The following is a 144179-nucleotide window of genomic DNA, read 5'->3' as shown; positions in this document are numbered from 1 at the left end:
TGATCTGAACGTTTCATGATGATCGCACATTCCTATAGGGGGTAAAACCATGTCCCAAAGGTCACCAGGCCTGGTGTCACTTTAAAGAAGTAGTCCAGTTACACATTTGTGGGCTTATAACTTGGCTTCTGAATGTCCTAGAGAGATCAGGTTTGTTTAAGTGTACTCCAATCAACAGCCCCTACAACCACAAAAAGTAATGGAGTCATTAGCACTTATGGTTTGTAAATGGCACCCAGAATTATGTTGCACGAAGCACAATTTCACATCATTCTGGGTCCATTTGTGTGAAAACAAGGTCCAATCAGGCTGAAACGTTACAAGAAGGTAGAATATATTGAGTTGTAAGTGATCTGAATGTTTCATGATGATCGCACATTCCTATAAGGGGTCAAACCATGTCCCAAAGGTCACCGGATCTGGTGTCAATTTAAAGAAGTAGTCCAGTTACACATTGGTGGGCTTATAACTTGGCTTCTGCATGTCCTAGAGAGATCAGGTTTGTTTTAGTGTACTCCAATCAACAGCCCCTACAACCACAAAAAGGAATGGAGTCATTAGCACTTATGGTTTGTAAATGGCACCCAGAATTATGTTGCACGAAGCACAATTTCACATCATTCTGGGTTCATTTGTGTGAAAACAAGGTCCAATCAGGCTGAAACGTTACAAGAAGGTAGAATCTATTGAGTTGTAAGTGATCTGAACTTTTCATGATGATAGCACTTTCCTAAGGGGGTCAAACCATGTCCCAAAGATCACCGGATCTGGTGTCAATTTAAAGAAGTAGTCCAGTTACACCTTTGTGGGCTTATAACTTTGCTTCTGAATGTCCTAGAGAGATCAGGTTTTTTTAGTGTACTCCAATCAACAGCCCATACAACCACAAAAAGGAATGGTGTCATTAGCACTTATGGTTTTTGAATGGCACCCAGAATTATGTTGCACGAAGCACAATTTCACATCATTCTGGGTTCATTTGTGTGAAAACAAGGTCCAATCAGGCAGAAACGTTACAGGAAGGTAGAATCTATTGAGTTGTACGTGATCTGAACGTTTCATGATGATAGCACTTTCCTAAGGGGGTCAAACCATGTCCCAAAGGTCACCGGATCTGGTATCAATTTAAAGAAGTAGTCCAGTTACACCTTTGTGGATTTATAACTTGGCTTCTGAATATCCTAGAGAGGTCAGGTTTATTTTAGAGTACTCCAATTAACAGCCCCCATTACCACAAAAAGGAATGGAGTCATTAGCACTTATGGTTTTTAAATGGCACCCAGAATTATGTTGCACGAAGCACAATTTCACATCATTCTGGGTTCATTTGTGTGAAAACAAGGTCCAATCAGGCTGAAACGTTACAAGAAGGTAGAATCTATTGAGTTGTAAGTGATCTGAACGTTTCATGTTGATCGCACATTCCTATAGGGGGTCAAACCATGTCCCAAAGGTCACCGGGCTTGGTGTCACTTTAAATAAGTAGTCCAGTTACACATTTGTGGGCTTATAATTTGGCTTCTGCATGTCCTAGAGAGATCAGGTTTGTTTTAGTGTACTCCAATCAACAGCCCCTACAACCACAAAAAGGAATGGAGTAATTAGCACTTATGGTTTTTAAATGGCACCCAGAATTATGTTGCACAAAGCACAATTTCACATCATTCTGGGTTCATTTGTGTGAAAACAAGGTCCAATCATGCTGAAACGTTACAAGAAGGTAGAATCCATTGAGTTGTAAGTGATCTGAACGTTTCATGATTATCGCACATTCCTATATGGGCTCAAACCATGTCCCATAGGTCGCCGGGCCTGGTGTCACTTTAAAGAAGTAGTCCAGTTACACCTTTGTTGGCTTATAACTTGGCTTCTGAATGTCCTAGAGAGATCAGGTTTGTTTTAATGTACTCCAATCAACAGCCCCTACAACGACAGAAAGGAATGGAGTCATTAGCACTTATGGTTTTTAAATGGCACCCAGATTTATGTTGCACGAAGCACAATTTCACATCATTCTGGGTTCATTTGTGTGAAAACAAGGTCCAATCAGGCTGAAACGTTACAAGAAGGTAGAATCTACTGAGTTGTAAGTGATCTGAACGTTTCATGATGATCGCACATTCCTATAGGGGGTCAAACCATGTCCCAAAGGTAACCAGGCCTGGTGTCACTTTAAAGAAGTAGACCAGTTACACATTTGTGGGCTTATAACTTGGCTTCTGAATGTCCTAGAGAGATCAGGTTTGTTTTAGTGTACTCCAATCAACAGCCCCTACAACCACAAAAAGGAATGGAGTCATTAGCACTTATGGTTTTTAAATGGCACCCAGATTTATGTTGCACGAAGCACAATTTCACATCATTCTGGGTTCATTTGTGTGAAAACAAGGTCCAATCAGGCTGAAACGTTACAGGAAGGTAAAATTTATTGAGTTGTAAGTGATCTGAACGTTTCATGATGATAGCACATTCCTTTAGGGGGTCAAACCATGTCCCAAAGGTCACCGGATCTGGTGTCAATTTAAAGAAGTAGTCCAGTTACACCTTTGTGGGCTTATAACTTGGCTTCTGAATATCCTAGAGAGGTCAGGTTTGTTTTATAGTACTCCATTTAACAGCCCCCATTACCACAAAAAGGATTGGAGTCATTAGCACTTATGGTTTTTAAATGGCACCCAGAATTATGTTGCACGAAGCACAATTTCACATCATTCTAGGTTCATTTGTGTGAAAACAAGGTCCAATCAGGCTGAAACGTTACAAGAAGGTAGAATCTATTGAGCTGTAAGTGATCTGAACGTTTCATGATGATCGCACATTCCTATAGGGGGTCAAACCATGTCCCAAAGGTCACCAGGCCTGGTGTCGTTTTAAAGAAGTAGTCCAGTTACACCTTTGTGGGCTTATAACTTGGCTTTTGAATGTCCTAGAGAGATCAAGTTTGTTTTAATGTACTCCAATCAACAGCCCCTACAACCACAAAAAGGAATGGAGTCATTAGCACTTATGGTTTGTAAATGGCACCCAGAATTATGTTGCACGAAGCACAATTTCACATCATTCTGGGTCCATTTGTTTGAAAACAAGGTCCAATCAGGCTGAAACATTACAAGAAGGTAGAATCTCTTGAGTTGTAAGTGATCTGAACGTTTCATGATGATCGCACATTCCTACAGGGGGTCAAACCATGTCCCAAAGGTCACCAGGCCTGGTGTCACTTTAAAGAAGTAGTCCAGTTACACCTTTGTTGGCTTATAACTTGGCTTCTGAATGTCCTAGAGAGATCAGGTTTGTTTTAATGTACTCCAATCAACAGCCCCTACAACCACAAAAAGGAATGGAGTCATTAGCACTTATGGTTTTTAAATGGCACCCAGAATTATGTTGCACGAAGCACAATTTCACATCATTCTGGGTTCATTTGTGTAAAAACAAGGTCCAATCAGGCTGAAACGTTACAAGAAGGTAGAATCTATTGAGTTGTAAGTGATCTGAACGTTTCATGATGATCGCACATTCCTATAGGGGGTCAAACCATGTCCCAAAGGTCAACAGGCCTGGTGTCACTTTAAAGAAGTAGTCCAGGTATACATTTGTGGGCTTATAACTTGGCTTCTGAATTTCCTAGAGAGATCAGTTTTGTTTTAGAGTACTCCAATCCACAGCCCGTACAACCACAGAAAGCAATGGAGTCATTAGCACTTATGGTTTGTAAATGGCACCCAGAATTATGTTGCACGAAGCACAATTTCACATCATTCTGGGTCCATTTGTGTGAAAACAAGGTCCAATCAGGCAGAAACGTTACAGGAAGGTAGAATCTATTGAGTTGTACATGATCTGAATGTTTCATGATGATAGCACTTTCCTAAGGGGGTCAAACCATGTCCCAAAGGTCACCGGATCTGGTATCAATTTAAAGAAGTAGTCCAGTTACACCTTTGTGGACTTATAACTTGGCTTCTGAATATCCTAGAGAGGTCAGGTTTATTTTAGAGTACTCCAATTAACAGCCCCCATTACCACAAAAAGGAATGGAGTCATTAGCACTTATGGTTTTTAAATGGCACCCAGAATTATGTTGCACGAAGCACAATTTCACATCATTCTGTGTTCATTTGTGTGAAAACAAGGTCCAATCAGGCTGAAACGTTACAAGAAGGTAGAATCTATTGAGTTGTAAGTGATCTGAACGTTTCATGATGATCGCACATTCCTATAGGGGGTCAAACCATGTCCCAAAGGTCACCGGGCTTGGTGTCAATTTAAAGAAGCATTCCAGTTACACCTTTGTGGGCTTATAACTTGGCTTCTGAATGTCCTAGAGAGATCAGGTTTGTTTCAGTGTACTCCAATCAACAGCCCCTACAACCACAAAAAGGAATGGAGTCATTAGCACTTATGGTTTTTAAATGGCACCCAGAATTAAGTTGCACGAAGCACAATTTTACATCATTCTGGGTTCATTTGTGTAAAAACAAGGTCCAATCAGGCTGAAACGTTACAAGAAGGTAGAATCTATTGAGTAGTAAGTGATTCTAACGTTTCATGATGATCGCACATTCCTATAGGGGGTCAAACCATGTCCCAAAGGTCACCAGGCCTGGTGTCACTTTAACGAAGTAGTCCAGGTATACATTTGTGGGCTTATAACTTGGCTTCTGAATGTCCTAGAGGGATCAGGTTTGTTTTAGTGTACTCCAATCAACAGCCCCTACAACCACAAAAAGGAATGGAGCCATTAGCACTTATGGTTTTTAAATGGCACCCAGAATTATGTTGCACGAAGCACAATTTCACATCATTCTGGGTCCATTTGTGTGAAAACAAGGTCCAATCAGGCTGAAACGTTACAAGAAGGTAGAATCTATTGAGTTGTAAGTGATCTGAACGTTTCATGATGATCGCACATTCCTATAGGGGGTAAAACCATGTCCCAAAGGTCACCAGGCCTGGTGTCACTTTAAAGAAGTAGTCCAGTTACACATTTGTGGGCTTATAACTTGGCTTCTGAATGTCCTAGAGAGATCAGGTTTGTTTTAGTGTACCCCAATCAACCGCCCCTACAACCACAAAAAGGAATGGAGTCATTAGCACTTATGGTTTGTAAATGGCACCCAGAATGATGTTGCACTAAGCACAATTTCACATCATTCTGGGTCCATTTGTGTGAAAACAAGGTCCAATCAGGCTGAAACGTTACAAGAAGGTAGAATCTATTGAGTTGTAAGTGATCTGACTGTTACATGATGATCACACATTCCTATAAGGGGTCAAACCATGTCCCAAAGGTCACCGGATCTGGTGTCAATTTAAAGTAGTCCAGTTACACATTTGTGGGCTTATAACTTGGCTTCTGCATGTCCTAGAGAGATCAGGTTTGTTTTAGTGTACTCCAATCAACAGCCCCTACAACCACAAAAACGAATGGAGTCATTAGCACTTATGGTTTTTAAATGCCACCCAGAATTATGTTGCACGAAGCACAATTTCACATCATTCTGGGTTAATTTGTGTGAAAACAAGGTCCAATCAGGCAGAAACGTTACAGGAAGGTAGAATCTATTGAGTTGTAAGTGATCTGAACGTTTCGTGATGATAGCACTTTCCTAAGGGGGTCAAACCATGTCCCAAAGGTCACCGGATCTGGTGTCAATTTAAAGAAGCAGTCCAGTTACACCTTTGTGGGCTTATAACTTGGCTTCTGAATGTCCTAGAGAGATCAGGTTTGTTTTAGTGTACTCCAATCAACAGCCCCTACAACCACAAAAAGGATTGGAGTCATTAGCACTTATGGTTTGTAAATGGCACCCAGAATTATGTTGCACAAAGCACAATTTCACATCATTCTGGGTCCATTTGTAAGAAAACAAGGTCCATTCAGGCTGAAACGTTACAGGAAGGTAGAATCTATTGAGTTGTAAGTGATCTGAACGTTTCATGATGATAGCACTTTCCTAAGGGGGTCAAACCATGTCCCAAACGTCACCAGATCTGGTGTCAATTTAAAGAAGTAGTCCAGTTACACATTTGTGGGCTTATAACTTGGCTTCTGAATGTCCTAGAGAGATCAGGTTTGTTTTAGTGTACTCCAATCAACAGCCCCTACAACCACAAAAAGGAATGGAGTCATTAGCACTTATGGTTTGTAAATGGCACCCAGAATTATGTTGCACGAAGCAAAATTTCACATCATTCTGGGTCCATTTGTGTGAAAACAAGGTCCAATCAGGCTGAAACGTTACAAGAAGGTAGAATCTATTGAGTTGTAAGTGATCTGAACGTTTCATGATGATCACACATTCCTAAAGGGGGTCAAACCATGTCCCAAAGGTCACCGGGCTTGGTGTCACTTTAAAGAAGTAGTCCAGTTACACCTTTGTGGGCTTATTACTTGGCTTCTGAATATCCTAGAGAGGTCAGGTTTGTTTTAGAGTACTCCAATTAACAGCCCCTACAACCACAAAAAGGAATGGAGCCATTAGCACTTGTGGTTTTTAAATGGCACCCAGAATTATGTTGCACGAAGCACAATTTCACATCATTCTGGGTCCATTTGTGTGAAAACAAGGTCCAATCAGGCTGAAACGTTACAAGAAGGTAGAATCTATTGAGTTGTAAGTGATCTGAACGTTTCATGATGATCGCACATTCCTATAGGGGGTAAAACCATGTCCCAAAAGTCACCAGGCCTGGTGTCACTTTAAAGAAGTAGTCCAGTTACACATTTGTGGGCTTATAACTTGGCTTCTGAATGTCCTAGAGAGATCAGGTTTGTTTAAGTGTACTCCAATCAACAGCCCCTACAACCACAAAAAGGAATGGAGTCATTAGCACTTATGGTTTGTAAATGGCACCCAGAATTATGTTGCACGAAGCACAATTTCACATCATTCTGGGTCCATTTGTGTGAAAACAAGGTCCAATCAGGCTGAAACGTTACAAGAAGGTAGAATCTATTGAGTTGTAAGTGATCTGAATGTTTCATGATGATCGCACATTCCTATAAGGGGTCAAACCACGTCCCAAAGGTCACCGGATCTGGTGTCAATTTAAAGAAGTAGTCCAGTTACACATTTGTGGGCTTATAACTTGGCTTCTGAATGTCCTAGAGAGATCAGGTTTATTTTAGTGTACTCCAATTAACAGCCCCTACAACCACAAAAAGGAATGGAGCCATTAGCACTTATGGTTTTTAAATGGCACCCAGAATTATGTTGCACGAAGCACAATTTCACATCATTCTGGGTTCATTTGTGTGAAAACAAGGTCCAATCAGGCTGAAACGTTACAGGAAGGTAGAATCTATTGAGTTGTAAGTGATCTGAACGTTTCATGATGATAGCACTTTCCTAAGGGGGTCAAACCATGTCCCAAACGTCACCGGATCCGGTGTCAATTTAAAGAAGTAGTCCAGTTACACATTTGTGGGCTTATAACTTGGCTTCTGAATGTTCTAGAGAGATCAGGTTTGTTTTAGTGTACTCCAATCAACAGCCCCTACAACCACAAAAAGGAATGGAGTCATTAGCACTTATGGTTTGTAAATGGCACCCAGAATTATGTTGCACAAAGCACAATTTCACATCATTCTGGGTCCATTTGTGTGAAAACAAGGTCCAATCAGGCTGAAACGTTACAAGAAGGTAGAATCTATTGAGTTGTAAGTGATCTGAACGTTTCATGATGATCACACATTCCTATAGGGGGTCAAACCATGTCCCAAAGGTCACCGGGCTTGGTGTCACTTTAAAGAAGTAGTCCAGTTACACCTTTGTGGGCTTATAACTTGGCTTCTGAATATCCTAGAGAGGTCAGGTTTGTTTTAGAGTACTCCAATTAACAGCCCCTACAACCACAAAAAGGAATGGAGCCATTAGCACTTATGGTTTTTTAATGGCACCCAGAATTATGTTGCACGAAGCACAATTTCACATCATTCTGGGTCCATTTGTGTGAAAACAAGGTCCAATCAGGCTTAAACGTTACAGGAAGGTAGAATCTATTGAGTTGTAAGTGATCTGAAGGTTTCATGATGATAGCACTTTCCTAAGGGGGTCAAACCATGTCCCAAAGGTCACCGGATCTGGTGTCAATTTAAAGAAGTAGTCCAGTTACACATTTGTGGGCTTATAACTTGGCTTCTGAATGTCCTAGAGAGATCAGGTTTGTTTTAGTGTACTCCAATCAACAGCCCCTACAACCACAAAAAGGAATGGAGCCATTAGCACTTATGGTTTGTAAATGGCACCCAGAATTATGTTGCACGAAGCACAATTTCACATCATTCTGGGTCCATTTGTGTGAAAACAAGGTCCAATCAGGCTGAAACGTTACAAGAAGGTAGAATATATTGAGTTGTAAGTGATCTGAATGTTTCATGATGATCGCACATTCCTATAAGGGGTCAAACCATGTCCCAAAGGTCACCGGATCTGGTGTCAATTTAAAGAAGTAGTCCAGTTACACATTGGTGGGCTTATAACTTGGCTTCTGCATGTCCTAGAGAGATCAGGTTTGTTTTAGTGTACTCCAATCAACAGCCCCTACAACCACAAAAAGGAATGGAGTCATTAGCACTTATGGTTTGTAAATGGCACCCAGAATTATGTTGCACGAAGCACAATTTCACATCATTCTGGGTTCATTTGTGTGAAAACAAGGTCCAATCAGGCTGAAACGTTACAAGAAGGTAGAATCTATTGAGTTGTAAGTGATCTGAACTTTTCATGATGATAGCACTTTCCTAAGGGGGTCAAACCATGTCCCAAAGGTCACCGGATCTGGTGTCAATTTAAAGAAGTAGTCCAGTTACACCTTTGTGGGCTTATAACTTTGCTTCTGAATGTCCTAGAGAGATCAGGTTTTTTTAGTGTACTCCAATCAACAGCCCATACAACCACAAAAAGGAATGGTGTCATTAGCACTTATGGTTTTTGAATGGCACCCAGAATTATGTTGCACGAAGCACAATTTCACATCATTCTGGGTTCATTTGTGTGAAAACAAGGTCCAATCAGGCAGAAACGTTACAGGAAGGTAGAATCTATTGAGTTGTACGTGATCTGAACGTTTCATGATGATAGCACTTTCCTAAGGGGGTCAAACCATGTCCCAAAGGTCACCGGATCTGGTATCAATTTAAAGAAGTAGTCCAGTTACACCTTTGTGGATTTATAACTTGGCTTCTGAATATCCTAGAGAGGTCAGGTTTATTTTAGAGTACTCCAATTAACTGCCCCCATTACCACAAAAAGGAATGGAGTCATTAGCACTTATGGTTTTTAAATGGCACCCAGAATTATGTTGCACGAAGCACAATTTCACATCATTCTGGGTTCATTTGTGTGAAAACAAGGTCCAATCAGGCTGAAACGTTACAAGAAGGTAGAATCTATTGAGTTGTAAGTGATCTGAACGTTTCATGTTGATCGCACATTCCTATAGGGGGTCAAACCATGTCCCAAAGGTCACCGGGCTTGGTGTCACTTTAAATAAGTAGTCCAGTTACACCTTTGTGGGCTTATAACTTGGCTTGTGAATGTACTAGAGAGATCAGGTTTGTTTTAGTGTACTCCAATCAACGGCCCCTACAACCACAAAAAGGAATGGAGTCATTAGCACTTATGGTTTGTAAATGGCACCCAGAATTATGTTGCACGAAGCACAATTTCACATCATTCTGGGTCCATTTGTGTGAAAACAAGGTCCAATCAGGCTGAAACGTTACAGGAAGGTAGAATCTATTGAGTTGTAAGTGATCTGAACGTTTCATGATGATAGCACTGTCCTAAGGGGGTCAAACCATGTCCCAAACGTCACCGGATCTGGTGTCAATTCAAAGAAGTAGTCCAGTTACACATTTGTGGGCTTATAACTTGGCTTCTGAATGTCCTAGAGAGATCAGGTTTGTTTTAGTGTACTCCAATCAACAGCCCCTACAACCACAAAAAGGAATGGAGTCATTAGCACTTATGGTTTGTAAATGGCACCCAGAATTATGTTGCACGAAGCACAATTTCACATCATTCTGGGTCCATTTGTGTGAAAACAAGGTCCAATCAGGCTGAAACGTTACAAGAAGGTAGAATCTATTGAGTTGTAAGTGATCTGAACGTTTCATGATGATTACACATTCCTATAGGGGGTCAAACCATGTCCCAAAGGTCACCGGGCTTCGTGTCACTTTACAGAAGTAGTCCAGTTACACCTTTGTGGGCTTATAACTTGGCTTCTGAATATCCTAGAGAGGTCAGGTTTGTTTTAGAGTACTCCAATTAACAGCCCCTACAACCACAAAAAGGAATGGAGCCATTAGCACTTATGGTTTTTAAATGGCACGCAGAATTATGTTGCACGAAGCACAATTTCACATCATTCTGGGTCCATTTGTGTGAAAACAAGGTCCAATCAGGCTGAAACGTTACAAGAAGGTAGAATCTATTGAGTTGTAAGTGATCTGAACGTTTCATGATGATCGCACATTCCTATAGGGGGTAAAACCATGTCCCAAAGGTCACCAGGCCTGGTGTCACTTTAAAGAAGTAGTCCAGTTACACATTTGTGGGCTTATAACTTGGCTTCTGAATGTCCTAGAGAGATCAGGTTTGTTTAAGTGTACTCCAATCAACAGCCCCTACAACCACAAAAAGGAATGGAGTCATTAGCACTTATGGTTTGTAAATGGCACCCAGAATTATGTTGCACGAAGCACAATTTCACATCATTCTGGGTCCATTTGTGTGAAAACAAGGTCCAATCAGGCTGAAACGTTACAAGAAGGTAGAATCTATTGAGTTGTAAGTGATCTGAATGTTTCATGATGATCGCACATTCCTATAAGGGGTCAAACCATGTCCCAAAGGTCACCGGATCTGGTGTCAATTTAAAGAAGTAGTCCAGTTACACATTTGTGGGCTTATAACTTGGCTTCTGCATGTCCAAGAGAGATCAGGTTTGTTTTAGTGTACTCCAATCAACAGCCCCTACAATCACAAAAAGGAATGGAGTCATTAGCACTTATGGTTTGTAAATGGCACCCAGAATTATGTTGCACGAAGCACAATTTCACATCATTCTGGGTTCATTTGTGTGAAAACAAGGTCCAATCAGGCTGAAACGTTACAAGAAGGTAGAATCTATTGAGTTGTAAGTGATCTGAACGTTTCATGATGATAGCACTTTCCTAAGGGGGTCAAACCATGTCCCAAAGGTCACCGGATCTGGTGTCAATTTAAAGAAGTAGTCCAGTTACACCTTTGTGGGCTTATAACTTTGCTTCTGAATGTCCTAGAGAGATCAGGATTTTTTTAGTGTACTCCAATCAACAGCCCCTACAACCACAAAAAGGAATGGTGTCATTAGCACTTATGGTTTTTGAATGGCACCCAGAATTATGTTGCACGAAGCACAATTTCACATCATTCTGGGTTCATTTGTGTGAAAACAAGGTCCAATCAGGCAGAAACGTTACAGGAAGGTAGAATCTATTGAGTTGTACGTGATCTGAACGTGTCATGATGATAGCACTTTCCTAAGGGGGTCAAACCATGTCCCAAAGGTCACCGGATCTGGTATCAATTTAAAAAAGTAGTCCAGTTACACCTTTGTGGACTTATAACTTGGCTTCTGAATATCCTAGAGAGGTTAGGTTTATTTTAGAGTACTCCAATTAACAGCCCCCATTACCACAAAAAGGAATGGAGTCATTAGCACTTATGGTTTTTAAATGGCACCCAGAATTATGTTGCACGAAGCACAATTTCACATCATTCTGGGTTCATTTGTGTGAAAACAAGGTCCAATCAGGCTGAAACGTTACAAGAAGGTAGAATCTATTGAGTTGTAAGTGATCGGAACGTTTCATGATGATCGCACATTCCTATAGGGGGTCAAACCATGTCCCAAAGGTCACCGGGCTTGGTGTCACTTTAAATAAGTAGTCCAGTTACACCTTTGTGGGCTTATAACTTGGCTTCTGAATGTCCTAGAGAGATCAGGTTTATTTTAGTGTACTCCAATTAACAGCCCCTACAACCACAAAAAGGAATGGAGCCATTAGCACTTATGGATTTTAAATGGCACCCAGAATTATGTTGCACGAAGCACAATTTCACATCATTCTGGGTTCATTTGTGTGAAAACAAGGTCCAATCAGGCTGAAACGTTACAGGAAGGTAGAATCTATTGAGTTGTAAGTGATCTGAACGTTTCATGATGATCGCACATTCCTATAAGGGGTCAAACCATGTCCCAAAGGTCACCGGATCTGGTGTCAATTTAAAGAAGTAGTCCAGTTACACATTTGTGGGCTTATAACTTGGCTTCTGCATGTCCTAGAGAGATCAGGTTTGTTTTAGTGTACTCCAATCAACAGCCCCTACAACCACAAAAAGGAATGGATTAATTAGCACTTATGGTTTTTAAATGGCACCCAGAATTATGTTGCACGAAGCACAATTTCACATCATTCTGGGTTCATTTGTGTGAAAACATGGTCCAATCATGCTGAAACGTTACAAGAAGGTAGAATCCATTGAGTTGTAAGTGATCTGAACGTTTCATGATTATCGCACATTCCTATAGGGGCTCAAACCATGTCCCATAGGTCGCCGGGCCTGGTGTCACTTTAAAGAAGTAGTCCAGTTACACCTTTGTGGGCTTATAACTTGGCTTCTGAATATCCTAGAGAGGTCAGGTTTGTTTTAGAGTACTCCAATTAACAGCCCCTACAACCACAAAAAGGAATGGAGCCATTAGAACTTATGGTTTTTAAATGGCACGCAGAATTATGTTGCACGAAGCACAATTTCACATCATTCTGGGTCCATTTGTGTGAAAACAAGGTCCAATCAGGCTGAAACGTTACAAGAAGGTAGAATCTATTGAGTTGTAAGTGATCTGAACGTTTCATGATGATCGCACATTCCTATAGGGGGTCAAACCATGTCCCAAAGGTCACCGGGCTTGGTGTCACTTTAAATAAGTAGTCCAGTTACACCTTTGTGGGCTTATAACTTGGCTTCTGAATGTCCTAGAGAGATCAGGTTTATTTTAGTGTACTCCAATCAACAGCCCCTACAACCACAGAAAGGAATGGAGTTATTAGCACTTATGGTTTGTAAATGGCACCCAGAATTATGTTGCACGAAGCACAATTTCACATCATTCTGGGTCCATTTGTGTGAAAACAAGGTCCAATCAGGCTGAAACGTTACAAGAAGGTAGAATCTATTGAATTGTAAGTGATCTGAATGTTTCATGATGATCGCACATTCCTATAAGGGGTCAAACCATGTCCCAAAGGTCACCGGATCTGGTGTCAATTTAAAGAAGTAGTCCAGTTACACCTTTGTGGGCATATAACTTGGCTTCTGCATGTCCTAGAGAGATCAGGTTTGTTTTAGTGTACTCCAATCAACAGCCCCTACAACCACAAAAAGGAATGGAGTCATTAGCACTTATGGTTTTTAAATGGCACCCAGAATTATGTTGCACGAAGCACAATTTCACATCATTCTGGGTTCATTTGTGTGAAAACAAGGTCCAATCAGGCTGAAACGTTACAAGAAGGTAGAATCTATTGAGTTGTAAGTAATCTGAACGTTTCATGATGATAGCACTTTCCTAAGGGGGTCAAACCATGTCCCAAAGGTCACCGGATCTGGTGTCAATTTAAAGAAGTAGTCCAGTTACACCTTTGTGGGCTTATAACTTTGCTTCTGAATGTCCTAGAGAGATCAGGTTTGTTTTAGTGTACTCCAATCAACAGCCCATACAACCACAAAAAGGAATGGTGTCATTAGCACTTATGGTTTTTAAATGGCGCCCAGAATTATGTTGCACGAAGCACAATTTCACATCATTCTGGGTTCATTTGTGTGAAAACAAGGTCCAATCAGGCAGAAACATTACAGGAAGGTAGAATCTATTGAGTTGTAAGTGATCTGAACGTTTCATGATGATAGCACTTTCCTAAGGGGGTCAAACCATGTCCCAAAGGTCACCGGATCTGGTGTCAATTTAAAGAAGTAGTCCAGTTACACCTTTGTGGGCTTATAACTTGGCTACTGAATATCCTAGAGAGGTCAGGTTTGTTTTAGAGTACTCCAAGTAACAGCCCCCATTACCACAAAAAGGAATGGAGTCATTAGCACTTATGGTTTTTAAATGGCACCCAGAATTATGTTGCACGAAGCACAATTTCACATCATTCTGGGTTCATTTGTGTGAAAACAAGGTCCAATCAGGCTGAAACGTTACAAGAAGGTAGAATCTATTGAGTTGTAAGTGATCTGAACGTTTCATGATGATCGCACATTCCTATAGGGGGTCAAACCATGTCCCAAAGGTCACCAGGCCTGGTGTCACTTTAAAGAAGTAGTCCAGTTACACATTTGTGGGCTTATAACTTGGCTTCTGAATGTCCTAGAGAGATCAGGTTTATTTTAGTGTACTCCAATTAACAGCCCCTACAACCACAAAAAGGAATGGAGCCATTAGCACTTATGGTTTTTAAATGGCACCCAGAATTATGTTGCACGAAGCACAATTTCACATCATTCTGGGTTCATTTGTGTGAAAACAAGGTCCAATCAGGCTGAAACGTTACAGGAAGGTAGAATCTACTGAGTTGTAAGTGATCTGAACGTTTCATGATGATCGCACATTCCTAAGGGGGTCAAACCATGTCCCAAACGTCACCGGATCCGGTGTCAATTTAAAGAAGTAGTCCAGTTACACATTTGTGGGCTTATAACTTGGCTTCTGAATGTCCTAGAGAGATCAGGTTTGTTTTAGTGTACTCCAATCAACAGCCCCTACAACCAAAAAAAGGAATGGAGTCATTAGCACTTATGGTTTGTAAATGGCACCCAGAATTATGTTGCACGAAGCACAATTTGACATCATTCTGGGTTCATTTGTGTGAAAACAAGGTCCAATCAGGCAGAAACATTACAGGAAGGTAGAATCTATTGAGTTGTAAGTGATCTGAACGTTTCATGATGATAGCACTTTCCTAAGGGGGTCAAACCATGTCCCAAAGGTCACCGGATCTGGTGTCAATTTAAAGAAGCAGTCCAGTTACACCTTTGTGGGCTTATAACTTGGCTTCTGAATGTACTAGAGAGATCAGGTTTGTTTTAGTGTACTCCAGTCAACAGCCCCTACAACCACAAAAAGGAATGGAGTCATTAGCACTTATGGTTTGTAAATGGCACCCAGAATTATGTTGCACGAAGCACAATTTCACATCATTCTGGGTCCATTTGTGTGAAAACAAGGTCCAATCAGGCTGAAACGTTACAGGAAGGTAGAATCTATTGAGTTGTAAGTGATCTGAACGTTTCATGATGATAGCACTGTCCTAAGGGGGGTCAAACCATGTCCCAAACGTCACCGGATCTGGTGTCAATTTAAAGAAGTAGTCCAGTTACACATTTGTGGGCTTATAACTTGGCTTCTGAATGTCCTAGAGTGATCAGGTTTGTTTTAGTGTACTCTAATCAACAGCCCCTACAACCACAAAAAGGAATGGAGTCATTAGCACTTATGGTTTGTAAATGGCACCCAGAATTATGTTGCACGAAGCACAATTTCACATCATTCTGGGTCCATTTGTGTGAAAACAAGGTCCAATCAGGCTGAAACGTTACAAGAAGGTAGAATCTATTGAGTTGTAAGTGATCTGAACGTTTCATGATGATTACACATTCCTATAGGGGGTCAAACCATGTCCCAAAGGTCACCGGGCTTCGTGTCACTTTAAAGAAGTAGTCCAGTTACACCTTTGTGGGCTTATAACTTGGCTTCTGAATATCCTAGAGAGGTCAGGTTTGTTTTAGAGTACTCCAATTAACAGCCCCTACAACCACAAAAAGGAATGGAGCCATTAGCACTTATGGTTTTTAAATGGCACGCAGAATTATGTTGCATGAAGCACAATTTCACATCATTCTGGGTCCATTTGTGTGAAAACAAGGTCCAATCAGGCTGAAACGTTACAAGAAGGTAGAATCTATTGAGTTGTAAGTGATCTGAACGTTTCATGATGATCGCACATTCCTATAGGGGGTAAAACCATGTCCCAAAGGTCACCAGGCCTGGTGTCACTTTAAAGAAGTAGTCCAGTTACACATTTGTGGGCTTATAACTTTGCTTCTGAATGTCCTAGAGAGATCAGGTTTGTTTTAGTGTACTCCAATCAACAGCCCATACGACCACAAAAAGGAATGGTGTCATTAGCACTTATGGTTTTTAAATGGCACCCAGAATTATGTTGCACGAAGCACAATTTCACATCATTCTGGGTTCATTTGTGTGAAAACAAGGTCCAATCAGGCAGAAACGTTACAGGAAGGTAGAATCTATTGAGTTGTAAGTGATCTGAACGTTTCATGATGATAGCACTTTCCTAAGGGGGTCAAACCATGTCCCAAAGGTCACCGGATCTGGTGTCAATTTAAAGAAGTAGTCCAGTTACACCTTTGTGGGCTTATAACTTGGCTACTGAATATCCTAGAGAGGTCAGGTTTGTTTTAGAGTACTCCAAGTAACAGCCCCCATTACCACAAAAAGGAATGGAGTCATTAGCACTTATGGTTTTTAAATGGCACCCAGAATTATGTTGCACGAAGCACAATTTCACATCATTCTGGGTTCATTTGTGTGAAAACAAGGTCCAATCAGGCTGAAACGTTACAAGAAGGTAGAATCTATTGAGTTGTAAGTGATCTGAACGTTTCATGATGATCGCACATTCCTATAGGGGGTCAAACCATGTCCCAAAGGTCACCAGGCCTGGTGTCACTTTAAAGAAGTAGTCCAGTTACACATTTGTGGGCTTATAACTTGGCTTCTGAATGTCCTAGAGAGATCAGGTTTATTTTAGTGTACTCCAATTAACAGCCCCTACAACCACAAAAAGGAATGGAGCCATTAGCACTTATGGTTTTTAAATGGCACCCAGAATTATGTTGCACGAAGCACAATTTCACATCATTCTGGGTTCATTTGTGTGAAAACAAGGTCTAATCAGGCTGAAACGTTACAGGAAGGTAGAATCTACTGAGTTGTAAGTGATCTGAACGTTTCATGATGATCGCACCTTCCTAAGGGGGTCAAACCATGTCCCAAAGGTCACCGGGCTTCGTGTCACTTTAAAGAAGTAGTCCAGTTACACCTTTGTGGGCTTATAACTTGGCTTCTGAATATCCTAGAGAGGTCAGGTTTGTTTTAGAGTACTCCAATTAACAGCCCCTACAACCACAAAAAGAAATGGAGCCATTAGCACTTATGGTTTTTAAATGGCACGCAGAATTATGTTGCATGAAGCACAATTTCACATCATTCTGGGTCCATTTGTGTGAAAACAAGGTCCAATCAGGCTGAAACGTTACAAGAAGGTAGAATCTATTGAGTTGTAAGTGATCTGAACGTTTCATGATGATCGCACATTCCTATAGGGGGTAAAACCATGTCCCAAAGGTCACCAGGCCTGGTGTCACTTTAAAGAAGTAGTCCAGTTACACATTTGTGGGCTTATAACTTTGCTTCTGAATGTCCTAGAGAGATCAGGTTTGTTTTAGTGTACTCCAATCAACAGCCCATACGACCACAAAAAGGAATGGTGTCATTAGCACTTATGGTTTTTAAATGGCACCCAGAATTATGTTGCACGAAGCACAATTTCACATCATTCTGGGTTCATTTGTGTGAAAACAAGGTCCAATCAGGCAGAAACGTTACAGGAAGGTAGAATCTATTGAGTTGTAAGTGATCTGAACGTTTCATGATGATAGCACTTTCCTAAGGGGGTCAAACCATGTCCCAAAGGTCACCGGATCTGGTGTCAATTAAAAGAAGTAGTCCAGTTACACCTTTGTGGGCTTATAACTTGGCTACTGAATATCCTAGAGAGGTCAGGTTTGTTTTAGAGTACTCCAAGTAACAGCCCCCATTACCACAAAAAGGAATGGAGTCATTAGCACTTATGGTTTTTAAATGGCACCCATAATTATGTTGCACGAAGCACAATTTCACATCATTCTGGGTTCATTTGTGTGAAAACAAGGTCCAATCAGGCTGAAACGTTACAAGAAGGTAGAATCTATTGAGTTGTAAGTGATCTGAACGTTTCATGATGATCGCACATTCCTATAGGGGGTCAAACCATGTCCCAAAGGTCACCAGGCCTGGTGTCACTTTAAAGAAGTAGTCCAGTTACACATTTGTGGGCTTATAACTTGGCTTCTGAATGTCCTAGAGAGATCAGGTTTATTTTAGTGTACTCCAATTAACAGCCCCTACAACCACAAAAAGGAATGGAGCCATTAGCACTTATGGTTTTTAAATGGCACCCAGAATTATGTTGCACGAAGCACAATTTCACATCATTCTGGGTTCATTTGTGTGAAAACAAGGTCCAATCAAGCTGAAACGTTACAGGAAGGTAGAATCTACTGAGTTGTAAGTGATCTGAACGTTTCATGATGATCGCACATTCCTAAGGGGGTCAAACCATGTCCCAAACGTCACCGGATCCGGTGTCAATTTAAAGAAGTAGTCCAGTTACACATTTGTGGGCTTATAACTTGGCTTCTGAATGTCCTAGAGAGATCAGGTTTGTTTTAGTGTACTCCAATCAACAGCCCCTACAACCACAAAAAGGAATGGAGTCATTAGCACTTATGGTTTGTAAATGGCACCCAGAATTATGTTGCACGAAGCACAATTTGACATCATTCTGGGTTCATTTGTGTGAAAACAAGGTCCAATCAGTCAGAAACGTTACAGGAAGTTAGAATCTATTGAGTTGTAAGTGATCTGAACGTTTCATGATGATAGCACTTTCCTAAGGGGGTCAAACCATGTCCCAAAGGTCACCGGATCTGGTGTCAATTTAAAGAAGCAGTCCAGTTACACCTTTGTGGGCTTATAACTTGGCTTCTGAATGTACTAGAGAGATCAGGTTTGTTTTAGTGTACTCCAATCAACAGCCCCTACAACCACAAAAAGGAATGGAGTCATTAGCACTTATGGTTTGTAAATGGCACCCAGAATTATGTTGCACGAAGCACAATTTCACATCATTCTGGGTCCATTTGTGTGAAAACAAGGTCCAATCAGGCTGAAACGTTACAGGAAGGTAGAATCTATTTAGTTGTAAGTGATCTGAACGTTTCATGATGATAGCACTGTCCTAAGGGGGTCAAACCATGTCCCAAACGTCACCGGATCTGGTGTCAATTTAAAGAAGTAGTCCAGTTACACATTTGTGGGCCTATAACTTGGCTTCTGAATGTCCTAGAGAGATCAGGTTTGTTTTAGTGTACTCCAATCAACAGCCCCTACAACCTCAAAAAGGAATGGAGTCATTAGCACTTATGGTTTGTAAATGGCACCCAGAATTATGTTGCACGAAGCACAATTTCACATCATTCTGGGTCCATTTGTGTGAAAACAAGGTCCAATCCGGCTGAAACGTTACAAGAAGGTAGAATCTATTGAGTTGTAAGTGATCTGAACGTTTCATGATGATTACACATTCCTATAGGGGGTCAAACCATGTCCCAAAGGTCACCGGGCTTCGTGTCACTTTAAAGAAGTAGTCCAGTTACACATTTGTGGGCTTATAACTTGGCTTCTGAATATCCTAGAGAGGTCAGGTTTGTTTTAGAGTACTCCAATTAACAGCCCCTACAACCACAAAAAGGAATGGAGCCATTAGCACTTATGGTTTTTAAATGGCACGCAGAATTATGTTGCACAAAGCACAATTTCACATCATTCTGGGTCCATTTGTGTGAAAACAAGGTCCAATCAGGCTGAAACGTTACAAGAAGGTAGAATCTATTGAGTTGTAAGTGATCTGAACGTTTCATGATGATCGCACATTCCTATAGGGGGTAAAACCATGTCCCAAAGGTCACCAGGCCTGGTGTCACTTTAAAGAAGTAGTCAAGTTACACATTTGTGGGCTTATAACTTGGCTTCTGAATGTCCTAGAGAGATCAGGTTTGTTTAAGTGTACTCCAATCAACAGCCCCTACAACCACAAAAAGGAATGGAGTCATTAGCACTTATGGTTTGTAAATGGCTCCCAGAATTATGTTGCACGAAGCACAATTTCACATCATTCTGGGTTCATTTGTGTGAAAACAAGGTCCAATCAGGCTGAAACGTTACAAGAAGGTAGAATCTATTGAGTTGTAAGTGATCTGAACGTTTCATGATGATAGCACTTTCCTAAGGGGGTCAAACCATGTCCCAAAGGTCACCGGATCTGGTGTCAATTTAAAGAAGTAGTCCAGTTACACCTTTGTGGGCTTATAACTTTGCTTCTGAATGTCCTAGAGAGATCAGGTTTTTTTTAGTGTACTCCAATCAACAGCCCCTACAACCACAAAAAGGAATGGTGTCATTAGCACTTATGGTTTTTGAATGGCACCCAGAATTATGTTGCACGAAGCACAATTTCACATCATTCTGGGTTCATTTGTGTGAAAACAAGGTCCAATCAGGCAGAAACGTTACAGGAAGGTAGAATCTATTGAGTTGTACGTGATCTGAACGTTTCATGATGATAGCACTTTCCTAAGGGGGTCAAACCATGTCCCAAAGGTCACCGGATCTGGTATCAATTTAAAGAAGTAGTCCAGTTACACCTTTGTGGACTTATAACTTGGCTTCTGAATATCCTAGAGAGGTCAGGTTTATTTTAGAGTACTCCAATTAACAGCCCCCATTACCACAAAAAGGAATGGAGTCATTAGCACTTATGGTTTTTAAATGGCACCCAGAATTATGTTGCACGAAGCACAATTTCACATCATTCTGTGTTCATTTGTGTGAAAACAAGGTCCAATCAGGCTGAAACGTTACAAGAAGGTAGAATCTATTGAGTTGTAAGTGATCTGAACGTTTCATGATGATCGCACATTCCTATAGGTGGTCAAACCATGTCCCAAAGGTCACCGGGCTTGGTGTCTCTTTAAATAAGTAGTCCAGTTACACCTTTGTGGGCTTATAACTTGGCTTCTGAATGTCCTAGAGAAATCAGGTTTATTTTAGTGTACTCCAATTAACAGCCCCTACAACCACAAAAAGGAATGGAGCCATTAGCACTTATGGTTTTTAAATGGCACCCAGAATTATGTTGCACGAAGCACAATTTCACATCATTCTGGGTTCATTTGTGTGAAAACAAGGTCCAATCAGGCTGAAACGTTACAGGAAGGTAGAATCTATTGAGTTGTAAGTGATCTGAACGTTTCATGATGATCGCACATTCCTATAAGGGGTCAAACCATGTCCCAAAGGTCACCGGATCTGGTGTCAATTTAAAGAAGTAGTCCAGTTACACATTTGTGGGCTTATAACTTGGCTTCTGCATGTCCTAGAGAGATCAGGTTTGTTTTAGTGTACTCCAATCAACAGCCCCTACAACCACAAAAAGGAATGGAGTAATTAGCACTTATGGTTTTTAAATGGCACCCAGAATTATGTTGCACGAAGCACAATTTCACATCATTCTGGGTTCATTTGTGTGAAAACAAGGTCCAATCATGCTGAAACGTTACAAGAAGGTAGAATCCATTGAGTTGTAAGTGATCTGAACATTTCATGATTATCGCACATTCCTATAGGGGCTCAAACCATGTCCCATAGGTCGCCGGGCCTGGTGTCACTTTAAAGAAGTAGTCCAGTTACACCTTTGTTGGCTTATAACTTGGCTTCTGAATGTCCTTGAGAGATCAGGTTTGTTTTAATGTACTCCAATCAACAGCCCCTACAACCACAGAAAGGAATGGAGTCATTAGCACTTATGGTTTGTAAATGGCACCCAGAATTATGTTGCACGAAGCACAATTTCACATCATTCTGGGTCCATTTGTGTGAAAACAAGGTCAAATCAGGCTGAAACGTTACAAGAAGGTAGAATCTACTGAGTTGTAAGTGATCTGAACGTTTCATGATGATCGCACATTCCTATAGGGGGTCAAACCATGTCCCAAAGGTAACCAGGCCTGGTGTCAACTTTAAAGAAGTAGACCAGTTACACATTTGTGGGCTTATAACTTGGCTTCTGAATGTCCTAGAGAGATCAGGTTTGTTTTAGTGTACTCCAATCAACAGCCCCTACAACCACAAAAAGGAATGGAGTCATTAGCACTTATGGTTTTTGAATGGCACCCAGAATTATGTTGCACAAAGCACAATTTCACATCATTCTGGGTTCATTTGTGTGAAAACAAGGTCCAATCAGGCAGAAACGTTACAGGAAGGTAGAATCTATTGAGTTGTACGTGATCTGAACGTTTCATGATGATAGCACTTTCCTAAGGGGGTCAAATCATGTCCCAAAGGTCACCGGATCTGGTATCAATTTAAAGAAGTAGTCCAGTTACACCTTTGTGGACTTATAACTTGGCTTCTGAATATCCTAGAGAGGTCAGGTTTATTTTAGAGTACTCCAATTAACAGCCCCCATTACCACAAAAAGGAATGGAGTCATTAGCACTTATGGTTTTTAAATGGCACCCAGAATTATGTTGCACGAAGCACAATTTCACATCATTCTGGGTTCATTTGTGTGAAAACAAGGTCCAATCAGGCTGAAACGTTACAAGAAGGTAGAATCTATTGAGTTGTAAGTGATCTGAACGTTTCATGATGATCGCACATTCCTATAGGGGGTCAAACCATGTCCCAAAGGTCACCGGGCTTGGTGTCACTTTAAATAAGTAGTCCAGTTACACATTTGTGGGCTTATAACTTGGCTTCTGCATGTCCTAGAGAGATCAGGTTTGTTTTAGTGTACTCCAATCAACAGCCCCTACAACCACAAAAAGAATGGAGTAATTAGCACTTATGGTTTTTAAATGGCACCCAGAATTATGTTGCACGAAGCACAATTTCACATCATTCTGGGTTCATTTGTGTGAAAACAAGGTCCAATCATGCTGAAACGTTACAAGAAGGTAGAATCCATTGAGTTGTAAGTGATCTGAACGTTTCATGATTATCGCACATTCCTATAGGGGCTCAAACCATGTCCCATAGGTCGCCGGGCCTGGTGTCACTTTAAAGAAGTAGTCCAGTTACACCTTTGTTGGCTTATAACTTGGCTTCTGAATGTCCTAGAGAGATCAGGTTTGTTTTAATGTACTCCAATCAACAGCCCCTACAACCACAGAAAGGAATGGAGTCATTAGCACTTATGGTTTTTAAATGGCACCCAGATTTATGTTGCACGAAGCACAATTTCACATCATTCTGGGTTCATTTGTGTGAAAACAAGGTCCAATCAGGCTGAAACGTTACAAGAAGGTAGAATCTACTGAGTTGTAAGTGATCTGAACGTTTCATGATGATCGCACATTCCTATAGGGGGTCAAACCATGTCCCAAAGGTAACCAGGCCTGGTGTCAACTTTAAAGAAGTAGACCAGTTACACATTTGTGGGCTTATAACTTGGCTTCTGAATGTCCTAGAGAGATCAGGTTTGTTTTAGTGTACTCCAATCAACAGCCCCTACAACCACAAAAAGGAATGGAGTCATTAGCACTTATGGTTTTTAAATGGCACCCAGATTTATGTTGCACGAAGCACAATTTCACATCATTCTGGGTTCATTTGTGTGAAAACAAGGTCCAATCAGGCTGAAACGTTACAGGAAGGTAAAATTTATTGAGTTGTAAGTGATCTGAACGTTTCATGATGATAGCACATTCCTTTAGGGGGTCAAACCATGTCCCAAAGGTCACCGGATCTGGTGTCAATTTAAAGAAGTAGTCCAGTTACACCTTTGTGGGCTTATAACTTGGCTTCTGAATATCCTAGAGAGGTCAGGTTTGTTTTATAGTACTCCATTTAACAGCCCCCATTACCACAAAAAGGATTGGAGTCATTAGCACTTATGGTTTTTAAATGGCACCCAGAATTATGTTGCACGAAGCACAATTTCACATCATTCTAGGTTCATTTGTGTGAAAACAAGGTCCAATCAGGCTGAAACGTTACAAGAAGGTAGAATCTATTGAGTTGTAAGTGATCTGAACGTTTCATGATGATCGCACATTCCTATAGGGGGTCAAACCATGTCCCAAAGGTCAGCAGGCCTGGTGTCGTTTTAAAGAAGTAGTCCAGTTACACCTTTGTGGGCTTATAACTTGGCTTTTGAATGTCCTAGAGAGATCAAGTTTGTTTTAATGTACTCCAATCAACAGCCCCTACAACCACAAAAAGGAATGGAGTCATTAGCACTTATGGTTTGTAAATGGCACCCAGAATTATGTTGCACGAAGCACAATTTCACATCATTCTGGGTCCATTTGTTTGAAAACAAGGTCCAATCAGGCTGAAACATTACAAGAAGGTAGAATCTCTTGAGTTGTAAGTGATCTGAACGTTTCATGATGATCGCACATTCCTATAGGGGGTCAAACCATGTCCCAAAGGTCACCAGGCCTGGTGTCACTTTAAAGAAGTAGTCCAGTTACACCTTTGTTGGCTTATAACTTGGCTTCTGAATGTCCTAGAGAGATCAGGTTTGTTTTAATGTACTCCAATCAACAGCCCCTACAACCACAAAAAGGAATGGAGTCATTAGCACTTATGGTTTTTAAATGGCACCCAGAATTATCTTGCACGAAGCACAATTTCACATCATTCTGGGTTCATTTGTGTAAAAACAAGGTCCAATCATGCTGAAACGTTACAAGAAGGTAGAATCTATTGAGTTGTAAGTGATCTGAACGTTTCATCATGATCGCACATTCCTATAGGGGGTCAAACCATGTCCCAAAGGTCAACAGGCCTGGTGTCACTTTAAAGAAGTAGTCCAGGTATACATTTGTGGGCTTATAACTTGGCTTCTGAATGTCCTAGAGAGATCAGGTTTGTTTTAGAGTACTCCAATCCACAGCCCGTACAACCACAAAAAGCAATGGAGTCATTAGCACTTATGGTTTGTAAATGGCACCCAGAATTATGTTGCACGAAGCACAATTTCACATCATTCTGGGTCCATTTGTGTGAAAACAAGGTCCAATCAGGCTGAAACGTTACAAGAAGGTAGAATCTACTGAGTTGTAAGTGATCTGAACGTTTCATGATGATCGCACATTCCTATAGGGGGTCAAACCATGTCCCAAAGGTAACCAGGCCTGGTGTCAACTTTAAAGAAGTAGTCCAGTTACACCTTTGTGGACTTATAACTTGGCTTCTGAATATCCTAGAGAGGTCAGGTTTATTTTAGAGTACTCCAATTAACAGCCCCCATTACCACAAAAAGGAATGGAGTCAGTAGCACTTATGGTTTTTAAATGGCACCCAGAATTATGTTGCACGAAGCACAATTTCACATCATTCTGGGTTCATTTGTGTGAAAACAAGGTCCAATCAGGCTGAAACGTTACAAGAAGGTAGAATATATTGAGTTGTAAGTGATCTGAACGTTTCATGATGATCGCACATTCCTATAGGGGGTCAAACCATGTCCCAAAGGTCACCGGGCTTGGTGTCACTTTAAATAAGTAGTCCAGTTACACCTTTGTGCGCTTATAACTTGGCTTCTGAATGTCCTAGAGAGATCAGGTTTATTTTAGTGTACTCCAATTAACAGCCCCTACAACCACAAAAAGGAATGGAGCCATTAGCACTTATGGTTTTTAAATGGCACCCAGAATTATGTTGCACGAAGCACAATTTCACATCATTCTGGGTTCATTTGTGTGAAAACAAGGTCCAATCAGGCTGAAACTTTACAGGAAGGTAGAATCTATTGAGTTGTAAGTGATCTGAACGTTTCATGATGATCGCACATTCCTATAAGGGGTCAAACCATGTCCCAAAGGTCACCGGATCTGGTGTCAATTTAAAGAAGTAGTCCAGTTACACATTTGTGGGCTTATAACTTGGCTTCTGCATGTCCTAGAGAGATCAGGTTTGTTTTAGTGTACTCCAATCAACAGCCCCTACAACCACAAAAAGGAATGGAGTAATTAGCACTTATGGTTTTTAAATGGCACCCAGAATTATGTTGCACGAAGCACAGTTTCACATCATTTTGGGTTCATTTGTGTGAAAACAAGGTCCAATCATGCTGAAACGTTACAAGAAGGTAGAATCCATTGAGTTGTAAGTGATCTGAACGTTTCATGATGATAGCACTTTCCTAAGGGGGTCAAACCATGTCCCAAAGGTCACCGGATCTGGTGTCAATTTAAAGAAGTAGTCCAGTTACACATTTGTGGGCTTATAACTTGGCTTCTGAATGTCCTAGAGAGATCAGGTTTATTTTAGTGTACTCCAATCAACAGCCCCTACAACCACAAAAAGGAATGTAGTCATTAGCACTTATGGTTTGTAAATGGCACCCAGAATTATGTTGCACGAAGCACTATTTCACATCATTCTGGGTCCATTTGTGTGAAAACAAGGTCCAATCAGGCTGAAACGTTCAGGAAGGTAGAATCTATTGAGTTGTAAGTGATCTGAACGTTTCATGATGATAGCACTTTCCTAAGGGGGTCAAACCATGTCCCAAAGGTCACCGGATCTGGTGTCAATTTAAAGAAGTAGTCCAGTTACACATTTGTGGGCTTATAACTTGGCTTCTGAATGTCCTAGAGAGATCAAGTTTATTTTAGTGTACTCCAATCAACAGCCCCTACAACCAAAAAAAGGAATGGAGTCATTAGCACTTACGGTTTGTAAATGGCACCCAGAATTATGTTGCACGAAGCACTATTTCACATCATTCTGGGTCCATTTGTGTGAAAACAAGGTCCAATCAGGCTGAAAGGTTACAAGAAGGTAGAATCTATTGAGTTGTAAGTGATCTGAACATTTCATGATGATAGCACTTTCCTAAGGGGGTCAAACCATGTCCCAAAGGTCACCGGATCTGGTGTCAATTTAAAGAAGTAGTCCAGTTACACCTTTGTGGGCTTATAACTTGGCTTCTGAATGTCCTAGAGAGGTTAGGTTTGTTTTAGTGTACTCCAATCTACAGCCCCTTCAACCACAAAAAGGAATGGAGTCATTAGCACTTATGGTTTGTAAATGGCACCCAGAATTATGTTGCACGAAGCACTATTTCACATCATTCTGGGTCCATTTGTGTGAAAACAAGGTCCAATCAGGCTGAAACGTTACAGGAAGGTAGAATCTATTGAGTTGTAAGTGATCTGAACGTTTCATGATGATAGCACTTTCCTAAGGGGGTCAAACCATGTCCCAAAGGTCACCGGATCTGGTGTCAATTTAAAGAAGTTGTCCAGTTACACATTTGTGGGCTTATAACTTGGCTTCTGAATGTCCTAGAGCGATCAGGTTTGTTTTAGTGTACTCCAATCAACAGCCCCTACAACCACAAAAAGGAATGGAGTCATTAGCACTTATGGCTTTTAAATGGCACCCAGAATTATGTTGCACGAAGCACAATTTCACATCATTCTGGGTTCATTTGTGTAAAAACAAGGTCCAATCAGGCTGAAACGTTACATGAAGGTAGAATCTATTGAGTTGTAAGTGATCTGAAGGTTTCATGATGATAGCACTTTCCTAAGGGGGTCAAACCATGTCTCAAAGGTCACCGGATCTGGTGTCAATTTAAAGAAGTAGTCCAGTTACACATTTGTGGGCTTATAACTTGGCTTCTGAATGTCCTAGAGCGATCAGGTTTGTTTTAGTGTACTCCAATCAACAGCCCCTAGAACCACAAAAAGGAATGGAGACATTAGCGCTTATGGTTTTTAAATGGCACCCAGAATTATGTTGCACGAAGCACAATTTCACATCATTCTGGGTTCATTTGTGTCAAAACAAGGTCCAATCAGGCTGAAATGTTACAGGAAGGTAGAATCTATTGAGTTGTAAGTGATCTGAACGTTTCATGATGATAGCACTTTCCTAAGGGGGTCAAACCATGTCCCAAAGGTCACCGGATCTGGTGTCTAAAGAAGTAGTCCAGTTACACATTTGTGGGCTTATAACTTGGCTTCTGAATGTCCTAGAGAGATCAGGTTTGTTTTAGTATACTCCAATCAACAGCCCCTACAACCACAAAAAGGAATGGAGTCATTAGCACTTATGGTTTTTAAATGGCACCCAGAATTATGTTGCACGAAGCACAATTTCACATCATTCTGGGTTCATTTGTGTGAAAACAAGGTCCAATCAGGCTGAAACGTTACAGGAAGGTAGAATCTATTGAGTTGTAAGTGATCTTAACGTTTCATGATGATAGCACTTTCCTAAGGGGGTCAAACAATGTCCCAAAGGTCACCGGATCTGGTGTCAATTTAAAGAAGTAGTCCAGTTACACATTTGTGGGCTTATAACTTGGCTTCTGAATGTCCAAGAGCGATCAGGTTTGCTTTAGTGTACTCCAATCAACAGCCCCTACAACCACAAAAAGGAATGGAGTCATTAGCACTTATGGTTTATAAATGGCACCCAGAATTATGTTGCACGAAGCACAATTTCACATCATGTTGGGTTCATTTGTGTGAAAACAAGGTCCAATCAGGCTGAAACAATACAGGAAGGTAGAATCTATTGAGTTGTAAGAAATCTGAACGTTTCATGATGATCGCACTTTCCTAAGGGGGTCAAACCATGTCCCAAAGGTCACCGGATCTGGTGTCGCTTTAAAGAAGTAGTCCAGTTACACATTTGTGGGCTGATAACTTGGCTTCTGAATGTCCTAGAGAGGTTAGGTTTGTTTTACTGTACTCCAATCAACAGCCCCTACAACCACAAAAAGGAATGGAGTCATTAACACTTATGGTTTTTAAATGGCACCCAGAATTATGTTGCACGAAGCACAATTTCACATCATTCTGGGTTCATTTGTGTCAAAACAAGGTCCAATCAGGCTGAAACGTTACACGAAGGTAGAATCTATTGAGTTGTAAGTGATCTGAACGTTTCATGATGATAGCACTTTCCTAAGGGGGTCAAACCATGTCCCAAAGGTCACCGGATCTGGTGTCTAAAGAAGTAGTCCAGTTACACATTTGTGGGCTTATAACTTGGCTTCTGAATGTCCTAGAGAGATCAGGTTTGTTTTAGTATACTCCAATCAACAGCCCCTACAACCACAAAAAGGAATGGAGTCATTAGCACTTATGGTTTTTAAATGGCACCCAGAATTATGTTGCACGAAGCACAATTTCACATCATTCTGGGTTCATTTGTGTGAAAACAAGGTCCATTCAGGCTGAAACGTTACAGGAAGGTAGAATCTATTGAGTTGTAAGTGATCTGAACGTTTCTTGATGATAGCACTTTCCTAAGGGGGTCAAACAATGTCCCAAAGGTCACCGGATCTGGTGTCAATTTAAAGAAGTAGTCCAGTTACACATTTGTGGGCTTATAACTTGGCTTCTGAATGTCCAAGAGCGATCAGGTTTGCTTTAGTGTACTCCAATCAACAGCCCCTACAACCACAAAAAGGAATGGAGTCATTAGCACTTATGGTTTGTAAATGGCACCCAGAATTATGTTTCACGAAGCACAATTTCACATCATTCTGGGTTCATTCGTGGAAAACAAGGTCCAATCAGGCTGAAACAATACAGGAAGGTAGAATCTATTGAGTTGTAAGTGATCTGAACGTTTCATGATGATCGCACTTTCCTAAGGGGGTCAAACCATGTCCCAAAGGTCACCGGATCTGGTGTCACTTTAAAGAAGTAGTCCAGTTACACATTTGTGGCTTATAACTTGGCTTCTGAATGTCCTAGAGAGGTCAGGGTTGTTTTAGTGTACTCCAATCAACAGCCCCTACAACCACAAAAAGGAATGGAGTCATTAGCACTTATGGTTTGTAAATGGCACCCAGAATTATGTTGCACGAAGCACAATTTCACATCATTCTGGGTCCATTTGTGTGAAAACAAGGTCCAATCAGGCTGAAACATTACAGGAAGGTAGAATCAGTTGTAAGTGATCTGAACGTTTCATGATGATAGCATTTTCCTAAGGGGGTCACACCATGTCCCAAAGGTCACCGGATCTGGAGTCAATTTAAAGAAGTAGTCCAGTTACACATTTGTGGGCTTATAACTTGGCTTCTGAATGTCCTAGAGAGATCAGGTTTGTTTTAGTGTACTCCAATCAACAGCCCCTACAACCACAAAAAGGAATGGAGTCATTAGCACTTATGGTTTTTAAATGGCACCCAGAATTATGTTGCACGAAGCACAATTTCACATCATTCTGGGTTCATTTGTGTCAAAACAAGGTCCAATCAGGCTGAAACGTTACACGAAGGTAGAATCTATTGAGTTGTAAGTGATCTGAACGTTTCATGATGATAGCACTTTCCTAAGGGGGTCAAACCATGTCCCAAAGGTCACCGGATCTGGTGTCTAAAGAAGTAGTCCAGTTACACATTTGTGGGCTTATAACTTGGCTTCTGAATGTCCTAGAGAGATCAGGTTTGTTTTAGTATACTCCAATCAACAGCCCCTACAACCACAAAAAGGAATGGAGTCATTAGCACTTATGGTTTTTAAATGGCACCCAGAATTATGTTGCACGAAGCACAATTTCACATCATTCTGGGTTCATTTGTGTGAAAACAAGGTCCATTCAGGCTGAAACGTTACAGGAAGGTAGAATCTATTGAGTTGTAAGTGATCTGAACGTTTCATGATGATAGCACTTTCCTAAGGGGGTCAAACAATGTCCCAAAGGTCACCGGATCTGGTGTCAATTTAAAGAAGTAGTCCAGTTACACATTTGTGGGCTTATAACTTGGCTTCTGAATGTCCAAGAGCGATCAGGTTTGCTTTAGTGTACTCCAATCAACAGCCCCTACAACCACAAAAAGGAATGGAGTCATTAGCACTTATGGTTTGTAAATGGCACCCAGAATTATGTTTCACGAAGCACAATTTCACATCATTCTGGGTTCATTCGTGGAAAACAAGGTCCAATCAGGCTGAAACAATACAGGAAGGTAGAATCTATTGAGTTGTAAGTGATCTGAACGTTTCATGATGATCGCACTTTCCTAAGGGGGTCAAACCATGTCCCAAAGGTCACCGGATCTGGTGTCACTTTAAAGAAGTAGTCCAGTTACACATTTGTGGGCTTATAACTTGGCTTCTGAATGTCCTAGAGAGGTCAGGGTTGTTTTAGTGTACTCCAATCAACAGCCCCTACAACCACAAAAAGGAATGGAGTCATTAGCACTTATGGTTTGTAAATGGCACCCAGAATTATGTTGCACGAAGCACAATTTCACATCATTCTGGGTCCATTTGTGTGAAAACAAGGTCCAATCAGGCTGAAACGTTACAGGAAGGTAGAATCAGTTGTAAGTGATCTGAACGTTTCATGATGATAGCATTTTCCTAAGGGGGTCACACCATGTCCCAAAGGTCACCGGATCTGGAGTCAATTTAAAGAAGTAGTCCAGTTACACATTTGTGGGCTTATAACTTGGCTTCTGAATGTCCTAGAGAGATCAGGTTTGTTTTAGTGTACTCCAATCAACAGCCCCTACAACCACAAAAAGGAATGGAGTCATTAGCACTTATGGTTTTTAAATGGCACCCAGAATTATGTTGCACGAAGCACAATTTCACATCATTCTGGGTTCATTTGTGTGAAAACAAGGTCCAATCAGGCTGAAACGTTACAGGAAGCTAGAATCTATTGAGTTGTAAGTGATCTGAACGTTTCATGATGATAGCACTTTCCTAAGGGGGTCAAACCATGTCCCAAAGATCACCGGATCTGGTGTCAATTTAAAGAAGTAGTCCAGTTACACCTTTGTGGGCTTATAACTTGGCTTCTGAATGTCCTAGAGAGGTTAGGTTTGTTTTAGTGTACTCCAATCAACAGCCCCTACAACCACAAAAAGGAATGGAGTCATTAGCACTTATGGTTTGTAAATGGCACCCAGAATTATGTTGCACGAAGCACAATTTCACATCATTCTGGGTCCATTTGTGTGAAAACAAGGTCCAATCGGGCTGAAACGTTACAAGAAGGTAGAATCTATTGAGTTGTAAGTGATCTGAACGTTTCATGATGATAGCACTTTCCTAAGGGGGTCAAACCATGTCCCAAAGGTCACCGGATCTGGTGTCAATTTAAAGAAGTAGTCCAGTTACACATTTGTGGGCTTATAACTTGGCTTCTGAATGTCCTAGAGAGATCAGGTTTGTTTTAGTGTACTCCAATCAACAGCCCCTACAACCACAAAAAGGAATGGAGTCATTAGCACTTATGGTTTGTAAATGGCACCCAGAATTATGTTGCACGAAGCACAATTTCACTTCATTCTGGGTCCATTTGTGTGAAAACAAGGTCCAATCAGGCTGAAACGCTACAAGAAGGTAGAATCTATTGAGATGTAAGTGATCTGAACGTTTCAAGATGATCGCACATTCCTATAGGGGGTAAAACCATGTCCCAAAGGTCACCGGGCCTGGTGTCACTTTAAAGAAGTAGTCCAGTTACATCTTTGTGGGCTTATAACTTGGCTTCTGAATGTCCTAGAGAGGTTAGGTTCGTTTTAGTGTACTCCAATCAACAGCCCCTACAACCACAAAAAGGAATGGAGTCATTAGCACTTATGGTTTGTAAATGGCACCCAGAATTATGTTGCACGAAGCACAATTTCACATCATTCTGGGTCCATTTGTGTGAAAACAAGGTCCAATCAGGCTGAAACGCTACAAGAAGGTAGAATCTATTGAGTTGTAAGTGATCTGAACGTTTCAAGATGATCGCACATTCCTATAGGGGGTCAAACCATGTCCCAAAGGTCACCGGGCCTGGTGTCACTTTAAAGAAGTAGTCCAGTTACATCTTTGTGGGCTTATAACTTGGCTTCTGAATGTCCTAGAGAGATCAGGTTTGTTTTAATGTACTCCAATCAACAGCCCCTACAACCACAAAAAGGAATGGAGTCATTAGCACTTATGGTTTGTAAATGGCACCCAGAATTATGTTGCACGAAGCACAATTTCACATCATTCTGGGTTCATTTGTGTGAAAACAAGGTCCAATCAGGCTGAAACGTTACAGGAAGGTAGAATCTATTGAGTTGTAAGTGATCTGAACGTTTCATGATGATAGCACTTTCCTAAGGGGGTCAAACCATGTCCCAAAGGTCACCGGATCTGGTGTCAATTTAAAGAAGTAGTCCAGTTACACATTTGTGGGCTTATAACTTGGCTTCTGAATGTCCTAGAGAGGTTAGGTTCGTTTTAGTGTACTCCAATCAACAGCCCCTACAACCACAAAAAGGAATGGAGTCATTAGCACTTATGGTTTGTAAACGGCACCCAGAATTATGTTGCACGAAGCACAATTTCACTTCATTCTGGGTCCATTTGTGTGAAAACAAGGTCCAATCAGGCTGAAACGCTACAAGAAGGTAGAATCTATTGAGTTGTAAGTGATCTGAACGTTTCAAGATGATCGCACATTCCTATAGGGGGTAAAACCATGTCCCAAAGGTCACCGGGCCTGGTGTCACTTTAAAGAAGTAGTCCAGTTACATCTTTGTGGGCTTATAACTTGGCTTCTGAATGTAATAGAGAGGTTAGGTTTGTTTTAGTGTACTCCAATCAACAGCCCCTACAACCACAAAAAGGAATGGAGTCATTAGCACTTATGGTTTGTAAATGGCACCCAGAATTATGTTGCACGAAGCACAATTTCACATCATTCTGGGTTCATTTGTGTGAAAACAAGGTCCAATCAGGCTGAAACGTTACAAGAAGGTAGAATCTATTGAGTTGTAAGTGATCTGAACGTTTCATGATGATCGCACATTCCTATAGGGGGTCAAACCATGTCCCAAAGGTCACCGGGCCTGGTGTCACTTTAAAGAAGTAGTCCAGTTACACATTTGTGGGCTTATAACTTGGCTTCTGAATGTCCTAGAGAGATCAGGTTTGTTTTAGTGTACTCCAATCAACAGCCCCTACAACCACAAAAAGGAATGGAGTCATTAGCACTTATGGTTTGTAAATGGCACCCAGAATTATGTTGCACGAAGCACAATTTCACATCATTCTGGGTCCATTTGTGTGAAAACAAGGTCCAATCAGGCTGAAACGTTACAAGAAGATAGAATCTATTGAGTTGTAAGTGATCTGAACGTTTCATGATGATCGCACATTCCTATAGGGGGTCAAACCATGTCCCAAAGGTCACCGGGCCTGGTGTCACTTTAAAGAAGTAGTCCAGTTACACCTTTGTGGGCTTATAACTTGGCTTCTGAATGTCCTAGAGAGGTCAGGTTTGTTTTAGTGTACTCCAATCAACAGCCCCTACAACCACAAAAAGGAATGGAGTCATTAGCACTTATGGTTTTTAAATGGCACCCAGAATTATGTTGCACGAAGCACAATTTCACATCATTCTGGGTTCATTTGTGTGAAAACAAGGTCCAATCAGGCTGAAACGTTACAGGAAGGTAGAATCTATTGAGTTGTAAGGATCTGAACGTTTCATGATGATAGCACTTTCCTAAGGGGGTCAAACCATGTCCCAAATGTCACCGGATCTGGTGTCAATTTAAAGTAGTAGTCCAGTTACACATTTGTGGGCTTATAACTTGGCTTCTGAATGTCCTAGAGAGGTCAGGTTTGTTTTAATGTACTCTAATCAACAGCCCCTACAACCACAAAAAGGAATGGAGTCATTAGCACTTATGGTTTGTAAATGGCACCCAGAATTATGTTGCACGAAGCACAATTTCACATCATTCTGGGTTCATTTGTGTGAAAACAAGGTCCAATCAGGCAGAAACGTTACAGGAAGGTAGAATCTATTGAGTTGTAAGTGATCTGAACGTTTCATGATGATAGCACTTTCCTATAGGGGGTCAAACCATGTCCCAAAGATCACCGGGCCTGGTGTCACTTTAAAGAAGTAGTCCAGTTACACTTTTGTGGGCTTATAACTTGGCTTCTGAATGTCCTAGAGAGATCAGGGTTGTTTTAGTGTACTCCAATCAACAGCCCCTACAACCACAAAAAGGAATGGAGTCATTAGCACTTATGGTTCTTAAATGGCACCCAGAATTATGTTGCACGAAGCATAATTTCACATCATTCTGGGTCCATTTGTGTGAAAACAAGGTCCAATCAGGCTGAAACGTTACAGGAAGGTAGAATCTATTGAGTTGTAAGTGATCTGAATGTTTCAAGATGATCTTACATTCCTATAGGGGGTAAAACCATGTCCCAAAGGTCACCGGGCCTGGTGTCACTTTAAAGAAGTTGTCCAATTACATCTTTGTAGGCTTATAACTTGGCTTCTGAATGTCCTAGTGAGATCAGGTTCGTTTTAATGTACTCCAATCAACAGCCCCTACAACCACAAAAAGGAATGGAGTCATTAGCACTTATGGTTTGTAAATGGCACCCAGAATTATGTTGCACGAAGCACAATTTCACATCATTCTGGGTTCATTTGTGTGAAAACAAGGTCCAATCAGGCAGAAACGTTACAGGAAGGTAGAATCTATTGAGTTGTAAGTGATCTGAACGTTTCATGATGATAGCACTTTCCTAAGGGGGTCAAACCATGTCGCAAAGGTCACCGGATCTGGTGTCACTTTAAAGAATTAGTCCAGTTACACATTTGTGGGCTTATAACTTGGCTTCTGAATGCCCTAGAGAGATCAGGTTTGTTTTAGTGTACTCCAATCAACAGCCCCTACAACCACAAAAAGGAATGGAGTCGTTAGCACTTATGGTTTGTAAATGGCACCCAAATTATGTTGCACGAAGCACAATTTCACATCATTCTGGGTTCATTTGTGTGAAAACAAGGTCCAATCAGGCTGAAACGTTACAAGAAGGTAGAATCTATTGAGTTGTAAGTGATCTGAACGTTTCATGATGATCGCACATTCCTATAGGGGGTCAAACCATGTCCCAAAGGTCACCGGGCCTGGTGTCACTTTAAAGAAGTAGTCCAGTTACACATTTGTGGGCTTATAACTTGGCTTCTGAATGTCCTAGAGAGATCAGGTTTGTTTTAGTGTACTCCAATCAACAGCCCCTACAACCACAAAAAGGAATGGAGTCATTAGCACTTATGGATTTTAAATGGCACCCAGAATTATGTTGCATGAAGCACAATTTCACATCATTCTGGGTCCATTTGTGTGAAAACAAGGTCCAATCAGGCTGAAACGTTACAAGAAGGTAGAATCTATTGAGTTGTAAGTGATCTGAACGTTTCATGATGATAGCACTTTCCTAAGGGGGTCAAACCATGTCCCAAAGGTCACCGGATCTGGTGTCAATTTAAAGAAGTAGTCCAGTTACACATTTGTGGGCTTATAACTTGGCTTCTGAATGTCCTAGAGAGATCAGGTTTGTTTTAGTGTACTCCAATCAACAGCCCCTACAACCACAAAAAGGAATGGAGTCATTAGCACTTATGGTTTGTAAATGGCACCCAGAATTATGTTGCATGAAGCACAATTTCACTTCATTCTCGGTCCATTTGTGTGAAAACAAGGTCCAATCAGGCTGAAACGTTACAAGAAGGTAGAATCTATTGAGTTGTAAGTGATCTGAACGTTTCATGATAATCGCACATTCCTATAGGGGGTCAAACCATGTCCCAAAGGTCACCGGGCCTGGTGTCACTTTAAAGAAGTAGTCCAGTTACATATTTGTGGGCTTATAACATGGCTTCTGAATGTCCTAGAGAGATCAGGTTTGTTTTAGTATACTCCAATCAACAGCCCCTACAACCACAAAAAGGAATGGAGTCATTAGCACTTATGGTTTTTAAATGGCACCCAGAATTATGTTGCACGAAGCACAATTTCACATGATTCTGGGTCCATTTGTGTGAAAACAAGGTCCAATCAGGCTGAAACGTTACAGGAAGGTAGAATCTATTGAGTTGTAAGTGATCTGAACGTTTCATGATGATAGCACTTTCCTAAGGGGGTCAAACCATGTCCCAAAGGTCACCGGATCTGGTGTCAATTTAAAGAAGTAGTCCAGTTACACATTTGTGGGCTTATAACTTGGCTTCTGAATGTCCTAGAGAGGTCAGGTTTGTTTTAGTGTATTCCAATCAACAGCCCCTACAACCAAAAAAAGGAATGGAGTCATTAGCACTTATGGTTTGTAAATGGCACCCAGAATTATGTTGCACGAAGCACAATTTCACATCATTCTGGGTCCATTTGTGTGAAAACAAGGTCCAATCAGGCTGAAACGTTACCGGAAGGTAGAATCTATTGAGTTGTAAGTGATCTGAACGTTTCATGATGATAGCACTTTCCTAAGGGGGTCAAACCATGTCCCAAAGGTCACCGGATCTGGTGTCAATTTAAAGAAGTAGTCCAGTTACACATTTGTGGGCTTATAACTTGGCTTCTGAATGTCCTAGAGAGGTTAGGTTCGTTTTAGTGTACTCCAATCAACAGCCCCTACAACCACAAAAAGGAATGGAGTCATTAGCACTTATGGTTTGTAAACGGCACCCAGAATTATGTTGCACGAAGCACAATTTCACTTCATTCTGGGTCCATTTGTGTGAAAACAAGGTCCAATCAGGCTGAAACGCTACAAGAAGGTAGAATCTATTGAGTTGTAAGTGATCTGAACGTTTCAAGATGATCGCACATTCCTATAGGGGGTAAAACCATGTCCCAAAGGTCACCGGGCCTGGTGTCACTTTAAAGAAGTAGTCCAGTTACATCTTTGTGGGCTTATAACTTGGCTTCTGAATGTAATAGAGAGGTTAGGTTTGTTTTAGTGTACTCCAATCAACAGCCCCTACAACCACAAAAAGGAATGGAGTCATTAGCACTTATGGTTTGTAAATGGCACCCAGAATTATGTTGCACGAAGCACAATTTCACATCATTCTGGGTTCATTTGTGTGAAAACAAGGTCCAATCAGGCTGAAACGTTACAAGAAGGTAGAATCTATTGAGTTGTAAGTGATCTGAACGTTTCATGATGATCGCACATTCCTATAGGGGGTCAAACCATGTCCCAAAGGTCACCGGGCCTGGTGTCACTTTAAAGAAGTAGTCCAGTTACACATTTGTGGGCTTATAACTTGGCTTCTGAATGTCCTAGAGAGATCAGGTTTGTTTTAGTGTACTCCAATCAACAGCCCCTACAACCACAAAAAGGAATGGAGTCATTAGCACTTATGGTTTGTAAATGGCACCCAGAATTATGTTGCACGAAGCACAATTTCACATCATTCTGGGTCCATTTGTGTGAAAACAAGGTCCAATCAGGCTGAAACGTTACAAGAAGATAGAATCTATTGAGTTGTAAGTGATCTGAACGTTTCATGATGATAGCACTTTCCTAAGGGGGTCAAACCATGTCCCAAAGGTCACCGGATCTGGTGTCAATTTAAAGAAGTAGTCCAGTTACACATTTGTGGGCTTATAACTTGGCTTCTGAATGTCCTAGAGAGGTTAGGTTCGTTTTAGTGTACTCCAATCAACAGCCCCTACAACCACAAAAAGGAATGGAGTCATTAGCACTTATGGTTTGTAAACGGCACCCAGAATTATGTTGCACGAAGCACAATTTCACTTCATTCTGGGTCCATTTGTGTGAAAACAAGGTCCAATCAGGCTGAAACGCTACAAGAAGGTAGAATCTATTGAGTTGTAAGTGATCTGAACGTTTCAAGATGATCGCACATTCCTATAGGGGGTAAAACCATGTCCCAAAGGTCACCGGGCCTGGTGTCACTTTAAAGAAGTAGTCCAGTTACATCTTTGTGGGCTTATAACTTGGCTTCTGAATGTAATAGAGAGGTTAGGTTTGTTTTAGTGTACTCCAATCAACAGCCCCTACAACCACAAAAAGGAATGGAGTCATTAGCACTTATGGTTTGTAAATGGCACCCAGAATTATGTTGCACGAAGCACAATTTCACATCATTCTGGGTTCATTTGTGTGAAAACAAGGTCCAATCAGGCTGAAACGTTACAAGAAGGTAGAATCTATTGAGTTGTAAGTGATCTGAACGTTTCATGATGATCGCACATTCCTATAGGGGGTCAAACCATGTCCCAAAGGTCACCGGGCCTGGTGTCACTTTAAAGAAGTAGTCCAGTTACACATTTGTGGGCTTATAACTTGGCTTCTGAATGTCCTAGAGAGATCAGGTTTGTTTTAGTGTACTCCAATCAACAGCCCCTACAACCACAAAAAGGAATGGAGTCATTAGCACTTATGGTTTGTAAATGGCACCCAGAATTATGTTGCACGAAGCACAATTTCACATCATTCTGGGTCCATTTGTGTGAAAACAAGGTCCAATCAGGCTGAAACGTTACAAGAAGATAGAATCTATTGAGTTGTAAGTGATCTGAACGTTTCATGATGATCGCACATTCCTATAGGGGGTCAAACCATGTCCCAAAGGTCACCGGGCCTGGTGTCACTTTAAAGAAGTAGTCCAGTTACACCTTTGTGGGCTTATAACTTGGCTTCTGAATGTCCTAGAGAGGTCAGGTTTGTTTTAGTGTACTCCAATCAACAGCCCCTACAACCACAAAAAGGAATGGAGTCATTAGCACTTATGATTTTTAAATGGCACCCAGAATTATGTTGCACGAAGCACAATTTCACATCATTCTGGGTTCATTTGTGTGAAAACAAGGTCCAATCAGGCTGAAACGTTACAGGAAGGTAGAATCTATTGAGTTGTAAGGATCTGAACGTTTCATGATGATAGCACTTTCCTAAGGGGGTCAAACCATGTCCCAAATGTCACCGGATCTGGTGTCAATTTAAAGTAGTAGTCCAGTTACACATTTGTGGGCTTATAACTTGGCTTCTGAATGTCCTAGAGAGGTCAGGTTTGTTTTAATGTACTCTAATCAACAGCCCCTACAACCACAAAAAGGAATGGAGTCATTAGCACTTATGGTTTGTAAATGGCACCCAGAATTATGTTGCACGAAGCAAAATTTCACATCATTCTGGGTTCATTTGTGTGAAAACAAGGTCCAATCAGGCAGAAACGTTACAGGAAGGTAGAATCTATTGAGTTGTAAGTGATCTGAACGTTTCATGATGATAGCACTTTCCTATAGGGGGTCAAACCATGTCCCAAAGATCACCGGGCCTGGTGTCACTTTAAAGAAGTAGTCCAGTTACACCTTTGTGGGCTTATAACTTGGCTTCTGAATGTCCTAGAGAGATCAGGGTTGTTTTAGTGTACTCCAATCAACAGCCCCTACAACCACAAAAAGGAATGGAGTCATTAGCACTTATGGTTCTTAAATGGCACCCAGAATTATGTTGCACGAAGCATAATTTCACATCATTCTGGGTCCATTTGTGTGAAAACAAGGTCCAATCAGGCTGAAACGTTACAGGAAGGTAGAATCTATTGAGTTGTAAGTGATCTGAATGTTTCAAGATGATCTTACATTCCTATAGGGGGTAAAACCATGTCCCAAAGGTCACCGGGCCTGGTGTCACTTTAAAGAAGTTGTCCAATTACATCTTTGTAGGCTTATAACTTGGCTTCTGAATGTCCTAGTGAGATCAGGTTCGTTTTAATGTACTCCAATCAACAGCCCCTACAACCACAAAAAGGAATGGAGTCATTAGCACTTATGGTTTGTAAATGGCACCCAGAATTATGTTGCACGAAGCACAATTTCACATCATTCTGGGTTCATTTGTGTGAAAACAAGGTCCAATCAGGCAGAAACGTTACAGGAAGGTAGAATCTATTGAGTTGTAAGTGATCTGAACGTTTCATGATGATAGCACTTTCCTAAGGGGGTCAAACCATGTCGCAAAGGTCACCGGATCTGGTGTCACTTTAAAGAATTAGTCCAGTTACACATTTGTGGGCTTATAACTTGGCTTCTGAATGCCCTAGAGAGATCAGGTTTGTTTTAGTGTACTCCAATCAACAGCCCCTACAACCACAAAAAGGAATGGAGTCGTTAGCACTTATGGTTTGTAAATGGCACCCAAATTATGTTGCACGAAGCACAATTTCACATCATTCTGGGTTCATTTGTGTGAAAACAAGGTCCAATCAGGCTGAAACGTTACAAGAAGGTAGAATCTATTGAGTTGTAAGTGATCTGAACGTTTCATGATGATCGCACATTCCTATAGGGGGTCAAACCATGTCCCAAAGGTCACCGGGCCTGGTGTCACTTTAAAGAAGTAGTCCAGTTACACATTTGTGGGCTTATAACTTGGCTTCTGAATGTCCTAGAGAGATCAGGTTTGTTTTAGTGTACTCCAATCAACAGCCCCTACAACCACAAAAAGGAATGGAGTCATTAGCACTTATGGATTTTAAATGGCACCCAGAATTATGTTGCATGAAGCACAATTTCACATCATTCTGGGTCCATTTGTGTGAAAACAAGGTCCAATCAGGCTGAAACGTTACAAGAAGGTAGAATCTATTGAGTTGTAAGTGATCTGAACGTTTCATGATGATAGCACTTTCCTAAGGGGGTCAAACCATGTCCCAAAGGTCACCGGATCTGGTGTCAATTTAAAGAAGTAGTCCAGTTACACATTTGTGGGCTTATAACTTGGCTTCTGAATGTCCTAGAGAGATCAGGTTTGTTTTAGTGTACTCCAATCAACAGCCCCTACAACCACAAAAAGGAATGGAGTCATTAGCACTTATGGTTTGTAAATGGCACCCAGAATTATGTTGCATGAAGCACAATTTCACTTCATTCTCGGTCCATTTGTGTGAAAACAAGGTCCAATCAGGCTGAAACGTTACAAGAAGGTAGAATCTATTGAGTTGTAAGTGATCTGAACGTTTCATGATAATCGCACATTCCTATAGGGGGTCAAACCATGTCCCAAAGGTCACCGGGCCTGGTGTCACTTTAAAGAAGTAGTCCAGTTACATATTTGTGGGCTTATAACATGGCTTCTGAATGTCCTAGAGAGATCAGGTTTGTTTTAGTATACTCCAATCAACAGCCCCTACAACCACAAAAAGGAATGGAGTCATTAGCACTTATGGTTTTTAAATGGCACCCAGAATTATGTTGCACGAAGCACAATTTCACATGATTCTGGGTCCATTTGTGTGAAAACAAGGTCCAATCAGGCTGAAACGTTACAGGAAGGTAGAATCTATTGAGTTGTAAGTGATCTGAACGTTTCATGATGATAGCACTTTCCTAAGGGGGTCAAACCATGTCCCAAAGGTCACCAGATCTGGTGTCAATTTAAAGAAGTAGTCCAGTTACACATTTGTGGGCTTATAACTTGGCTTCTGAATGTCCTAGAGAGGTCAGGTTTGTTTTAGTGTATTCCAATCAACAGCCCCTACAACCAAAAAAAGGAATGGAGTCATTAGCACTTATGGTTTGTAAATGGCACCCAGAATTATGTTGCACGAAGCACAATTTCACATCATTCTGGGTCCATTTGTGTGAAAACAAGGTCCAATCAGGCTGAAACGCTACAAGAAGGTAGAATCTATTGAGTTGTAAGTGATCTGAACGTTTCAAGATGATCGCACATTCCTATAGGGGGTCAAACCATGTCCCAAAGGTCACCGGGCCTGGTGTCACTTTAAAGAAGTAGTCCAGTTACATCTTTGTGGGCTTATAACTTGGCTTCTGAATGTCCTAGAGAGATCAGGTTTGTTTTAATGTACTCCAATCAACAGCCCCTACAACCACAAAAAGGAATGGAGTCATTAGCACTTATGGTTTGTAAATGGCACCCAGAATTATGTTGCACGAAGCACAATTTCACATCATTCTGGGTTCATTTGTGTGAAAACAAGGTCCAATCAGGCTGAAACGTTACAGGAAGGTAGAATCTATTGAGTTGTAAGTGATCTGAACGTTTCATGATGATAGCACTTTCCTAAGGGGGTCAAACCATGTCCCAAAGGTCACCGGATCTGGTGTCAATTTAAAGAAGTAGTCCAGTTACACATTTGTGGGCTTATAACTTGGCTTCTGAATGTCCTAGAGAGGTTAGGTTCGTTTTAGTGTACTCCAATCAACAGCCCCTACAACCACAAAAAGGAATGGAGTCATTAGCACTTATGGTTTGTAAACGGCACCCAGAATTATGTTGCACGAAGCACAATTTCACTTCATTCTGGGTCCATTTGTGTGAAAACAAGGTCCAATCAGGCTGAAACGTTACAGGAAGGTAGAATCTATTGAGTTGTAAGTGATCTGAACGTTTCATGATGATAGCACTTTCCTAAGGGGGTCAAACCATGTCCCAAAGGTCACCGGATCTGGTGTCAATTTAAAGAAGTAGTCCAGTTACACATTTGTGGGCTTATAACTTGGCTTCTGAATGTCCTAGAGAGATCAGGTTTGTTTTAGTGTACTCCAATCAACAGCCCCTACAACCACAAAAAGGAATGGAGTCATTAGCACTTATGGTTTGTAAATGGCACCCAGAATTATGTTGCACGAAGCACAATTTCACATCATTCTGGGTTCATTTGTGTGAAAACAAGGTCCAATCAGGCTGAAACTTTACAATAAGGTAGAATCTATTGAGTTGTAAGTGATCTGAACGTTTCATGATGATCGCACATTCCTATAGGGGGTCAAACCATGTCCCAAAGGTCACCGGGCCTGGTGTCACTTTAAAGAAGTAGTCCAGTTACACCTTTGTGGGCTTATAACTTGGCTTCTGAATGTCCTAGAGAGGTCAGGTTTGTTTTAGTGTATTCCAATCAACAGCCCCTACAACCAAAAAAAGGAATGGAGTCATTAGCACTTATGGTTTGTAAATGGCACCCAGAATTATGTTGCACGAAGCACAATTTCACATCATTCTGGGTCCATTTGTGTGAAAACAAGGTCCAATCAGGCTGAAACGCTACAAGAAGGTAGAATCTATTGAGTTGTAAGTGATCTGAACGTTTCAAGATGATCGCACATTCCTATAGGGGGTCATACCATGTCCCAAAGGTCACCGGGCCTGGTGTCACTTTAAAGAAGTAGTCCAGTTACATCTTTGTGGGCTTATAACTTGGCTTCTGAATGTCCTAGAGAGGTTAGGTTTGTTTTAGTGTACTCCAATCAACAGCCCCTACAACCACAAAAAGGAATGGAGTCATTAGCACTTATGGTTTGTAAATGGCACCCAGAATTATGTTGCACGAAGCACAATTTCACATCATTCTGGGTTCATTTGTGTGAAAACAAGGTCCAATCAGGCTGAAACGTTACAAGAAGGTAGAATCTATTGAGTTGTAAGTGATCTGAACGTTTCATGATGATCGCACATTCCTATAGGGGGTCAAACCATGTCCCAAAGGTCACCGGGCCTGGTGTCACTTTAAAGAAGTAGTCCAATTACACATTTGTGGGCTTATAACTTGGCTTCTGAATGTCCTAGAGAGATCAGGTTTGTTTTAGTGTACTCCAATCAACAGCCCCTACAACCACAAAAAGGAATGGAGTCATTAGCACTTATGGTTTGTAAATGGCACCCAGAATTATGTTGCACGAAGCACAATTTCACATCATTCTGGGTCCATTTGTGTGAAAACAAGGTCCAATCAGGCTGAAACGTTACAAGAAGATAGAATCTATTGAGTTGTAAGTGATCTGAACGTTTCATGATGATCGCACATTCCTATAGGGGGTCAAACCATGTCCCAAAGGTCACCGGGCCTGGTGTCACTTTAAAGAAGTAGTCCAGTTACACCTTTGTGGGCTTATAACTTGGCTTCTGAATGTCCTAGAGAGGTCAGGTTTGTTTTAGTGTACTCCAATCAACAGCCCCTACAACCACAAAAAGGAATGGAGTCATTAGCACTTATGGTTTTTAAATGGCACCCAGAATTATGTTGCACGAAGCACAATTTCACATCATTCTGGGTTCATTTGTGTGAAAACAAGGTCCAATCAGGCTGAAACGTTACAGGAAGGTAGAATCTATTGAGTTGTCAGTGATCTGAACGTTTCATGATGATAGCACTTTCCTAAGGGGGTCAAACCATGTCCCAAATGTCACCGGATCTGGTGTCAATTTAAAGTAGTAGTCCAGTTACACATTTGTGGGCTTATAACTTGGCTTTTGAATGTCCTAGAGAGGTTAGGTTCGTTTTAGTGTACTCCAATCAACAGCCCCTACAACCACAAAAAGGAATGGAGTCATTAGCACTTATGGTTTGTAAACGGCACCCAGAATTATGTTGCACGAAGCACAATTTCACTTCATTCTGGGTCCATTTGTGTGAAAACAAGGTCCAATCAGGCTGAAACGCTACAAGAAGGTAGAATCTATTGAGTTGTAAGTGATCTGAACGTTTAAAGATGATCGCACATTCCTATAGGGGGTAAAACCATGTCCCAAAGGTCACCGGGCCTGGTGTCACTTTAAAGAAGTAGTCCAGTTACATCTTTGTGGGCTTATAACTTGGCTTCTGAATGTCCTAGAGAGGTTAGGTTTGTTTTAGTGTACTCCAATCAACAGCCCCTACAACCACAAAAAGGAATGGAGTCATTAGCACTTATGGTTTGTAAATGGCACCCAGAATTATGTTGCACGAAGCACAATTTCACATCATTCTGGGTTCATTTGTGTGAAAACAAGGTCCAATCAGGCTGAAACGTTACAAGAAGGTAGAATCTATTGAGTTGTAAGTGATCTGAACGTTTCATGATGATCGCACATTCCTATAGGGGGTCAAACCATGTCCCAAAGGTCACCGGGCCTGGTGTCACTTTAAAGAAGTAGTCCAATTACACATTTGTGGGCTTATAACTTGGCTTCTGAATGTCCTAGAGAGATCAGGTTTGTTTTAGTGTACTCCAATCAACAGCCCCTACAACCACAAAAAGGAATGGAGTCATTAGCACTTATGGTTTGTAAATGGCACCCAGAATTATGTTGCACGAAGCACAATTTCACATCATTCTGGGTCCATTTGTGTGAAAACAAGGTCCAATCAGGCTGAAACGTTACAAGAAGATAGAATCTATTGAGTTGTAAGTGATCTGAACGTTTCATGATGATCGCACATTCCTATAGGGGGTCAAACCATGTCCCAAAGGTCACCGGGCCTGGTGTCACTTTAAAGAAGTAGTCCAGTTACACCTTTGTGGGCTTATAACTTGGCTTCTGAATGTCCTAGAGAGGTCAGGTTTGTTTTAGTGTACTCCAATCAACAGCCCCTACAACCACAAAAAGGAATGGAGTCATTAGCACTTATGGTTTTTAAATGGCACCCAGAATTATGTTGCACGAAGCACAATTTCACATCATTCTGGGTTCATTTGTGTGAAAACAAGGTCCAATCAGGCTGAAACGTTACAGGAAGGTAGAATCTATTGAGTTGTCAGTGATCTGAACGTTTCATGATGATAGCACTTTCCTAAGGGGGTCAAACCATGTCCCAAATGTCACCGGATCTGGTGTCAATTTAAAGTAGTAGTCCAGTTACACATTTGTGGGCTTATAACTTGGCTTCTGAATGTCCTAGAGAGGAAGGTTTGTTTTAATGTACTCCAATCAACAGCCCCTACAACCACAAAAAGGAATGGAGTCATTAGCACTTATGGTTTGTAAATGGCACCCAGAATTATGTTGCACGAAGCAAAATTTCACATCATTCTGGGTTCATTTGTGTGAAAACAAGGTCCAATCAGGCAGAAACGTTACAGGAAGGTAGAATCTATTGAGTTGTAAGTGATCTGAACGTTTCATGATGATAGCACTTTCCTATAGGGGGTCAAACCATGTCCCAAAGATCACCGGGCCTGGTGTCAATTTAAAGAAGTAGTCCAGTTACACCTTTGTGGGCTTATAACTTGGCTTCTGAATGTCCTAGAGAGATCAGGGTTGTTTTAGTGTACTCCTATCAACAGCCCCTACAACCACAAAAAGGAATGGAGTCATTAGCACTTATGGTTCTTAAATGGCACCCAGAATTATGTTGCACGAAGCACAATTTCACATCATTCTGGGTCCATTTGTGTGAAAACAAGGTCCAATCAGGCTGAAACGTTACAGGAAGGTAGAATCTATTGAGTTGTAAGTGATCTGAACGTTTCAAGATGATCGCACATTCCTATAGGGGGTAAAACCATGTCCCAAAGGCCACCGGGCCTGGTGTCACTTTAAAGAAGTTGTCCAGTTACATCTTTGTAGGCTTATAACTTGGCTTCTGAATGTCCTAGAGAGATCAGGTTCGTTTTAATGTACTCCAATCAACAGCCCCTACAACCACAAAAAGGAATGGAGTCATTAGCACTTATGGTTTGTAAATGGCACCCAGAATTATGTTGCACGAAGCACAATTTCACATCATTCTGGGTTCATTTGTGTGAAAACAAGGTCCAATCAGGCAGAAACGTTACAGGAAGGTAGAATCTATTGAGTTGTAAGTGATCTGAACGTTTCATGATGATAGCACTTTCCTAAGGGGGTCAAACCATGTCGCAAAGGTCACCGGATCTGGTGTCACTTTAAAGAATTAGTCCAGTTACACATTTGTGGGCTTATAACTTGGCTTCTGAATGTCCTAGAGAGATCAGGTTTGTTTTAGTGTACTCCAATCAACAGCCCCTACAACCACAAAAAGGAATGGAGTCGTTAGCACTTATGGTTTGTAAATGGCACCCAAATTATGTTGCACGAAGCACAATTTCACATCATTCTGGGTTCATTTGTGTGAAAACAAGGTCCAGTCAGGCTGAAACGTTACAAGAAGGTAGAATCTATTGAGTTGTAAGTGATCTGAACGTTTCATGATGATCGCACATTCCTATAAGGGGTCAAACCATGTCCCAATGGTCACCGGGCCTGGTGTCACTTTAAAGAAGTAGTCCAGTTACACATTTGTGGGCTTATAACTTGGCTTCTGAATGTCCTAGAGTGATCAGGTTTGTTTTAGTGTACTCCAATCAACAGCCCCTACAACCACAAAAAGGAATGGAGTAATTAGCACTTATGGATTTTAAATGGCACCCAGAATTATGTTGCATGAAGCACAATTTCACATCATTCTGGGTCCATTTGTGTGAAAACAAGGTCCAATCAGGCTGAAACGTTACAAGAAGGTAGAATCTATTGAGTTGTAAGTGATCTGAACGTTTCATGATGATAGCACTTTCCTAAGGGGGTCAAACCATGTCCCAAAGGTCACCGGATCTGGTGTCAATTTAAAGAAGTAGTCCAGTTACACATTTGTGGGCTTATAACTTGGCTTCTGAATGTCCTAGAGAGATCAGTTTTATTTTAGTGTACTCCAATCAACAGCCCCTACAACCACAAAAAGGAATGGAGTCATTAGCACTTATGGTTTGTAAATGGCACCCAGAATTATGTTGCACGAAGCACTATTTCACATCATTCTGGGTCCATTTGTGTGAAAACAAGGTCCAATCAGGCTGAAATGTTACAGGAAGGTAGAATCTATTGATTTGTAAGTGATCTGAACGTTTCACAATGATAGCACTTTCCTAAGGGGGTCAAACCATGTCCCAAAGGTCACCGGATCTGGTGTCAATTTAAAGAAGTAGTCCAGTTACACCTTTGTGGGCTTATAACTTGGCTTCTGAATGTCCTAGAAAGGTTAGGTTTGTTGTAGTGTACTCCAATCTACAGCCCCTACAACCACAAAAAGGAATGGAGTCATTAGCACTTATGGTTTGTAAATGGCACCCAGAATTATGTTGCACGAAGCACAATTTCACATCATTCTGGGTTCATTTGTGTGAAAACAAGGTCCAATCAGGCTGAAACGTTACAGGAAGGTAGAATCTATTGAGTTGTAAGTGATCTGAACGTTTAATGATGATAGCACTTTCCTAAGGGGGTCAAACCATGTCCCAAAGGTCACCGGATCTGGTGTCACTTTAAAGAAGTAGTCCAGTTACACCTTTGTGGGCTTATAACTTGGCTTCTGAATGTCCTAGAGAGGTTAGGTTTTATTTAGTGTACTCCAATAAAAAGCCCCTACAACCACAAAAAGGAATGGAGTCATTAGCACTTATGGTTTGTAAATGGCACCCAGAATTATGTTGCACGAAGCACTATTTCACATCATTCTGGGTCCATTTGTGTGAAAACAAGGTCCAATCAGAATGAAACGTTACAGGAAGGTAGAATCTATTGAGTTGTAAGTGATCTAAACGTTTCATGATGATAGCACTTTCCTAAGGGGGTCAAACCATGTCCCAAAGGTCACCGGATCTGGTGTCAATTTAAAGAAGTTGTCCAGTTACACATTTGTGGGCTTATAACTTGGCTTCTGAATGTCCTAGAGCGATCAGGTTTGTTTTAGTGTACTCCAATCAACAGCCCCTACAACCACAAAAAGGAATGGAGTCATTAGCACTTATGGCTTTTAAATGGCACCCAGAATTATGTTGCACGAAGCACAATTTCACATCATTCTGGGTTCATTTGTGTGAAAACAAGGTCCAATCAGGCTGAAACGTTACATGAAGGTAGAATTTATTGAGTTGTAAGTGATCTGAAGGTTTCATGATGATAGCACTTTCCTAAGGGGGTCAAACCATGTCTCAAAGGTCACCGGATCTGGTGTCAATTTAAAGAAGTAGTCCAGTTACACATTTGTGGGCTTATAACTTGGCTTCTGAATGTCCTAGAGCGATCAGGTTTGTTTTAGTGTACTCCAATCAACAGCCCCTAGAACCACAAAAAGGAATGGAGACATTAGCACTTATGGTTTTTAAATGGCACCCAGAATTATGTTGCACAAAGCACAATTTCACATCATTCTGGGTTCATTTGTGTCAAAACAAGGTCCAATCAGGCTGAAACGTTACAGGAAGGTAGAATCTATTGAGTTGTAAGTGATCTGAACGTTTCATGATGATAGCACTTTCCTAAGGGGGTCAAACCATGTCCCAAAGGTCACCGGATCTGGTGTCTAAAGAAGTAGTCCAGTTACACATTTGTGGGCTTATAACTTGGCTTCTGAATGTCCTAGAGAGATCAGGTTTGTTTTAGTATACTCCAATCAACAGCCCCTACAACCACAAAAAGGAATGGAGTCATTAGCTCTTATGGTTTTTAAATGGCACCCAGAATTATGTTGCACGAAGCACAATTTCACATCATTCTGGGTTCATTTGTGTGAAAACAAGGTCCAATCAGGCTGAAACGTTACAGGAAGGTAGAATCTATTGAGTTGTAAGGGATCTGAACGTTTCATGATGATAGCACTTTCCTAAGGGGGTCAAACAATGTCCCAAAGGTCACCGGATCTGGTGTCAATTTAAAGAAGTAGTCCAGTTACACATTTGTGGGCTTATAACTTGGCTTCTGAATGTCCAAGAGCGATCAGGTTTGCTTTAGTGTACTCCAATCAACAGCCCCTACAACCACAAAAAGGAATGGAGTCATTAGCACTTATGGTTTGTAAATGGCACCCAGAATTATGTTGCACGAAGCACAATTTCACATCATTCTGGGTTCATTTGTGTGAAAACAAGGTCCAATCAAGCTGAAACAATACAGGAAGGTAGAATCTATTGAGTTGTAAGTGATCTGAACGTTTCATGATGATCACACTTTCCTAAGGGGGTCAAACCATGTCCCATAGGTCACCGGATCTGGTGTCACTTTAAAGAAGTAGTCCAGTTACACATTTGTGGGCTTATAACTTGGCTTCTGAATGTGTTAGAGAGGTCAGGGTTGTTTTAGTGTACTCCAATCAACAGCCCCTACAACCACAAAAAGGAATGGAGTCATTAGCACTTATGGTTTGTAAATGGCACCCAGAATTATGTTGCACGAAGCACAATTTCACATCATTCTGGGTCCATTTGTGTGAAAACAAGGTCCAATCAGGCTGAAACGTTACAGGAAGGTAGAATCTATTGAGTTGTAAGTGATCTGAATGTTTCATGATGATAGCATTTTCCTAAGGGGGTCACACCATGTCCCAAAGGTCACCGGATCTGGTGTCAATTTAAAGAAGTAGTCCAGTTACACATTTGTGGGCTTATAACTTGGCTTCTGAATGTCCTAGAGAGATCAGGTTTTTTTAGTGTACTCCAATCAACAGCCCCTACAACCACAAAAAGGAATGGAGTCATTAGCACTTATGGTTTTTAAATTGCACCCAGAATTATGTTGCACGAAGCACAATTTCACATCATTCTGGGTCCATTTGTGTGAAAACAAGGTCCAATCAGGCTGAAACGTTACAGGAAGGTAGAATCTATTGAGTTGTAAGTGATCTGAACGTTTCATGATGATAGCACTTTCCTAAGGAGGTCAAACCATGTCCCAAAGGTCACCGGATCTGGTGTCAATTTAAAGAAGTAGTCCTGTTACACATTTGTGGGCTTATAACTTGGCTTCTGAATGTCCTAGAGAGATCAGGTTTATTTTAGTGTAATCCAATCAACAGCCCCTACAACCAAAAAAAGGAATGGAGTTATTAGCACTTATGGTTTTTAAATGGCACCCAGAATTATGTTGCACGAAGCACAATTTCACATCATTCTGGGTCCATTTGTGTGAAAACAAGGTCCAATCAGGCTGAAACGTTACAGGAAGGTAGAATCTATTGAGTTGTAAGTGATCTGAACGTTTCATGATGATAGCACTTTCCTAAGGGGGTCAAACCATGTCCCAAAGGTCACCGGATTTGGTGTCACTTTAAAGAAGTAGTCCAGTTACACCTTTGTGGGCTTATAACTTGGCTTCTGAATGTCCTAGAGAGGTTAGGTTTGTTTTAGTGTACTCCAATCAACAGCCCCTACAACCACAAAAAGGAATGGAGTCATTAGCACTTGTGGTTTTTAAATGGCACCCAGAATTATGTTGCATGAAGCACAATTTCACATCATTCTGGGATCATTTGTGTGAAAACAAGGTCCAATCAGGCTGAAACGTTACAGGAAGGTAGAATCTATTGAGTTGTAAGTGATCTGAACGTTTCATGATGATAGCACTTTCCTAAGGGGGTCAAACCATGTCCCAAAGGTCACCGGATCTGGTGTCACTTTAAAGAAGTAGTCCAGTTACACATTTGTGGGCTTATAACTTGGCTTCTGAATGTCCTAGAGAGATCAGGTTTGTTTTAGCGTACTCCAATTAACAGCCCCCATTACCCCAAAAAAGGAATGGAGTCATTAGCATTTATGGTTTGTAAATGGCACCCAGAATTATGTTGCACGAAGCACAATTTCACATCATTCTGGGTTCATTTGTGTGAAAACAAGGTCCAATCAGGCTGAAACGTTACAGGAAGGTAGAATCTATTGCGTTGTAAGTGATCTGAACGTTTCATGATGATAGCACTTTCCTAAGGGGGTCAAACCATGTCCCAAAGGTCACCGGATCTGGTGTCAATTTAAAGAAGTAGTCCAGTTACACATTTGTGGGATTAAACCTTGGCTTCTGAATGTCCTAGAGCGATCAGGTTTGTTTTAGTGTACTCCAATCAACAGCCCCTACAACCACACAAAGGAATGGAGACATTAGCACTTATGGTTTTTAAATGGCACCCAGAATTATGTTGCACGAAGCACAATTTCACATCATTCTGGGTTCATTTGTGTAAAAACAAGGTCCAATCAGGCTGAAACAATACAGGAAGGTAGAATCTATTGAGTTGTAAGTGATCTGAACGTTTCAAGATGATCGCACATTCCTATAGGGGGTCAAACCATGTCCCAAATGTCACCGGGCCTGGTGTCACTTTAAAGAAGTAGTCCAGTTACAACTTTGTGGGCTTATAACTTGGCTTCTGAATGTCCTAGAGAGGTTAGGTTTGTTTTAGTGTACTCAAATCAAAAGCCCCTACAACCACAAAAAGGAATGGAGTCATTAGCACTTATGGTTTGTAAATGGCACCCAGAATTACGTTGCACGAAGCACAATTTCACATCATTCTGGGTTCATTTGTATGAAAACAAGGCCCAATCAGGCTGAAATGTTACAGGAAGGTAGAATCTATTGAGTTGTAAGTGATCTGAAGGTTTCATGATGATAGCACTTTCCTAAGGGTGTCAAACCATGTCCCAAAGGTCACCGGATCTGGTGTCAATTTAAAGAAGTAGTCCAGTTACACATTTGTGGGCTTATAACTTGGCTTCTGAATGTCCTAGAGCGATCAGGTTTGTTTTAGTGTACTCCAATCAACAGCCCCTACAACCACAAAAAGGAATGGAGTCATTAGCACTTATGGTTTTTAAATGGCACCCAGAATTATGTTGCACGAAGCACAATTTCACATCATTCTGGGTTCCTTTGTGTGAAAACAAGGTCCAATCAGGCTGAAACGTTACAGGAAGGTAGAATCTATTGAGTTGTAAGTGATCTGAACGTTTCATGATGATAGCACTTTCCTAAGGGGGTCAAACCATGTCCCAAAGGTCACCGGATCTGGTGTCAATTTAAAGAAGTAGTCCAGTTACACATTTGTGGGCTTATAACTTGGCTTCTGAATGTCCTAGAGAGATCAGGTTTGTTTTAGTATACTCCAATCAACAGTCCCTACAACCACAAAAAGGAATGGAGTCATTAGACTTATGGTTTTTAAATGGCACCCAGAATTATGTTGCACGAAGCACAATTTCACATCATTCTGGGTTCATTTGTGTGAAAACAAGGTCCAATCAGGCTGAAACGTTACAGGAAGGTAGAATCTATTGCGTTGTAAGTGATCTGAACGTTTCATGATGATAGCACTTTCCTAAGGGGGTCAAACCATGTCCCAAAGGTCACCGGATCTGGTGTCAATTTAAAGTAGTAGTCCAGTTACACATTTGTGGGATTAAACCTTGGCTTCTGAATGTCCTAGAGCGATCAGGTTTGTTTTAGTGTACTCCAATCAACAGCCCCTACAACCACAAAAAGGAATGGAGACATTAGCACTTATGGTTTTTAAATGGCACCCAGAATTATGTTGCACGAAGCACAATTTCACATCATTCTGGGTTCATTTGTGTAAAAACAAGGTCCGATCAGGCTGAAGCAATACAGGAAGGTAGAATCTATTGAGTTGTAAGTGATCTGAACGTTTCATGATGATAGCACTTTCCTAAGGGGGTCAAACCATGTCCCAAAGGTCACCGGATCTGGTGTCACTTTAAAGAAGTAGTCCAGTTACACATTTGTGGGCTTATAACTTGGCTTCTGAATGTCCTAGAGAGGTCAGGTTTGTTTTAGTGTACTCCAATCAACAGCCCCTACAACCACAAAAAGGAATGGAGTCATTAGCACTTATGGTTTGTAAATGGCACCCAGAATTATGTTGCACGAAGCACAATTTCACATCATTCTGGGTCCATTTGTGTGAAAACAAGGTCCAATCAGGCTGAAACATTACAGGAAGGTAGAATCTATTAAGTTGTAAGTGATCTGAACGTTTCATGATGATAGCACTTCCCTGAGGGGGTCAAACCATGTCCCAAAGGTCACCAGATCTGGTGTCTAAAGAAGTAGTCCAGTTACAAATTTGTGGGCTTATAACTTGGCTTCTGAATGTCCTAGAGAGATCAGGTTTGTTTTAGTATACTCCAATCAACAGCCCCTACAACCACTAAAAGGAATGGAGTCATTAGACTTATGGTTTTTAAATGGCACCCAGAATTATGTTGCACGAAGCACAATTTCACATCATTCTGGGTTTATTTGTGTGAAAACAAGGTCCAATCAGGCAGAAACGTTACAGGAAGGTAGAATCTATTGCGTTGTAAGTGATCTGAACATTTCATGATGATAGCACTTTCCTAAGGGGGTCAAACCATGTCCCAAAGGTCACAGGATCTGGTGTCAATTTAAAGAAGTAGTCCAGTTACACATTTGTGGGCTTAAACCTTGGCTTCTGAATGTCCTAGAGCGATCAGGTTTGTTTTAGTGTACTCCAATCAACAGCCCCTACAACCACAAAAAGGAATGGAGTCATTAGCACTTATGGTTTTTAAATGGCACCCAGAATTATGTTGCACGAAGCACAATTTCACATCATTCTGGGTTCATTTGTGTAAAAACAAGGTCCAATCAGGCTGAAACAATACAGGAAGGTAGAATCTATTGAGTTGTAAGTGATCTGAACGTTTCAAGATGATCGCACAATCCTATAGGGGGTCAAACCATGTCCCAAATGTCACCGGGCCTGGTGTCACTTTAAATAATTAGTCCAGTTACACATTTGTGGGCTTATAACTTGGCTTCTGAATGTCCTAGAGAGGTCAGGTTTGTTTTAGTGTACTCCAATCAACAGCCCCTACAACCACAAAAAGGAATGGAGTCATTAGCACTTATGGTTTGTAAATGGCACCCAGAATTATGTTGCACGAAGCACAATTTCACATCATTCTGGGTCCATTTGTGTGAAAACAAGGTCCAATCAGGCTGAAACATTACAGGAAGGTAGAATCTATTAAGTTGTAAGTGATCTGAACGTTTCATGATGATAGCACTTCCCTGAGGGGGTCAAACCATGTCCCAAAGGTCACCAGATCTGGTGTCTAAAGAAGTAGTCCAGTTACAAATTTGTGGGCTTATAACTTGGCTTCTGAATGTCCTAGAGAGATCAGGTTTGTTTTAGTATACTCCAATCAACAGCCCCTACAACCACTAAAAGGAATGGAGTCATTAGACTTATGGTTTTTAAATGGCACCCAGAATTATGTTGCACGAAGCACAATTTCACATCATTCTGGGTTTATTTGTGTGAAAACAAGGTCCAATCAGGCTGAAACGTTACAGGAAGGTAGAATCTATTGCGTTGTAAGTGATCTGAACGTTTCATGATGATAGCACTTTCCTAAGGGGGTCAAACCATGTCCCAAAGGTCACAGGATCTGGTGTCAATTTAAAGAAGTAGTCCAGTTACACATTTGTGGGCTTAAACCTTGGCTTCTGAATGTCCTAGAGCGATCAGGTTTGTTTTAGTGTACTCCAATCAACAGCCCCTACAACCACAAAAAGGAATGGAGTCATTAGCACTTATGGTTTTTAAATGGCACCCAGAATTATGTTGCAGGAAGCACAATTTCACATCATTCTGGGTTCATTTGTGTAAAAACAAGGTCCAATCAGGCTGAAACAATACAGGAAGGTAGAATCTATTGAGTTGTAAGTGATCTGAACGTTTCAAGATGATCGCACAATCCTATAGGGGGTCAAACCATGTCCCAAATGTCACCGGGCCTGGTGTCACTTTAAATAATTAGTCCAGTTACACCTTTGTGGGCTTATAACTTGGCTTCTGAATGTCCTAGAGAGGTTAGGTTTGTTTTAGTGTACTCCAATCAAAAGCCCCTACAACCACAAAAAGGAATGGAGTCATTAGCACTTATGGTTTTTAAATGGCACCCAGAATTATGTTGCACGAAGCACAATTTCACATCATTCTGGGTTCATTTGTGTGAAAACAAGGTCCAATCAGGCTGAAACGTTACAGGAAGGTAGAATCTATTGAGTTGTAAGTGATCTGAACGTTTCATGATGATAGCACTTTCCTAAGGGGGTCAAACCATGTCCCAAAGGTCACCGGATCTGGTGTCAATTTAAAGAAGTAGTCCAGTTACACATTTGTGGGCTTATAACTTGGCTTCTGAATGTCCTAGAGGGATCAGGTTTGTTTTAGTATACTCCCATCAACAGCCCCTACAACCACAAAAAGGAATGGAGTCATTAGCACTTATGGTTTTTAAATGGCACCCAGAATTATGTTGCACGAAGCACAATTTCACATCATTCTGGGTTCATTTGTGTGAAAACAAGGTCCAATCAGGCTGAAACGTTACAGGAAGGTAGAATCTATTGAGTTGTAAGTAGGGATGAGTACCGAATTCGGTACTTTTTAAGGTACCGACTGAATTCCACAGTACCGACCGAACACCGATTCACGTCATTTCAAACGGTGCCTCGTTTCGGTACTGCCAAGACAGGTGCGCATGCGCAAGAGCGTTATGTCGCCGGTCCCTGCGAGCCCGTTGTAAACAGAGCAAGCATGGTAGAAAGAACGCACGCTAAAGCTTGGGTCCACTTCACTAAATGTGATGGGTAACTGGGTGATGAAACTAGCGACAGACAACGATCTAAGTGAGACATCCTCATCTTAATCTGCTCCAGTAGGTAAATAAAATGTTTAAGATAACGTTACCTTGATTTGTTAGCTTCCGTTTCGCTAATGGTGCGTTCGCTTTCTCCTCGGAACTCCAAATTTCCGACTAGAAGAACATGAACGCGCTCTAAAGTTTGGCTTTACTTTACTAAATGCGACGGGTGAATGGGTGAAGGTAAAACCAGCGACAACGATCTAAGTTTGAGGCATCATCATTTTAATCTGCTCCAGCAGCTAAATAAACTGTTAAAGATAACGTTAGCTTGATATGTTAGCTTCCATTGCCACCGTTGTTATCAGCTAATGGTGCGTTCGCTTTCTCCTCGGAAATTCTAACTTCCCAGTAGGAAAAATCAAATGAAAAAGGACGGCAAAAGGAATGAAGATACACAGTAAATTTAGTTCACAGTAAAGATGTTTGCTTCAGTTTAATTATCAGCTTATAAAACTACAAGGACGAAGTTAAAATACAAACTTGTATGTTATTTATCGTGATATTTATCAAATATGGTTATATATTGAGAAAAATATATATTTAATTATAAAAGAGAATTAAAATAATAAACACTCAAAAGTATCGAAAATTGGTACCGTTAAGTACCGGTATCGACTCGTAGGTACCGGGAATTAGTACCGGATCGATTCAAATGTCAAAGGTACCCATCCCTAGTTGTAAGTGATCTGAACGTTTCATGATGATAGCACTTTCCTATAGGGGGTCAAACCATGTCCCAAAGGTCACCGGGCCTGGTGTCACTTTAAAGAAGTAGTCCAGTTACACCTTTGTGGGCTTATAACTTGGCTTCTGAATGTCCTAGACAGATCAGGGTTGTTTTAGTGTACTCCAATCAACAGCCCCTACAAACACAAAAAGGAATGGAGTCATTATCACTTATGGTTCTTAAATGGCACCCAGAATTATGTTGCACGAAGCACAATTTCACATCATTCAGGGTCCATTTGTGTGAAAACAAGGTCCAATCGGGCTGAAACGTTACAGGAAGGTAGAATCTATTGAGTTGTAAGTGATCTGAACGTTTCAAGATGATCGCACATTCCTATAGGGGGTAAAACCATCTCCCAAAGGTCACCGGGCCTTGTGTCACTTTAAAGAAGTAGTCCAGTTACATCTTTGTAGGCTTATAACTTGGCTTCTGAATGTCCTAGAGAGATCAGGTTTGTTTTAATGTACTCCAATCAACAGCCCCTGCAACCACAAAAAGGAATGGAGTCATTAGCACTTATGGTTTGTAAATGGCACCCAGAATTATGTTACATGAAGCACAATTTCACATCATTCTGGGTTCATTTGTGTGAAAACAAGGTTCAATCAGGCAGAAACGTTACAGGAAGGTAGAATCTATTGAGTTGTAAGTGATCTGAACGTTTCATGATGATAGCACTTTCCTAAGGGGGTCAAACCATGTCGCAAAGGTCACCGGATCTGGTGTCACTTTAAAGAAGTAGTCCAGTTACACATTTGTGGGCTTATAACTTGGCTTCTGAATGTCCTAGAGAGATCAGGTTTGTTTTAGTGTACTCCAATCAACAGCCCCTACAACCACAAAAAGGAATGGAGTCATTAGCACTTATGGTTTGTAAATGGCACCCAGAATTATGTTGCACGAAGCACAATTTCACATCATTCTGGGTCCATTTGTGTGAAAACCAGGTCCAATCAGGCTGAATCGTTACAAGAAGGTAGAATCTATTGAGTTGTAAGTGATCTGAACGTTTCATGATGATAGCACTTTCCTAAGGGGGTCAAACCATGTTCCAAAGGTCACTGGATCTGGTGTCAATTTAAAGAAGTAGTTCAGTTACACATTTGTGGGCTTATAACTTGGCTTCTGAATGTCCTAGAGAGATCAGGTTTGTTTTAGTGTACTCCAATCAACAGCCCCTACAACCACAAAAAGGAATGGAGTCATTAGCACTTATGGTTTGTAAATGGCACCCAGAATTATGTTGCACGAAGCACAATTTCACTTCATTCTGGGTCCATTTGTGTGAAAACAAGGTCCAATCAGGCTGAAACACTATAAGAAGGTAGAATCTATTGAGTTGTAAGTGATCTGAACGGTTCAAGATGATCGCAGATTCCTATAGGGGGTAAAACCATGTCCCAAAGGTCACCGGGCCTGGTGTCACTTTAAAGAAGTAGTCCGGTTACATCTTTGTGGGCTTATAACTTGGCTTCTGAATGTCCTAGAGAGGTTAGGTTTGTTTTAGTGTACTCCAATTAACAGCCCCCATTACCCCAAAAAGGAATGGAGTCATTAGCACTTATGGTTTTTAAATGGCACCCAGGATTATGTTGCACGAAGCACACTTTCACATCATTCTGGGTTCATTTGTGTGAAAACAAGGTCCAATCAGGCTGAAACGTTACAGGAAGGTAGAATTTATTGAGTTGTAAGTGATCTGAACGTTTCATGATGATAGCACTTTCCTAAGGGGGTCAAACCATGTCCCAAAGGTCACCGGATCTGGTGTCTAAAGAAGTAGTCCAGTTACACATTTGTGGGCTTATAACTTGGCTTCTGAATGTCCTAGAGAGATCAGGTTTGTTTTAGTATACTCCAATAAACAGCCCCTACAACCACAAAAAGGAATGGAGTCATTAGCACTTATGGTTTTTAAATGGCACCCAGAATTATGTTGCACGAAGCACACTTTCACATAATTCTGGGTTCATTTGTGTGAAAACAAGGTCCAATCAGGCTGAAACGTTACAGGAAGTTAGAATCTATTGAGTTGTAAGTGATCTGAACGTTTCATGATGATAGCACTGAGACATTAGCACTTATGGTTTTTAAATGGCACCCAGAATTATGTTGCACGAAGCACAATTTCACATCATTCTGGGTTCATTTGTGTGAAAACAAGGTCCAATCAGGCTGAAACGTTACAGGAAGGTAGAATCTATTGAGTTGTAAGTGATCTGAACGTTTCATGATGATAGCACTTTCCTAAGGGGGTCAAACCATGTCCCAAAGGTCACTGGATCTGGTGTCTAAAGAAGTTGTCCAGTTACACATTTGTGGGCTTATAACTTGGCTTCTGAATGTCCTAGAGAGATCAGGTTTGTTTTAGTATACTCCAATAAACAGCCCCTACAACCACAAAAAGGAATGGAGTCATTAGCACTTATGGTTTTTAAATGGCACCCAGAATTATGTTGCACGAAGCACAATTTCACATCATTCTGTGTTCATTTGTGTGAAAACAAGGTCCAATCAGGCTGAAACGTTACAGGAAGGTAGAATCTATTGAGTTGTAAGTGATCTGAACGTTTCATGATGATAGCACTTTCCTAAGGGGGTCAAACAATGTCCCAAAGGTCACCGGATCTGGTGTCAATTTAAAGAAGTAGTCCAGTTACACATTTGTGGGCTTATAACTTGGCTTCTGAATGTCCTAGAGCGATCAGGTTTGCTTTAGTGTACTCCAATCAACAGCCCCTACAACCACAAACAGGAATGGAGACATTAGCACTTATGGTTTTTAAATGGCACCCAGAATTATGTTGCACGAAGCACAATTTCACATCATTCTGGGTTCATTTGTGTGAAAACAAGGTCCAATCAGGCTGAAACAATACAGGAAGGTAGAATCTATTGAGTTGTAAGTGATCTAAACGTTTCATGATGATCGCAGTTTCCTAAGGGGGTCAAACCATGTCCCAAAGGTCACCGGATCTGGTGTCACTTTAAAGAAGTAGTCCAGTTACACATTTGTGGGCTTATAACTTGGCTTCTGAATGTCCTAGAGAGGTCAGGGTTGTTTTAGTGTACTCCAATCAACAGCCCCTACAACCACAAAAAGGAATGGAGTCATTGATAGAGAAAAGCTGGTAATGCACTTTCTGTATCCTCACATGATGAATGATGAAGGTCATAGTCTCACGTAATCACAGTTAACACGTACCTACTTACGTTTGTATTTTTTATCATTTATTGGGGAACATCCGCAATATGTATCCAAAGTTCATGTATCCTTACTGGGGTCAGATCGACCCTGCTGAAGGTCATCCACCAGATAGTCGAACTCCCGGTTTGGCCTAAAGCCTGGAACACCAAGAGGAAAGAAAATAACTTCCTGGATAAAGTTGTCACTTATCACTAGTAAAGGAATGTGTTATGAAACTCTGTAACTGAATAAAAGGCGCACAGAAGGAGCAGCTCTTTGAGATCTGCTGAACTCCACACTGGGTTGGTTCATTCTTGGTTTTCGCATTTCTCCCTCTGCAGAGACAAAATAAAAGTTATATATCTTCCACCTGTGCTTGTGATTCACTCTAGGTAACCTCTGCTGCTAAAATAACCCAACATTTCTGGTGCCGTGACTCGACGCACGGAGCTCCGGCGCGGGAGGTCTTCGCCGGAGGGCTGCAAGGCGCCATCCTTTTGGAAAGTCCAGGCTGCTGAATTGCTCCACTGGCCAGCTGACTTAGCTCCGCCGGACACCTTCTTCTGCTGTCTCCCGTGCGATCGACTCAGTCTGAATCGCTCGCACAGGGGGGAGTTTGTAAGTTGAAAACTTTGATAACTCTGGTTTACGCTTTTCCACTTTTAAAACTAAGGGTCCTAGACAGAGAGGGTAAATTCTGCTGTTCAGGTTTAAAGGACGCTTTAAACTGCTGACGTAGAGTCGGGTATTGAGCCTTTTGTCCGGAGTAATGCCGCTATGAAATAGTTTGAAATAAAGCGAAGGGTTGGACAAGGTTGTAACGGATTATATTTTGAGAAAATCTAAAACCACCTCCTGGGAGATAAAGAACGCCAGGCCGGTAGTAAAAATACAGAACAGCAGAATCAAAGGAGAAGTATCTCACAATAAGTGGGTACAAGGAATAATAGGCACAGTATATTGTTCCTGTGCATGCCATTTCACACCTGAAACCTGACGGTGTTAACGAACGGTGTGGACGGGCACTGCAAGGAGCGGCTGTGCGGATTTTAAAGGTTTTTTGCTCTGTCATTAGATCAGGAAAGCGTATGAGCTCAAAATATAGGTGCATAAAATAGACACCGCAGGGACACAAGACTAAAAACTATACGATCACCGCCGACGCCATAACATAGAAATAAACAGTTTAATCTATGATTTCTAAATTCACAATTCTACTCGTTACCAACATTGCATTGATCATATTACTAATATTGATCTTTCTGGAACTGTACGGTGTTATCCCCGCTGATCTTACCAGACCAATTAATATAACTCAAATATTGCAACTGAGCTAAAATGGGAAATATCACATCAGCTGAACAACTGGAGGGAGATTTAAAATACATGTATAACAGGTTCCCTAATAGCCTAAAATATATGAAAGAATGGAATAAGAAATACAAAGTTGATGGTAAACTGAAGGGACAGCAATGGAAGGATTTAGTGCTCATGTATGAGGCAAAAGTTCTGACAGCAGCTGGAAAGGATAAGTCAAGGAAAGAAGAAAAATTGAAGATTGCAAAATTGTGGATGGAGGAGACAGAAAAAAGAAAGGCAGGGATTCAGAAAAAGAAAGACCATCAAAAGAGCAGTGAAAAAGGTTCAGAGGAGGATGCTTATGTCCTGAAAAAGCTGAGTGATGATCTATCACTCTCGCCTCCCCCTCCCTACCAGGCTCCACAGCCTGCTGAGGGAACCCTTTCGCCTAATCTGTATCCGTCTGTGAATGATATCGGTGGTGCCTCTGCCCCACCTTCTGTGAGTGATACTGATGAGAAACCAGGAACATCTTATAAAAAGAAAGGGAAAGATATAAAACCTGAGTTAAAAAGTTCTTTTGAAAAAGAAAAAATCTGAAAACTCTTCCCCAGACACTCAAGTGTTCCTTGGCCAGGAAGCTGAGGAGGAAGCCGGTGACATCTTTTATCAGCAGGGACACGCTCAGAAAGGCTTTAAGCCTCGGAGACGTGGTCAGGAAGCCCAAGGGAAATGGAGAGCTCAAAATAGCTCAAATGGCCCCACCTGCTGGACTTGCGGTGGAACTGGCCATATTTCACATAATTGTCCCTCTGCCTCACGAGGCCAAAATAGAGAAAGGGGTGGCAGGGGCGGATTTAATAAATCCCGGACCCCCCGTCGACCTGATGGTCACCGTTCCAGACAGGAGTCTGGAGCTGACTCCCAACACTGACTAGGAGACGCTTGTAGGGAGGATCAGGATGATGCATCTGTGGTGGACTGCTGTGGTGCTTGGGATTTGCTCACTGTGTTAACAGAAAAACCTTTCATTAAACTTATGATTCAAGGTCGCCCCCTAGAGTTTCTCTGCGACACGGGAGCATGTCGGACTGTTGTTTCTTCGGGAATAAAGCTCCCTGAGTCTAGAAATACTATTTTGGTTAAATCTGCAGACGGAGCTCTCACCCGCTCCCCACTGTCTAAACCTGTGTCTGTGGTGGATCCCGTAACAGGTTGGAGAAAAAGAGCCTCTGTGGTCGTGGCCCCCAGCTGCCCACTCAATCTTTTGGGCAGAGATCTGATGTCCGCGTTCAAAATATCAGTCGTTCCCGTTGGGAATGGTATGCGTGCTATTCGTACAGATGAAAGTGAGGAATGTTTTTTGCAGAGCGACCACCCTGATTCACAGGGAGTGTACTACTCCCTGCGCCCTGTGATTGACGACTTGGCTCAATCAAAGCTCCTCATGAACACTGCACTGTCAGTGCTCCCAAATCCTTCTAAAATTGAGATGCCCATCATCAAACTGCACGTGACGATGGCTCTCAGGCCTGACGTTGACCACACTTATCAGGATTCATTTTTCTCCTATTCCCCTGTTGTGCTGTCCACCACACACCTAATTACCGATGGTGATGCTTGTTCTGTTGCTTCAGTGTTGCTTCCTACCGTGGTTACACCTTTTCATGACCTAGAGTTAAACAGTACCCTTTGTCACCGGAGGCTGAACAAGGCATCAAACCAGTAATTTCTGATTTGTTGCAGGCAGGCATCATCAGGCTTTGCCCTGATTCTCCCTGTAACACGCCCATCTGGCCTGTTAAAAAGGCTGATGGGAAAACATGGCGCATGGTTCAAGATCTCAGAATGGTAAATTCAGCTGTGCAGACGCGTGCACCAAATGTGCCTGATCCACACACTTTGCTAAATTCTCTGAAGCCGTCCAGGAAATACTTTTCAGTCGTTGCCCTGAGTAATGCCTTTTTCAGCATTCCTGTGCACCCAGACTCACAGTTTTGGTTTGCTTTCACCTATAAAAACACCAAGTACACCTTCAATCGTCTGCCTCAGGGATTTGCTGACAGCCCCACCATTTTCACGCAAGCAATCACTAACTGCTTGGCGGATTTTCAGTGCTCTGATAAATCCCAAATCCTTGTTTTATGTTGACGATGTTCTTGTTGCTTCAGATGACCCAGAGTCCTGCTTGGCAGACTCTCTCGCGCTGTTACGTCATCTTCATAACTCTGGAAACAAGGTTAGCAAGAAGAAGCTACAATGGGTTAAAACATCTGTCCAGTACTTAGGCCACACCCTGTCAGGAGAAGGGAGACAGATTCAACAAGGCAGACGAGACACGATTTTGAACACACCTAAACCTTTGACTAAGAAACAAATGATGCAATTTCTCGGTTTGGCTAATTACTGCAGGCAGTACATTCCTAATTATGCTGAGAAAACACAGCCTCTGTCTGAAATGATTCATGGTCAGAAACTAGAGATGAAAGACAAGCTCACATGGACAGCTGCCACAGAAGCTGCTTTCATGTCATTAAAACAGGACATTCATTCCAGCACAACTTTGATGTTGCCAGATTACACAAAGCCTTTTGTGCAGACTGTTGATTGTAAAAACGGATTCATGACGTCAGTGTTGTTGCAGCTGCATGGTGGAAAACACAGACCTGTTGCTTTCTATTCTAAGAAGTTGGATCAAGTTGCTTTGGCTCTTCCTGCATGTGTACAGGCTATTGCTGCTGCAGCATTAGCTGTTTCCTGCTCCGCTGACGTAGTCTTGTTTCACTCTCTCACTCTCCTTGTTCCTCATGCTGTTGATGTGCTCCTGCTGCAAGGGAGACTGGGTCTCCTGTCTCCAGCCCGCACTCTCAGCTACACAGCACTTTTGATTTCACAGCCTCACATCACCATCCAACGCTGCAACACTTTAAATCCAGCAACGTTGCTGCCCACTCCACAGGATGGTGACCCTCACAACTGTGTGGAGGCAACTGACAGCTTACAGCTGCCCAGGCCTGACCTAAAGGACACGCCTCTCCCTGATGGATTGGTGTGGTTCGTGGATGGCTCAAGCTCTAAAACTGTTACTGGAGTTACTCAAACGGGCTATTCCATTGTACAGTTGCCTGACACAATTATTGAGGCCAAATCTTTGCCATCACATTTTTCTGCACAAGCTGCTGAAATCATTGCTTTGACAAGAGCATGTGAACTTGCCTCTGACAGACCTCTCACGGTTTACACAGACAGCCAATATGCCTTTTCTACAGTTCATTGTTTTGCTAAACAGTGGGAACGCAGAGGCATGGTCACTTCTACGGGGAAGCCGATTACACACTCTCAGCTTTTAATTAGACTCCTTAAAGCTGTTCTTCTGCCTTCCTCTCTCGCGCTTTTTAAATGTCAAGCTCACGCTTCTGGGAAAGACACAGTTTCCTGTGGGAACAGGTTGGCTGATCAGGTTGCTAAAGCTGCAGCCCAGGGTGATTTTGGCTGTTCCGACCTGTTCGCTGTACAGGAAACTGCTGTTCTGGCTGACATGCAGTCACATGCACCGGCTGCAGAAAAACATTTGTGGAAAACAAGGGGTGCCGTGTTGTCACAAGATGGGCTTTTTGTTGTGAATGGGAAACCTGTCCTACCTAAATCGTTGTTCAAAGCTGCGGCCCTTTTGACACATGGGCCTTGTCACGTGTCAACAGGGGGGATGACTCACTTAATTCAGCAGCATTTCACAACTTACAACCTTGAGTCCTACCTCAAAAACTTTTGCAGGTCTTGTTTAACCTGCGTTAAACACAATCCTCAGGGAAATATACGACCCAAACGTGGACAGTTTCCCCAGCCGTCACAACCCTTTCAGGTTTTGCACATGGATTTCATTGAACTGACACAAAGTGCATCCTACAAATACTGCTTGGTAATCATTGATGCTTTTTCTAAATGGGTTGAAATTATTCCATCTGCTAAAAATGATGCACTAACAGTGGCGAAAGCTCTATGCAAAACCATCATCGCTAATCATGGCATCCCGGAACTGATCTACTCGGACAATGGCCCACATTTTGTAAATGACGTAATCCAGAACATGGCTGCCCATTTGGGCATTAAACTAAAGAACCACTGCGCATACCATCCCGCGAGCGCTGGTCTCGTTGAAAGAAATAATGGGACCATAAAGAGTAGACTCAGGAAATGCATGGAAGAGACAAAAAGACCGTGGCCAGAATGTTTAGACTTGGTAAAACTCTATATGAGGATTACACCTACAGGTTCAGGTCTGACTCCTTTTGAGATTGTCTATGGCAGACCCTACAAGTTACCTCTAGTTGACAAAGACTTACAGAAGGCTGAAGAAGAGTTGACTTTAGCTGACTACATGAAAAAGATCATTTTGTGCAAAGAGTCCCAAACTGCAAATACCTGGCCTCTTTCTTCTTCTGTTTTACAGGAAAACACACCTATCGTCAAGCCAGGAGACTGGGTCTTCATCAAAGTCATTAAAAGAAAGAACTGGACCAGTCCTAAGTGGGAAGGCCCGTTCCAAGTCCTGCTAGCCACTCTCACTGCGGTCAAGATTGCTGAACGACCCTCCTGGATTCATCTCTCCCACTGCAAACTGCAGAGGCATCTGAATCAATAGACACGCGTCAGGGGGAAGACCAACTTCAAAGGGGTCGTGGTTTTTAGTACCACCTCGTCTCAACGGGGGTGAAGAACACACAGGTGAAAGATCCCTGACGTCTAGCGGTCAAACTTCCCATTAGGGGAAGGCTATTAATTCAGATGGCCTCTCCACCGCCTTCCGTGATGACTGCAAGGATTTTGTTCTACATAGTGGTGTTCCTGGCCCTCTACTGGTTCCTACGAGGATACTACGTTGCCTCCCGACATCATGTTTCCCGACCTCAACGTTCTGCAATTGACCCCCACAATGCCCTACACAACACCTGGTACCAGATGGTGAATCTAACTGCACGGAGACTAGGTTTTAATGACAGCTGTTACGCCTGCTCCTGGATTCCCCATCATTCCCAAGAAAATCCCACAATGACTGCTGTTCCCATCAGCATGACTGATACAATTTGTCTGCTTCATGCTTACACCCTACAACGAATGCCCACACAAGACTGTTCCATCCCACACTGCTGCTAATCATTCCACCATTTGTCCAGGCACTGGACTCTGCCAGCCACTTACTCTTACACAACCAACAAGACAGTTGCCCATTGCCTACCTGAACCTCACCCACCTGAGCATTGAACTGACTGGCCATCCGTATTACCCTCCTTGGAATACTTCAGATCATCTCCTAGACGTCCCTACACCCCGTGGGATGGGGACCCCTGATGGATACATCTGGAAGTGCGGCAACACCCTGTACCTGTATTTGCCCAAAGACTGGTGTGGCACCTGTAGTTTGGCTCGACTACAACCCTCCTCATATGTGTTTAGTGAGGAAGGGGTCCAACTGACGACACAGGAGCTGAAGAAAAGAGAATTTAAGCCAGTCCAGGCTTATGTGCCGTTCTCTGCAAACAGCGGCCGCACTCCACTCTACAATGATGCCTATGGACTCCTTTTCACCATCTTCCCGAGCTTTGGCACTGCCAGTCTAATGCACCGGATGAATGAAGTTTGGTGGTCTCTGGAGAACATTACTAGCATCCTCACCGACGTCACCGCCCTCCTGGCCAACGATCCCGAGAAGCAAGCTATGAGAACTATGCTGATGCAACACCAACTCGCCCTGGACTCTCTATTCCCATCCAGAGGCGGCCTTTGCACCGTTATAGGTGAACATTGCTGTACCTATTTACCTTCGACCCGTGGCAACTGGACTTTGATCCATGATCGTGTTACGAAATTAGGAGATTTCCTCAAGGCTCGAGAATCTGCAGCTTACTCCTGGGATCTGATGACCTGGCTGACCTCCGGAAGTTAGTCTAACATCCTGATGAAGTTTTTGATGCCTTTTGTTGTGTTTTTCTTGCTGATTTTCATCTTTGCAGGATGTGTTATTCCCTGTGCTAGGAGCATGATGACCAAAACTATGACAAATGTTATGATCCAACATTTCTTCATGATGCAGAGAGAAGACGCTCATATCTACGAGAATGTAACTGATTAAAGCTGTTTTTATGATTCCAGTGACGCAAACCACATGACCTGTGACTGTTATTTGGATGATGTTGTTTTTCAGCTTTCATTTAACCTTTGACGTATACTCTTTATTGCTTATGACTTATATTGGTTCATGTAATCTGTCACCTTTATTCATGTAATCTGTCACTTTATGATTCACTTTTGTGTTGTTGTACTCAAGACAGAAACTGCATTTCAGGGGGGAATGATAGAGAAAAGCTGGTAATGCACTTTCTGTATCCTCACATGATGAATGATGAAGGTCATAGTCTCACGTAATCACAGTTAACACGTACCTACTTACGTTTGTATTTTTTATCATTTATTGGGGAACATCCGCATAAGTTTCCAAAGTTCATGTATCCTTACTGGGGTCAGATCGACCCTGCTGAAGGTCATCCACCAGATAGTCGAACTCCCGGTTTGGCCTAAAGCCTGGAACACCAAGAGGAAAGAAAATAACTTCCCGGATAAAGTTGTCACTTATCACTAGTAAAGGAATGTGTTATGAAACTCTGTAACTGAATAAAAGGCGCACAGAAGGAGCAGCTCTTTGAGATCTGCTGAACTCCACACTGGGTTGGTTCATTCTTGGTTTTCGCATTTCTCCCTCTGCAGAGACAAAATAAAAGTTATATATCTTCCACCTGTGCTTGTGATTCACTCTAGGTAACCTCTGCTGCTAAAATAACCCAACAGTCATTAGCACTTATGGTTTGTAAATGGCACCCAGAATTATGTTGCACGAAGCACAATTTCACATCATTCTGGGTCCATTTGTGTGAAAACAAGGTCCAATCAGGCTGAAACGCTACAAGAAGGTAGAATCTATTGAGTTGTAAGTGATCTGAACGTTTCAAGATGATCGCACATTCCTATAGGGGGTAAAACCATGTCCCAAAGGTCACCGGGCCTGGTGTCACTTTAAAGAAGTAGTCCAGTTACACATTTGTGGGCTTATAACTTGGCTTCTGAATGTCCTAGAGAGGTTAAGTTTGTTTTAGTGTACTCCAATCAACAGCCCCTACAACCACAAAAAGGAATGGAGTCATTAGCACTTATGGTTTGTAAATGGCACCCAGAATTATGTTGCACGACGCACAATTTCACATCATTCTGGGTCCATTTGTGTGAAAACAAGGTCCAATCAGGCTGAAACGTTACAGGAAGGTAGAATCTATTGAGTTGTAAGTGATCTGAACGTTTCATGATGATAGCACTTTCCTAAGGGGGTCAAACCATGTCCCAAAGGTCACCGGATCTGGTGTCAATTTAAAGAAGTAGTCCAGTTACATATTTGTGGGCTTATAACTTGGCTTCTGAATGTCCCAGAGAGATCAGGTTTATTTTAGTGTACTCCAATCAACAGCCCCTACAACCACAAAAAGGAATGGAGTCATTAGCACTTATGGTTTTTAAATGGCACCCAGAATTATGTTGCACGAAGCACAATTTCACATCATTCTGGGTCCATTTGTGTGAAAACAAGGTCCAATCAGGCTGAAACGTTACAGGAAGGTAGAATCTATTAAGTTGTAAGTGATCTGAACGTTTCATGATGATAGCACTTTCCTAAGGGGGTCAAACCATGTCCCAAAGGTCACCGGATCTGGTGTCACTTTAAAGAAGTAGTCCAGTTACACCTTTGTGGGCTTATAACTTGGCTTCTGAATGTCCTAGAGATGTTAGGTTTGTTTTAGTGTACTCCAATCAACAGCCCCTACAACCACAAAAAGGAATGGAGTCATTAGCACTTATGGTTTTTAAATGGCACCCAGAATTATGTTGCACGAAGTAAAATTTCACATCATTCTGGGTTCATTTGTGTGAAAACAAGGTCCAATCAGGCTGAAACGTTACAGGAAGGTAGAATCTATTGAGTTGTAAGTGATCTGAACGTTTCATGATGATAGCACTTTCCTAAGGGGGTCAAACCATGTCCCAAAGGTCACCGGATCTGGTGTCAATTTAAAGAAGTAGTCCAGTTACACATTTGTGGGCTTATAACTTGGCTTCTGAATGTCCTAGAGAGGTCAGGTTTGTTTTAGTGTACTCCAATCAACAGCCCCTACAACCACAAAAAGGAATGGAGTCATTAGCACTTATGGTTTGTAAATGGCACCCAGAATTATGTTGCACGAAGCACAATTTCACATCATTCTGGGTCCATTTGTGTTAAAACAAGGTCCAATCAGGCTGAAACATTACAGGAAGGTAGAATCTATTAAGTTGTTAGTGATCTGAACGTTTCATGATGATAGCCCTTCCCTAAGGGGGTCAAACCATGTCCCAAAGGTCACTGGATCTGGTGTCTAAAGAAGTAGTCCAGTTACAAATTTGTGGGCTTATAACTTGGCTTCTGAATGTCCTAGAGAGATCAGGTTTGTTTTAGTATACTCCAATCAACAGCCCCTACAACCACGAAAAGGAATGGAGTCATTAGACTTATGGTTTTTAAATGGCACCCAGAATTATGTTGCACGAAGCACAATTTCACATCATTCTGGGTTCATTTGTGTGAAAACAAGGTCCAATCAGGCTGAAACGTTATAGGAAGGTAGAATCTATTTAGTTGTAAGTGATCTGAACGTTTCATGATGATAGCACTTTCCTAAGGGGGTCAAACCATGTCCCAAAGGTCACCGGATCTGGTGTCAATTTAAAGAAGTAGTCCAGTTACACATTTGTGGGCTTATAACTTGGCTTCTGAATGTCCTAGAGAGGTCAGGTTTGTTTTAGTGTACTCCAATCAACAGCCCCTACAACCACAAAAAGGAATGGAGTCATTAGCACTTATGGTTTGTAAATGGCACCCAGAATTATGTTGCACGAAGCACAATTTCACATCATTCTGGGTCCATTTGTGTTAAAACAAGGTCCAATCAGGCTGAAACATTACAGGAAGGTAGAATCTATTAAGTTGTTAGTGATCTGAACGTTTCATGATGATAGCCCTTCCCTAAGGGGGTCAAACCATGTCCCAAAGGTCACCGGATCTGGTGTCTAAAGAAGTAGTCCAGTTACAAATTTGTGGGCTTATAACTTGGCTTCTGAATGTCCTAGAGAGATCAGGTTTGTTTTAGTATACTCCAATCAACAGCCCCTACAACCACAAAAAGGAATGGAGTCATTAGACTTATGGTTTTTAAATGGCACCCAGAATTATGTTGCACGAAGCACAATTTCACATCATTCTGGGTTCATTTGTGTGAAAACAAGGTCCAATCAGGCTGAAACGTTACAGGAAGGTAGAATCTATTGCGTTGTAAGTGATCTGAACGTTTCATGATGATAGCACTTTCCTAAGGGGGTCAAACCATGTCCCAAAGGTCACCGGGCCTGGTGTCACTTTAAAGAAGTAGTCCAGTTACACATTTGTGGGCTTATAACTTGGCTTCTGAATATCCTAGAGAGGTCAGGTTTGTTTTAGAGTACTCCAGTTAACAGCCCCCATTACCCCAAAGAGGAATGGAGTCATTAGCACTTATGGTTTTTAAATGGCACCCAGAATTATGTTGCACGAAGCACACTTTCACATCATTCTGGGTTCATTTGTGTGAAAACAAGGTCCAATCAGGCTGAAACGTTACAGGAAGTTAGAATCTATTGAGTTGTAAGTGATCTGAACGTTTCATGATGATAGCACTTTCCTAAGGGGGTCAAACCATGTCCCAAAGGTCACCGGATCTGGTGTCAATTTAAAGAAGTAGTCCAGTTACACATTTTTGGGCTTATAATGTGGCTTCTGAATGTCCTAGAGAGATCAGGTTTGTTTGAGTATACTCCAATAAACAGCCCCTACAACCACAAAAAGGAATGGAGTCATTAGCATTTATGGTTTTTAAATGGCACCCAGAATTATGTTGCACGAAGCACAATTTCACATGATTCTGGGTCCATTTGTGTGAAAACAAGGTCCAATCAGGCTGAAACGTTACAGGAAGGTAGAATCTATTGAGTTGTAAGTGATCTGAACGTTTCATGATGATAGCACTTTCCTAAGGGGGTCAAACCATGTCCCAAAGGTCACCGGATCTGGTGTCAATTTAAAGAAGTAGTCCAGTTACACATTTGTGGGTTTATAACTTGGCTTCTGAATGTCCTGGAGAGATCAGGTTTATTTTAGTGTACTCCAATCAACAGCCCCTACAACCACAAAAAGGAATGGAGTCATTAGCACTTATGGTTTGTAAATGGCACCCAGAATTATGTTGCACGAAGCACTATTTCACATCATTCTGGGTCCATTTGTGTGAAAACAAGGTCCAATCAGGCTGAAACGTTACAGGAAGGTAGAATCTATTGAGTTGTAAGTGATCTGAACGTTTCATGATGATAGCACTTTCTTAAGGGGGTCAAACCATGTCCCAAAGGTCACCGGATCTGGTGTCAATTTAAAGAAGTAGTCCAGTTACACATGTGTGGGCTTATAACTTGGCTTCTGAATGTCCTAGAGAGATCAAGTTTATTTTAGTGTACTCCAATCAACAGCCCCTACAACCACAAAAAGGAAAGGAGTCATTAGCACTTATGGTTTGTAAATGGCACCCAGAATTATGTTGCACGAAGCACAATTTCACATCATTCTGGGTCCATTTGTGTGAAAACAAGGTCCAATCAGGCTGAAACGTTACAGGAAGGTAGAATCTATTGCGTTGTAAGTGATCTGAACGTTTCATGATGATAGCACTTTCCTAAGGGGGTCACACCATGTCCCAAAGGTCACCGGATCTGGTGTCAATTTAAAGAAGTAGTCCAGTTACACATGTGTGGGCTTATAACTTGGCTTCTGAATGTCCTAGAGAGATCAAGTTTATTTAAGTGTACTCCAATCAACAGCCCCTACAACCACAAAAAGGAATGGAGTCATTAGCACTTATGGTTTGTAATTGGCACCCAGAATTATGTTGCACGAAGTACTATTTCACTTCATTCTGGGTCCATTTGTGTGAAAACAAGGTCCAATCAGGCTGAAACATTACAAGAAGGTAGAATCTATTGAGTTGTAAGTGATCTGAACATTTCATGATGATAGCACTTTCCTAAGGGGGTCAAACCATGTCCCAAAGGTCACCGGATCTGGTGTCAATTTAAAGAAGTAGTCCAGTTACACCTTTGTGGGCTTATAACTTGGCTTCTGAATGTCCTAGAGAGGTTAGGTTTGTTTTAGTGTACTCCAATCTACAGCCCCTACAACCACAAAAAGGAATGGAGTCATTAGCACTTATGGTTTGTAAATGGCACCCAGAATTATGTTGCACGAAGCACAATTTCACATCATTCTGGGTTCATTTGTGTGAAAACAAGGTCCAATCAGGCTGAAACGTTACAGGAAGGTAGAATCTATTGAGTTGTAAGTGATCTGAACGTTTAATGATGATAGCACTTTCCTAAGGGGGTCAAACCATGTCCCAAAGGTCACCGGATTTGGTGTCAATTTAAAGAAGTAGTCCAGTTACACATTTGTGGGCTTATAACTTGGCTTCTGAATGTCCTAGAGAGATCAGGTTTATTGTAGTGTACTCCAATCAACAGCCCCTACAACCACAAAAAGGAATGGAGTCATTAGCACTTATGGTTTGTAAATGGCACCCAGAATTATGTTGCACGAAGCACAATTTCACATCATTCTGGGTTCATTTGTGTGAAAACAAGGTCCAATCAGGCTGAAACGTTACAGGAAGCTAGAATCTATTGAGTTGTAAGTGATCTGAACGTTTCATGATGATAGCGCTTTCGTAAGGGGGTCAAACCATGTCCAAAAGATCACCGGATCTGGTGTCAATTTAAAGAAGTAGTCCAGTTACACATTTGTGGGCTTATAACTTGGCTTCTGAATGTCCTAGAGAGATCAGGTTTGTTTTAGTGTACTCCAATCAACAGCCCCTACAACCACAAAAAGGAATGGAGTCATTAGCATTAGGTTTGTAAATGGCTCAGATCACTTACAACTAAATAGATTCTACCTTCCTTAACGTTTCAGCCTGATTGGACCTTGTTTTCACACAAATGGACCCAGAATGATGTGAAATTGTGCTTCGTGCAACATAATTCTGGGTGCCATTTACAAACCATAAGTGCTAATGACTCCATTCCTTTTGGTGGTTGTAGGGGCTGTTGATTGGAGTACACTAAAACAAACCTGATCTCTCTAGGACATTCAGAAGCCAAGTTATAAGCCCACAAATGAGTAACTGGACTACTTCTTTAAATTGACACCAGATCCAGTGATCTTTGGGACATGGTTTGACCCCCTTAGGAAAGTGCTATCATCATGAAACGTTCAGATCACTTACAACTCAGTAGATTCTACCTTCCTGTAACGTTTCAGCCTGATTGGACCTTGTTTTCACACAAATGAACCCAGAATGATGTGAAATTGTGCTTCGTGCAACATAATTCTGGGTGCCATTTAAAAACCATAAGTGCTAATGACTCCATTCCTTTTTGTGGTTGTAGGGGCTGTTGATTGGAGTACACTTAAACAACCCTGACCTCTCTAGGACATTCAGAAGCCAAGTTATAAGCCCACAAATGTGTAACTGGACTACTTCTTTAAAGTGACACCAGATCCGGTGACCTTTGGGACATGGTTTGACCCCCTTAGGAAAGTGCGATCATCATGAAACGTTCAGATCACTTACAACTCAATAGATTCTACTTTCCTGTATTGTTTCAGCCTGATTGGACCTTGTTTTCACACAAATGAACACAGAATGATGTGAAATTGTGCTTCGTGCAACATAATTCTGGGTGCCATTTAAAAACCATAAGTGCTAATGTCTCCATTCCTTTTTGTGGTTGTAGGGGCTGTTGATTGGAGTACACTTAAGCAAACCTGATCGCTCTAGGGCATTCAGAAGCCAAGTTATAAGCCCACAAATGTGTAACTGGACTACTTCTTTAAATTGACACCAGATCCGGTGACCTTTGGGACATGGTTTGACCCCCTTAGGAAAGTGCTATCATCATGTAACGTTCAGATCACTTACAACTCAATAGATTCTACCTTCCTGTAACGTTTCAGCCTGATTGGACCTTGTTTTCACACAAATGAACCCAGAATGATGTGAAATTGTGCTTCGTGCAACATAATTCTGGGTGCCATTTACAAACCATAAATGCTAATGACTCCATTCCTTTTTTGGGGTAATGGGGGCTGTTAATTGGAGTACGCTAAAACAAACCTGATCTCTCTAGGACATTCAGAAGCCAAGTTATAAGCCCACAAATGTGTAACTGGACTACTTCTTTAAATTGACACCAGTTCCGGTGACCTTTGGGACATGGTTTGACCCCATTAGGAAAGTGCTATCATCATGAAACGTTCAGATAACTTACAACTCAGTAGATTCTACATTCCTGTAACGTTTCAGCCTGATTGGACCTTGTTTTCACACAAATGAACCCAGAATGATGTGAAATTGTGCTTCGTGCAACATAATTCTGGGTGCCATTTACAAACCATAAGTGCTAATATCTCCATTCCTTTTTGTGGTTGTAGGGGCTGTTGATTGGAGTACATTAAAACAAACCTGATCTCTCTAGGACATTCAGAAGCCAAGTTATAAGCCCACAAAGGTGTAACTGGACTACTTCTTTAAAGTGACACCAGGCCCGGTGACCTTTGGGAAATGGTTTTACCCCCTATAGGAATGTGCGATCATCTTGAAACGTTCAGATCACTTACAACTCAATTGATTCTGCCTTCTTGTAGCGTTTCAGCCTGATTGGACCTTGTTTTCACACAAATGGACCCAGAATGATGTGAAATTGTGCATCGTGCAACATAATTCTGGGTGCCATTTACAAACCATAAGTGCTAATGACTCCATTCCTTTTTGTGTTTGTAGGGGCTCTTGATTGGAGTACATTAAAACAAACCTGATCTCTCTAGGACATTCAGAAGCCAAGTTATAAGCCCACAAATGTGTAACTGGACTACTTCTTTAAATTGACACCAGATCCGGTGACCTTTGGGACATGGTTTGACCCACTTAGGAAAGTGCTATCATCATGAAACGTTCAGATCACTTACAACTCAATACATTCTACCTTCCTGTAACGTTTCAGCCTGATTGGACCTTGTTTTCACACAAATGAACCCAGAATGATGTGAAATTGTGCTTCGTGCAACATAATTCTGGGTGCCATTTACATACCATAAGTGCTAATGACTCCATTCATTTTTGTGGTTGTAGGGGCTGTTGATTGGAGTACATTAAAACAAACCTGATATCTCTAGGACATTCAGAAGCCAAGTTATAACCCCACAAATGTGTAACTGGACTACTTCTTTAAATTGACACCAGATCCGGTGACCTTTGCGACATGGTTTGACCCCCTTAGGAAAGTGCTATCATCATGAAACGTTCAGATCACTTACAACTAAATAGATTCTACCTTCCTGTAACGTTTCAGCCTGATTGGACCTTGTTTTCACACAAATGAACCCAGAATGATGTGAAATTGTGCTTCGTGCAACATAATTCTGGGTGCCATTTTCAAACCATAAATGCTAATGACTCCATTCCTTTTTGTGGTTGTAGGGGCTGTTGATTGGAGTACATTAAAACAAACCTGATCTCTCTAGGACATTCAGAAGCCAAGTTATAAGCCCACAAATGTGTAACTGGACTACTTCTTTAAATTGACACCAGATCCGGTGACCTTTGGGACATAGTTTGACCCCCTTAGGAAAGTGCTATCATCATGAAACGTTCAGATCACTTACAACTCAATAGATTCTACCTTCCTGTAACGTTTCAGCCTGATTGGACCTTGTTTTCACACAAATGGACCAAGAATGATGTGAAATTGTGCTTCGTGCAACATAATTCTGGGTGCCATTTACAAACCATAAGTGCTAATGACTCCATTCCTTTTTGTGGTTGTAGGGGCTGTTGATTGGAGAACACTAAAACAAACCTAACCTCTCTAGGACATTCAGAAGCCTAGTTATAAGCCCACAAATTTGTAACTGGACTACTTCTTTAAATTGACACCAGTTCTGGTGACCTTTGGGACATGGTTTGACCCCATTAGGAAAGTGCTATCATCATGAAACGTTCAGATCACTTACAACTCAGTAGATTCTACCTTCCTGTAACGTTTCAGCCTGATTGGACCTTGTTTTCACACAAATGAACCGAGAATGATGTGAAATTGTGCTTCGTGCAACATAATTCTGGGTGCCATTTACAAACCATAAGTGCTAATATCTCCATTCCTTTTTGTGGTTGTAGGGGCTGTTGATTGGAGTACATTAAAACAAACCTGATCTCTGTAGGACATTCAGAAGCCAAGTTATAAGCCCACAAAGGTGTAACTGGACTACTTCTTTAAAGTGACACCAGGCCCGGTGACCTTTGGGAAATGGTTTTACCCCCTATAGGAATGTGCGATCATCTTGAAACGTTCAGATCACTTACAACTCAATAGATTCTACCTTCTTGTAGCGTTTCAGCCTGATTGGACCTTGTTTTCACACAAATGGACCCAGAATGATGTGAAATTGTGCATCGTGCAACATAATTCTGGGTGCCATTTACAAACCATAAGTGCTAATGACTCCATTCCTTTTTGAGTTTGTAGGGGCTCTTGATTGGAGTACATTAAAACAAACCTGATCTCTCTAGGACATTCAGAAGCCAAGTTATAAGCCCACAAATGTGTAACTGGACTACTTCTTTAAATTGCCACTAGATCCGGTGACCTTTGGGACATGGTTTGACCCCCTTAGGAAAGTGCTATCATCATGAAACGTTCAGATCACTTACAACTCAATACATTCTACCTTCCTGTAACGTTTCAACACTTGGCTTCTGAATGTCCTAGAGAGGTTAGGTTTGTTTTAGTGTACTCCAATCAAAAGCCCCTACAACCACAAAAAGGAATGGAGTCATTAGCACTTATGGTTTGTAAATGGCACCCAGAATTACGTTGCACGAAGCACAATTTCACATCATTCTGGGTTCATTTGTATGAAAACAAGGTCCAATCAGGCTGAAATGTTACAGGAAGGTAGAATCTATTGAGTTGTAAGTGATCTGAACGTTTCATGATGATAGCACTTTCCTAAGGGGGTCAAACCATGTCCCAAACGTCACCGGATCTGGTGTCAATTTAAAGAAGTAGTCCAGTTACACATTTGTGGGCTTATAACTTGGCTTCTGAATGTCCTAGAGCGATCAGGTTTGTTTTAGTGTTCTCCAATCAACAGCCCCTACAACAACAAAAAGGAATGGAGTCATTAGCACTTATGGTTTTTAAATGGCACCCAGAATTATGTTGCACGAAGCACAATTTCACATCATTCTGGGTTCATTTGTGTGAAAACAAGGTCCAATCAGGCTGAAACGTTACAGGAAGGTAGAATCTATTGAGTTGTAAGTGATCTGAACGTTTCATGATGATAGCACTTTCCTAAGGGGGTCAAACCATGTCCCAAATGTCACCGGATCTGGTGTCAATTTAAAGTAGTAGTCCAGTAACACATTTGTGGGCTTATAACTTGGCTTCTGAATGTCCTAGAGAGGTCAGGTTTGTTTTAATGTACTCCAATCAACAGCCCCTACAACCACAAAAAGGAATGGAGTCATTAGCACTTATGGTTTGTAAATGGCACCCAGAATTATGTTGCACGAAGCACAATTTCACATCATTCTGGGTCCATTTGTGTGAAAACAAGGTCCAGTCAGGCTGAAACATTACAGGAAGGTAGAATCTATTAAGTTGTAAGTGATCTGAACGTTTCATGATGATAGCACTTCCCTAAGGGGGTCAAACCATGTCCCAAAGGTCACCGGATCTGGTGTCTAAAGAAGTAGTCCAGTTACAAATTTGTGGGCTTATAACTTGGCTTCTGAATGTCCTAGAGAGATCAGGTTTGTTTTAGTATACTCCAATCAACAGCCCCTACAACCACAAAAAGGAATGGAGTCATTAGACTTATGGTTTTTAAATGGCACCCAGAATTATGTTGCACGAAGCACAATGTCACATCATTCTGGGTTCATTTGTGTGAAAACAAGGTCCAATCAGGCTGAAACGTTACAGGAAGGTAGAATCTATTGCGTTGTAAGTGATCTGAACGTTTCATGATGATAGCACTTTCCTAAGGGGGTCAAACCATGTCCCAAAGGTCACCGGATCTGGTGTCAATTTAAAGAAGTAGTCCAGTTACACATTTGTGGGCTTATAACTTGGCTTCTTAATGTCCTAGAGCGATCAGGTTTGTTTTAGTGTACTCCAATCAACAGCCCCTACAACCACAAAAAGGAATGGAGACATTAGCACTTATGGTTTTTAAATGGCACCCAGAATTATGTTGCACGAAGCACAATTTCACATCATTCTGGGTTCATTTGTGAAAAAACAAGGTCCAATCAGGCTGAAACAATACAGGAAGGTAGAATCTATTGAGTTGTAAGTGATCTGAACGTTTCAAGATGATCGCACATTCTTATAGGGGGTCAAACCATGTCCCAAATGTCACCGGGTCTGGTGTCACTTTAAAGAAGTAGTCCAGTTACACCTTTGTGGGCTTATAACTTGGCTTCTGAATGTCCTAGAGAGGTTAGGTTTGTTTTAGTGTACTCCAATCAAAAGCCCCTACAACCACAAAAAGGAATGAAGTCATTAGCACTTATGGTTTTTAAATGGCACCAAGAATTATGTTGCACGAAGCACAATTTCACATCATTCTGGGTTCATTTGTATGAAAACAAGGTCCAATCAGACTGAAATGTTACAGGAAGGTAGAATCTATTGAGTTGTAAGTGATCTGAACGTTTCATGATGATAGCACTTTCCTAAGGGGGTCAAACCATGTCCCAAAGGTCACCGGATCTGGTGTCAATTTAAAGAAGTAGTCCAGTTACACATTTGTGGGCTTATAACTTGGCTTCTGGATGTTCTAGAGCGATCAGGTTTGTTTTAGTGTACTCCAATCAACAGCCCCTACAACCACAAAAAGGAATGGAGTCATTAGCACTTATGGTTTTTAAATGGCACCCAGAATTATGTTGCACGAAGCACAATTTCACATGATTCTGGGACCATTTGTGTGAAAACAAGGTCCAATCAGGCTGAAACGTTACATGAAGGTAGAATCTATTGAGTTGTAAGTGATCTGAAGGTTTCATGATGATAGCACTTTCCTAAGGGGGTCAAACCATGTCTCAAAGGTCACCGGATCTGGTGTCAATTTAAAGAAGTAGTCCAGTTACACATTTGTGGGCTTATAACTTGGCTTCTGAATGACCTAGAGCGATCAGGTTTGTTTTAGTGTACTCCAATCAACAGCCCCTAGAACCACAAAAAGGAATGGAGTCATTAGCACTTATGGTTTTTAAATGGCACCCAGAATTATGTTGCACGAAGCACAATTTCACATCATTCTGGGTTCATTTGTGTGAAAACAAGGTCCAATCAGGCTGAAACGTTACAGGAAGCTAGAATCTATTGAGTTGTAAGTGATCTGAACGTTTCATGATGATAGCACTTTCGTAAGGGGGTCAAACCATGTCCCAAAGATCACCGGATCTGGTGTCAATTTAAAGAAGTAGTCCAGTTACACATTTGTGGGCTTATAACTTGGCTTCTGAATGTCCTAGAGAGATCAGGTTTGTTTTAGTGTACTCCAATCAACAGCCCCTACAACCACAAAAAGGAATGGAGTCATTAGCATTAGGTTTGTAAATGGCTCAGATCACTTACAACCAAATAGATTCTACCTTCCTTAACGTTTCAGCCTGATTGGACCTTGTTTTCACACAAATGGACCCAGAATGATGTAAAATTGTGCTTCGTGCAACATAATTCTGGGTGCCATTTACAAACCATAAGTGCTAATGACTCCATTCCTTTTGGTGGTTGTAGGGGCTGTTGATTGGAGTACACTAAAACAAACCTGATCTCTCTAGGACATTCAGAAGCCAAGTTATAAGCCCACAAATGTGTAACTGGACTACTTCTTTAAATTGACACCAGATCCAGTGATCTTTGGGACATGGTTTGACCCCCTTAGGAAAGTGCTATCATCATGAAACGTTCAGATCACTTACAACTCAGTAGATTCTACCTTCCTGTAACGTTTCAGCCTGATTGGACCTTGTTTTCACACAAATGAACCCAGAATGATGTGAAATTGTGCTTCGTGCAACATAATTCTGGGTGCCATTTAAAAACCATAAGTGCTAATGACTCCATTCCTTTTTGTGGTTGTAGGGGCTGTTGATTGGAGTACACTAAAACAACCCTGACCTCTCTAGGACATTCAGAAGCCAAGTTATAAGCCCACAAATGTGTAACTGGACTACTTCTTTAAAGTGACACCAGATCCGGTGACCTTTGGGACATGGTTTGACCCCCTTAGGAAAGTGCGATCATCATGAAACGTTCAGATCACTTACAACTCAATAGATTCTACTTTCCTGTATTGTTTCAGCCTGATTGGACCTTGTTTTCACACAAATGAACACAGAATGATGTGAAATTGTGCTTCGTGCAACATAATTCTGGGTGCCATTTAAAAACCATAAGTGCTAATGTCTCCATTCCTTTTTGTGGTTGTAGGGGCTGTTGATTGGAGTACACTTAAGCAAACCTGATCGCTCTAGGGCATTCAGAAGCCAAGTTACAAGCCCACAAATGTGTAACTGGACTACTTCTTTAAATTGACACCAGATCCGGTGACCTTTGGGACATGGTTTGACCCCCTTAGGAAAGTGCTATCATCATGTAACGTTCAGATCACTTACAACTCAATAGATTCTACCTTCCTGTAACGTTTCAGCCTGATTGGACCTTGTTTTCACACAAATGAACCCAGAATGATGTGAAATTGTGCTTCGTGCAACATAATTCTGGGTGCCATTTACAAACCATAAATGCTAATGACTCCATTCCTTTTTTGGGGTAATGGGGGCTGTTAATTGGAGTACGCTAAAACAAACCTGATCTCTCTAGGACATTCAGAAGCCAAGTTATAAGCCCACAAATGTGTAACTGGACTACTTCTTTAAATTGACACCAGTTCCGGTGACCTTTGGGACATGGTTTGACCCCATTAGGAAAGTGCTATCATCATGAAACGTTCAGATAACTTACAACTCAGTAGATTCTACATTCCTGTAACGTTTCAGCCTGATTGGACCTTGTTTTCACACAAATGAACCCAGAATGATGTGAAATTGTGCTTCGTGCAACATAATTCTGGGTGCCATTTACAAACCATAAGTGCTAATATCTCCATTCCTTTTTGTGGTTGTAGGGGCTGTTGATTGGAGTACATTAAAACAAACCTGATCTCTCTAGGACATTCAGAAGCCAAGTTATAAGCCCACAAAGGTGTAACTGGACTACTTCTTTAAAGTGACACCAGGCCCGGTGACCTTTGGGAAATGGTTTTACCCCCTATAGGAATGTGCGATCATCTTGAAACGTTCAGATCACTTACAACTCAATTGATTCTGCCTTCTTGTAGCGTTTCAGCCTGATTGGACCTTGTTTTCACACAAATGGACCCAGAATGATGTGAAATTGTGCATCGTGCAACATAATTCTGGGTGCCATTTACAAACCATAAGTGCTAATGACTCCATTCCTTTTTGTGTTTGTAGGGGCTCTTGATTGGAGTACATTAAAACAAACCTGATCTCTCTAGGACATTCAGAAGCCAAGTTATAAGCCCACAAATGTGTAACTGGACTACTTCTTTAAATTGACACCAGATCCGGTGACCTTTGGGACATGGTTTGACCCACTTAGGAAAGTGCTATCATCATGAAACGTTCAGATCACTTACAACTCAATACATTCTACCTTCCTGTAACGTTTCAGCCTGATTGGACCTTGTTTTCACACAAATGAACCCAGAATGATGTGAAATTGTGCTTCGTGCAACATAATTCTGGGTGCCATTTACATACCATAAGTGCTAATGACTCCATTCATTTTTGTGGTTGTAGGGGCTGTTGATTGGAGTACATTAAAACAAACCTGATATCTCTAGGACATTCAGAAGCCAAGTTATAACCCCACAAATGTGTAACTGGACTACTTCTTTAAATTGACACCAGATCCGGTGACCTTTGCGACATGGTTTGACCCCCTTAGGAAAGTGCTATCATCATGAAACGTTCAGATCACTTACAACTAAATAGATTCTACCTTCCTGTAACGTTTCAGCCTGATTGGACCTTGTTTTCACACAAATGAACCCAGAATGATGTGAAATTGTGCTTCGTGCAACATAATTCTGGGTGCCATTTACAAACCATAAATGCTAATGACTCCATTCCTTTTTGTGGTTGTAGGGGCTGTTGATTGGAGTACATTAAAACAAACCTGATCTCTCTAGGACATTCAGAAGCCAAGTTATAAGCCCACAAATGTGTAACTGGACTACTTCTTTAAATTGACACCAGATCCGGTGACCTTTGGGACATAGTTTGACCCCCTTAGGAAAGTGCTATCATCATGAAACGTTCAGATCACTTACAACTCAATAGATTCTACCTTCCTGTAACGTTTCAGCCTGATTGGACCTTGTTTTCACACAAATGGACCAAGAATGATGTGAAATTGTGCTTCGTGCAACATAATTCTGGGTGCCATTTACAAACCATAAGTGCTAATGACTCCATTCCTTTTTGTGGTTGTAGGGGCTGTTGATTGGAGAACACTAAAACAAACCTAACCTCTCTAGGACATTCAGAAGCCTAGTTATAAGCCCACAAATTTGTAACTGGACTACTTCTTTAAATTGACACCAGTTCTGGTGACCTTTGGGACATGGTTTGACCCCATTAGGAAAGTGCTATCATCATGAAACGTTCAGATCACTTACAACTCAGTAGATTCTACCTTCCTGTAACGTTTCAGCCTGATTGGACCTTGTTTTCACACAAATGAACCCAGAATGATGTGAAATTGTGCTTCGTGCAACATAATTCTGGGTGCCATTTACAAACCATAAGTGCTAATATCTCCATTCCTTTTTGTGGTTGTAGGGGCTGTTGATTGGAGTACATTAAAACAAACCTGATCTCTGTAGGACATTCAGAAGCCAAGTTATAAGCCCACAAAGGTGTAACTGGACTACTTCTTTAAAGTGACACCAGGCCCGGTGACCTTTGGGAAATGGTTTTACCCCCTATAGGAATGTGCGATCATCTTGAAACGTTCAGATCACTTACAACTCAATAGATTCTACCTTCTTGTAGCGTTTCAGCCTGATTGGACCTTGTTTTCACACAAATGGACCCAGAATGATGTGAAATTGTGCATCGTGCAACATAATTCTGGGTGCCATTTACAAACCATAAGTGCTAATGACTCCATTCCTTTTTGAGTTTGTAGGGGCTCTTGATTGGAGTACATTAAAACAAACCTGATCTCTCTAGGACATTCAGAAGCCAAGTTATAAGCCCACAAATGTGTAACTGGACTACTTCTTTAAATTGCCACTAGATCCGGTGACCTTTGGGACATGGTTTGACCCCCTTAGGAAAGTGCTATCATCATGAAACGTTCAGATCACTTACAACTCAATACATTCTACCTTCCTGTAACGTTTCAACACTTGGCTTCTGAATGTCCTAGAGAGGTTAGGTTTGTTTTAGTGTACTCCAATCAAAAGCCCCTACAACCACAAAAAGGAATGGAGTCATTAGCACTTATGGTTTGTAAATGGCACCCAGAATTACGTTGCACGAAGCACAATTTCACATCATTCTGGGTTCATTTGTATGAAAACAAGGTCCAATCAGGCTGAAATGTTACAGGAAGGTAGAATCTATTGAGTTGTAAGTGATCTGAACGTTTCATGATGATAGCACTTTCCTAAGGGGGTCAAACCATGTCCCAAACGTCACCGGATCTGGTGTCAATTTAAAGAAGTAGTCCAGTTACACATTTGTGGGCTTATAACTTGGCTTCTGAATGTCCTAGAGCGATCAGGTTTGTTTTAGTGTACTCCAATCAACAGCCCCTACAACAACAAAAAGGAATGGAGTCATTAGCACTTATGGTTTGTAAATGGCACCCAGAATTATGTTGCACGAAGCACAATTTCACATCATTCTGGGTTCATTTGTGTGAAAACAAGGTCCAATCAGGCTGAAACGTTACAGGAAGGTAGAATCTATTGAGTTGTAAGTGATCTGAACGTTTCATGATGATAGCACTTTCCTAAGGGGGTCAAACCATGTCCCAAATGTCACCGGATCTGGTGTCAATTTAAAGTAGTAGTCCAGTTACACATTTGTGGGCTTATAACTTGGCTTCTGAATGTCCTAGAGAGGTCAGGTTTGTTTTAATGTACTCCAATCAACAGCCCCTACAACCACAAAAAGGAATGGAGTCATTAGCACTTATGGTTTGTAAATGGCACCCAGAATTATGTTGCACGAAGCACAATTTCACATCATTCTGGGTCCATTTGTGTGAAAACAAGGTCCATTCAGGCTGAAACATTACAGGAAGGTAGAGTCTATTAAGTTGTAAGTGATCTGAACGTTTCATGATGATAGCACTTCCCTAAGGGGGTCAAACCATGTCCCAAAGGTCACCGGATCTGGTGTCTAAAGAAGTAGTCCAGTTACAAATTTGTGGGCTTATAACTTGGCTTCTGAATGTCCTAGAGAGATCAGGTTTGTTTTAGTATACTCCAATCAACAGCCCCTACAACCACAAAAAGGAATGGAGTCATTAGACTTATGGTTTTTAAATGGCACCCAGAATTATGTTGCACGAAGCACAATGTCACATCATTCTGGGTTCATTTGTGTGAAAACAAGGTCCAATCAGGCTGAAACGTTACAGGAAGGTAGAATCTATTGCGTTGTAAGTGATCTGAACGTTTCATGATGATAGCACTTTCCTAAGGGGGTCAAACCATGTCCCAAAGGTCACCGGATCTGGTGTCAATTTAAAGAAGTAGTCCAGTTACACATTTGTGGGCTTAAACCTTGGCTTCTGAATGTCCTAGAGCGATCAGGTTTGTTTTAGTGTACTCCAATCAACAGCCCCTACAACCACAAAAAGGAATGGAGACATTAGCACTTATGGTTTTTAAATGGCACCCAGAATTATGTTGCACAAAGCACAATTTCACATCATTCTGGGTTCATTTGTGAAAAAACAAGGTCCAATCAGGCTGAAACAATACAGGAAGGTAGAATCTATTGAGTTGTAAGTGATCTGAACGTTTCAAGATGATCGCACATTCCTATAGGGGGTCAAACCATGTCCCAAATGTCACCGGGTCTGGTGTCACTTTAAAGAAGTAGTCCAGTTACACCTTTGTGGGCTTATAACTTGGCTTCTGAATGTCCTAGAGAGGTTAGGTTTGTTTTAGTGTACTCCAATCAAAAGCCCCTACAACCACAAAAAGGACTGAAGTCATTAGCACTTATGGTTTTTAAATGGCACCAAGAATTATGTTGCACGAAGCACAATTTCACATCATTCTGGGTTCATTTGTATGAAAACAAGGTCCAATCAGACTGAAATGTTACAGGAAGGTAGAATCTATTGAGTTGTAAGTGATCTGAACGTTTCATGATGATAGCACTTTCCTAAGGGGGTCAAACCATGTCCCAAAGGTCACCGGATCTGGTGTCAATTTAAAGAAGTAGTCCAGTTACACATTTGTGGGCTTATAACTTGGCTTCTGGATGTCCTAGAGCGATCAGGTTTGTTTTAGTGTACTCCAATCAACAGCCCCTACAACCACAAAAAGGAATGGAGTCATTAGCACTTATGGTTTTTAAATGGCACCCAGAATTATGTTGCACGAAGCACAATTTCACATCATTCTGGGTTCATTTGTGTGAAAACAAGGTCCAATCAGGCTGAAACGTTACAGGAAGGTAGAATCTATTGAGTTGTAAGTGATGTGAACGTTTCATGATGATAGCACTTTCCTAAGGGGGTCAAACCATGTCCCAAAGGTCACCGGATCTGGTGTCAATTTAAAGAAGTAGTCCAGTTACACATTTGTGGGCTTATAACTTGGCTTCTGAATGTCCTAGAGAGATCAGGTTTGTTTAAGTATACTCCAATCAACAGCCCCTACAACCACAAAAAGGAATGGAGTCATTAGCACTTATGGTTTTTAAATGGCACCCAGAATTATGTTGCACGAAGCACAATTTCACATCATTCTGGGTTCATTTGTGTGAAAACAAGGTCCAATCAGGCTGAAACGTTACAGGAAGGTAGAATCTATTGAGTTGTAAGTGATCTGAACGTTTCATGATGATAGCACTTTCCTAAGGGGGTCAAACCATGTCCCAAATGTCACCGGATCTGGTGTCAATTTAAAGTAGTAGTCCAGTTACACATTTGTAGGCTTATAACTTGGCTTCTGAATGTCCTAGAGAGGTCAGGTTTGTTTTAATGTACTCCAATCAACAGCCCCTACAACCACAAAAAGGAATGGAGTCATTAGCACTTATGGTTTTTAAATGGCACCCAGAATTATGTTGCACGAAGCAAAATTTCACATCATTCTGGGTTCATTTGTGTGAAAACAAGGTCCAATCAGGCAGAAACGTTACAGGAAGGTAGAATCTATTGAGTTGTAAGTAGGGATGAGTACCGAATTCGGTACTTTTTAAGGTACCGACCGAATTCCACAGTACCGACCGAACACCGATTCACGTCATTTCAAACGGTGCCTCGTTTCAGTACTGCCAAGACAGGTGCGCATGCGCAAGAGCGTTATGTCGCCGGTCCCTGCGAGCCCGTTGTAAACAGAGCAAGCATGGTAGAAAGAACGCACGCTAAAGCTTGGGTCCACTTCACTAAATGTGATGGGTAACTGGGTGATGAAACTAGCGACAGACAACGATCTAAGTGAGACATCCTCATCCTAATCTGCTCCAGTAGGTAAATAAAATGTTTAAGATAACGTTACCTTGATTTGTTAGCTTCCGTTTCGCTAATGGTGCGTTCGCTTTCTCCTCGGAACTCCGAATTTCCGACTAGAAGAACATGAACGCGCTCTAAAGTTTGGCTTTACTTTACTAAATGCGACGGGTGAATGGGTGAAGGTAAAACCAGCGACAACGATCTAAGTTTGAGGCATCATCGTTTTAATCTGCTCCAGCAGCTAAATAAACTGTTAAAGATAACGTTAGCTTGATATGTTAGCTTCCATTGCCACCGTTGTTATCAGCTAATGGTGCGTTCGCTTTCTCCTCGGAAATTCTAACTTCCCAGTAGGAAAAATCAAATGAAAAAGGACGGCAAAAGGAATGAAGATACACAGTAAATTTAGTTCACAGTAAAGATGTTTGCTTCAGTTTAATTATCAGCTTATAAAACTACAAGGACGAAGTTAAAATACAAACTTGTATGTTATTTATCGTGATATTTATCAAATATGGTTATATATTGAGAAAAATATATATTTAATTATAAAAGAGAATTAAAATAATAAACACTCAAAAGTATCGAAAATTGGTACCGTTAAGTACCGGTATCGACTCGCAGGTACCGGGAATTAGTACCGGATCGATTCAAATGTCAAAGGTACCCATCCCTAGTTGTAAGTGATCTGAACGTTTCATGATGATAGCACTTTCCTATAGGGGGTCAAACCATGTCCCAAAGGTCACCGGGCCTGGTGTCACTTTAAAGAAGTAGTCCAGTTACACCTTTGTGGGCTTATAACTTGGCTTCTGAATGTCCTAGAGAGATCAGGGTTGTTTTAGTGTACTCCAATCATTAGCCCCTACAACCACAAAAAGGAATGGAGTCATTAGCACTCATGGTTCTTAAATGGCACCCAGAATTATGTTGCACGAAGCACAATTTCACATCATTCTGGGTCCCTTTGTGTGAAAACAAGGTCCAGTCAGGCTGAAACGTTACAGGAAGGTAGAATCTATTGAGTTGTAAGTGATCTGAACGTTTCAAGATGATCACACATTCCTATAGGGGGTAAAACCATGTCCCAAAGGTCACCGGGCCTGGTGTCACTTTAAAGAAGTAGTCCAGTTACATCTTTGTAGGCTTATAACTTGGCTTCTGAATGTCCTAGAGAGATCAGGTTTGTTTTAATGTACTCCAATCAACAGCCCCTACAACCACAAAAAGGAATGGAGTCATTAGCACTTATGGTTTGTAAATGGCACCCAGAATTATGTTGCACGAAGCACAATTTCACATCATTCTGGGTTCATTTGTGTGAAAACAAGGTCCAATCAGGCAGAAACGTTACAGGAAGGTAGAATCTATTGAGTTGTAAGTGATCTGAACATTTCATGATGAGAGCACTTTCCTAAGGGGGTCAAACCATGTTGCAAAGGTCACCGGATCTGGTGTCACTTTAAAGAAGTAGTCCAGTTACACATTTGTGGGCTTATAACTTGGCTTCTGAATGTCCTAGAGAGATCAGGTTTGTTTTAGTGTACTCCAATCAACAGCCCCTACAACCACAAAAAGGAATGGAGTCATTAGCACTTATGGTTTGTAAATGGCACCCAGAATTATGTTGCACGAAGCACAATTTCACATCATTCTGGGTCCATTTGTGTGAAAACAAGGTCCAATCAGGCTGAAACGTTACAAGAAGGTAGAATCTATTGAGTTGTAAGTGATCTGAACGTTTCATGATGATAGCACTTTCCTAAGGGGGTCAAACCATGTTCCAAAGGTCACTGGATCTGGTGTCAATTTAAAGAAGTAGTCCAGTTACACATTTGTGGGCTTATAACTTGGCTTCTGAATGTCCTAGAGAGATCAGGTTTGTTTTACTGTACTCCAATCAACAGCCCCTACAACCACAAAAAGGAATGGAGTCATTAGCACTTATGGTTTGTAAATGGCACCCAGAATTATGTCGCACGAAGCACAATTTCACTTCATTCTGGGTCCATTTGTGTGAAAACAAGGTCCAATCAGGCTGAAACGCTATTAGAAGGTAGAATCTATTGAGTTGTAAGTGATCTGAACGTTTCAAGATGATCGCACATTCCTATAGGGGGTAAAACCATGTCCCAAAGGTCACCGGGCCTGGTGTCACTTTAAAGAAGTAGTCCAGTTACATCTTTGTGGGCTTATAACTTGGCTTCTGAATGTCCTAGAGAGGTTAGGTTTGTTTTAGTGTACTCCAATTAACAGCCCCATTACCCCAAAAAGGAATGGAGTCATTAGCACTTATGGTTTTTAAATGGCACCCAGAATTATGTTGCACGAAGCACACTTTCACATCATTCTGGGTTCATTTGTGTGAAAACAAGGTCCAATCAGGCTGAAACGTTACAGGAAGGTAGAATCTATTGAGTTGTAAGTGATCTGAACGTTTCATGATGATAGCACTTTCCTAAGGGGGTCAAACCATGTCCCAAAGGTCACCGGATCTGGTGTCAATTTAAAGAAGTAGTCCAGTTACACATTTGTGGGCTTACAAAGTGGCTTCTGCATGTCCTAGAGAGATCAGGTTTGTTTTAGTATACTCCAATCAACAGCCCCTACAACCACAAAAAGGAATGGAGTCATTAGCACTTATGGTTTTTAAATGGCACCCAGAATTATGTTGCACGAAGCACAATTTCACATGATTCTGGGTCCATTTGTGTGAAAACACGGTCCAATCAGGCTGAAACGTTACAGGAAGGTAGAATCTATTGAGTTGTAAGTGATCTGAACGTTTCATGATGATAGCACTTTCCTAAGGGGGTCAAACCATGTCCCAAAGGTCACCGGATCTGGAGTCAATTTAAAGAAGTAGTCCAGTTACACATTTGTGGGCTTATAACTTGGCTTCTGAATGTCCTAAAGAGATCAGGTTTATTTTAGTGTACTCCAATCAACAGCCCCTACAACCACAAAAAGGAATGGAGTCATTAGCACTTATGGTTTGTAAATGGCACCCAGAATTATGTTGCACGAAGCACTATTTCACATCATTCTGGGTCCATTTGTGTGAAAACAAGGTCCAATCAGGCTGAAACGTTACAGGAAGGTAGAATCTATTGAGTTGTAAGTGATCTGAACGTTTCATGATGATAGCACTTTCCTAAGGGGGTCAAACCATGTCCCAAAGGTCACCGGATCTGGTGTCAATTTAAAGAAGTAGTCCAGTTACACATGTGTGGGCTTATAACTTGGCTTCTGAATGTCCTAGAGAGATCAAGTTTATTTTAGTGTACTCCAATCAACAGCCCCTACAACCACAAAAAGGAATGGAGTCATTAGCACTTATGGTTTGTAAATGGCACCCAGAATTATGTTGCACGAAGCACTATTTCACATCATTCTGGGTCCATTTGTGTGAAAACAAGGTCCAATCAGGCTGAAACGTTACAAGAAGGTAGAATCTATTGAGTTGTAAGTGATCTGAACGTTTCATGATGATAGCACTTTCCTAAGGGGGTCAAACCATGTCCCAAAGGTCACCGGATCTGGTGTCAATTTAAAGAAGTAGTCCAGTTACACATTTGTGGGCTTATAACTTGGCTTCTGAATGTCCTAGAGAGATCAGGTTTGTTTTAGTATACTCCAATCAACAGCCCCTACAGCCACAAAAAGGAATGGAGTCATTAGCACTTATGGTTTTTAAATGGCACCCAGAATTATGTTGCACGAAGCACAATTTCACATCATTCTGGGTTCATTTGTGTGAAAACAAGGTCCAATCAGGCTGAAACGTTACAGGAAGGTAGAATCTATTGAGTTGTAAGTGATCTGAACGTTTCATGATGATAGCACTTTCCTAAGGGGGTCAAACCATGTCCCAAATGTCACCGGATCTGGTGTCAATTTAAAGTAGTAGTCCAGTTACACATTTGTGGGCTTATAACTTGGCTTCTGAATGTCATAGAGAGGTCAGGTTTGTTTTAATGTACTCCAATCAACAGCCCCTACAACCACAAAAAGGAATGGAGTCATTAGCACTTATGGTTTGTAAATGGCACCCAGAATTATGTTGCACGAAGCACAATTTCACATCATTCTGGGTCCATTTGTGTGAAAACAAGGTCCAATCAGGCTGAAACATTACAGGAAGGTAGAATCTATTAAGTTGTAAGTGATCTGAACGTTTCATGATGATAGCACTTCCCTAAGGGGGTCAAACCATGTCCCAAGGGTCACCGGATCTGGTGTCTAAAGAAGTAGTCCAGTTACAAATTTGTGGGCTTATAACTTGGCTTATGAATGTCCTAGAGAGATCAGGTTTGTTTTAGTATACTCCAATCAACAGCCCCTACAACCACAAAAAGGAATGGAGTCATTAGACTTATGGTTTTTAAATGGCACCCAGAATTATGTTGCACGAAGCACAATTTCACATCATTCTGGGTTCATTTGTGTGAAAACAAGGTCCAATCAGGCTGAAACGTTACAGGAAGGTAGAATCTATTGCGTTGTAAGTGATCTGAACGTTTCATGATGATAGCACTTTCCTAAGGGGGTCAAACCATGTCCCAAAGGTCACCGGATCTGGTGTCAATTTAAAGAAGTAGTCCAGTTACACATTTGTGGGCTTAAACCTTGGCTTCTGAATGTCCTAGAGCGATCAGGTTTGTTTTAGTGTACTCCAATCAACAGCCCCTACAACCACAAAAAGGAATGGAGTCATTAGCACTTATGGTTTTTAAATGGCACCCAGAATTATGTTGCACGAAGCACAATTTCACATCATTCTGGGTTCATTTGTGTAAAAACAAGGTCCAATCAGGCTGAAACAATACAGGAAGGTAGAATCTATTGAGTTGTAAGTGATCTGAACGTTTCAAGATGATCGCACATTCCTATAGGGGGTCAAACCATGTCCCAAATGTCAACGGGCCTGGTGTCACTTTAAAGAAGTAGTCCAGTTACACCTTTGTGGGCTTATAACTTGGCTTCTGAATGTCCTAGAGAGGTTAGGTTTTATTTAGTGTACTCCAATAAAAAGCCCCTACAACCACAAAAAGGAATGGAGTCATTAGCACTTATGGTTTGTAAATGGCACCCAGAATTACGTTGCACGAAGCACAATTTCACATCATTCTGGGTTCATTTGTATGAAAACAAGGTCCAATCAGGCTGAAATGTTACAGGAAGGTAGAATCTATTGAGTTGTAAGTGATCTGAATGTTTCATGATGATAGCACTTTCCTAAGGGGGTCAAACCATGTTCCAAAGGTCACTGGATCTGGTGTCAATTTAAAGAAGTAGTCCAGTTACACATTTGTGGGCTTATAACTTGGCTTCTGAATGTCCTAGAGAGATCAGGTTTGTTTTAGTGTACTCCAATCAACAGCCCCTACAACCACAAAAAGGAATGGAGTCATTAGCACTTATGGTTTGTAAATGGCACCCAGAATTATGTCGCACAAAGCACAATTTCACTTCATTCTGGGTCCATTTGTGTGAAAACAAGGTCCAATCAGGCTGAAACGCTATAAGAAGGTAGAATCTACTGAGTTGTAAGTGATCTGAACGTTTCAAGATGATAGCACTTTCCTAAGGGGGTCAAACCATGTCCCAAAGGTCACCGGATCTGGTGTCAATTTAAAGAAGTAGTCCAGTTACACATTTGTGGGCTTATAAAGTGGCTTCTGAATGTCCTAGAGAGATCAGGTTTGTTTTAGTATACTCCAATCAACAGCCCCTACAACCACAAAAAGGAATGGAGTCATTAGCACTTATGGTTTTTAAATGGCACCCAGAATTATGTTGCACGAAGCACAATTTCACATGATTCTGGGTCCATTTGTGTGAAAACACGGTCCAATCAGGCTGAAACGTTACAGGAAGGTAGAATCTATTGAGTTGTAAGTGATCTGAACGTTTCATGATGATAGCACTTTCCTAAGGGGGTCAAACCATGTCCCAAAGGTCACAGGATCTGGTGTCAATTTAAAGAAGTAGTCCAGTTACACATTTGTGGGCTTATAACTTGGCTTCTGAATGTCCTAAAGAGATCAGGTTTATTTTAGTGTACTCCAATCAACAGCCCCTACAACCACAAAAAGGAATGGAGTCATTAGCACTTATGGTTTGTAAATGGCACCCAGAATTATGTTGCACGAAGCACTATTTCACATCATTCTGGGTCCATTTGTGTGAAAACAAGGTCCAATCAGGCTGAAACGTTACAGGAAGGTAGAATCTATTGAGTTGTAAGTGATCTGAACGTTTCATGATGATAGCACTTTCCTAAGGGGGTCAAACCATGTCCAAAAGGTCACCGGATCTGGTGTCAATTTAAAGAAGTAGTCCAGTTACACCTTTGTGGGCTTATAACTTGGCTTCTGAATGTCCTAGAGAGGTTAGGTTTTATTTAGTGTACTCCAATAAAAAGCCCCTACAACCACAAAAAGGAATGGAGTCATTAGCACTTATTGTTTGTAAATGGCACCCAGAATTACGTTGCACGAAGCACAATTTCACATCATTCTGGGTTCATTTGTATGAAAACAAGGTCCAATCAGGCTGAAATGTTACAGGAAGGTAGAATCTATTGAGTTGTAAGTGATCTGAACGTTTCATGATGATAGCACTTTCCTAAGGGGGTCAAACCATGTCCCAAAGGTCACCGGATCTGGTGTCAATTTAAAGAAGTAGTCCAGTTACACATTTGTGGGCTTATAACTTGGCTTCTGAATGTCCTAGAGCGATCAGGTTTGTTTTAGTGTACTCCAGTCAACAACCCCTACAACCACAAAAAGGAATTGAGTCATTAGCACTTATGGTTTTTAAATGGCACCCAGAATTATGTTGCACGAAGCACTATTTCACATCATTCTGGGTCCATTTGTGTGAAAACAAGGTCCAATCAGGCTGAAACGTTACAAGAAGGTAGAATCTATTGAGTTGTAAGTGATCTGAACGTTTCATGATGATAGCACTTTCCTAAGGGGGTCAAACCATGTCCCAAAGGTCACCGGATCTGGTGTCAATTTAAAGAAGTAGTCCAGTTACACATTTGTGGGCTCATAACTTGGCTTCTGAATGTCCTAGAGAGATCAGGTTTGTTTTAGTATACTCCAATCAACAGCCCCTACAACCACAAAAAGGAATGGAGTCATTAGCACTTATGGTTTGTAAATGGCACCCAGAATTATGTCGCACAAAGCACAATTTCACTTCATTCTGGGTCCATTTGTGTGAAAACAAGGTCCAATCAGGCTGAAACGCTATAAGAAGGTAGAATCTACTGAGTTGTAAGTGATCTGAACGTTTCATGATGATAGCACTTTCCTAAGGGGGTCAAACCATGTCCCAAAGGTCACTGGATCTGGTGTCTATTTAAAGAAGTAGTCCAGTTACACATTTGTGGGCTTATAAAGTGGCTTCTGAATGTCCTAGAGAGATCAGGTTTGTTTTAGTATACTCCAATCAACAGCCCCTACAACCACAAAAAGGAATGGAGTCATTAGCACTTATGGTTTTTAAATGGCACCCAGAATTATGTTGCACGAAGCACAATTTCACATGATTCTGGGTCCATTTGTGTGAAAACATGGTCCAATCAGGCTGAAACGTTACAGGAAGGTAGAATCTATTGAGTTGTAAGTGATCTGAACGTTTCATGATGATAGCACTTTCCTAAGGGGGTCAAACCATGTCCCAAAGGTCACAGGATCTGGTGTCAATTTAAAGAAGTAGTCCAGTTACACATTTGTGGGCTTATAACTTGGCTTCTGAATGTCCTAAAGAGATCAGGTTTATTTTAGTGTACTCCAATCAACAGCCCCTACAACCACAAAAAGGAATGGAGTCATTAGCACTTATGGTTTGTAAATGGCACCCAGAATTATGTTGCACGAAGCACTATTTCACATCATTCTGGGTCCATTTGTGTGAAAACAAGGTCCAATCAGGCTGAAACGTTACAGGAAGGTAGAATCTATTGAGTTGTAAGTGATCTGAACGTTTCATGATGATAGCACTTTCCTAAGGGGGTCAAACCATGTCCCAAAGGTCACCGGATCTGGTGTCAATTTAAAGAAGTAGTCCAGTTACACATGTGTGGGCTTATAACTTGGCTTCTGAATGTCCTAGAGAGATCAAGTTTATTTTAGTGTACTCCAATCAACAGCCCCTACAACCACAAAAAGGAATGGAGTCATTAGCACTTATGGTTTGTAAATGGCACCCAGAATTATGTTGCACGAAGCACAATTTCACATCATTCTGGGTTCATTTGTGTGAAAACAAGGTCCAATCAGGCTGAAACGTTACAGGAAGGTAGAATCTATTGAGTTGTAAGTGATCTGAACGTTTCATGATGATAGCACTTTCCTAAGGGGGTCAAACCATGTCCCAAATGTCACCGGATCTGGTGTCAATTTAAAGTAGTAGTCCAGTTACACATTTGTGGGCTTATAACTTGGCTTCTGAATGTCATAGAGAGGTCAGGTTTGTTTTAATGTACTCCAATCAACAGCCCCTACAACCACAAAAAGGAATGGAGTCATTAGCACTTATGGTTTGTAAACGGCACCCAGAATTATGTTGCACGAAGCACAATTTCACATCATTCTGGGTCCATTTGTGTGAAAACAAGGTCCAATCAGGCTGAAACATTACAGGAAGGTAGAATCTATTAAGTTGTAAGTGATCTGAACGTTTCATGATGATAGCACTTCCCTAAGGGGGTCAAACCATGTCCCAAGGGTCACCGGATCTGGTGTCTAAAGAAGTAGTCCAGTTACAAATTTGTGGGCTTATAACTTGGCTTATGAATGTCCTAGAGAGATCAGGTTTGTTTTAGTATACTCCAATCAACAGCCCCTACAACCACAAAAAGGAATGGAGTCATTAGACTTATGGTTTTTAAATGGCACCCAGAATTATGTTGCACGAAGCACAATTTCACATCATTCTGGGTTCATTTGTGTGAAAACAAGGTCCAATCAGGCTGAAACGTTACAGGAAGGTAGAATCTATTGCGTTGTAAGTGATCTGAACGTTTCATGATGATAGCACTTTCCTAAGGGGGTCAAACCATGTCCCAAAGGTCACCGGATCTGGTGTCAATTTAAAGAAGTAGTCCAGTTACACATTTGTGGGCTTAAACCTTGGCTTCTGAATGTCCTAGAGCGATCAGGTTTGTTTTAGTGTACTCCAATCAACAGCCCCTACAACCACAAAAAGGAATGGAGTCATTAGCACTTATGGTTTGTAAACGGCACCCAGAATTATGTTGCACGAAGCACAATTTCACATCATTCTGGGTCCATTTGTGTGAAAACAAGGTCCAATCAGGCTGAAACATTACAGGAAGGTAGAATCTATTAAGTTGTAAGTGATCTGAACGTTTCATGATGATAGCACTTCCCTAAGGGGGTCAAACCATGTCCCAAGGGTCACCGGATCTGGTGTCTAAAGAAGTAGTCCAGTTACAAATTTGTGGGCTTATAACTTGGCTTATGAATGTCCTAGAGAGATCAGGTTTGTTTTAGTATACTCCAATCAACAGCCCCTACAACCACAAAAAGGAATGGAGTCATTAGACTTATGGTTTTTAAATGGCACCCAGAATTATGTTGCACGAAGCACAATTTCACATCATTCTGGGTTCATTTGTGTGAAAACAAGGTCCAATCAGGCTGAAACGTTACAGGAAGGTAGAATCTATTGCGTTGTAAGTGATCTGAACGTTTCATGATGATAGCACTTTCCTAAGGGGGTCAAACCATGTCCCAAAGGTCACCGGATCTGGTGTCAATTTAAAGAAGTAGTCCAGTTACACATTTGTGGGCTTAAACCTTGGCTTCTGAATGTCCTAGAGCGATCAGGTTTGTTTTAGTGTACTCCAATCAACAGCCCCTACAACCACAAAAAGGAATGGAGTCATTAGACTTATGGTTTTTAAATGGCACCCAGAATTATGTTGCACGAAGCACAATTTCACATCATTCTGGGTTCATTTGTGTAAAAACAAGGTCCAATCAGGCTGAAACAATACAGGAAGGTAGAATCTATTGAGTTGTAAGTGATCTGAACGTTTCAAGATGATCGCACATTCCTAAGGGGGTCAAACCATGTCCCAAATGTCAACGGGCCTGGTGTCACTTTAAAGAAGTAGTCCAGTTACACCTTTGTGGGCTTATAACTTGGCTTCTGAATGTCCTAGAGAGGTTAGGTTTTATTTAGTGTACTCCAATAAAAAGCCCCTACAACCACAAAAAGGAATGGAGTCATTAGCACTTATGGTTTGTAAATGGCACCCAGAATTACGTTGCACGAAGCACAATTTCACATCATTCTGGGTTCATTTGTATGAAAACAAGGTCCAATCAGGCTGAAATGTTACAGGAAGGTAGAATCTATTGAGTTGTAAGTGATCTGAACGTTTCATGATGATAGCACTTTCCTAAGGGGGTCAAACCATGTCCCAAAGGTCACCGGATCTGGTGTCAATTTAAAGAAGTAGTCCAGTTACACATTTGTGGGCTTATAACTTGGCTTCTGAATGTCCTAGAGCGATCAGGTTTGTTTTAGTGTACTCCAGTCAACAACCCCTACAACCACAAAAAGGAATGGAGTCATTAGCACTTATGGTTTTTAAATGGCACCCAGAATTATGTTGCACGAAGCACTATTTCACATCATTCTGGGTCCATTTGTGTGAAAACAAGGTCCAATCAGGCTGAAACGTTACAAGAAGGTAGAATCTATTGAGTTGTAAGTGATCTGAACGTTTCATGATGATAGCACTTTCCTAAGGGGGTCAAACCATGTCCCAAAGGTCACCGGATCTGGTGTCAATTTAAAGAAGTAGTCCAGTTACACATTTGTGGGCTCATAACTTGGCTTCTGAATGTCCTAGAGAGATCAGGTTTGTTTTAGTATACTCCAATCAACAGCCCCTACAACCACAAAAAGGAATGGAGTCATTAGCACTTATGGTTTTAAATGGCACCCAGAATTATGTTGCACGAAGCACAATTTCACATCATTCTGGGTTCATTTGTGTGAAAACAAGGTCCAATCAGGCTGACACGTTACAGGAAGGTAGAATCTATTGAGTTGTAAGTGATCTGAACGTTTCATGATGATAGCACTTTCCTAAGGGGGTCAAACCATGTCCCAAAGGTCACCGGATCTGGTGTCAATTTAAAGAAGTAGTCCAGTTACACATTTGTGGGCTCATAACTTGGCTTCTGAATGTCCTAGAGAGATCAGGTTTGTTTTAGTATACTCCAATCAACAGCCCCTACAACCACAAAAAAGAATGGAATCATTAGCACTTATGGTTTTAAATGGCACCCAGAATTATGTTGCACGAAGCACAATTTCACATCATTCTGGGTTCATTTGTGTGAAAACAAGGTCCAATCAGGCTGACACGTTACAGGAAGGTAGAATCTATTGAGTTGTAAGTGATCTGAACGTTTCATGATGATAGCACGTTCCTAAGGGGGTCAAACCATGTCCCAAATGTCACCGGATCTGGTGTCAATTTAAAGTAGTAGTCCAGTTACACATTTGTGGGCTTATAACTTGGCTTCTGAATGTCCTAGAGAGGTCAGGTTTGTTTTAATGTACTCCAATCAACAGCCCCTACAACCACAAAAAGGATTGGAGTCATTAGCACTTATGGTTTGTAAATGGCACCCAGAATTATGTTGCACGAAGCACAATTTCACATCATTCTGGGTCCATTTGTGTGAAAACAAGGTCCAATCAGGCTGAAACATTACAGGAAGGTAGAATCTATTAAGTTGTAAGTGATCTGAACGTTTCATGATGATAGCATGTCCCTAAGGGGGTCAAACCATGTCCCAAAGGTTACCGGATCTGGTGTCTAAAGAAGTAGTCCAGTTACAAATTTGTGGGCTTATAACTTGGCTTCTGAATGTCCTAGAGAGATCAGGTTTGTTTTAGTATACTCCAATCAACAGCCCCTACAACCACTAAAAGGAATGGAGTCATTAGACTTATGGTTTTTAAATGGCACCCAGAATTATGTTGCACGAAGCACAATTTCACATCATTCTGGGTTCATTTGTGTGAAAACAAGGTCCAATCAGGCTGAAACGTTACAGGAAGGTAGAATCTATTGCGTTGTAAGTGATCTGAACGTTTCATGATGATAGCACTTTCCTAAGGGAGTCAAACCATGTCCCAAAGGTCACCGGATCTGGTGTCAATTTAAAGAAGTAGTCCAGTTACACATTTGTGGGCTTAAACCTTGGCTTCTGAATGTCCTAGAGCGATCAGGTTTGTTTTAGTGTACTCCAATCAACAGCCCCTACAACCACAAAAAGGAATGGAGACATTAGCACTTATGGTTTTTAAATGGCACCCAGAATTATGTTGCACGAAGCACAATTTCACATCATTCTGGGTTCATTTGTGTAAAAACAAGGTCCAATCAGGCTGAAACAATACAGGAAGGTAGAATCTATTGAGTTGTAAGTGATCTGAACGTTTCAAGATGATCGCACATTCCTATAGGGGGTCAAACCATGTCCCAAATGTCACCGGGCCTGGTGTCACTTTAAAGAAGTAGTCCAGTTACACCTTTGTGGGCTTATAACTTGGCTTCTGAATGTCCTAGAGAGGTTAGGTTTGTTTTAGTGAACTCCAATCAAAAGCCCCTACAACCACAAAAAGGAATGGAGTCATTAGCACTTATGGTTTGTAAATGGCACCCAGAATTATGTTGCACGAAGCACAATTTCACATCATTCTGGGTTCATTTGTATGAAAACAAGGTCCAATCAGGCTGAAATGTTACAGGAAGGTAGAATCTATTGAGTTGTAAGTGATCTGAACGTTTCATGATGATAGCACTTTCCTAAGGGGGTCAATCCATGTCCCAAAGGTCACCGGATCTGGTGTCAATTTAAAGAAGTAGTCCAGTTACACATTTGTGGGCTTATAACTTGGCTTCTGAATGTCCTAGAGCGATCAGGTTTGTTTTAGTGTACTCCAATCAACAGCCCCTACAAACACAAAAAGGAATGGAGTCATTAGCACTTATGGTTTTTAAATGGCACCCAGAATTATGTTGCACGAAGCACAATTTCACATCATTCTGGGTTCATTTGTGTGAAAACAAGGTCCAATCAGGCTGAAACGTTACCGGAAGGTAGAATCTATTGAGTTGTAAGTGATCTGAACGTTTCATGATGATAGCACTTTCCTAAGGGGGTCAAACCATGTCCCAAAGGTCACCGGGCCTGGTGTCACTTTAAATAAGTAGTCCAGTTACACATTTGTGGGCTTATAACTTGGCTTCTGAATGTCCTAGAGAGATCAGGTTTGTTTTAGTATACTCCAATCAACAGCCCCTACAACCACAAAAAGGAATGGAGTCATTAGCACTTATGGTTTTTAAATTGCACCCAGAATTATGTTGCACGAAGCACAATTTCACATCATTCTGGGTTCATTTTTGTGAAAACAAGGTCCAATCAGGCTGAAACGTTACAGGAAGGTAGAATCTATTGAGTTGTAAGTGATCTGAACGTTTCATGATGATAGCACTTTCCTAAGGGGGTCAAACCATGTCCCAAATGTCACCGGATCTGGTGTCAATTTAAAGTAATAGTCCAGTTACACATTTGTGGGCTTATAACTTGGCTTCTGAATGTCCTAGAGAGGTCAGGTTTGTTTTAATGTACTCCAATCAACAGCCCCTACAACCACAAAAAGGAATGGAGTCATTAGCACTTATGGTTTGTAAATGGCACCCAGAATTATGTTGCACGAAGCAAAATTTCACATCATTCTGGGTTCATTTGTGTGAAAACAAGGTCCAATCAGGCAGAAACGTTACAGGAAGGTAGAATCTATTGAGTTGTAAGTAGGGATGAGTACCGAATTCGGTACTTTTTAAGGTACCGACCGAATTCCACAGTACCGACCGAACACCGATTCACGTCATTTCAAACGGTGCCTCGTTTCGGTACTGCCAAGACAGGTGTGCATGCGCAAGAGCGTTATGTCGCCGGTCCCTGCGAGCCCGTTGTAAACAGAGCAAGCATGGTAGAAAGAACGCACGCTAAAGCTTGGGTCCACTTCACTAAATGTGTTGGGTAACTGGGTGATGAAACTAGCGACAGACAACGATCTAAGTGAGACATCCTCATCCTAATCTGCTCCAGTAGGTAAATAAAATGTTTAAGATAACGTTACCTTGATTTGTTAGCTTCCGTTTCGCTAATGGTGCGTTCGCTTTCTCCTCGGAACTCCGAATTTCCGACTAGAAGAACATGAACGCGCTCTAAAGTTTGGCTTTACTTTACTAAATGCGACGGGTGAATGGGTGAAGGTAAAACCAGCGACAACGATCTAAGTTTGAGGCATCATCGTTTTAATCTGCTCCAGCAGCTAAATAAACTGTTAAAGATAACGTTAGCTTAATATGTTAGCTTCCATTGCCACCGTTGTTATCAGCTAATGGTGCGTTCGCTTTCTCCTCGGAAATTCTAACTTCCCAGTAGGAAAAATCAAATGAAAAAGGACGGCAAAAGGAATGAAGATACACAGTAAATTTAGTTCACAGTAAAGATGTTTGCTTCAGTTTAATTATCAGCTTATAAAACTACAAGGACGAAGTTAAAATACAAACTTGTATGTTATTTATCGTGATATTTATCAAATATGGTTATATATTGAGAAAAATATATATTTAATTATAAAAGAGAATTAAAATAATAAACACTCAAAAGTATCGAAAATTGGTACCGTTAAGTACCGTTATCGACTCGTAGGTACCGGGAATTAGTACCGGATCGATTCAAATGTCAAAGGTACCCATCCCTAGTTGTAAGTGATCTGAACGTTTCATGATGATAGCACTTTCCTATAGGGGGTCAAACCATGTCCCAAAGGTCACCGGGCCTGGTGTCACTTTAAAGAAGTAGTCCAGTTACACCTTTGTGGGCTTATAACTTGGCTTCTGAATGTCCTAGAGAGATCAGGTTTGTTTTAGTATACTCCAATCAACAGCCCCTACAACCACAAAAAGGAATGGAGTCATTAGCACTTATGGTTTTAAATGGCACCCAGAATTATGTTGCACGAAGCACAATTTCACATCATTCTGGGTTCATTTGTGTGAAAACAAGGTCCAATCAGGCTGACACGTTACAGGAAGGTAGAATCTATTGAGTTGTAAGTGATCTGAACGTTTCATGATGATAGCACTTTCTTAAGGGGGTCAAACCATGTCCCAAAGGTCACCGGATCTGGTGTCAATTTAAAGAAGTAGTCCAGTTACACATTTGTGGGCTCATAACTTGGCTTCTGAATGTCCTAGAGAGATCAGGTTTGTTTTAGTATACTCCAATCAACAGCCCCTACAACCACAAAAAAGAATGGAGTCATTAGCACTTATGGTTTTAAATGGCACCCAGAATTATGTTGCACGAAGCACAATTTCACATCATTCTGGGTTCATTTGTGTGAAAACAAGGTCCAATCAGGCTGACACGTTACAGGAAGGTAGAATCTATTGAGTTGTAAGTGATCTGAACGTTTCATGATGATAGCACTTTCCTAAGGGGGTCAAACCATGTCCCAAATGTCACCGGATCTGGTGTCAATTTAAAGTAGTAGTCCAGTTACACATTTGTGGGCTTATAACTTGGCTTCTGAATGTCCTAGAGAGGTCAGGTTTGTTTTAATGTACTCCAATCAACAGCCCCTACAACCACAAAAAGGAATGGAGTCATTAGCACTTATGGTTTGTAAATGGCACCCAGAATTATGTTGCACGAAGCACAATTTCACATCATTCTGGGTCCATTTGTGTGAAAACAAGGTCCAATCAGGCTGAAACATTACAGGAAGGTAGAATCTATTAAGTTGTAAGTGATCTGAACGTTTCATGATGATAGCATTTCCCTAAGGGGGTCAAACCATGTCCCAAAGGTTACCGGATCTGGTGTCTAAAGAAGTAGTCCAGTTACAAATTTGTGGGCTTATAACTTGGCTTCTGAATGTCCTAGAGAGATCAGGTTTGTTTTAGTATACTCCAATCAACAGCCCCTACAACCACTAAAAGGAATGGAGTCATTAGACTTATGGTTTTTAAATGGCACCCAAAATTATGTTGCACGAAGCACAATTTCACATCATTCTGGGTTCATTTGTGTGAAAACAAGGTCCAATCAGGCTGAAACGTTACAGGAAGGTAGAATCTATTGCGTTGTAAGTGATCTGAACGTTTCATGATGATAGCACTTTCCTAAGGGAGTCAAACCATGTCCCAAAGGTCACCGGATCTGGTGTCAATTTAAAGAAGTAGTCCAGTTACACATTTGTGGGCTTAAACCTTGGCTTCTGAATGTCCTAGAGCGATCAGGTTTGTTTTAGTGTACTCCAATCAACAGCCCCTACAACCACAAAAAGGAATGGAGACATTAGCACTTATGGTTTTTAAATGGCACCCAGAATTATGTTGCACGAAGCACAATTTCACATCATTCTGGGTTCATTTGTGTAAAAACAAGGTCCAATCAGGCTGAAACAATACAGGAAGGTAGAATCTATTGAGTTGTAAGTGATCTGAACGTTTCAAGATGATCGCACATTCCTATAGGGGGTCAAACCATGTCCCAAATGTCACCGGATCTGGTGTCACTTTAAAGAAGTAGTCCAGTTACACCTTTGTGGGCTTATAACTTGGCTTCTGAATGTCCTAGAGAGGTTAGGTTTGTTTTAGTGTACTCCAATCAAAAGCCCCTACAACCACAAAAAGGAATGGAGTCATTAGCACTTATGGTTTGTAAATGGCACCCAGAATTATGTTGCACGAAGCACAATTTCACATCATTCTGGGTTCATTTGTATGAAAACAAGGTCCAATCAGGCTGAAATGTTACAGGAAGGTAGAATCTATTGAGTTGTAAGTGATCTGAACGTTTCATGATGATAGCACTTTCCTAAGGGGGTCAATCCATGTCCCAAAGGTCACCGGATCTGGTGTCAATTTAAAGAAGTAGTCCAGTTACACATTTGTGGGCTTGTAACTTGGCTTCTGAATGTCCTAGAGCGATCAGGTTTGTTTTAGTGTACTCCAATCAACAGCCAATAAAAACACAAAAAGGAATGGAGTCATTAGCACTTATGGTTTTTAAATGGCACCCAGAATTATGTTGCACGAAGCACAATTTCACATCATTCTGGGTTCATTTGTGTGAAAACAAGGTCCAATCAGGCTGAAACGTTACAGGAAGGTAGAATCTATTGAGTTGTAAGTGATCTGAACGTTTCATGATGATAGCACTTTCCTAAGGGGGTCAAACCATGTCCCAAAGGTCACCGGATCTGGTGTTAATTTAAAGAAGTAGTCCAGTTACACATTTGTGGGCTTATAACTTGGCTTCTGAATGTCCTAGAGAGATCAGGTTTGTTTTAGTATACTCCAATCAACAGCCCCTACAACCACAAAAAGGAATGGAGTCATTAGCACGTATGGTTTTTAAATTGCACCCAGAATTATGTTGCACGAAGCACAATTTCACATCATTCTGGGTTCATTTTTGTGAAAACAAGGTCCAATCAGGCTGAAACGTTACAGGAAGGTAGAATCTATTGAGTTGTAAGTGATCTGAACGTTTCATGATGATAGCACTTTCCTAAGGGGGTCAAACCATGTCCCAAATTTCACCGGATCTGGTGTCAATTTAAAGTAATAGTCCAGTTACACATTTGTGGGCTTATAACTTGGCTTCTGAATGTCCTAGAGAGGTCAGGTTTGTTTTAATGTACTCCAATCAACAGCCCCTACAACCACAAACAGGAATGGAGTCATTAGCACTTATGGTTTGTAAATGGCACCCAGAATTATGTTGCACGAAGCAAAATTTCACATCATTCTGGGTTCATTTGTGTGAAAACAAGGTCCAATCAGGCAGAAACGTTACAGGAAGGTAGAATCTATTGAGTTGTAAGTAGGGATGAGTACCGAATTCGGTACTTTTTAAGGTACCGACCGAATTCCACAGTACCGACCGAACACCGATTCACGTCATTTCAAACGGTGCCTCGTTTCGGTACTGCCAAGACAGGTGTGCATGCGCAAGAGCGTTATGTCGCCGGTCCCTGCGAGCCCGTTGTAAACAGAGCAAGCATGGTAGAAAGAACGCACGCTAAAGCTTGGGTCCACTTCACTAAATGTGTTGGGTAACTGGGTGATGAAACTAGCGATAGACAACGATCCAAGTGAGACATCCTCATCCTAATCTGCTCCAGTAGGTAAATAAAATGTTTAAGATAACATTACCTTGATTTGTTAGCTTCCGTTTCGCTAATGGTGCGTTCGCTTTCTCCTCGGAACTCCGAATTTCCGACTAGAAGAACATGAACGCGCTCTAAAGTTTGGCTTTACTTTACTAAATGCGACGGGTGAATGGGTGAAGGTAAAACCAGCGACAACGATCTAAGTTTGAGGCATCATCGTTTTAATCTGCTCCAGCAGCTAAATAAACTGTTAAAGATAACGTTAGCTTAATATGTTAGCTTCCATTGCCACCGTTGTTATCAGCTAATGGTGCGTTCGCTTTCTCCTCGGAAATTCTAACTTCCCAGTAGGAAAAATCAAATGAAAAAGGACGGCAAAAGGAATGAAGATACACAGTAAATTTAGTTCACAGTAAAGATGTTTGCTTCAGTTTAATTATCAGCTTATAAAACTACAAGGACGAAGTTAAAATACAAACTTGTATGTTATTTATCGTGATATTTATCAAATATGGTTATATATTGAGAAAAATATATATTTAATTATAAAAGAGAATTAAAATAATAAACACTCAAAAGTATCGAAAATTGGTACCGTTAAGTACCGTTATCGACTCGTAGGTACCGGGAATTAGTACCGGATCGATTCAAATGTCAAAGGTACCCATCCCTAGTTGTAAGTGATCTGAACGTTTCATGATGATAGCACTTTCCTATAGGGGGTCAAACCATGTCCCAAAGGTCACCGGGCCTGGTGTCACTTTAAAGAAGTAGTCCAGTTACACCTTTGTGGGCTTATAACTTGGCTTCTGAATGTCCTAGAGAGATCAGGGTTGTTTTAGTGTACTCCAATCAACAGCCCCTACAATCACAAAAAGGAATGGAGTCATTAGCACTTATGGTTCTTAAATGGCACCCAGAATTATGTTGCACGAAGCACAATTTCACATCATTCTGGGTCCATTTGTGTGAAAACAAGGTCCAATCAGGCTGAAACGTTACAGGAAGGTAGAATCTATTGAGTTGTAAGTGATCTGAACGTTTCAAGATGATCGCACATTCCTATAGGGGGTAAAACCATGTCCCAAAGGTCACCGGGCCTGGTGTCACTTTAAAGAAGTAGTCCAGTTACATCTTTGTAGGCTTATAACTTGGCTTCTGAATGTCCTAGAGAGGTCAGGGTTGTTTTAATGTACTCCAATCAACAGCCCCTACAACCACAAAAAGGAATGGAGTCATTAGCACTTATGGTTTGTAAATGGCACCCAGAATTATGTTGCACGAAGCACAATTTCACATCATTCTGGGTTCATTTGTGTGAAAACAAGGTCCAATCAGGCAGAAACGTTACAGGAAGGTAGAATCTATTGAGTTGTAAGTGATCTGAACGTTTCATGATGATAGCACTTTCCTAAGGGGGTCAAACCATGTCGCAAAGGTCACCGGATCTGGTGTCACTTTAAAGAAGTAGTCCAGTTACACATTTGTGGGCTTATAACTTGGCTTCTGAATGTCCTAGAGAGATCAGGTTTGTTTTAGTGTACTCCAATCAACAGCCCCTACAACCACAAAAAGGAATGGAGTCATTAGCACTTATGGTTTGTAAATGGCACCCAGAATTATGTTGCACGAAGCACAATTTCACATCATTCTGGGTCCATTTGTGTGAAAACAAGGTCCAATCAGGCTGAAACGTTACAAGAAGGTAGAATCTATTGAGTTGTAAGTGTTCTGAACGTTTCATGATGATAGCACTTTCCTAAGGGGGTCAAACCATGTTCCAAAGGTCACTGGATCTGGTGTCAATTTAAAGAAGTAGTCCAGTTACACATTTGTGGGCTTATAACTTGGCTTCTGAATGTCCTAGAGAGATCAGGTTTGTTTTAGTGTACTCCAATCAACAGCCCCTACAACCACAAAAAGGAATGGAGTCATTAGCACTTATGGTTTGTAAATGGCACCCAGAATTATGTTGCACGAAGCACAATTTCACTTCATTCTGGGTCCATTTGTGTGAAAACAAGGTCCAATCAGGCTGAAACGCTATAAGAAGGTAGAATCTATTGAGTTGTAAGTGATCTGAACGTTTCAAGATGATCGCACATTCCTATAGGGGGTAAAACCATGTCCCAAAGGTCACCGGGCCTGGTGTCACTTTAAAGAAGTAGTCCAGTTACATCTTTGTGGGCTTATAACTTGGCTTCTGAATGTCCTAGAGAGGTTAGGTTTGTTTTAGTGTACTCCAATTAACAGCCCCCATTACCCCAAAAAGGAATGGAGTCATTAGCACTTATGGTTTTTAAATGGCACCCAGAATTATGTTGCACGAAGCACACTTTCACATCATTCTGGGTTCATTTGTGTGAAAACAAGGTCCAATCAGGCTGAAACGTTACAGGAAGTTAGAATCTATTGAGTTGTAAGTGATCTGAACGTTTCATGATGATAGCACTTTCCTAAGGGGGTCAAACCATGTCCCAAAGGTCACCGGATCTGGTGTCAATTTAAAGAAGTAGTCCAGTTACACATTTGTGGGCCTATAACGTGGCTTCTGAATGTCCTAGAGAGATCAGGTTTGTTTTAGTGTACTCCAATCAACAGCCCCTACAACCACAAAAAGGAATGGAGTCATTAGCACTTATGGTTTTTAAATGGCACCCAGAATTATGTTGCACGAAGCACAATTTCACATGATTCTGGGTCCATTTGTGTGAAAACAAGGTCCAATCAGGCTGAAACGTTACAGGAAGGTAGAATCTATTGAGTTGTAAGTGATCTGAACGTTTCATGATGATAGCACTTTCCTAAGGGGGTCAAACCATGTCCCAAAGGTCACCGGATCTGGTGTCAATTTAAAGAAGTAGTCCAGTTACACATTTGTGGGCTTATAACTTGGCTTCTGAATGTCCTAGAGAGATCAGGTTTATTTTAGTGTACTCCAATCAACAGCCCCTACAACCACAAAAAGGAATGGAGTCATTAGCACTTATGGTTTGTAAATGGCACCCAGAATTATGTTGCACGAAGCACTATTTCACATCATTCTGGGTCCATTTGTGTGAAAACAAGGTCCAATCAGGCTGAAACGTTACAGGAAGGTAGAATCTATTGAGTTGTAAGTGATCTGAACGTTTCATGATGATAGCACTTTCCTAAGGGGGTCAAACCATGTCCCAAAGGTCACCGGATCTGGTGTCAATTTAAAGAAGTAGTCCAGTTACACATGTGTGGGCTTATAACTTGGCTTCTGAATGTCCTAGAGAGATCAAGTTTATTTTAGTGTACTCCAATCAACAGCCCCTACAACCACAAAAAGGAATGGAGTCATTAGCACTTATGGTTTGTAAATGGCACCCAGAATTATGTTGCACGAAGCACTATTTCACATCATTCTGGGTCCATTTGTGTGAAAACAAGGTCCAATCAGGTTGAAACGTTACAAGAAGGTAGAATCTATTGAGTTGTAAGTGATCTGAACATTTCATGATGATAGCACTTTCCTAAGGGGGTCAAACCATGTCCCAAAGGTCACCGGATCTGGTGTCAATTTAAAGAAGTAGTCCAGTTACACCTTTGTGGGCTTATAACTTGGCTTCTGAATGTCCTAGAGAGGTTAGGTTTGTTTTAGTGTACTCCAATCTACAGCCCCTAAAACCACAAAAAGGAATGGAGTCATTAGCACTTATGGTTTGTAAATGGCACCCAGAATTATGTTGCGCGAAGCACAATTTCACATCATTCTGGGTTCATTTGTGTGAAAACAAGGTCCAATCAGGCTGAAACGTTACAGGAAGGTAGAATCTATTGAGTTGTAAGTGATCTGAACGTTTAATGATGATAGCACTTTCCTAAGGGGGTCACACCATGTCCCGAAGGTCACCGGATCTGGTGTCAATTTAAAGAAGTAGTTCAGTTACACTTTTGTGGGCTTATAACTTGGCTTCTGAATGTCCTAGAGAGATCAGGTTTGTTTTAGTGTACTCCAATCAACAGCCCCTACAACCACAAAAAGGAATGGAGTCATTAGCACTTATGGTTTTTAAATGGCACCCAGAATTATGTTGCACGAAGCACAATTTCACATCATTCTGGGTTCATTTGTGTGAAAACAAGGTCCAATCAGGCTGAAACGTTACAGGAAGCTAGAATCTATTGAGTTGTAAGTGATCTGAACGTTTCATGATGATAGCGCTTTCCTAAGGGGGTCAAACCATGTCCCAAAGATCACCGGATCTGGTGTCAATTTAAAGAAGTAGTCCAGTTACAAATTTGTGGGCTTATAACTTGGCTTCTGAATGTCCTAGAGAGATCAGGTTTGTTTTAGTGTACTCCAATCAACAGCCCCTACAACCACAAAAAGGAATGGAGTCATTAGCACTTATGGTTTTTAAATGGCACCCAGAATTATGTTGCACGAAGCACAATTTCACATCATTCTGGGTCCATTTGTGTGAAAACAAGGTCCAATCAGGCTGAAACGCTACAAGAAGGTAGAATCTATTGAGTTGTAAGTGATCTGAACATTTCAAGATGATCACACATTCCTATAGGGGGTAAAACAATGTCCCAAAGGTCACCGGGCCTGGTGTCACTTTAAAGAAGTAGTCCAGTTAAACCTTTGTGGGCTTATAACTTGGCTTCTGAATGTCCTAGAGAGGTTAGGTTTGTTTTAGTGTACTCCAATCAACAGCCCCTACAACCACAAAAAGGAATGGAGTCATTAGCACTTATGGTTTGTAAATGGCACCCATAATTATGTTGCACGAAGCACAATTTCACATCATTCTGGGTCCATTTGTGTGAAAACAAGGTCCAATCAGGCTGAAACGTTACAGGAAGGTAGAATCTATTGAGTTGTAAGTGATCTGAACGTTTCATGATGATAGCACTTTCCTAAGAGGGTCAAACCATGTCCCAAAGGTCACCGGATCTGGTGTCAATTTAAAGAAGTAGTTCAATTACACATTTGTGGGCTTATAACTTGGCTTCTGAATGTCCTAGAGAGATCAGGTTTATTTTAGTGTACTCCAATCAACAGCCCCTACAACCACAAAAAGGAATGGAGTCATTAGCACTTATGGTTTTTAAATGGCACCCAGAATTATGTTGCACGAAGCACAATTTCACATCATTCTGGGTCCATTTGTGTGAAAACAAGGTCCAATCAGGCTGAAACGTTACAGGAAGGTAGAATCTATTGAGTTGTAAGTGATCTGAACGTTTCATGATGATAGCACTTTCCTAAGGGGGTCAAACCATGTCCCAAAGTTCACCGGATCTGGTGTCACTTTTCAAAGAAGTCGTCCAGTTACACCTTTGTGTGCTTATAACTTGGCTTCTGAATGTCCTAGATAGGTTAGGTTTGTTTTAGTGTACTCCAATCAACAGCCCCTACAACCACAAAAAGGAATGGAGTCATTAGCACTTATGGTTTTTAAATGGCACCCAGAATTATGTTGCACGAAGCACAATTTCACATCATTCTGGGTTCATTTGTGTGAAAACAAGGTCCAATCAGGCTGAAACGTTACAGGAAGGTAGAATCTATTGAGTTGTAAGTGATCTGAACGTTTCATGATGATAGCACTTTCCTAAGGGGGTCAAACCATGTCCCAAAGGTCACCGGATCTGGTGTCACTTTAAAGAAGGAGTCCAGTTACACATTTGTGGACTTATAACTTGGCTTCTGAATGTCCTAGAGAGGTCAGGTTTGTTTTAGTGTACTCCAATCAACAGCCCCTACAACCACAAAAAGGAATGGAGTCATTAGCACTTATGGTTTGTAAATGGCACCCAGAATTATGTTGCACGAAGCACAATTTCACATCATTCTTGGTCCATTTGTGTGAAAACAAGGTCCAATCAGGCTGAAACATTACAGGAAGGTAGAATCTATTAAGTTGTAAGTGATCTGAACGTTTCATGATGATAGCACTTCCCTAAGGGGGTCAAACCATGTCCCAAAGGTCACCGGATCTGGTGTCTAAAGAAGTAGTCCATTTACAAATTTGTGGGCTTATAACTTGGCTTCTGAGTGTCCTAGAGAGATCAGGTTTGTTTTAGTATACTCCAATCAACAGCCCCTACAACCACGAAAAGGAATGGAGTCATTAGACTTATGGTTTTTAAATGGCACCCAGAATTATGTTGCACGAAGCACAATTTCACATCATTCTGGGTTCATTTGTGTAAAAACAAGGTCCAATCAGGCTGAAACAATACAGGAAGGTAGAATCTATTGAGTTGTAAGTGATCTGAACGTTTCAAGATGATCGCACATTCCTATAGGGGGTCAAACCATGTCCCAAATGTCACCGGGCCTGGTGTCACTTTAAAGAAGTAGTCCAGTTACACCTTTGTGGGCTTATAACTTGGCTTCTGAATGTCCTAGAGAGGTTAGGTTTGTTTTAGTGTACTCCAATCAAAAGCCCCTACAACCACAAAAAGGAAAGGAGTCATTAGCACTTATGGTTTGTAAATGGCACCCAGAATTACGTTGCACAAAGCACAATTTCACATCATTCTGGGTTCATTTGTATGAAAACAAGGTCCAATCAGGCTGAAATGTTACAGGAAGGTAGAATCTATTGAGTTGTAAGTGATCTGAACGTTTCATGATGATAGCACTTTCCTAAGGGGGTCAAACCATGTCCCAAAGGTAACCGGATCTGGTGTCAATTTAAAGAAGTAGTCCAGTTACACATTTGTGGGCTTATAACTTGGCTTCTTAATGTCCTAGAGCGATCAGGTTTGTTTTAGTGTACTCCAATCAACAGCCCCTACAACCACAAAAAGGAATGGAGTCATTAGCACTTATGGTTTTTAAATGGCACCCAGAATTATGTTGCACGAAGCACAATTTCACATCATTCTGTGTTCATTTGTGTGAAAACAAGGTCCAATCAGGCTGAAACGTTACAGGAAGGTAGAATCTATTGAGTTGTAAATGATCTGAACGTTTCATGATGATAGCACTTTCCTAAGGGGGTCAAACCATCTCCCAAAGGTCACTGGATCTGGTGTCATTTTAAAGAAGTAGTCCAGTTACACATTTGTGGGCATATAACTTGGCTTCTGAATGTCCTAGAGAGATCAGGTTTGTTTTAGTGTACTCCAATCAACAGCCCCTACAACCACAAAAAGGAATGGAGTCATTAGCACTTATGGTTTGTAAATGGCACCCAGAATTATGTTGCACGAAGCACAATTTCACATCATTCTGGGGCCATTTGGGTGAAAACAAGGTCCAATCAGGCTGAAACATTACAGGAAGGTAGAATCTATTAAGTTGTAAGTGATCTGAACGTTTCATGATGATAGCACTTCCCTAAAGGGGTCAAACCATGTCCCAAAGGTCACCGGATCTGGTGTCTAAAGAAGTAGTCCAGTTACACATTTGTGGGCATATAACTTGGCTTCTGAATGTCCTAGAGGGATCAGGTTTGTTTTAGTGTACTCCAATCAACAGCCCCTACAACCACAAAAAGGAATGGAGTCATTAGCACTTATGGTTCTTAAATGGCACCCAGAATTATGTTGCACGAAGCACAATTTCACATCATTCTGGGTCCATTTGTGTGAAAACAAGGTCCAATCAGGCTGAAACGTTACAGGAAGGTAGAATCTATTGAGTTGTAAGTGATCTGAACGTTTCAAGATGATCGCACATTCCTATAGGGGGTAAAACCATGTCCCAAAGGTCACCGGGCCTGGTGTCACTTTAAAGAAGTAGTCCAGTTACATCTTTGTAGGCTTATAACTTGGCTTCTGAATGTCCTAGAGAGGTCAGGGTTGTTTTAATGTACTCCAATCAACAGCCCCTACAACCACAAAAAGGAATGGAGTCATTAGCACTTATGGTTTGTAAATGGCACCCAGAATTATGTTGCACGAAGCACAATTTCACATCATTCTGGGTTCATTTGTGTGAAAACAAGGTCCAATCAGGCAGAAACGTTACAGGAAGGTAGAATCTATTGAGTTGTAAGTGATCTGAACGTTTCATGATGATAGCACTTTCCTAAGGGGGTCAAACCATGTCGCAAAGGTCACCGGATCTGGTGTCACTTTAAAGAAGTAGTCCAGTTACACATTTGTGGGCTTATAACTTGGCTTCTGAATGTCCTAGAGAGATCAGGTTTGTTTTAGTGTACTCCAATCAACAGCCCCTACAACCACAAAAAGGAATGGAGTCATTAGCACTTATGGTTTGTAAATGGCACCCAGAATTATGTTGCACGAAGCACAATTTCACATCATTCTGGGTCCATTTGTGTGAAAACAAGGTCCAATCAGGCTGAAACGTTACAAGAAGGTAGAATCTATTGAGTTGTAAGTGATCTGAACGTTTCATGATGATAGCACTTTCCTAAGGGGGTCAAACCATGTTCCAAAGGTCACTGGATCTGGTGTCAATTTAAAGAAGTAGTCCAGTTACACATTTGTGGGCTTATAACTTGGCTTCTGAATGTCCTAGAGAGATCAGGTTTGTTTTAGTGTACTCCAATCAACAGCCCCTACAACCACAAAAAGGAATGGAGTCATTAGCACTTATGGTTTGTAAATGGCACCCAGAATTATGTTGCACGAAGCACAATTTCACTTCATTCTGGGTCCATTTGTGTGAAAACAAGGTCCAATCAGGCTGAAACGCTATAAGAAGGTAGAATCTATTGAGTTGTAAGTGATCTGAACGTTTCAAGATGATCGCACATTCCTATAGGGGGTAAAACCATGTCCCAAAGGTCACCGGGCCTGGTGTCACTTTAAAGAAGTAGTCCAGTTACATCTTTGTGGGCTTATAACTTGGCTTCTGAATGTCCTAGAAAGGTTAGGTTTGTTTTAGTGTACTCCAATTAACAGGCCCCATTACCCCAAAAAGGAATGGAGTCATTAGCACTTATGGTTTTTAAATGGCACCCAGAATTATGTTGCACGAAGCACACTTTCACATCATTCTGGGTTCATTTGTGTGAAAACAAGGTCCAATCAGGCTGAAACGTTACAGGAAGTTAGAATCTATTGAGTTGTAAGTGATCTGAACGTTTCATGATGATAGCTCTTTCCTAAGGGGGTCAAACCATGTCCCAAAGGTCACCGGATCTGGTGTCAATTTAAAGAAGTAGTCCAGTTACACATTTGTGGGCTTATAACGTGGCTTCTGAATGTCCTAGAGAGATCAGGTTTGTTTTAGTATACTCCAATCAACAGCCCCTACAACCACAAAAAGGAATGGAGTCATTAGCACTTATGGTTTTTAAATGGCACCCAGAATTATGTTGCACGAAGCACAATTTCACATGATTCTGGGTCCATTTGTGTGAAAACAAGGTCCAATCAGGCTGAAACGTTACAGGAAGGTAGAATCTATTGAGTTGTAAGTGATCTGAACGTTTCATGATGATAGCACTTTCCTAAGGGGGTCAAACCATGTCCCAAAGGTCACCGGATCTGGTGTCAATTTAAAGAAGTAGTCCAGTTACACATTTGTGGGCTTATAACTTGGCTTCTGAATGTCCTAGAGAGATCAGGTTTATTTTAGTGTACTCCAATCAACAGCCCCTACAACCACAAAAAGGAATGGAGTCATTAGCACTTATGGTTTGTAAATGGCACCCAGAATTATGTTGCACGAAGCACTATTTCACATCATTCTGGGTCCATTTGTGTGAAAACAAGGTCCAATCAGGCTGAAACGTTACAGGAAGGTAGAATCTATTGAGTTGTAAGTGATCTGAACGTTTCATGATGATAGCACTTTCCTAAGGGGGTCAAACCATGTCCCAAAGGTCACCGGATCTGGTGTCAATTTAAAGAAGTAGTCCAGTTACACATGTGTGGGCTTATAACTTGGCTTCTGAATGTCCTAGAGAGATCAAGTTTATTTTAGTGTACTCCAATCAACAGCCCCTACAACCACAAAAAGGAATGGAGTCATTAGCACTTATGGTTTGTAAATGGCACCCAGAATTATGTTGCACGAAGCACTATTTCACATCATTCTGGGTCCATTTGTGTGAAAACAAGGTCCAATCAGGTTGAAACGTTACAAGAAGGTAGAATCTATTGAGTTGTAAGTGATCTGAACATTTCATGATGATAGCACTTTCCTAAGGGGGTCAAACCATGTCCAAAGGTCACCGGATCTGGTGTCAATTTAAAGAAGTAGTCCAGTTACACCTTTGTGGGCTTATAACTTGGCTTCTGAATGTCCTAGAGAGGTTAGGTTTGTTTTAGTGTACTCCAATCTACAGCCCCTAAAACCACAAAAAGGAATGGAGTCATTAGCACTTATGGTTTGTAAATGGCACCCAGAATTATGTTGCGCGAAGCACAATTTCACATCATTCTGGGTTCATTTGTGTGAAAACAAGGTCCAATCAGGCTGAAACGTTACAGGAAGGTAGAATCTATTGAGTTGTAAGTGATCTGAACGTTTAATGATGATAGCACTTTCCTAAGGGGGTCACACCATGTCCCGAAGGTCACCGGATCTGGTGTCAATTTAAAGAAGTAGTTCAGTTACACTTTTGTGGGCTTATAACTTGGCTTCTGAATGTCCTAGAGAGATCAGGTTTGTTTTAGTGTACTCCAATCAACAGCCCCTACAACCACAAAAAGGAATGGAGTCATTAGCACTTATGGTTTTTAAATGGCACCCAGAATTATGTTGCACGAAGCACAATTTCACATCATTCTGGGTTCATTTGTGTGAAAACAAGGTCCAATCAGGCTGAAACGTTACAGGAAGCTAGAATCTATTGAGTTGTAAGTGATCTGAACGTTTCATGATGATAGCGCTTTCCTAAGGGGGTCAAACCATGTCCCAAAGATCACCGGATCTGGTGTCAATTTAAAGAAGTAGTCCAGTTACAAATTTGTGGGCTTATAACTTGGCTTCTGAATGTCCTAGAGAGATCAGGTTTGTTTTAGTTTACTCCAATCAACAGCCCCTACAACCACAAAAAGGAATGGAGTCATTAGCACTTATGGTTTTTAAATGGCACCCAGAATTATGTTGCACGAAGCACAATTTCACATCATTCTGGGTCCATTTGTGTGAAAACAAGGTCCAATCAGGCTGAAACGCTACAAGAAGGTAGAATCTATTGAGTTGTAAGTGATCTGAACGTTTCAAGATGATCACACATTCCTATAGGGGGTAAAACAATGTCCCAAAGGTCACCGGGCCTGGTGTCACTTTAAAGAAGTAGTCCAGTTAAACCTTTGTGGGCTTATAACTTGGCTTCTGAATGTCCTAGAGAGGTTAGGTTTGTTTTAGTGTACTCCAATCAACAGCCCCTACAACCACAAAAAGGAATGGAGTCATTAGCACTTATGGTTTGTAAATGGCACCCAGAATTATGTTGCACGAAGCACAATTTCACATCATTCTGGGTCCATTTGTGTGAAAACAAGGTCCAATCAGGCTGAAACGTTACAGGAAGGTAGAATCTATTGAGTTGTAAGTGATCTGAACGTTTCATGATGATAGCACTTTCCTAAGGGGGTCAAACCATGTCCCAAAGGTCACCGGATCTGGTGTCAATTTAAAGAAGTAGTTCAATTACACATTTGTGGGCTTATAACTTGGCTTCTGAATGTCCTAGAGAGATCAGGTTTATTTTAGTGTACTCCAATCAACAGCCCCTACAACCACAAAAAGGAATGGAGTCATTAGCACTTATGGTTTTTAAATGGCACCCAGAATTATGTTGCACGAAGCACAATTTCACATCATTCTGGGTCCATTTGTGTGAAAACAAGGTCCAATCAGGCTGAAACGTTACAGGAAGGTAGAATCTATTTAGTTGTAAGTGATCTGAACGTTTCATGATGATAGCACTTTCCTAAGGGGGTCAAACCATGTCCCAAAGTTCACCGGATCTGGTGTCACTTTAAAGAAGTAGTCCAGTTACACCTTTGTGGGCTTATAACTTGGCTTCTGAATGTCCTAGATAGGTTAGGTTTGTTTTAGTGTACTCCAATCAACAGCCCCTACAACCACAAAAAGGAATGGAGTCATTAGCACTTATGGTTTTTAAATGGCACCAAGAATTATGTTGCACGAAGCACAATTTCACCTCATTCTGGGTTCATTTGTGTGAAAACAAGGTCCAATCAGGCTGAAACGTTACAGGAAGGTAGAATCTATTGAGTTGTAAGTGATCTGAACGTTTCATGATGATAGCACTTTCCTAAGGGGGTCAAACCATGTCCCAAAGGTCACCGGATCTGGTGTCACTTTAAAGAAGGAGTCCAGTTACACATTTGTGGACTTATAACTTGGCTTCTGAATGTCCTAGAGAGGTCAGGTTTGTTTTAGTGTACTCCAATCAACAGCCCCTACAACCACAAAAAGGAATGGAGTCATTAGCACTTATGGTTTGTAAATGGCACCCAGAATTATGTTGCACGAAGCACAATTTCACATCATTCTTGGTCCATTTGTGTGAAAACAAGGTCCAATCAGGCTGAAACATTACAGGAAGGTAGAATCTATTAAGTTGTAAGTGATCTGAACGTTTCATGATGATAGCACTTCCCTAAGGGGGTCAAACCATGTCCCAAAGGTCACCGGATCTGGTGTCTAAAGAAGTAGTCCATTTACAAATTTGTGGGCTTATAACTTGGCTTCTGAGTGTCCTAGAGAGATCAGGTTTGTTTTAGTATACTCCAATCAACAGCCCCTACAACCACGAAAAGGAATGGAGTCATTAGACTTATGGTTTTTAAATGGCACCCAGAATTATGTTGCACGAAGCACAATTTCACATCATTCTGGGTTCATTTGTGTAAAAACAAGGTCCAATCAGGCTGAAACAATACAGGAAGGTAGAATCTATTGAGTTGTAAGTGATCTGAACGTTTCAAGATGATCGCACATTCCTATAGGGGGTCAAACCATGTCCCAAATGTCACCGGGCCTGGTGTCACTTTAAAGAAGTAGTCCAGTTACACCTTTGTGGGCTTATAACTTGGCTTCTGAATGTCCTAGAGAGGTTAGGTTTGTTTTAGTGTACTCCAATCAAAAGCCCCTACAACCACAAAAAGGAAAGGAGTCATTAGCACTTATGGTTTGTAAATGGCACCCAGAATTACGTTGCACAAAGCACAATTTCACATCATTCTGGGTTCATTTGTATGAAAACAAGGTCCAATCAGGCTGAAATGTTACAGGAAGGTAGAATCTATTGAGTTGTAAGTGATCTGAACGTTTCATGATGATAGCACTTTCCTAAGGGGGTCAAACCATGTCCCAAAGGTCACCGGATCTGGTGTCAATTTAAAGTAGTCCAGTTACACATTTGTGGGCTTATAACTTGGCTTCTTAATGTCCTAGAGCGATCAGGTTTGTTTTAGTGTACTCCAATCAACAGCCCCTACAACCACAAAAAGGAATGGAGTCATTAGCACTTATGGTTTTTAAATGGCACCCAGAATTATGTTGCACGAAGCACAATTTCACATCATTCTGTGTTCATTTGTGTGAAAACAAGGTCCAATCAGGCTGAAACGTTACAGGAAGGTAGAATCTATTGAGTTGTAAATGATCTGAACGTTTCATGATGATAGCACTTTCCTAAGGGGGTCAAACCATCTCCCAAAGGTCACTGGATCTGGTGTCATTTTAAAGAAGTAGTCCAGTTACACATTTGTGGGCATATAACTTGGCTTCTGAATGTCCTAGAGAGATCAGGTTTGTTTTAGTGTACTCAAATCAACAGCCCCTACAACCACAAAAAGGAATGGAGTCATTAGCACTTATGGTTTGTAAATGGCACCCAGAATTATGTTGCACGAAGCACAATTTCACATCATTCTGGGGCCATTTGGGTGAAAACAAGGTCCAATCAGGCTGAAACATTACAGGAAGGTAGAATCTATTAAGTTGTAAGTGATCTGAACGTTTCATGATGATAGCACTTCCCTAAAGGGGTCAAACCATGTCCCAAAGGTCACCGGATCTGGTGTCTAAAGAAGTAGTCCAGTTACACATTTGTGGGCTTATAACTTGGCTTCTGAATGTCCTACAGAGATCAGGTTTGTTTTAGTATACTCCAATCAACAGCCCCTACAACCACAAAAAGGAATGGAGTCATTAGCACTTATGGTTTTTAAATGGCACCCAGAATTATGTTGCACGAAGCACAATTTCACATCATTCTGGGTTCATTTGTGTGAAAACAAGGTCCAATCAGGCTGAAACGTTACAGGAAGGTAGAATCTATTGAGTTGTAAGTGATCTGAACGTTTCATGATGATAGCACTTTCCTAAGGGGGTCAAACCATGTCCCAAATGTCACCGGATCTGGTGTCAATTTAAAGTAGTAGTCCAGTTACACATTTGTGGGCTTATAACTTGGCTTCTGAATGTCCTAGAGAGGTCAGTTTTGTTTTAATGTACTGCAATCAACAGCCCCTACAACCACAAAAAGGAATGGAGTCATTAGCACTTATGGTTTGTAAATGGCACCCAGAATTATGTTGCACGAAGCACAATTTCACATCATTCTGGGTCCATTTGTGTGAAAACAAGGTCCAATCAGGCTGAAACGTTACAGGAAGGTAGAATCTATTGAGCTGTAAGTGATCTGAACGTTTCATGATGATAGCACTTTCCTAAGGGGGTCAAACCATGTCCCAAAGGTCACCGGATCTGGTGTCACTTTAAAGAAGTAGTCCAGTTACACCTTTGTGGGCTTATAACTTGGCTTCTGAATGTCCTAGATAGGTTAGGTTTGTTTTAGTGTACTCCAATCAACAGCCCCTACAACCACAAAAAGGAATGGAGTCATTAGCACTTATGGTTTTTAAATGGCACCCACAATTATGTTGCACGAAGCACAATTTCACATCATTCTGGTTTCATTTGTGTGAAAACAAGGTCCAATCAGGCTGAAACGTTACAGGAAGGTAGAATCTATTGAGTTGTAAGTGATCTGAACGTTTCATGATGATAGCACTTTCCTAAGGGGGTCAAACCATGTCCCAAAGGTCACCGGATCTGGTGTCACTTTAAAGAAGGAGTCCAGTTACACATTTGTGGACTTATAACTTGGCTTCTGAATGTCCTAGAGAGGTCAGGTTTGTTTTAGTGTACTCCAATCAACAGCCCCTACAACCACAAAAAGGAATGGAGTCATTAGCACTTATGGTTTGTAAATGGCACCCAGAATTATGTTGCACGAAGCACAATTTCACATCATTCTTGGTCCATTTGTGTGAAAACAAGGTCCAATCAGGCTGAAACATTACAGGAAGGTAGAATCTATTAAGTTGTAAGTGATCTGAACGTTTCATGATGATAGCACTTCCCTAAGGGGGTCAAACCATGTCCCAAAGGTCACCGGATCTGGTGTCTAAAGAAGTAGTCCATTTACAAATTTGTGGGCTTATAACTTGGCTTCTGAGTGTCCTAGAGAGATCAGGTTTGTTTTAGTATACTCCAATCAACAGCCCCTACAACCACAAAAAGGAATGGAGTCATTAGCACTTATGGTTCTTAAATGGCACCCAGAATTATGTTGCACGAAGCACAATTTCACATCATTCTGGGTCCATTTGTGTGAAAACAAGGTCCAATCAGGCTGAAACGTTACAGGAAGGTAGAATCTATTGAGTTGTAAGTGATCTGAACGTTTCAAGATGATCGCACATTCCTATAGGGGGTAAAACCATGTCCCAAAGGTCACCGGGCCTGGTGTCACTTTAAAGAAGTAGTCCAGTTACATCTTTGTAGGCTTATAACTTGGCTTCTGAATGTCCTAGAGAGGTCAGGGTTGTTTTAATGTACTCCAATCAACAGCCCCTACAACCACAAAAAGGAATGGAGTCATTAGCACTTATGGTTTGTAAATGGCACCCAGAATTATGTTGCACGAAGCACAATTTCACATCATTCTGGGTTCATTTGTGTGAAAACAAGGTCCAATCAGGCAGAAACGTTACAGGAAGGTAGAGTCTATTGAGTTGTAAGTGATCTGAACGTTTCATGATGATAGCACTTTCCTAAGGGGGTCAAACCATGTCGCAAAGGTCACCGGATCTGGTGTCACTTTAAAGAAGTAGTCCAGTTACACATTTGTGGGCTTATAACTTGGCTTCTGAATGTCCTAGAGAGATCAGGTTTGTTTTAGTGTACTCCAATCAACAGCCCCTACAACCACAAAAAGGAATGGAGTCATTAGCACTTATGGTTTGTAAATGGCACCCAGAATTATGTTGCACGAAGCACAATTTCACATCATTCTGGGTCCATTTGTGTGAAAACAAGGTCCAATCAGGCTGAAACGTTACAAGAAGGTAGAATCTATTGAGTTGTAAGTGATCTGAACGTTTCATGATGATAGCACTTTACTAAGGGGGTCAAACCATGTTCCAAAGGTCACTGGATCTGGTGTCAATTTAAAGAAGTAGTCCAGTTACACATTTGTGGGCTTATAACTTGGCTTCTGAATGTCCTAGAGAGGTTAGGTTTGTTTTAGTGTACTCCAATTAACAGCCCCCATTACCCCAAAAAGGAATGGAGTCATTAGCACTTATGGTTTTTAAATGGCACCCAGAATTATGTTGCACGAAGCACACTTTCACATCATTCTGGGTTCATTTGTGTGAAAACAAGGTCCAATCAGGCTGAAACGTTACAGGAAGTTAGAATCTATTGAGTTGTAAGTGATCTGAACGTTTCATGATGATAGCACTTTCCTAAGGGGGTCAAACCATGTCCCAAAGGTCACCGGATCTGGTGTCAATTTAAAGAAGTAGTCCAGTTACACATTTGTGGGCTTATAACGTGGCTTCTGAATGTCCTAGAGAGATCAGGTTTGTTTTAGTATACTCCAATCAACAGCCCCTACAACCACAAAAAGGAATGGAGTCATTAGCACTTATGGTTTTTAAATGGCACCCAGAATTATGTTGCACGAAGCACAATTTCACATGATTCTGGGTCCATTTGTGTGAAAACAAGGTCCAATCAGGCTGAAACGTTACAGGAAGGTAGAATCTATTGAGTTGTAAGTGATCTGAACGTTTCATGATGATAGCACTTTCCTAAGGGGGTCAAACCATGTCCCAAAGGTCACCGGATCTGGTGTCAATTTAAAGAAGTAGTCCAGTTACACATTTGTGGGCTTATAACTTGGCTTCTGAATGTCCTAGAGAGATCAGGTTTATTTTAGTGTACTCCAATCAACAGCCCCTACAACCACAAAAAGGAATGGAGTCATTAGCACTTATGGTTTGTAAATGGCACCCAGAATTATGTTGCACGAAGCACTATTTCACATCATTCTGGGTCCATTTGTGTGAAAAGAAGGTCCAATCAGGCTGAAACGTTACAGGAAGGTAGAATCTATTGATTTGTAAGTGATCTGAACGTTTCATGATGATAGCACTTTCCTAAGGGGGTCAAACCATGTCCCAAAGGTCACCGGATCTGGTGTCAATTTAAAGAAGTAGTCCAGTTACACATGTGTGGGCTTATAACTTGGCTTCTGAATGTCCTAGAGAGATCAAGTTTATTTTAGTGTACTCCAATCAACAGCCCCTACAACCACAAAAAGGAATGGAGTCATTAGCACTTATGGTTTGTAAATGGCACCCAGAATTATGTTGCACGAAGCACTATTTCACATCATTCTGGGTCCATTTGTGTGAAAACAAGGTCCAATCAGGTTGAAACGTTACAAGAAGGTAGAATCTATTGAGTTGTAAGTGATCTGAACATTTCATGATGATAGCACTTTCCTAAGGGGGTCAAACCATGTCCCAAAGGTCACCGGATCTGGTGTCAATTTAAAGAAGTAGTCCAGTTACACCTTTGTGGGCTTATAACTTGGCTTCTGAATGTCCTAGAGAGGTTAGGTTTGTTTTAGTGTACTCCAATCTACAGCCCCTAAAACCACAAAAAGGAATGGAGTCATTAGCACTTATGGTTTGTAAATGGCACCCAGAATTATGTTGCGCGAAGCACAATTTCACATCATTCTGGGTTCATTTGTGTGAAAACAAGGTCCAATCAGGCTGAAACGTTACAGGAAGGTAGAATCTATTAAGTTGTAAGTGATCTGAACGTTTAATGATGATAGCACTTTCCTAAGGGGGTCACACCATGTCCCGAAGGTCACCGGATCTGGTGTCAATTTAAAGAAGTAGTTCAGTTACACTTTTGTGGGCTTATAACTTGGCTTCTGAATGTCCTAGAGAGATCAGGTTTGTTTTAGTGTACTCCAATCAACAGCCCCTACAACCACAAAAAGGAATGGAGTCATTAGCACTTATGGTTTTTAAATGGCACCCAGAATTATGTTGCACGAAGCACAATTTCACATCATTCTGGGTTCATTTGTGTGAAAACAAGGTCCAATCAGGCTGAAACGTTACAGGAAGCTAGAATCTATTGAGTTGTAAGTGATCTGAACGTTTCATGATGATAGCGCTTTCCTAAGGGGGTCAAACCATGTCCCAAAGATCACCGGATCTGGTGTCAATTTAAAGAAGTAGTCCAGTTACAAATTTGTGGGCTTATAACTTGGCTTCTGAATGTCCTAGAGAGATCAGGTTTGTTTTAGTGTACTCCAATCAACAGCCCCTACAACCACAAAAAGGAATGGAGTCATTAGCACTTATGATTTGTAAATGGCACCCAGAATTATGTTGCACGAAGCACAATTTCACATCATTCTGGGTCCATTTGTGTGAAAACAAGGTCCAATCAGGCTGAAACGCTACAAGAAGGTAGAATCTATTGAGTTGTAAGTGATCTGAACGTTTCAAGATGATCGCACATTCCTATAGGGGGTAAAACAATGTCCCAAAGGTCACCGGGCCTGGTGTCACTTTAAAGAAGTAGTCCAGTTAAACCTTTGTGGGCTTATAACTTGGCTTCTGAATGTCCTAGAGAGGTTAGGTTTGTTTTAGTGTACTCCAATCAACAGCCCCTACAACCACAAAAAGGAATGGAGTCATTAGCACTTATGGTGTGTAAATGGCACCCAGAATTATGTTGCACGAAGCACAATTTCACATCATTCTGGGTCCATTTGTGTGAAAACAAGGTCCAATCAGGCTGAAACGTTACAGGAAGGTAGAATCTATTGAGTTGTAAGTGATCTGAACGTTTCATGATGATAGCACTTTCCTAAGGGGGTCAAACCATGTCCCAAAGGTCACCGGATCTTGTGTCAATTTAAAGAAGTAGTTCAATTACACATTTGTGGGCTTATAACTTGGCTTCTGAATGTCCTAGAGAGATCAGGTTTATTTTAGTGTACTCCAATCAACAGCCCCTACAACCACAAAAAGGAATGGAGTCATTAGCACTTATGGTTTTTAAATGGCACCCAGAATTATGTTGCACGAAGCACAATTTCACATCATTCTGGGTCCATTTGTGTGAAAACAAGGTCCAATCAGGCTGAAACGTTACAGGAAGGTAGAATCTATTGAGTTGTAAGTGATCTGAACGTTTCATGATGATAGCACTTTCCTAAGGGGGTCAAACCATGTCCCAAAGTTCACCGGATCTGGTGTCACTTTAAAGAAGTAGTCCAGTTACACCTTTGTGGGCTTATAACTTGGCTTCTGAATGTCCTAGATAGGTTAGGTTTGTTTTAGTGTACTCCAATCAACAGCCCCTACAACCACAAAAAGGAATGGAGTCATTAGCACTTATGGTTTTTAAATGGCACCCAGAATTATGTTGCACGAAGCACAATTTCACATCATTCTGGGTTCATTTGTGTGAAAACAAGGTCCAATCAGGCTGAAACGTTACAGGAAGGTAGAATCTATTGAGTTGTAAGTGATCTGAACGTTTCATGATGATAGCACTTTCCTAAGGGGGTCAAACCATGTCCCAAAGGTCACCGGATCTGGTGTCACTTTAAAGAAGGAGTCCAGTTACACATTTGTGGACTTATAACTTGGCTTCTGAGTGTCCTAGAGAGATCAGGTTTGTTTTAGTATACTCCAATCAACAGCCCCTACAACCACGAAAAGGAATGGAGTCATTAGACTTATGGTTTTTAAATGGCACCCAGAATTATGTTGCACGAAGCACAATTTCACATCATTCTGGGTTCATTTGTGTAAAAACAAGGTCCAATCAGGCTGAAACAATACAGGAAGGTAGAATCTATTGAGTTGTAAGTGATCTGAACGTTTCAAGATGATCTCACATTCCTATAGGGGGTCAAACCATGTCCCAAATGTCACCGGGCCTGGTGTCACTTTAAAGAAGTAGTCCAGTTACACCTTTGTGGGCTTATAACTTGGCTTCTGAATGTCCTAGAGAGGTTAGGTTTGTTTTAGTGTACTCCAATCAAAAGCCCCTACAACCACAAAAAGGAAAGGAGTCATTAGCACTTATGGTTTGTAAATGGCACCCAGAATTACGTTGCACGAAGCACAATTTCACATCATTCTGGGTTCATTTGTATGAAAACAAGGTCCAATCAGGCTGAAATGTTACAGGAAGGTAGAATCTATTGAGTTGTAAGTGATCTGAACGTTTCATGATGATAGCACTTTCCTAAGGGGGTCAAACCATGTCCCAAAGGTCACCGGATCTGGTGTCAATTTAAAGAAGTAGTCCAGTTACACATTTGTGGGCTTATAACTTGGCTTCTTAATGTCCTAGAGCGATCAGGTTTGTTTTAGTGTACTCCAATCAACAGCCCCTACAACCACAAAAAGGAATGGAGTCATTAGCACTTATGGTTTTTAAATGGCATCCAGAATTATGTTGCACGAAGCACAATTTCACATCATTCTGTGTTCATTTGTGTGAAAACAAGGTCCAATCAGGCTGAAACGTTACAGGAAGGTAGAATCTATTGAGTTGTAAATGATCTGAACGTTTCATGATGATAGCACTTTCCTAAGGGGGTCAAACCATGTCCCAAAGGTCACCGGATCTGGTGTCAATTTAAAGAAGTAGTCCAGTTACACATTTGTGGGCATATAACTTGGCTTCTGAATGTCCTAGAGAGATCAGGTTTGTTTTAGTGTACTCCAATCAACAGCCCCTACAACCACAAAAAGGAATGGAGTCATTAGCACTTATGGTTTGTAAATGGCACCCAGAATTATGTTGCACGAAGCACAATTTCACATCATTCTGGGTCCATTTGTGTGAAAACAAGGTCCAATCAGGCTGAAACGTTACAGGAAGGTAGAATCTATTAAGTTGTAAGTGATCTGAACGTTTCATGATGATAGCACTTCCCTAAAGGGGTCAAACCATGTCCCAAAGGTCACCGGATCTGGTGTCTAAAGAAGTAGTCCAGTTACACATTTGTGGGCTTATAACTTGGCTTCTGAATGTCCTAGAGAGATCAGGTTTGTTTTAGTATACTCCAATCAACAGCCCCTACAACCACAAAAAGGAATAGAGTCATTAGCACTTATGGTTTTTAAATGGCACCCAGAATTATGTTGCACGAAGCACAATTTCACATCATTCTGGGTTCATTTGTGTGAAAACAAGGTCCAACCAGGCTGAAACGTTACAGGAAGGTAGAATCTATTGAGTTGTAAGTGATCTGAACGTTTCATGATGATAGCACTTTCCTAAGGGGGTCAAACAATGTCCCAAATGTCACCGGATCTGGTGTCAATTTAAAGTAGTAGTCCAGTTACACATTTGTGGGCTTATAACTTGGCTTCTGAATGTCCTAGAGAGGTCAGTTTTGTTTTAATGTACTGCAATCAACAGCCCCTACAACCACAAAAAGGAATGGAGTCATTAGCACTTATGGTTTGTAAATGGCACCCAGAATTATGTTGCACGAAGCACAATTTCACATCATTCTGGGTCCATTTGTGTGAAAACAAGGTCCAATCAGGCTGAAACGCTACAAGAAGGTAGAATCTATTGAGTTGTAAGTGATCTGAACGTTTCAAGATGATCGCACATTCCTATAGGGGGTAAAACCATGTCCCAAAGGTCACCGGGCCTGGTGTCACTTTAAAGAAGTAGTCCAGTTACACCTTTGTGGGCTCATAACTTGGCTTCTGAATGTCCTAGAGAGGTTAGGTTTGTTTTAGTGTACTCCAATCAACAGCCCCTACAACCACAAAAAGGAATGGAGTCATTAGCACTTATGGTTTGTAAATGGCACCCAGAATTATGTTGCACGAAGCACAATTTCACATCATTCTGGGTCCATTTGTGTGAAAACAAGGTCCAATCAGGCTGAAACGTTACAGGAAGGTAGAATCTATTGAGTTGTAAGTGATCTGAACGTTTCATGATGATAGCACTTTCCTAAGGGGGTCAAACCATGTCCCAAAGGTCACCGGATCTGGTGTCAATTTAAAGAAGTAGTTCAGTTACACATTTGTGGGCTTATAACTTGGCTTCTGAATGTCCTAGAGAGATCAGGTTTATTTTAGTGTACTCCAATCAACAGCCCCTACAACCACAAAAAGGAATGGAGTCATTAGCACTTATGGTTTTTAAATGGCACCCAGAATTATGTTGCACGAAGCACAATTTCACATCATTCTGGGTCCATTTGTATGAAAACAAGGTCCAATCAGGCTGAAACGTTACAGGAAGGTAGAATCTATTGAGTTGTAAGTGATCTGAACGTTTCATGATGATAGCACTTTCCTAAGGGGGTCAAACCATGTCCCAAAGGTCACCGGATCTGGTGTCACTTTAAAGAAGTAGTCCAGTTACACCTTTGTGGGCTTATAACTTGGCTTCTGAATGTCCTAGATAGGTTAGGTTTGTTTTAGTGTACTCCAATCAACAGCCCCTACAACCACAAAAAGGAATGGAGTCATTAGCACTTATGGTTTTTAAATGGCACCCACAATTATGTTGCACGAAGCACAATTTCACATCATTCTGGGTTCATTTGTGTGAAAACAAGGTCCAATCAGGCTGAAACGTTACAGGAAGGTAGAATCTATTGAGTTGTAAGTGATCTGAACGTTTCATGATGATAGCACTTTCCTAAGGGGGTCAAACCATGTCCCAAAGGTCACCGGATCTGGTGTCACTTTAAAGAAGGAGTCCAGTTACACATTTGTCGACTTATAACTTGGCTTCTGAATGTCCTAGAGAGGTCAGGTTTGTTTTAGTGTACTCCAATCAACAGCCCCTACAACCACAAAAAGGAATGGAGTCATTAGCACTTATGGTTTGTAAATGGCACCCAGAATTATGTTGCACGAAGCACAATTTCACATCATTCTTGGTCCATTTGTGTGAAAACAAGGTCCAATCAGGCTGAAACATTACAGGAAGGTAGAATCTATTAAGTTGTAAGTGATCTGAACGTTTCATGATGATAGCACTTCCCTAAGGGGGTCAAACCATGTCCCAAAGGTCACCGGATCTGGTGTCTAAAGAAGTAGTCCATTTACAAATTTGTGGGCTTATAACTTGGCTTCTGAGTGTCCTAGAGAGATCAGGTTTGTTTTAGTATACTCCAATCAACAGCCCCTACAACCACGAAAATGAATGGAGTCATTAGACTTATGGTTTTTAAATGGCACCCAGAATTATGTTGCACGAAGCACAATTTCACATCATTCTGGGTTCATTTGTGTAAAAACAAGGTCCAATCAGGCTGAAACAATACAGGAAGGTAGAATCTATTGAGTTGTAAGTGATCTGAACGTTTCAAGATGATCGCACATTCCTATAGGGGGTCAAACCATGTCCCGAATGTCACCGGGCCTGGTGTCACTTTAAAGAATTAGTCCAGTTACACCTTTGTGGGCTTATAACTTGGCTTCTGAATGTCCTAGAGAGGTTAGGTTTGTTTTAGTGTACTCCAATCAAAAGCCCCTACAACCACAAAAAGGAAAGGAGTCATTAGCACTTATGGTTTGTAAATGGCACCCAGAATTACGTTGCACGAAGCACAATTTCACATCATTCTGGGTTCATTTGTATGAAAACAAGGTCCAATCAGGCTGAAATGTTACAGGAAGGTAGAATCTATTGAGTTGTAAGTGATCTGAACGTTTCATGATGATAGCACTTTCCTAAGGGGGTCAAACCATGTCCCAAAGGTCACCGGATCTGGTGTCAATTTAAAGAAGTAGTCCAGTTACACATTTGTGGGCTTATAACTTGGCTTTTTAATGTCCTAGAGCGATCAGGTTTGTTTTAGTGTACTCCAATCAACAGCCCCTACAGCCACAAAAAGGAATGGAGTCATTAGCACTTATGGTTTTTAAATGGCACCCAGAATTATGTTGCACGAAGCACAATTTCACATCATTCTGTGTTCATTTGTGTGAAAACAAGGTCCAATCAGGCTGAAACGTTACAGGAAGGTAGAATCTATTGAGTTGTAAATGATCTGAACGTTTCATGATGATAGCACTTTCCTAAGGGGGTCAAACCATGTCCCAAAGGTCACCGGATCTGGTGTCAATTTAAAGAAGTAGTCCAGTTACACATTTGTGGGCATATAACTTGGCTTCTGAATGTCCTAGAGAGATCAGGTTTGTTTTAGTGTACTCCAATCAACAGCCCCTACAACCACAAAAAGGAATGGAGTCATTAGCACTTATGGTTTGTAAATGGCACCCAGAATTATGTTGCACGAAGCACAATTTCACATCATTCTGGGTCCATTTGTGTGAAAACAAGGTCCAATCAGGCTGAAAAATTACAGGAAGGTAGAATCTATTAAGTTGTAAGTGATCTGAACGTTTCATGATGATAGCACTTCCCTAAGGGGGTCAAACCATGTCCCAAAGGTCACCGGATCTGGTGTCTAAAGAAGTAGTCCAGTTACACATTTGTGGGCTTATAACTTGGCTTCTGAATGTCCTAGAGAGATCAGGTTTGTTTTAGTATACTCCAATCAACAGTTCCTACAACCACAAAAAGGAATGGAGTCATTAGCACTTATGTTTTTAAATGGCACCCAGAATTATGTTGCACGAAGCACAATTTCACATCAGTCTGGGTTCATTTGTGTAAAAACAAGGTCCAATCAGGCTGAAACAATACAGGAAGGTAGAATCTATTGAGTTGTAAGTGATCTGAACGTTTCAAGATGATCGCACATTCCTATGGGGGGTCAAACCATGTCCCGAATGTCACCGGGCCTGGTGTCACTTTAAAGAATTAGTCCAGTTACACCTTTGTGGGCTTATAACTTGGCTTCTGAATGTCCTAGAGAGGTTAGGTTTGTTTTAGTGTACTCCAATCAAAAGCCCCTACAACCACAAAAAGGAAAGGAGTCATTAGCACTTATGGTTTGTAAATGGCACCATGAATTACGTTGCACGAAGCACAATTTCACATCATTCTGGGTTCATTTGTATGAAAACAAGGTCCAATCAGGCTGAAATGTTACAGGAAGGTAGAATCTATTGAGTTGTAAGTGATCTGAACGTTTCATGATGATAGCACTTTCCTAAGGGGGTCAAACCATGTCCCAAAGGTCACCTGGTCTGGTGTCAATTTAAAGAAGTAGTCCAGTTACACATTTGTGGGCTTATAACTTGGCTTCTTAATGTCCTAGAGCGATCAGGTTTGTTTTAGTGTACTCCAATCAACAGCCCCTACAACCACAAAAAGGAATGGAGTCATTAGCACTTATGGTTTTTAAATGGCACCCAGAATTATGTTGCACGAAGCACAATTTCACATCATTCTGTGTTCATTTGTGTGAAAACAAGGTCCAATCAGGCTGAAACGTTACAGGAATGTAGAATCTATTGAGATGTAAATGATCTGAACGTTTCATGATGATAGCACTTTCCTAAGGGGGTCAAACCATGTCCCAAAGGTCACCAGATCTGGTGTCAATTTAAAGAAGTAGTCCAGTTACACATTTGTGGGCATATAACTTGGCTTCTGAATGTCCTAGAGAGATCAGGTTTGTTTTAGTGTACTCCAATCAACAGCCCCCACAACCACAAAAAGGAATGGAGTCATTAGCACTTATGGTTTGTAAATGGCACCCAGAATTATGTTGCACGAAGCACAATTTCACATCATTCTGGGTTCATTTGTGTGAAAACAAGGTCCAATCAGGCTGAAACGTTACAGGAAGGTAGAATCTATTGAGTTGTAAGTGATCTGAACGTTTCATGATTATAGCACTTTCCTAAGGGGGTCAAACCATGTCCCAAATGTCACCGGATCTGGTGTCAATTTAAAGTAGTAGTCCAGTTACACATTTGTGGGCTTATAACTTGGCTTCTGAATGTCCTAGAGAGGTCAGTTTTGTTTTAATGTACTCCAATCAACAGCCCCTACAAACACAAAAAGGAATGGAGTCATTAGCACTTATTGTTTGTAAATGGCACCCAGAATTATGTTGCACGAAGCAAAATTTCACATCATTCTGTGTTCATTTGTGTGAAAACAAGGTCCAATCAGGCAGAAACGTTACAAGAAGGTAGAATCTATTGAGTTGTAAGTGATCTGAACGTTTCATGATGATAGCACTTTCCTATAGGGGGTCAAACCATGTCCCAAAGGTCACCGGGCCTGGTGTCACTTTAAAGAAGTAGTCCAGTTACACCTTTGTGGGCTTATAACTTGGCTTCTGAATGTCCTAGAGAGATCAGGGTTGTTTTTGTGTACTCCAATCAACAGCCCCTACAACCACAAAAAGGAATGGAGTCATTAGCACTTATGGTTCTTAAATGGCACCCAGAATTATGTTGCAAGAAGCACAATTTCACATCATTCTGGGTCCATTTGTGTGAAAACAAGGTCCAATCAGGCTGAAACGTTACAGGAAGGTAGAATCTATTGAGTTGTAAGTGATCTGAACGTTTCAAGATGATCGCACATTCCTATAGGGGGTAAAACCATGTCCCAAAGGTCACCGGGCCTGGTGTCACTTTAAAGAAGTAGTCCAGTTACATCTTTGTAGGCTTATAACTTGGCTTCTGAATGTCCTAGAAAGATCAGGTTTGTTTTAATGTACTCCAATCAACAGCCCCTACAACCACAAAAAGGAATGGAGTCATTAGCACTTATGGTTTGTAAATGGCACCCAGAATTATGTTGCACGAAGCACAATTTCACATCATTCTGGGTTCATTTGTGTGAAAACAAGGTCCAATCAGGCAGAAACGTTACCGGAAGGTAGAATCTATTGAGTTGTAAGTGATCTGAACGTTTCATGATGATAGCACTTTCCTAAGGGGGTCAAACCATGTCGCAAAGGTCACCGGATCTGGTGTCACTTTAAAGAAGTAGTCCAGTTACACATTTGTGGGCTTATAACTTGGCTTCTGAATGTCCTAGAGAGATCAGGTTTGTTTTAGTGTACTCCAATCAACAGCCCCTACAACCACAAAAAGGAATGGAGTCATTAGCACTTATGGTTTGTAAATGGCACCCAGAATTATGTTGCACGAAGCACAATTTCACATCATTCTGGGTCCATTTGTGTGAAAACAAGGTCCAATCAGGCTGAAACGTTACAGGAAGGTAGAATCTATTGAGTTGTAAGTGATCTGAACGTTTCATGATGATAGCACTTTCTAAGGGGGTCAAACCATGTCCCAAAGGTCACTGGATCTGGTGTCAATTTAAAGAAGTAGTCCAGTTACACATTTGTGGGCTTATAACTTGGCTTCTGAATGTCCTAGAGAGATCAGGTTTGTTTTAGTGTACTCCAATCAACAGCCCCTACAACAACAAAAAGGAATGGAGTCATTAGCACTTATGGTTTGTAAATGGCACCCAGAATTATGTTGCACGAAGCACAATTTCACTTCATTCTGGGTCCATTTGTGTGAAAACAAGGTCCAATCAGGCTGAAACGCTATAAGAAGGTAGAATCTATTGAGTTGTAACTGATCTGAACGTTTCAAGATGATCGCACATTCCTATAGGGGGTAAAACCATGTCCCAAAGGTCACCGGGCCTTGTGTCACTTTAAAGAAGTAAACCAGTTACATCTTTGTGGGCTTATAACTTGGCTTCTGAATGTCCTAGAGAGGTTAGGTTTGTTTTAGTGTGCTCCAATTAACAGCCCCCATTACCCCAAAAAGTAATGGAGTCATTAGCACTTATGGTTTTTAAATGGCACCCAGAATTATGTTGCACAAAGCACACTTTCACATCATTCTGGGTTCATTTGTGTGAAAACAAGGTCCAATCAGGCTGAAACGTTACAGGAAGTTAGAATCTATTGAGTTGTAAGTGATCTGAACGTTTCATGATGATAGCACTTTCCTAAGGGGGTCAAACCATGTCCCAAAGGTCACCGGATCTGGTGTCAATTTAAAGAAGTAGTCCAGTTACACATTTGTGGGCTTATAACGTGGCTTCTGAATGTCCTAGAGAGATCAGGTTTGTTTTAGTATACTCCAATCAACAGCCCCTACAACCACAAAAAGGAATGGAGTCATTAGCACTTATGGTTTTTAAATGGCACCCAGAATTATGTTGCACGAAGCACAATTTCACATGATTCTGGGTCCATTTGTGTGAAAACAAGGTCCAATCAGGCTGAAACGTTACAGGAAGGTAGAATCTATTGAGTTGTAAGTGATCTGAACGTTTCATGATGATAGCACTTTTCTAAGGGGGTCAAACCATGTCCCAAAGGTCACCGGATCTGGTGTCAATTTAAAGAAGTAGTCCAGTTACACATGTGTGGGCTTATAACTTGGCTTCTGAATGTACTAGAGAGATCAAGTTTATTTTAGTGTACTCCAATCAACAGCCCCTACAACCACAAAAAGGAATGGAGTCATTAGCACTTATGGTTTGTAAATGGCACCCAGAATTATGTTGCACGAAGCACTATTTCACATCATTCTGGGTCCATTTGTGTGAAAACAAGGTCCAATCAGGCTGAAACGTTACAAGAAGGTAGAACCTATTGAGTTGTAAGTGATCTGAACATTTCATGAAGATAGCACTTTCCTAAGGGGGTCAAACCATGTCCCAAAGGTCACCGGATCTGGTGTCAATTTAAAGAAGTAGTCCAGTTACACATTTGTGGGCTTATATCTTGGCTTCTGAATGTTCTAGAGAGATCAGGTTTATTGTAGTGTACTCCAATCAACAGCCCCTACAACCACAAAAAGGAATGGAGTCATTAGCACTTATGGATTGTAAATGGCACCCAGAATTATGTTGCACGAAGCACTATTTCACATCATTCTGGGTCCATTTGTGTGAAAACAAGGTCCAATCAGGCTGAAACGTTACATCAAGGTAGAATCTATTGAGTTGTAAGTGATCTGAACGTTTCATGATGATAGCACTTTCCTAAGGGGGTCAAACCATGTCCCAAAAGTCACCGGATCTGGTGTCAATTTAAAGAAGTTGTCCAGTTACACATTTGTGGGCTTATAACTTGGCTTCTGAATGTCCTAGAGCGATCAGGTTTGTTTTAGTGTACTCCAATCAACAGCCCCTACAACCACAAAAAGGAATGGAGTCATTAGCACTTATGGCTTTTAAATGGCACCCAGAATTATGTTGCACGAAGCACAATTTCACATCATTCTGGGTTCAATTGTGTGAAAACAAGGTCCAATCAGGCTGAAACGTTACATGAAGGCAGAATCTATTGAGTTGTAAGTGATCTGAAGGTTTCATGATGATATCACTTTCCTAAGGGGGTCAAACCATGTCTCAAAGGTCACCGGATCTGGTGTCAATTTAAAGAAGTAGTCCAGTTAAACATTTGTGGGCTTATAACTTGGCTTCTGAATGTCCTAGAGCGATCAGGTTTGTTTTAGTGTACTCCAATCAACAGCCCCTAGAACAACAAAAAGGAATGGAGACATTAGCACTTATGGTTTTTAAATGGCACCCAGAATTATGTTGCACGAAGCACAATTTCACATCATTCTGGGTTCATTTGTGTGACAACAAGGTCCAATCAGGCTGAAACGTTACAGGAAGGTAGAATCTATTGAGTTGTAAGTGATCTGAACGTTTCATGATGATAGCATGTCCCTAAGGGGGTCAAACCATGTCCCAAAGGTCACCGGATCTGGTGTCTAAAGAAGTAGTCCAGTTACAAATTTGTGGGCTTATAACTTGGCTTCTGAATGTCCTAGAGAGATCAGGTTTGTTTTAGTATACTCCAATCAACAGCCCCTACAACCACAAAAAGGAATGGAGTCATTAGACTTATGGTTTTTAAATGGCACCCAGAATTATGTTGCACGAAGCACAATTTCACATCATTCTGGGTTCATTTGTGTGAAAACAAGGTCCAATCAGGCTGACACGTTACAGGAAGGTAGAATCTATTGCGTTGTAAGTGATCTGAACGTTTCATGATGATAGCACTTTCCTAAGGGGGTCAAACCATGTCCCAAAGGTCACCGGATCTGGTGTCAATTTAAAGAAGTAGTCCAGTTACACATTTGTGGGCTTAAACCTTGGCTTCTGAATGTGCTAGAGCGATCAGGTTTGTTTTAGTGTACTCCAATCAACAGCCCCTACAACCAGAAAAAGGAATGGAGTCATTAGCACTTATGGTTTTTAAATGGCACCCAGAATTATGTTGCACGAAGCACAATTTCACATCATTCTGGGTTCATTTGTGTAAAAACAAGGTCCAATCAGGCTGAAACAATACAGGAAGGTAGAATCTATTGAGTTGTAAGTGATCTGAACGTTTCAAGATGATCGCACATTCCTATAGGGGGTCAAACCAGGTCCCAAATGTCACCGGGCCTGATGTCACTTTAAAGAAGTAGTCCAGTTACACCTTTGTGGGCTTATAACTTGGCTTCTGAATGTCCTAGAGAGGTTAGGTTTGTTTTAGTGTACTCCAATCAAAAGCCCCTACAACCACAAAAAGGAATGGAGTCATTAGCACTTATGGTTTGTAAATGGCACCCAGAATTACGTTGCACGAAGCACAATTTCACATCATTCTGGGTTCATTTGTATGAAAACAAGGTCCAATCAGGCTGAAATGTTACAGGAAGGTAGAATCTATTGAGTTGTAAGTGATCTGAACGTTTCATGATGATAGCACTTTCCTAAGGGGGTCAAACCATGTCCCAAAGGTCACCGGATCTGGTGTCAATTTAAAGAAGTAGTCCAGTTACACATTTGTGGGCTTATAACTTGGCTTCTGAATGTCCTAGAGCGATCAGGTTTGTTTTAGTGTACTCCAATCAACAGCCCTTACAACCACAAAAAGGAATGGAGTCATTAGCACTCATGGTTTTTAAATGGCACCCAGAATTATGTTGCACAAAGCACAATTTCACATCATTCTGGAATCATTTGTGTGAAAACAAGGTCCAATCAGGCTGAAACGTTACAGGAAGGTAGAATCTATTGAGTTGTAAGTGATCTGAACGTTTCATGATGATAGCACTTTCCTAAGGGGGTCAAACCATGTCCCAAAGGTCACCGGATCTGAAGTCAATTTAAAGGAGTAGTCCAGTTACACATTTGTGGGCTTATAACTTGGCTTCTGAATGTCCTAGAGAGATCGGGTTTGTTTTAGTGTACTCCAATCAACAGCCCCTACAACCACAAAAAGGAATGGAGTCATTAGCACTTATGGTTTGTAAATGGCACCCAGAATTATGTTGCACGAAGCACTATTTCACATCATTATGGGTCCATTTGTGTGAAAACAAGGTCCAATCAGGCTGAAACGTTACAGGAAGGTAGAATCTATTGAGTTGTAAGTGATCTGAACGTTTCATGATGATAGCACTTTCCTAAGGGGGTCAAACCATGTCCCAAAGGTCACCGGATCTGGTGTCAATTTAAAGAAGTAGTCCAGTTACACATGTGTGGGCTTATAACTTGGCTTCTGAATGTCCTATAGAGATCAAGTTTATTTTAGTGTACTCCAATCAACAGCCCCTACAACCACAAAAAGGAATGGAGTCATTAGCACTTATGGTTTGTAAATGGCACCCAGAATTATGTTGCACGAAGCACTATTTCACATCATTCTGGGTCCATTTGTGTGAAAACAAGGTCCAATCAGGCTGAAACGTTACAAGAAGGTAGAATCTATTGAGTTGTAAGTGATCTGAACATTTCATGATGATAGCACTTTCCTAAGGGGGTCAAACCATGTCCCAAAGGTCACCGGATCTGGTGTCAATTTAAAGAAGTAGTCCAGTTACACATTTGTGGGCTTATAACTTGGCTTCTGAATGTCCTAGAGAGATCAGGTTTGTTTTAGTGTACTCCAATCAACAGCCCCTACAACAACAAAAAGGAATGGAGTCATTAGCACTTATGGTTTGTAAATGGCACCCAGAATTATGTTGCACGAAGCACAATTTCACTTCATTCTGGGTCCATTTGTGTGAAAACAAGGTCCAATCAGGCTGAAACGCTATAAGAAGGTAGAATCTATTGAGTTGTAACTGATCTGAACGTTTCAAGATGATCGCACATTCCTATAGGGGGTAAAACCATGTCCCAAAGGTCACCGGGCCTTGTGTCACTTTAAAGAAGTAAACCAGTTACATCTTTGTGGGCTTATAACTTGGCTTCTGAATGTCCTAGAGAGGTTAGGTTTGTTTTAGTGTGCTCCAATTAACAGCCCCCATTACCCCAAAAAGTAATGGAGTCATTAGCACTTATGGTTTTTAAATGGCACCCAGAATTATGTTGCACAAAGCACACTTTCACATCATTCTGGGTTCATTTGTGTGAAAACAAGGTCCAATCAGGCTGAAACGTTACAGGAAGTTAGAATCTATTGAGTTGTAAGTGATCTGAACGTTTCATGATGATAGCACTTTCCTAAGGGGGTCAAACCATGTCCCAAAGGTCACCGGATCTGGTGTCAATTTAAAGAAGTAGTCCAGTTACACATTTGTGGGCTTATAACGTGGCTTCTGAATGTCCTAGAGAGATCAGGTTTGTTTTAGTATACTCCAATCAACAGCCCCTACAACCACAAAAAGGAATGGAGTCATTAGCACTTATGGTTTTTAAATGGCACCCAGAATTATGTTGCACGAAGCACAATTTCACATGATTCTGGGTCCATTTGTGTGAAAACAAGGTCCAATCAGGCTGAAACGTTACAGGAAGGTAGAATCTATTGAGTTGTAAGTGATCTGAACGTTTCATGATGATAGCACTTTTCTAAGGGGGTCAAACCATGTCCCAAAGGTCACCGGATCTGGTGTCAATTTAAAGAAGTAGTCCAGTTACACATGTGTGGGCTTATAACTTGGCTTCTGAATGTACTAGAGAGATCAAGTTTATTTTAGTGTACTCCAATCAACAGCCCCTACAACCACAAAAAGGAATGGAGTCATTAGCACTTATGGTTTGTAAATGGCACCCAGAATTATGTTGCACGAAGCACTATTTCACATCATTCTGGGTCCATTTGTGTGAAAACAAGGTCCAATCAGGCTGAAACGTTACAGGAAGGTAGAATCTATTGAGTTGTAAGTGATCTGAACGTTTCATGATGATAGCACTTTCCTAAGGGGGTCAAACCATGTCCCAAAAGTCACCGGATCTGGTGTCAATTTAAAGAAGTTGTCCAGTTACACATTTGTGGGCTTATAACTTGGCTTCTGAATGTCCTAGAGCGATCAGGTTTGTTTTAGTGTACTCCAATCAACAGCCCCTACAACCACAAAAAGGAATGGAGTCATTAGCACTTATGGCTTTTAAATGGCACCCAGAATTATGTTGCACGAAGCACAATTTCACATCATTCTGGGTTCAATTGTGTGAAAACAAGGTCCAATCAGGCTGAAACGTTACATGAAGGCAGAATCTATTGAGTTGTAAGTGATCTGAAGGTTTCATGATGATATCACTTTCCTAAGGGGGTCAAACCATGTCTCAAAGGTCACCGGATCTGGTGTCAATTTAAAGAAGTAGTCCAGTTAAACATTTGTGGGCTTATAACTTGGCTTCTGAATGTCCTAGAGCGATCAGGTTTGTTTTAGTGTACTCCAATCAACAGCCCCTAGAACAACAAAAAGGAATGGAGACATTAGCACTTATGGTTTTTAAATGGCACCCAGAATTATGTTGCACGAAGCACAATTTCACATCATTCTGGGTTCATTTGTGTGACAACAAGGTCCAATCAGGCTGAAACGTTACAGGAAGGTAGAATCTATTGAGTTGTAAGTGATCTGAACGTTTCATGATGATAGCATGTCCCTAAGGGGGTCAAACCATGTCCCAAAGGTCACCGGATCTGGTGTCTAAAGAAGTAGTCCAGTTACAAATTTGTGGGCTTATAACTTGGCTTCTGAATGTCCTAGAGAGATCAGGTTTGTTTTAGTATACTCCAATCAACAGCCCCTACAACCACAAAAAGGAATGGAGTCATTAGACTTATGGTTTTTAAATGGCACCCAGAATTATGTTGCACGAAGCACAATTTCACATCATTCTGGGTTCATTTGTGTGAAAACAAGGTCCAATCAGGCTGACACGTTACAGGAAGGTAGAATCTATTGCGTTGTAAGTGATCTGAACGTTTCATGATGATAGCACTTTCCTAAGGGGGTCAAACCATGTCCCAAATGTCACCGGATCTGGTGTCAATTTAAAGAAGTAGTCCAGTTACACATTTGTGGGCTTAAACCTTGGCTTCTGAATGTGCTAGAGCGATCAGGTTTGTTTTAGTGTACTCCAATCAACAGCCCCTACAACCAGAAAAAGGAATGGAGTCATTAGCACTTATGGTTTTTAAATGGCACCCAGAATTATGTTGCACGAAGCACAATTTCACATCATTCTGGGTTCATTTGTGTAAAAACAAGGTCCAATCAGGCTGAAACAATACAGGAAGGTAGAATCTATTGAGTTGTAAGTGATCTGAACGTTTCAAGATGATCGCACATTCCTATAGGGGGTCAAACCAGGTCCCAAATGTCACCGGGCCTGATGTCACTTTAAAGAAGTAGTCCAGTTACACCTTTGTGGGCTTATAACTTGGCTTCTGAATGTCCTAGAGAGGTTAGGTTTGTTTTAGTGTACTCCAATCAAAAGCCCCTACAACCACAAAAAGGAATGGAGTCATTAGCACTTATGGTTTGTAAATGGCACCCAGAATTACGTTGCACGAAGCACAATTTCACATCATTCTGGGTTCATTTGTATGAAAACAAGGTCCAATCAGGCTGAAATGTTACAGGAAGGTAGAATCTATTGAGTTGTAAGTGATCTGAACGTTTCATGATGATAGCACTTTCCTAAGGGGGTCAAACCATGTCCCAAAGGTCACCGGATCTGGTGTCAATTTAAAGAAGTAGTCCAGTTACACATTTGTGGGCTTATAACTTGGCTTCTGAATGTCCTAGAGCGATCAGGTTTGTTTTAGTGTACTCCAATCAACAGCCCTTACAACCACAAAAAGGAATGGAGTCATTAGCACTTATGGTTTTTAAATGGCACCCAGAATTATGTTGCACAAAGCACAATTTCACATCATTCTGGAATCATTTGTGTGAAAACAAGGTCCAATCAGGCTGAAACGTTACAGGAAGGTAGAATCTATTGAGTTGTAAGTGATCTGAACGTTTCATGATGATAGCACTTTCCTAAGGGGGTCAAACCATGTCCCAAAGGTCACCGGATCTGAAGTCAATTTAAAGGAGTAGTCCAGTTACACATTTGTGGGCTTATAACTTGGCTTCTGAATGTCCTAGAGAGATCGGGTTTGTTTTAGTGTACTCCAATCAACAGCCCCTACAACCACAAAAAGGAATGGAGTCATTAGCACTTATGGTTTGTAAATGGCACCCAGAATTATGTTGCACGAAGCACTATTTCACATCATTATGGGTCCATTTGTGTGAAAACAAGGTCCAATCAGGCTGAAACGTTACAGGAAGGTAGAATCTATTGAGTTGTAAGTGATCTGAACGTTTCATGATGATAGCACTTTCCTAAGGGGGTCAAACCATGTCCCAAAGGTCACCGGATCTGGTGTCAATTTAAAGAAGTAGTCCAGTTACACATGTGTGGGCTTATAACTTGGCTTCTGAATGTCCTATAGAGATCAAGTTTATTTTAGTGTGCTCCAATCAACAGCCCCTACAACCACAAAAAGGAATGGAGTCACTAGCACTTATGGTTTGTAAATGGCACCCAGAATTATGTTGCACGAAGCACTATTTCACATCATTCTGGGTCCATTTGTGTGAAAACAAGGTCCAATCAGGCTGAAACGTTACAAGAAGGTAGAATCTATTGAGTTGTAAGTGATCTGAACATTTCATGATGATAGCACTTTCCTAAGGGGGTCAAACCATGTCCCAAAGGTCACCGGATCTGGTGTCAATTTAAAGAAGTAGTCCAGTTACACCTTTGTGGGCTTATAACTTGGCTTCTGAATGTCCTAGAGAGGTTAGGTTTGTTTTAGTGTACTCCAATCTACAGCCCCTACAACCACAAAAAGGAATGGAGTCATTAGCACTTATGGTTTGTAAATGGCACCCAGAATTATGTTGCACGAAGCACAATTTCACATCATTCTGGGTTCATTTGTGTGAAAACAAGGTCCAATCAGGCTGAAACGTTACAGGAAGGTAGAATCTATTGAGTTGTAAGTGATCTGAACGTTTAATGATGATAGCACTTTCCTAAGGGGGTCAAACCATGTCCCAAAGGTCACCGGATCTGGTGTCAATTTAAAGAAGTAGTCCAGTTACACATTTGTGGGCTTATATCTTGGCTTCTGAATGTCCTAGAGAGATCAGGTTTATTGTAGTGTACTCCAATCAACAGCCCCTACATCCACAAAAAGGAATGGAGTCATTAGCACTTATGGATTGTAAATGGCACCCAGAATTATGTTGCACGAAGCACTATTTCACATCATTCTGGGTCCATTTGTGTGAAAACAAGGTCCAATCAGGCTGAAACGTTACAGGAAGGTAGAATCTATTGAGTTGTAAGTGATCTGAACGTTTCATGATGATAGCACTTTCCTAAGGGGGTCAAACCATGTCCCAAAAGTCACCGGATCTGGTGTCAATTTAAAGAAGTTGTCCAGTTACACATTTGTGGGCTTATAACTTGGCTTCTGAATGTCCTAGAGCGATCAGGTTTGTTTTAGTGTACTCCAATCAACAGCCCCTACAACCACAAAAAGGAATGGAGTCATTAGCACTTATGGTTTTTAAATGGCACCCAGAATTATGTTGCACGAAGCACAATTTCACATCATTCTGGGTCCATTTGTGTGAAAACAAGGTCCAATCAGGCTGAAACGTTACATGAAGGTAGAATCTATTGAGTTGTAAGTGATCTGAAGGTTTCATGATGATAGCACTTTCCTAAGGGGGTCAAACCATGTCTCAAAGGTCACCGGATCTGGTGTCAATTTAAAGAAGTAGTCCAGTTACACATTTGTGGGCTTATAACTTGGCTTCTGAATGTCCTAGAGCGATCAGGTTTGTTTTAGTGTACTCCAATCAACAGCCCCTAGAACAACAAAAAGGAATGGAGACATTAGCACTTATGGTTTTTAAATGGCACCCAGAATTATGTTGCACGAAGCACAATTTCACATCATTCTGGGTTCATTTGTGTGACAACAAGGTCCAATCAGGCTGAAACATTACAGGAAGGTAGAATCTATTGAGTTGTAAGTGATCTGAACGTTTCATGATGATAGCACTTTCCTAAGGGGGTCAAACCATGTCCCAAAAGTCACCGGATCTGGTGTCTAAAG

Source organism: Nothobranchius furzeri, chromosome 6 (genome assembly GCF_043380555.1).
Source record: "Nothobranchius furzeri strain GRZ-AD chromosome 6, NfurGRZ-RIMD1, whole genome shotgun sequence".
Lineage (NCBI taxonomy): Eukaryota > Metazoa > Chordata > Actinopteri > Cyprinodontiformes > Nothobranchiidae > Nothobranchius > Nothobranchius furzeri.
This window is presented reverse-complemented; position numbering follows the sequence as displayed.